The sequence below is a fragment of the Sinohyriopsis cumingii genome, chromosome 14 (genome assembly GCF_028554795.1).
Source record: "Sinohyriopsis cumingii isolate HCF-2022 chromosome 14, ASM2855479v2, whole genome shotgun sequence".
Classification (NCBI taxonomy): domain Eukaryota; kingdom Metazoa; phylum Mollusca; class Bivalvia; order Unionida; family Unionidae; genus Sinohyriopsis; species Sinohyriopsis cumingii.
The window spans coordinates 23,074,692-23,218,870 of NC_142974.1; the positions used below are offsets into that span (position 1 = coordinate 23,074,692).

Consider the following 144,179-nt stretch of genomic DNA (forward strand, 5'->3'; position numbering starts at 1 on the left):
CGATTTCAGCTCTGGAATATTTTAAGCCATCAATGGAAGACCTACAAGCTACCAACACTGAAGCATTATTTGTGAGTTTTCTTGAACACAATCTACCTTTATCAGCTGGAGACCATGCTAAACATTTGTTCTGACAAGTGTTCCTAGACTCGAAGATCACTTCCAAAAGTTCTGCAGCTTCTGTGCATTCCTCACAGCAACAGAAACAGTGAAAGAGTATTTTCTCTAGTGAGGAAAAATAAGACAGACTTTAGGGCCACCTTAGGTGCAGAAGATTTGTCAGCAATTTTAGTCACCAAGATCAACCAGCAGGCAAAAGGTCTGAACTGTTTTGAAAACAAATTTATGATCAAGCAGTTGAGGAAGTTCAAGTCTGCCACAGTATCATGTCTTGATAAATAACCACAAGAACAAGTGAAGTTTATTACTACCATGATAATTAGAAATGCAGATATATTTCTGCATATATGTAGGATTTTTGTTTTATATTGCGATCTTGAAATAGTGTAGTATTGACAGTCAGAGTGGATGGAGTTATTGTCATGGTATTTTTCACTAATTTCAAGCATGGAAGGTTGGCAGCTATGAAATTTACAAGACTCAACTGAGTACGAAAAACTTGTATAATCTTGTTCAATGGAAATTGAATATTATATGCATGCCATACAGTAGAGTATATCATGTTATGATGCTGTCTCTCTGTCTGTTTAATAACAATTTTATTTCAATATAAAATTGACTGCTCCGGTGGCCTAGTGGTTAGAGCGTCCGCCTCGTATGCAGGAGGTCATGGTTTCGATGCCCAGCCGAGTCATATCAGAGACTATTTAAAATGGCACTAACAGCTGCCTCACTGGCACTCACCATTAAGAGGTTAGTGTTAGGACTGGTTGGCCTTGTGTTAGGATAATGTGACTGGGTGGGACATCATGCTACATATCTGCAGCACGATGCCCCAGTGCTAGACATCACTATAAACTATCACACTTCAGACATCATAGCGATATGACTGAAAAATTGTTAAAGCTACATAAAAAATCCAAATCACACACACGCTCAACATAAAATTAAATCATAATATCCACCATTTGCAGTTGCCTAGCATTGTGGATGGATTGCACTTGGGGTAAGGAGGAACTGATTTCTGATTTCAAGATCAGTGTTTAAAGTCAAGGTTACTGAAAAATGCTTCTGCACAGCAAGACTACTTGTTCCATACACTCAGAGATGTGTCCAGAACATGCGATTAGCATGAAGTGTTTGTCACAACATAAGTGCCACCAGTTGTTTTTGTGGGGTTTATGGTCATTTGTCAGCACACGATAGACTATACATGGCAGCTAGTATTAATGGTGGAGGATGAATCTGGGAAAAACACCAAAAGAACCACTGACCCATAAGAAGCTACTGGCAAGCTTTCTCACGTACCCACATTGGCCAAATCCGAGACTCGAACCCATGCAGACAGAGGTGAGATGGCAGTGATCCATAACAGAGAGCACTTTAGACCACACAGACACTCTGGGCCTTTCAACAGTTAGGTATTATGGTGCTTGTCATGCTGTCTTTTGTCTGAACTGGTAACATTGATCCGTAACAGAGAGCACTTTAGACCACACAGACACTCTGGGCCTTTCAACAGTTAGGTATTATGGTGCTTGTCATGCTGTCTTTTGTCTGAACTGGTAACATATTTGAGACACCTTGATACGAGTGTTTGTTGCACTAAATTTGATTGGCACATTGTGCCATGGAACAAGCATTATGTCTTATGTTTGAGACTTGCATCAAGGAAGTTTTACAAATGCACGTCTAAAATACAGAGCAGTTCATCTTTGGATGCAGATTTTATTCAGCAATACTGGCTGATATTAGTGATTCAGGCAATTTTTTTTTTTTAAGTTATGAAGTATATCAGATTAGTAAAACTGGGAAAGAGTTAATGAAGATAACATTTTGTGATTTTTAACCAAAACAAAAATAATGAATAAGTGTCTGGATGGACAAAAAGAGATGTCTGGCTGGTCACACATGCTGGCCCCTTTTATTTCAAAATTAAATATAAGAAAGGCAGCATAATAAGCCAACTTTAAACACAGATAATTTAAAAGTGGAGTGCAGTTTTCATGTCTTTCTCCAGCAATTTAGCCCTGTGGGATCTTGTGCTATAAAACTGTTTCCCTGTAAGGGTCAAGAATATGAAACTACAAATGACATTTGGAAGTGAAGACATTAATTGGATCAAAATACCTCTGCCTCATCAGGCAGGCTATGTCATTAATGGACTTAAAATCCTAATACAGCATTATGGAACAGATAGTAGGTCAGTCATATTATAAAGTAAAGTACTGTTTCAAGAAACCTAGCTATGTGTTTGCCCCTTCAGACAGCAGGCTGTGAAAGGTTTTCAGCACAGAACAATGTTTATATACAGTATGCATACGTGCTAACCATCACCAGGCATGACTTTTCTGTTTGAAAGCAAAATTCCACTTTTCTCCTGACTTGAATTAGTTTTTTCTTGATATAGTCCGTTATTTATATAATTTCCTATTCAGTTTTTTAAAAACAGTCTGTCTGGTCCCATTTCGCAATGACCCTTGTAAACTGTTTGTTCCATATTATATATTAGTTAGCACATGACTCTCGTAAAGAGTTCTGATTGGTCAAAGGTTTCAATTCATCCAATGAATCTTCGTGTAATGGAAACTGATGACAATGGAAAGAAGAGGCATGCTTGCAAAACGTGGCATCCCAAGTTGTTGAGAGAGACCATGACACAAAAAATTTAGATATAGGATTTTTAAAAAGTGTGAATAGCTGGAGCAAAAAGTTGATGGAAATTTAGTTGGTCAGCTTATAAGAAAACTAAATGCTAGAGGACTGGCATTTTGTCACCTCTGCAAGAAAGACCTAAATTAAGGTAATCATGGTTGGAAGAGTTTAGAACAGGACCTACAAAGGAATCTGCATACGTAAAAATTGAAACTCAGAAGGCATCTGGAAAAAGTGCAGTTAATTACTATAAGAAGAAATATTTCTTGCATGAGAGAACAGATGTAGCCCTCTGTCAGAATATGCACAATGCATGTCACTAATAAAAGGGAAAAGGCTCTCATTGAGAAGGAAAAGAAATGATTGTACATTGAGCCCAAAAAGGAAGGCTAAAGAAATCTCTGTCAAAGCCAACTGGCATATCAACAGGTTGTCTGTTGGAGAAAAAAAGACAAGTGAATGTATGGGATTATTTGTATATAGTTGATGTAATTGGGTGTTTATTTTACAGATTTGGTATGAAAAGAGAGAAATATAATATATTCCATGCAAAAATTGACAAATTATTGTGACTTAATTATGATGTGAACACTGACATGCATATGAAATAACTTAAGCATCAATAGTATTGGAAAACTAATTCATGTGACAATAAATGTTGTGAAATTATAAAAATCAAGTTTAACATTTTTGATAAGTTTATTAGTGTTTCAAATGTTTATTTTGGTTTATTTTATGATCATAAGTTGCACCAGGAGCAGTTTTTTATGTGTGTAAAATGCATTTCTGGACCCCGGATTGGGGGTAGGTAATATCCCTCACGACACTGTTGTGGGAGGCCCCCCAGACCCCCCTTAAATTTGTTCAGCTTTTTTTATGGAAGGCCAAAATCATGTGATGGTCATGTTTTGGGCATAATCATTATGCTGTTTTTCACTAAATTACACCTTTTGCCTGACAGTTTATGGATTGCACTTTATTTGGTATATTCTCCTCCCAAATAAATCAGTAATTTGTTTTCTTAATTTTTATTAACTTTCCATTTCGCAGATCATATTCAAGAAAAGACGACTTCAATGTAAATTTGACATAAGAGTAGCCAGTTCGCTTGTCTGTAGACTTGCTTGCTCTTTTCTAACATTATTAGTTTATTCTATATATAGCAGCTGTCCTATTTCCTAGAAACGTGCTGGTTTCTACTTTCAAACCTTTGACCCCAGGTTCATTGTTATGATTCATGTTTGTTAGAGAACCAATCTTTTATGAACTACAGGTCATGTCTAATTGTTTTTATACAAGTATACAATAGACCTGGATGTACTTTCCTCAAACTATCATTATATTCTATTTTTAGATGCTGTATGGCTTAGTTAGGAGAAAACAGACTGTTTTACTAATTTTTACTCCTTTGCTTTCATATTCTTTGTTCTAATTAATATCTGGTACAAAACCAGTCTGTATATATTTGGCACTAAAATTCAAGTCAAATTGTTGAGAGTAAAAATATTTTTCAAATAATATCGCAGATGGATTAGAAAATGACAAATACAGAATCCCCCAAAGATGAATACATGAATGACCTAATACAGCATTGCATTCGAGAGCAACATCACACCCATTGCAGGCTGTGTGGAGAGGGTTTTAATATGGGTCATGGTGGTAAATTTGATGTGGAAAATATCTCTTGGAAACAAAGAAACACATCAAATAGCTTGTCTTACTAACTCTGATCTAAGGTAACTTCTTTTTTAAAGCAGAACTCGATTGTGGACATGAATGTTATAAATGTGAGGCATTATTTACTGAGCTCTTAATAGAACATGGACTGCCCATATCGGTAGCAGACCATGTTGATCCTTTGTTCAAACAGATGTTACCCGATTCCAAAATTGCAGAAAAATATGTATGTGTAAGGAGAGGAAAAATCATCTAATATTGTTCAGTGTTTAGCTTCACTTAAAACAGCAGAAGCCCTTACAATTGTGTCTTTTAGTATTGCCACAGATGGGAGTAGTGACTATGATTACAAAAAGTTGTACAGTCTGTGTCAGATACTCCTGACAATGAATAGGACAAACAGTGTTGTTTCATTATTGATTTGCTTTATAATCTTTGAAGAAACACGATACAAGTTGGCAGAACTGTATGGGCTTTTCAGCTGATACTGCATTAGTGATAACTTGAGTTCTTAAAGGAGATGCATCCTATATTGTGAAATGTCTCCATCAGTGTACATAACAGGTTGTCCCTATAATTTGATGCACCTTCCTGCAGGAAAGGCTGCTGATGAATTAGGAGGAGAATTAGTGAAGTATCAAGTTGGCATTCTACCTGACAATGTATTTCATATGTACAATTGCACCTGATATCCCAGCTAAAAGACTCAATCACTGGAAAATATAAATTTCCACTTCTTTGTCAGGTTATGAAAAAAATATTGGTTCTTTAACATTCTAGTCCTGACTGAAAGATTGTTCAGTATTGTTAACAAAAATAAAACTGAATTCAGATCCAGGCTCAGTAACCCAGTATTTAGTGCTCTACTCTTGTGCAAAACATTGATGATCTCGGCTGGTACAGTCTGTTGCTTTCTGAAGCTAAAAGACAACTTTAAGCAGTAAATGATGTTAAAAGACCAGAGGAATAAATAAATCACGTTGTCCATTGAGTTTGTATCATCATGTTATATGTTGATTACTCTTTTTCTGCTCGGTTTGTCCACTTGGATTACACTTTTGCCTCACCAGGGGTTGGCATGTACGGATAATTAACAAGTTGTGATAAGAAACAATCAACAAATTAATGCTTATACAGGTTGAGGTGATATCTTTGAACGAAGAAAAAGAAATGGATTTTTAAGTGTTATGTAAATATTGAACTATGGTCATTTCTTCTACCATTTATTTTTTTTCTTCAGAGTTTCTACTCCTGCCTTATTTTTGTGGCAAGGGGGATCTCCCCCCTTTAGGTAACATCCTGGCAGCATTGCTGTATACCTGGTCCCAAGTTTGCAAATGTTTTGCACTTGGGAAAGAAAGACTATTGATTTATTTGAAAATGAGTAAATCGCAATGACTGAAAGAAGGAAAATGGTTTTTGCAAAACAACTTGATTTCTACATCACAACTATATTAAACTAGATGGCTTGCACAAAGGGTAGAAGCATATCACTTTTGAAGGTGAGGTCACTGACTGAAAGAAGAAAATATATATATATATATATATATATATATATATATATATATAACATTTATGAAAACCTCATAGTTTGACCCCTGTTTGTGGAGGGCTTGCACCTGAGGTATGGAAGAAGGCTATTGAATTCTCCAGGTTAAAGATTATTGTGGCTCAAACAAGACGTCTTTAAGGGGAAAAAATTGTTCTAGAGAAACATTCTTGAGCAAATTTTGTGGCTGTAATTAGGTTTTTAAAGAAGAATAAAACCTGTAGATTCCTGAATTGAAAAGACAGGTCAAGGTCATGGAACATCTAAAAAGAAAATGATGGTCTGTGCATTTTATTTCAAGGCTGCAAACTAATGGCTAAGGTTCCACTTTGACTAATTTCACAAACTTTTTCACTACATTCAGTTTAATATTGCATTATGTTGCTTTTTATATTTATAATATTAATGGGTTTTTTGTAAATGAGATAATAAAAGGGATTGAAAACATTACTTGTTTTAAACTTACAAATCAAAAACCCCTTTATGCTTGAAAATAAATTTTTTTTAAAAAACATTTGGGGGAGGCATGCAAATATGTCGTTTCCAGTCTTGGAACATATGGTTAGGTAATAAAAAAAATTAACACAAGTTCTGGGACAGGGAAAACATTATTGTATCATGTTCCAATATATATGGTATTCCCAATTTGGCCCAGGCACTGAAGATGTTTTGAAATGTGTACATACATCAACGATGGCAGTACATGTACATAAAAGCAGACTGGCATAGTGTTACTGGCTAAAAGAAATGCAATCCTAACTGCAACTAGAATTCTTTATTTATAAACGAAAACTACTGAAACATTATCAGGAAAATCTTATCAGAAAAAATGCAACCTAGCTTATCTGGTTCACTCTCAACATGCAAGAAAAAAATGATATTTTAACTCCTAACCCTGCCCTCAACATGGAGGTAGGGTAGGTAGAATTTGATCACCACTACACATGACCATGGCATTAATCTGTATAAACAGTCCTGCACATGTAAAACTATCCCTGGGGCAGTTTGTAAAGCTGATTACCGTAGATGCATTTAGAAGGCAAGATGGTACGAGATAAGCAACTGAAATGGTTAAAAATAGCCAAGGTACAGTCTTCTGTATACTGTAGAATAACCCAAGTAAGTTGGATAAGGTGCAGAGATGCACGTGGAAGAACAAAAGTTATTACATATATTGAATGCACTTGAGTGAGAACATTTATGCAACATTTTCTACTTCTCAAAGCATCCATAAAGATCCAGACAATTTAAATATCTGTTCTATGAAGTGAGAGAAAGATAATGACCGACTAGCTTGCAGCAAACCTGGTATTCCAAGCCATTCTTCTTGACAAAACTGTGTACACTATAGAAGACCATGAAATAACTTGTGAGGACTGTATGAAACGTTGTAGACATAAATTCTCAAATAACTTTTAGCAACAACATAACTAAGGTGTGTTCAAATTACAGTACAACAATTAAACTGGAACATCTCAACCATAATTTTTCCACTAATACTAAGCTGCTCATATACAAACGCTTTATATGGTCAAACTACTGCCCCCATATTTGTCATTTCTGTTACATACAAGACTGGTAAAATGTACAAAATACTGTATAGGGCACTAAACTTGTTTGCTGATTTTAGTAACTTTTATGACTCTTGGCTAAGAAACGCCAGCCTCCCTTCTCTACACATCAGTAGATTAAGATACATTTAAACTGAAGGGTATAAGATTCTTCACAAGAAAACACTTAAAATGAGTAATCTGGGCACTTCAAAAACTGCAACTATAATCTTAGACAAAAAAAAATTGGCAAGAGTGCCAAGGGTAAAGACTACATAGTCTAGCAAGATCTCCGTCTTAAATTCTGGACCAGCCTGCCCAATGAACTGAGAACATTCTCTGGTTTCAAAGAATTAAAACAGGGCTGCACCTTAAATATTTTATTAGCCATCAGCAGTAGTCCATCTTTAAGTTTATTTTCTTCCCCGAGATAATCTGAATTCATGCAACCATTATGCTTATATTAATTACTTTCTTAGGATATATATATATATATATATATATATATATATATATATATATATATATACACATGCATATATGAGTGTGTGTGTGTAATTTTTCTTTTAACTTTTTATAAAGGATTTAATTGTAACATTTAACACCTTCATTCTCCTGACATTCATTTATCAAATGTACGCCTTTAGGTGCATGTTATATACTGTTTTTTAATAATAATAATAATAATAATGAGGACTTTGTAAAGCGCCTAATCTTTAGAAGCTCTAAGCACTTGACAACATTAGACAACACCTATAAGATAAGAAAAAAGCCAATAATATTATTACAAAAACAAACACTATGAAATTAGAAAAACATTTTTTAAAAAAAAACATGCTGAGAATATTTCAGGTAGGAAACATTATTAGGTCTTTAAGTTTGTTCTTGCAGTCGAAATATATGTGAGTTTTGAGAGCCCTCTTGAATGTGATCCCTGTGTCTTTGTGCCTAAGTTCAGTGGGCAATTCATTCCATGTTGCTGGGACCTTTTATGCAAAAGAACGCTGTCCGTATGACTTTGTTTTCATAGTGGGAATAATGAGTATGTGATTGTCAGAAGAGGAGCATAAGTATATTGCTGGTGTGTACACATAGGTGAGGTCAGATAGATATGTTGGACTAGAGTCCGACAGTGAAATGTGACACAGAGAACAAATTTTGTGTTTGATTCTGGATCGACTGGACAGCCAGTGTAGGGTACAGAGCAACAGGAAGGTGTGCTCAGATCGTGGTACTCTAAGTATGATCCGAGGAGCTGTGTTTTGAACTTTTTGAAGTTTCTGGAGTAGATATTGAGATGAACCAGACAGAATTGAGTTACAATACTCCAGTCTTGAAAGTACTAATGAAAACACAAGTGTTTTAGTGGCATCAACTGAAAGATATGTGCGAATTGAGCTGATGCGTCTCAGATCAAGATATGCAGCCTTGCATATGTTCATGACATGTTGGTGCAATGTGAGAGCACTGTCCACCTAGGTTTCGTACTGATTGTGTGAATTTAATGTTGGTGTTGCTGATATTTATTGCTTGAGGTAAAGGATGTGAATGAGAAAGTCTTTGTGTTGTGATCAGAATGGCCTGAGTTTTATCATCATTCATCTGCAGCTTGTTACATGTCATCCACGATTTCACATCAGAAATGCACCTCTCTACACCTTGGATGGTAGCATCAACTTCAGTTGGGTGGCTAGATTTGAATATTTGGGTGTCATCAGCATACAATTGGTGAGACTGGATGATGATCTATGACACTTGAGAGCGACTGAGTGTACAAAATGAAGAGAACAGGTCCACGAACAGACCCCTGTGGAACACCACAACATAGATCAACTGGGCTGGAGTGTATTCCATTTGCAGATACAATTTGTGTCCTGTTGACCAAGTAGGACTTGAACCACATTAAGGCTGTATCATGAATGCCAAATACATGCTGCAGACGGTGAAGTAATATATCATGGTCTATTGTGTCAAATGCTGCAGACAAATCAAAGAGGGTGAGGACTGTAATCTTTCCGCTATCCAATGCAGAGAGAATGTCATTAACTATATTAGAAGAGTAGTTTCAGTACTGTGGCAAGGGCAATATGCAGATTGTACATTGCTAAAAAGACTTTGAATTTAGATGAGATACAAGCTGGGATAGAACAACCTTTTCTAAGATTTTTGATATGAATGGGAGATTAGAAACTGGGCGGTAGTTCTTTAAATCACTAGGGTCTAGTGTTGGTTTCTTCAGCAGAGGCTTTACAATGGCAGTTTTGAAAAATGATGGGAATTCCCCGGATGAGAGAGAGGTATTAATAACATCAGTTAGTGAAGGCAATACTGGATCTAAGCACTCAAGCAGCAGTGATGTTGGAATTGGATCAAGTTCACATGATTTTGGTGCACTCTTCATCTGGATTGTATGTATGAAATCCATGGAGACATGTTCAAATGCTGCTAATGGTTGCCGCTCAAATTATGTATCCCAACTGTATGGTAATGAGTCAATTGAAATTGTGGTGTCAAGCTTATCTCTAATGGTTTGTACTTTGTCATAGAAGAAATTTGCCAACATGTCCAGAAGGTCAACTGGAGAGAAGGTTGTTGATTTGTTCCTTGACATTAGCTTGTTAGTAATCTCGAAGAGTTCTTTGCAGCTGGAACTTTCCATGATCTTAGGAGTGTAGGGGGCTGATTTCGCTGCATGGACTATATTTGTGACATTCTTCTTAGCGACTTCATAGATTTGCTTATGAATAGTGAGTCTGGTGGAAAGCAAGAGCCTCTCAGCTTTACGGCGGTCTCTTTTAGCAGTGCGAAGCTGGACCATAACACTGATATACCATGGAGAACTCTTGAATTGATACTCTGCACTTGGTAGCTGGGGCATGTTTGTCAAGCAATGAACGCAGACAGTTATAGAGTTGCTCTGCGGTAGGAGGTAAGCACGTTGTTAGGTTAGCTTGGATGTCGTGCATTAGTTTGGTTCTATTTATCATACGGAGGTTTCTCTTAGTAGCAGATAAAGGTGGAGTGTTAGGGACTGATACATCAAGATGGCATATAATGCAGAGGTGATCTGATGCAAAGTCATGGGATACCAGAGTGGACCGTAGAATGTTATCATCAGGTCTATGAAGAATCCAGTCTAAAATGTGACCATGTTTATGGGTGGGTTGGTTAACCGACTGTTTGAGGTTGAAAACGTTAATGGAATCTTTGAGTTTTGATGTATCTGAGTTTTCGGGACAGTCCAAGTGAAAGTTGAGATCACCAAGAATAATCAGGTTGCCACCTATCGAATTTCCATAGTCCAGGAGATTAGGAAACTGCTCCAAAAAGAGAGTCAGCCAGCTTTTTTTTCTACTAGGAGGAGGGCGGTATAGGCAGAAAAAATGGACTGACCTTTGCTCCAGTGTGAGTGTGGTTTGGACTGCTGCTATTATTTACATTCAGTTATCAAGTGTACTCATTTCTGTGATGATATATGTTCATATTAAGAGAGCTATGACACCAGTGGTCAGTGGTTAGAGCATCTGCCTTGGATGCAAGAGGTTGCAGGCAATAACACTGGATTAGTCATACCAAAGACTTTTAAAAATGGTACTAGCTGCCTTGCTTGGCACTCAGCATTAAGAGGTTAGTGATAGGTGCTAGGATTGATTGGCCTGGTGTCAGGATAATGTGAATATGTGGGACATGTCTACGGCAATATGCCCCACTGTTAGACATCACCATAAACTGCCACACTACAGACATTGTAGTGAAAAAATGTCTTAGGTGATAACGTGTTCTCCAGATATCTTGTGGCGAACAAGGGCAGATGTTTTTAATCTCTTAAACCCTGTCACGAAAGGATTCTTCACTTTTGCAGTCTTCGCAATTACGCAATCAAAGTCATACCGGTAATCCTAATGGATGTGCTGTATTCCAGTCAAGGGAATTATTTTCTCCATTTTTTATTAAAGTTAGATTCACAGTTAATCTTTTGTGTTCTGTTTCTTTCATTTTCTTCGCTAATGATATTTAGTGCATGTCGTTTTAATCTGGAGATCACTTTCTAGTATAACGAGCACTGAGGTTAAACATCTGGATGACAATGGAAATCGTGTGAGAACTCGTGAGATATGGGGAAGTTACTCCATCATAACATTGCATGTTCTAGTCTGGTTCAGTTTTGTATGCTCACTGCGTCACTCAAGAAAACGCATGGCAACAAAACGTGTGCATCAATTTTCTCCAGCGTGTGTCCTGCACAAATGTGCGTAATGGGAAACACTATTGTTACCCAGACAACTGATGTTATATATAATTTCTTTTATCTTAAGACATCTTTAGTAAAAATTATGGGCAAGTTCATGATCATCAGCCTAGTTCCTTTGAAGTTGGATTTTACTTCATGTTTAATATGCCAAAGTCTATTTTGGGAGTTAGACTGTGACTGTTATTTATTTTAGCTAAAGGTCGAAACTTGGACTGTGGGGGGAAGCAATATGTTTGGCAAACACCATATTGACATCCGTAGACCAACCAATCCCACCAAGCAAGTTTGACACTTCCTCACAACAATACAAGGTTAGAAACATAATTTTCTATGCTGAGAAAAATTCAACAACATCTTTGGGAAAGTCTGAACAGCAGTGACATAAATTAATAATGAATGCAGGTACTAACAGACATAAACATAGTTTCTTTGTGATTGTGTTTATTTGGGCGTGGATGATATTGGATTATGCCAAGTCTACTATTTTTGGTTTGCAAGTGTATTAAATACCTCAAAGAAAGTGGCTTTCTTTGATCATATTTGAATTTCCAGTAAAGAGTATATAAACTGATAAATTAATAACAACTGGACATCACGTTTTTGCACTGACCTTGTGCTGGGTGCTTCAATACACAATCCTGACAAGAGAAAATAATTTCTAGAAATGACAATTTGGAAAACATCTGATTAGTACATATATTATCCAGAGAGTAAAGCAATTATTTTTTTTAATGCTGGATAATTACATTAATGATGGTAAATTTGTTTCACAAGCTTCTCAGTTAAATGAATATTGAAAACAAGACCTGGACATTTAAGTTTTTGTCTAAGTTTATGGCCCCAAAAAAAATTCTCTTAAGAAATATGCTATAATTCAGGTGAACTGTAGAATTTTACCATTAACTTGCATCTTCTGGAAGCATTTTCTTTGATCTTTGGGTGGTGGGTTAATTAACTTGGGTATTTTGGCAATTTCTGCCTTAACATTTTTGTTACCTGGTTTTTATTTGTGCTGTTAAACCTTATTGATATACACTTTCAGTACACTAGTGACTCAAGAAAAGCTTCAACATGAAGGTACTCATTCTTTACCGACTGAGAGAGATTTCCAGGAATTCAAGATCTGAAATGCTGACTGTTCAAATCTTCTCTGATATTAACTACATTGATACAATATTTTTAAATAATTGCTGTTGTTGATATAGTGGATATCAGATTGTCACTATATTCATTTAGGACCAAAAAGACCTTTCTGGTAAAACACCCATGCTGACATGACTTTGTTTGGCGTAACAATAACGATTTTCAAGATGTCTGCCATGGTCACCATACTGGATATCCAACTGGCACAATTTCCCCTGAGGCTCAGCTATACATGATAAGAAGTCTTTGAGTGGAAACCTCCATGTTGATGTGACCCTTCTTAAAAATGTCTTCTGGGAACACCACATGGTAATGACTTTCCATTCAGAAATAATGATGAGATTTTAAAGATGGCTGCTGTGGTGGCATTATTGGACATTAAATTGGCACCATTTTAATTCAGGATCAAGCAGACTTCATAGCAAGTCTTTCTGTGAAAACCCAATGTTGACATGAGTAGTAGTGATAGATTTTCAACATGGCTACTGTGGTGGCCACAAGAATGTCATTTTAACTGATGTAGTAAAACCCCATGCCAATTTGACGTTCCATTCAGGAGTAGAGATGTCAAGATGGATGCTATGGTGGCCATATTAGACAATGGATGACATTTTTACTTAGAACTATCAGTGATAACAAACTTGTGCTAATGGATGGATGATGAACACCATCCCGTAAGAATTTCTGGTCCAGCAGTGCTAAATGTTTCTCTTGCCAGATGTTTCTTTTTATATAAGAAAAAGATCAAAAGTGGTAAATAAGCATTTATTAAATACACGTCAATGTAAATGTATTAGCTTGGTGACTTATAACACGAACAGTAAATTTTAGAGTCTGAATATGGTTCAATGACTATACTGTACATTATGTTCAGTTTTTAGATGCAATTTTGTGAATTTTGTATTATACAATAAAACACGCTGATTATGCATCTGAAACATAATCTGATGACTGAGATTTTAACTTGACTTTATTTGTTCATATATTAAGGCTGTCAGGTTTTCAACAATGCACAAGCAAACGTTGGACAGCTATTAAATGTCAGGGCAAAAACATATACAAAAATACAAATATACATGCCATTTAACGGCAGTGAAGTTGTTTCTATATTCATATTGATAGCATGATAAAAACAATGAAAAATAAAAACCACAAGAATACACAATGACTATTTCTTAACATGAATTAGATACTCACAATTCTATCTATGGACAAATATGTATTCAATGTTAATTCTTCATATGCAAGAAAACAAAGTATGTGCCAATTAATTAATGAATACTTCTGACAAAAATTGATGTTGACATTAGATGATGCATTAAAAAGTGATACAAATATTATGTAGAAAACCGTTACAATAATTCACAGCAGATCATGTTTTCAAAACACTTTTCTACTTCCAGTGTTTGTGTTGATGAACATTTGCTTTAATTCATTTCAAGGATATGGAAGGTTTGCAAAATTCTGAATTATTGAACTATATCATAAACCTAAACAGCCCAAAATAACATTATATAAAAAATTCGGTTGGTTTATATTTTCTTGTAGGCTAACATTCATCCACCCAGGTAAGGGTAATTTAATATCAATTTTGGATGGACGATGTCACTGTCTTTAAAATAACAGCTGAACAAGTGAGAACAAGCAAATATTTAAAAATACACCCCTTCTTCTACAACTTGCACAAAATGGAATCAATAAACATGAATTGGTGGTATATGCAAAGGCACGAGATAGCAAGGATGACTCAAATACTGTTAACTATAAATTGGGTGCTAGCAACATTTGTTGATACATCAGAATTATAACCTCAACTGTCCTCTTCCATTTAAACATTACCGGTACCCAAGGATGGCTTCCTTTTTTAAAACTATATTCCAGAGTGCCTTGTTCACTCATTCTTATAACTATATCAAAAATCTGATTTGCATCTAAGAATCGCTACTCTGCATTGAAAGTGCCTTCCTCATGTCCCATGTATGTTTGTTTGAACAGCCCTCATTTAATAGATTTCCTATTTATAAACATTAGATCTTAAGTAAAATATCAATTGATGACATACTTTTAATCTTGATAAAGCTGACACAGTACTCAAAAATGAATTGTTAGTAAAGCAGGTGCCAAATGCCTATAAAGGTTGATCAACAATAGCAGGTTATTTATTTCCAAAGTAATCTGTATAAAATGCCTTGCCAAAGAGCCTTTCGTGGTAGCTGACACAGGCTGATCCAGTGGTATGGGAGGGTCCACTGAGCTACTCTAAATCAATGTCCCCATGTGGTGATACAAGCCGATTTATTAGCTGATACCCATATCTGGGAAGGTAACTGTACAAGGATCATGGATCTTTGTGCTTGCATTTTTATATTTTCTGTTTGAAATAGCAGCTTGAAATTGGTTCACAATAAATATATATATATCAACCACAGCATACAATGGCTTAGTTTTGCAAATATATAATGAGACATGCACCATTCTGGCTGACTTTACTTACATTTCTTGACTTTAAACAGACAAAGTAACAACTTTTAAGAATGGACAATGTCACCAAAACATCAGGACATAAGTTGCTGTTTATTCTTAAAAATATTAGAATAAACTGATGATGAAATGTGGATAAAACTCAATGTCACCAAAACTTGCATTAAAAAAGATGATTTGATGAAAAGTCTATATACATTAAAATGTCTCATGTTATATTATTATGACCCAATATCATAATATAGATTTGAAGATTACAAACATAATTTAAGTTGCCAACCTGTGCATTAATAAACTCAAATCAAGTTCAAGCTTTAAAATCATCCTCTTCCTTTTCCCTTTAAATGTCAGCAGCCACATTTGTTAAGTGTATCTACTGCAAACAAGACAGATATGCACCCACTGGTGCCATTGTAGTAAGCTTCAATAGTTCAGTATCAAACTGCAAGGGCAAATTTCCAAGGGCACATGGAGGTCATAACAGTAAATTAGAAGTTTACAGTTTGGTAAATAGTACCACTTTTTATGGATACTTAAACTCTGGAATCCAAAATCAATAGATGCCTTCAATGACTTAAATTCAAGCCATCTGTAAAACTTAGTGCAGATAAAAGACACAGAACACATTTTTGTTCATAAATATGTCTCACTGACCTTTACCTTTGACATACTGGCCTCAATAAGTGCCTTTCTTGAATCAAATACTAGCCAATCAAACACTGGTCATGCTTGTAATACATAACTTGAGTTATCAAGTGGGAATCACTTTCCTTATCGCAGTTGCTTTGGCTTCGACTTTGTAACCAACAAATATATATAATCTCCCTGGTCTCGAATGCAAGCTACATATAAGGTTAGGTTATGACATGTGGCACATGTCATGCTTTGTGGAAATTGTTTTTTCATTCTTTCAGTCTCTGTGCCTTTATCTTTGCCCATTTTGTTTTACATCAATATAAATCAGTCTTCCTCATTTCAAATGCAAACCATCCACAAAGTTTGGTCAAAGAATGTGATAAAGAAATCAAAATATTGCGTGGAAACAAATTTTCTTCAAGTCTTTGTGACCTTGATAATTTGACCCCCAAATCAAAAGTTATCTATCTTATCCTAAATACAAGTCAATTGCAAAGTTCTGTCAAAGTATTTGATGTACAAATTAAGTTCCTGTCCGGTAACAATACTCTTCCTTTCTGCCCCACTGCCCATGACCTACTGAATTTGAATTCATAGGATTCTTTCTTGACCCAAATGCAAGCAATAATGGAAGGATTGGTAACAGCAAATGGTAGAGAACTCTCATTATTATGTGCAAATGAAAAGGGAGCAGACAGATGTATGTACATTTGAAAATCATCATAGATATACTCATCTAATGACAGGCTTATTAAAACTATTAACAGATAAGAAAGGTCCAACTATAAATAACAAAGATCATGATCTGCCATCCCATAATGTTCTAACAGCACATAATATGTGTTGACAGTCTACTGATTAGTCATCACACACAGCACATACCATAATTTGCTAACACATTATTATTGGCAGACCGGGACAGGTGCTGTTTGTACTATGATATGACTTGTTATTGTCAAGCAGATCAGTGTCCATACATATCATTTTATCTAGAATCTGATGTGAATGACCTCGACACAGGTTTGCTGGCATATTATGGGACAGTAGATCTTGTTCTAAGCTGGTCACAGCTGTGAATGTGTTACATGTATTTAGATTGGTTACACTGTACTATGTTACTCATACAACTAAAACTAGTTATGTATTCATGTACTCGGATAATATTTGGAAATAATGGTTAAAATATAGTTCAGTTATTTATGCACTGAGATTCATTATCATTTGTGTAACTATGACTGAACTTCCACATTTTACAGGATTCATGTTACGTGCCCTGAAAATCAATTACACAAATTCCACAAAGAGCATGAGGACATTTGTGCATGGTAATTGCTTTTCAAGCTTTATATGCAAAATATGAAAATCAATTTATAAATACTACATATATTCATTTATAAGTTAGGTTCATATGCATAAAAGACTATCTGCCCTTTTATAATGCACTTGCAGATTTATTGTATGCACTTTGTTAGGAGTAAACTGTAGAATGTTTGAACAACATGCACCCTGATCTGCCAGCACATTATGCAATGACTGATCAGGGTCTATGTCACTTACAGCTGAACTCTACTTATAAACTTATAGTAAAGTATAGACAGTATACAAAGGAAATGACAACTTCCTGGCCCCAAAAGCCTGAAGTACAAACATTGTTGTGCAAGTGAAATTTTCAACAAGTAATCCAAATGGCAACCGCCCCCACCCACCCAAAAAAACACCATACCCACTCACTAACACAATTATTCTTTAAAAATCAAAGACAGTCTTATATACATTTTCTCATTTCACAAAGATGTCATTTATAGATTTACTGTAAAAATCCCAGAAATACTGGATGAAACACGATTTTAACAACATGAACTTATACATTATATAGCATGACTGCCCAATTTATATGCAACAATTTCAACACACGAATGCAGTGCATGTTGAACTTATTGTATGCAATTGTGCAACTTTTAATACAAATTCAACTCCGTGATCAGTGAAGCATGCTGAACATGCACGGACAGGGACTCGGTGGAGCCATGGCAACTCAGTCAGTAAAACTTTGGACTCGTACTACAAGGGTTGCATGTTCAGTATCCACCCAAACCAACCAGAGTTGGCTGGGTCTGTGTGTCCTTAAAAAGGCATTCAGCTCCAACTGCCTATACATGATATTGCCAATAATGTTAGAAAAGCTGTTAAAATCGACAGAACAAAACTGACTGATGGCTGGAGGTAGTGTGTAGAGTTTGGAGATTATCCATATTTACAAAGAAATAAAAATAAAAATGATAATTTTGAGACCATTTTGAAATACATCATCCTTTCTGGGCCAAGTATATAAAATACTGGAACTGTCACCCCCTGTATGAATGCAGTATGCAAGTCCTGTATCTTTTTTCAAACAACAATTTCCAAAGGGAGATACAAATCTCTGGCAGATCAGGTTTACCAGTGAAGCTGGATCAGGTTCATCAGTGCATCCACTTTTAAAGGATGTCCAAGTCCTCTGGGGCGTCAAGGTCTCTGTACTCAATGACATTGCGAGGATCTGATCTTCTGCAAAAGAGATGAAAATTATCATTAACATGCTTTTATTTTTGTAAATGAAACTTTAAAATTCATTTTAAAGTGAAGCAAAAGAGACTCTAAACATGTCCCCATAACAGATATACAGACTAAACACCGACCCATGAGAAGCTACTGTTAAGCTTTCTCACATACCCACATTGGGTTACTCAGAAGAAAAAAACTTAAATAACACCATTAGCTGTCAAATGCAGGTACAGAATCATGGTCAATTGCCATAAGAAAAGCCTGATCCAGATCTTATGTTGCATGAGCAGGAAAAGAGTACCATTTGGGATCACTCTGGCTTTAAGCACACAGAAGATGGTGAAAAGGATAAATCGTTAGCAGTATGCCATAGATAAATCGGTCGGGAGTATTAGTAATCTTGCGGTGCTGAAACATCAACACCATTTATTTCCAAAAGTTATTCATTGCTTATCTTAAACATGCTAACTTTCTTCACAACAGGGCCATGCACAAATCCCTTCTAATCTTTATTATTCCCCATTATAAGGGGAAAGATGGATGTTATAACTGATGATCACATGGGTTTACAAAATAGTATACTTGGTAGCAATATGTACCATAAAATGTTGTAGTTGTTGTTGTTGTTATTGTAGGGTTTAACGCCATTTTTCAGCAGAAGATAGGCTACACATGGTGGTCAGTATAACTGGTGGAGGAAGAACCCTGGAAAACCCAGAGAAGACCCGCCAACCCATGAGAAGCTACTGGCAGGCAGGCTTTCTCATGTACCCATGTTAGCTGAACCTGAGACTCGAACCCACGCAGACAGAGTGAGATGACAGTGATCTGGAATGGTGAGCGCTTTAGACCACTCGGCCAATTGGGGTCCCCATAGCATGCTGTAATACAATCATTTATATTGCCATATATTCCAGAATGATTCCAGCTAACAATATCCCCTTTACTTTTAATAACAGGCAGGAAGATATTATAATTTTGATGTTACAACTTTCATTGTCAAGACAAAACCAGAATTCCTTTCCTCAGATCAGATTTTGAAAACAATATGAGAAGTGATAGATGTTTGTCTGACATACATATATGACTATACACTGAAAAGCAACTTAAACTACCTATACATCTGGAAATCTCTGCAAACAACAGACCTGCCGAACTGCATCTTGCCAAACAACAAATGCACTGATTTACACATCAAAATCCTTTCATACATGTCTTAAACTTTCCAAATATTCATTAGGTTTTCTACCACTACCCACCCCATAAAACAAATAACAAGCAACTATCATATCACTAATACCGCTGCTTTATTCAAACTTGAAGTATAATTCTGTTTAAAACTCGTTTTGACAATAAATTCACTGAACACTTTGAGCCGTAAAGATCAACATTTGAGTAAAAGACAGCAAAACACAGCATACAACACTCCTTCATTATAGTGCACTTCATTCTAACACAGCTTGTTATAAAGTATATATTGTCATATATCCCATTTTATCAGGCTACAGACAAACAATATGCAGCATCAACTTCATTATATGGCAGTCTTACTATAAGGTGGTACATTCTATGGTTGCTATGGAAAGCATTCTAATGTACTTCATTATCAGGCAGACTCACTCAAAGGTTGCTATGGAAAGCATTATAACAGAGGAGTATTGTATAATTTACTTCATTATCAGGCAGACTCGCTCTAAGGTGGTACAACTTATGGTTCCCATGGACACACTATAATAATGGAGTACTGCATGTTATCATGTACTTTATCATTAAGAACTCTGGCTAAAAGGTGGTACACCCTATGGTCCCCATGGACACACTGAGGGAGTACTATACATATCTTCATTACAATGACATTTCACTCAAAGGTGGCAAACTCCATGGCTCAAATATATGCATTCCAATGAGAGTGTAAGCGATACTTTCATATATCATGTACTTCATGATAATGCAGTTTCAATATAAGGAGGTAAACTATGACTCCCCTATACTTATAATGAGGGAGAAAGCAAGCACTGTTTGTATCATGTACTTCGTTATAAGGCAGTTTCAATATAAGGTGGTATACTCTGTGGCTCCCACATGCAGATGACAGTGAGTAAAGGTAAACAGCATGTGTCATATACTTCATTACGAGGCAGTCTTGCTGTTCACTCTGGCTACAATGTGGGAGGACATTTATTATAAGGACAGAACTCACTATAAGGCAGCACAATCTATATTTCCCATAGACAGCACTATAATGAGAATAGATTAATTCTAAGGCCATATTTGATTATAAGACAGCATACTATATGACTCTCATGGAAAGTGTTATAATGGGTGAGTACTGTATAAACGTGACATGCAATACGTAACTACTAATTTAAAATTACTGCATCGCAATCTCTCAAATTAATTACATCTGTATATGTGCTGTTAGTATACCTGCTCAATAATAGGCAGATACAAAGATTTTACAAACTCAATGAACTTTGTGTAAATTAAAATTTTATTTGTAGTAAAAAACACTCAAGCTATAGTCTGACTATACCGAACAATTTGTCTGTAAACCACCACCCCATCGATTTCAATAACAAAAACGTTTAATGTGATAAAAAGTGCAGGGCACGTAATTCATTCATTGACTTATAATTTGTAACTTGACTGTTAGTAGAGTGACCCTAACACTGTCATCATGTGTGCGTTTCATGCTTAAGTTTTCAATATAATAGATGGACATGATCGAGATCATTTCCAGTTCCTGGACAAGTCCATTTTAGCAATATGTAATCTGCTTCTGATATTTACAATGTCGAATCAAGCAACGGAAAAGAATGACAACAACAAATTTGCCTTTCACTTAGATTTAACAATCAGTTCAATATCTATGGTCATGTGTGCAAAGGGATATAACTCCAAACTCTCAACGTTATGGTAATTTACGGAATTCTCCGAAAGTTACCGAAGAGAATGAACCGCATCATTATGTTGTCTGATGGAAATAAACTAGCCCATAGTGTATGCAATATGGCGCCGTGTTAGTATGGAAAGTCTACTATGCATGAAAGGTGCAGGGATGCCAGTATTAGTGCCATCCTGGGCACAGTCAGGTTATAAATTATAAATCAATGATTCAACTGACTTAGTTCTGTGCACTTTCTATCACATTAAACGTTTTTGTTATTGCAGCAAGTCATCTGGCTTAATGTAGCATCCTCAAGTTGTAGTATCTGTTTAACATGTAATTTATGACATTGTGATGCATAACGGGGGGGGGGGGGCAATGACGATTTACAACTCATGACAAAAGTTATTTCCTTCATGAGCCACATCAAGATATCAGGATTGTTTTAAGCTGACAAACTGAGGGGAGTCTGAAGTTCATTTTCACCAAAAGCAGTGTGTAGCAAATATGCAAATAAGTAAAAAGAATATTAACATAACATTTTACAAAACGATGCCAATATTCCACTTTGACAACATTTATTCTTATTCTGAACACAAAATGTAGGTCTCTGTATGCAATGAGATCAGAACATTATTCGAAAATGTGGACACTGTTCAAAAGTAGCTACAATGCTGACTCCATCCTCTCTATTTGTTTCAAGTTACTGGCTATTTGTGAGAAGATGCAGCAGTGTATGTGTGTGTGTGTGTGTGTGTGTGTGTGTGTGTTTAGTTCAACAATAAGGCCCATAACACATTCATGTACACACACAAAGACATTACATCTGATGGCTCATACCATGAGGCATAACAAGAGATCCAAGTGGGTCTAAGAATGCCCACCAGAATGAAATTTACTTAAAAGCAAAATTCATGGCTGCTGGCCAAGAAATATGGTTTACTATGATTCGCTCAGACATGTTGTTGTTGTTGTTCTAGGGTTTAGCACCATTTTTCAGCACAAGATGGGCTACACATGGCAGCCAGTATAACTGGTGGAGGAAGAACCCTGGAAAACCCAGGGAAGAACCATCGACCCACAAGATGCTACTGGCAGGCTTTCCCATGTACCCACGCTAGCCAAGCCTTGGACTCGAACCCATGCAGACAGAGGTGAGATAGCAATGATCCAGAATGGTGAGTGCTTTAGACCACTCGGGGCCCCTCTCAGACATGTAAATAGGATATGTAATTTTGTACTGGTGGCAAAACTATTGGATAGTATATTTTAATCCAGGATGCCTTCTGTGAAATTTGGTCAACTTTGGTTAACTGGTTTTTGTTGTTGTGGGGTGGGGGAGTTTGTTGTTTTTCATTATTTTAAGAATTCATTTAAAACTTTGTCAATTTGAAGCAAACACTGGAATCATTAGTGCAAAATTTAATTGTTTTTGTACTGGGATGCTACCAAATTTGTTCAGATCCAGCTGATCCATTTCTGATAAGTAATTTATTGGTTGCTCTCTTTAATTTTGAAGCTTAATTAGATTACAGATTCACAATATCTGCAGAAACTTGAACACCCTCCTTTACCTGTCAACTTTGGTCAAGGAAGGTAGGCAGGAATATGTCCATGCACGATACTCTCTCATTTTGTTATTCCCAGATAATTTATGACCCCACTTATAATGCTTGGGGAAGTGTGGGTCCCAGTTTCTTGAGAATATAAAACGTCAAGACAAGCTTATATTTAACATTTAAAAATCACGAATGAAAATGTTAAATATAAGTACACAATATATACATATATGTAGTTGTCAAAAATGGGAGTCAGTGTTTTGGAAACTTGGAATTATTGTCATGAAATTTGCAATTTTGAATGTAAAATGCCAATTATGGCAACAATGTATTCAAAAGATACCAATTAGTATCGTTAACTGAAATTTGTGTTTTTATTTTAAATTTTAATAGTGATAACTGAAAAAAAAAATGAAATCACAAATGTCATATGCCCCCATCTATCCAAATATAGAAAGAATCAAGCAACTGTCACAGTGACATGTGTGTGAAGCTTCCTTGAGAACCCAATTTAATACTTGCTCAGTGGCCAAGCTGGCTTCAGTCTGACACCTACTGGAAAGACAATGGTCCTTTGATGCAATGACACAAGCTAATTAACAAATTTGATGTCTCCAGCCATTACAGTATATGAAAGGTTCCAACATCATAATAAGATTCGGATGTAGGTCAGCACTATTATTTCTCAAAATAACATGCCTCAGACAACTCCTAAGTGTTTGCCTTTGACAAATGTGTAATATACTTGAAACTTTGCAGTGATTTTTTAAAAATAATGTGCAAATCAAATAAAAAATACCTATTTCTGAAATTTTTTATTTTTAACATTCTTTTTGTAATCCAGATGTAGTGTTCTGTGACAGTGCAATAAACAACCTGCAGGTACGTGTAAAAACAAACTATACTTTAGGAGGACATTTATTATAAGGACAGAACTCACTATAAGGCAGCACAATCTATATTTCCCATAGACAGCACTATAATGAGAATAGATTAATTCTAAGGCCATATTTGATTATAAGACAGCATACTATATGACTCCCATGGAAAGTGTTATAATGGGTGAGTACTGTATAAACGTGACATGCAATACGTAACTACTAATTTAAAATTACTGCATCGCAATCTCTCAAATTAATTACATCTGTATATGTGCTGTTAGTATACCTGCTCAATAATAGGCAGATACAAAGATTTTACAAACTCAATGAACTTTGTGTAAATTAAAATTTTATTTGTAGTAAAAAACACTCAAGCTATAGTCTGACTATACCGAACAATTTGTCTGTAAACCACCACCCCATCGATTTCAATAACAAAAACGTTTAATGTGATAAAAAGTGCAGGGCACGTAATTCATTCATTGACTTATAATTTGTAACTTGACTGTTAGTAGAGTGACCCTAACACTGTCATCATGTGTGCGTTTCATGCTTAAGTTTTCAATATAATAGATGGACATGATCGAGATCATTTCCAGTTCCTGGACAAGTCCATTTTAGCAATATGTAATCTGCTTCTGATATTTACAATGTCGAATCAAGCAACGAAAAAGAATGACAACAACAAATTTGCCTTTCACTTAGATTTAACAATCAGTTCAATATCTATGGTCATGTGTGCAAAGGGATATAACTCCAAACTCTCAACGTTACGGTAATTTACGGAATTCTCCGAAAGTTACCGAAGAGAATGAACCGCATCATTATGTTGTCTGATGGAAATAAACTAGCCCATAGTGTATGCAATATGGCGCCGTGTTAGTATGGAAAGTCTACTATGCATGAAAGGTGCAGGGATGCCAGTATTAGTGCCATCCTGGGCACAGTCAGGTTATAAATTATAAATCAATGATTCAACTGACTTAGTTCTGTGCACTTTCTATCACATTAAACGTTTTTGTTATTGCAGCAAGTCATCTGGCTTAATGTAGCATCCTCAAGTTGTAGTATCTGTTTAACATGTAATTTATGACATTGTGATGCATAACGGGGGGGGGGGGCAATGACGATTTACAACTCATGACAAAAGTTATTTCCTTCATGAGCCACATCAAGATATCAGGATTGTTTTAAGCTGACAAACTGAGGGGAGTCTGAAGTTCATTTTCACCAAAAGCAGTGTGTAGCAAATATGCAAATAAGTAAAAAGAATATTAACATAACATTTTACAAAACGATGCCAATATTCCACTTTGACAACATTTATTCTTATTCTGAACACAAAATGTAGGTCTCTGTATGCAATGAGATCAGAACATTATTCGAAAATGTGGACACTGTTCAAAAGTAGCTACAATGCTGACTCCATCCTCTCTATTTGTTTCAAGTTACTGGCTATTTGTGAGAAGATGCAGCAGTGTATGTGTGTGTGTGTGTGTGTGTGTGTGTTTAGTTCAACAATAAGGCCCATAACACATTCATGTACACACACAAAGACATTACATCTGATGGCTCATACCATGAGGCATAACAAGAGATCCAAGTGGGTCTAAGAATGCCCACCAGAATGAAATTTACTTAAAAGCAAAATTCATGGCTGCTGGCCAAGAAATATGGTTTACTATGATTCGCTCAGACATGTTGTTGTTGTTGTTCTAGGGTTTAGCACCATTTTTCAGCACAAGATGGGCTACACATGGCAGCCAGTATAACTGGTGGAGGAAGAACCCCGGAAAACCCAGGGAAGAACCATCGACCCACAAGATGCTACTGGCAGGCTTTCCCATGTACCCACGCTAGCCAAGCCTTGGACTCGAACCCATGCAGACAGAGGTGAGATAGCAATGATCCAGAATGGTGAGTGCTTTAGACCACTCGGGGCCCCTCTCAGACATGTAAATAGGATATGTAATTTTGTACTGGTGGCAAAACTATTGGATAGTATATTTTAATCCAGGATGCCTTCTGTGAAATTTGGTCAACTTTGGTTGACTGGTTTTTGTTGTTGTGGGGTGGGGGAGTTTGTTGTTTTTCATTATTTTAAGAATTCATTTAAAACTTTGTCAATTTGAAGCAAACATTGGAATCATTAGTGCAAAATTTAATTGTTTTCGTACTGGGATGCTACCAAATTTGTTCAGATCCAGCTGATCCATTTCTGATAAGTAATTTATTGGTTGCTCTCTTTAATTTTGAAGCTTAATTAGATTACAGATTCACAATATCTGCAGAAACTTGAACACCCTCCTTTACCTGTCAACTTTGGTCAAGGAAGGTAGGCAGGAATATGTCCATGCACGATACTCTCTCATTTTGTTATACCCAGATAATTTATGACCCCACTTATAATGCTTGGGGAAGTGTGGGTCCCAGTTTCTTGAGAATATAAAACGCCAAGACAAGCTTATATTTAACATTTAAAAATCACGAATGAAAATGTTAAATATAAGTACACAATATATACATATATGTAGTTGTCAAAAATGGGAGTCAGTGTTTTGGAAACTTGGAATTATTGTCATGAAATTTGCAATTTTGAATGTAAAATGCCAATTATGGCAACAATGTATTCAAAAGATACCAATTAGTATCGTTAACTGAAATTTGTGTTTTTATTTTATATTTTAATAGTGATAACTGAAAAAAAAAAATGAAATCACAAATGTCATATGCCCCCATCTATTCAAATATAGAAAGAATCAAGCAACTGTCACAGTGACATGTGTGTGAAGCTTCCTTGAGAACCCAATTTAATACTTGCTCAGTGGCCAAGCTGGCTTCAGTCTGACACCTACTGGAAAGACAATGGTCCTTTGATGCAATGACACAAGCTAATTAACAAATTTGATGTCTCCAGCCATTACAGTATATGAAAGGTTCCAACATCATAATAAGATTCGGATGTAGGTCAGCACTATTATTTCTCAAAATAACATGCCTCAGACAACTTCTAAGTGTTTGCCTTTGACAAATGTGTAATATACTTGAAACTTTGCAGTGATTTTTTAAAAATAATGTGCAAATCAAATAAAAAATACCTATTTCTGAAATTTTTTATTTTTAACATTCTTTTTGTAATCCAGATGTAGTGTTCTGTGACAGTGCAATAAACAACCTGCAGGTACGTGTAAAAACAAACTATACTTTAGTCAATCGGTTCCATATTCTATCAACAAACAAGTTGTGACATTTAAAATTATTATATTGAGGAAGTAAGAAGGTTATTGATATTGATATTTTCAGAGGTTACCTAGCTGTGAGGCTTTCTTTTTGTGTTTGTACATGATGGATACACTTGGTTTAATAACAAGAGGGAGGGAACTCAAATTATACAGTATGCAGGAGTGTTTTAGTACTACATGTCGATATATATCAATGAAATATGTAAGGACCCCCACCTCCCAATGGCACATACACACACTCTTGACTGTATAGTGCCCAGACAGGTTAGGCATCTAGAAACAATCCACACAAAATAAAGATCACAAAGGGTAAAATCTGTACAATACTAAGTCCAATTTTTTATATATAAATCAAACTCTTTAAAAAAGTTCATTACCTTCTTGGCTGAAACACCGTCATGATATTCATTCCAGGGCAAAAAGGCTGCACCCATTATTCAGAACAATAAATATATAGGAGGGTGCTATCAACAAATTCTCAATCTCTGAGTGCATAGGGAAGTATGGATGTGGTTCATAGATTTTTCCAATTTTTGCAATTCATACTTGATCAACATCATTTGTACCAAAAATGAAGGCCTCTCGGATTGGATGCAATCAAATTTAGTCTAATTCTTAAGATTCATTTCCTTAAGTTGTTTAAAGGTTGCCCTATCTTTAACAAAGGTGGCCATATTTGATGATGTATTGGAATAAATTGTAAAATACAGAAAAATGTGCATACCAGAACATTTACTGTCAAATATGGTCCAGATCTGTTTTGAGTTTTATTTTCAAAAGTTATTAAAAAAGTTTCTCCATTCTAAGTGGTGGTCACCATATTTAATGGTGGGTCAACTTCAATGGTCTTTATGTTTAAATGCTTTCTATTAAATTTGGTCAAATTCTGAAGCAGTTTTACGTAATTCAAAAGATGTCTCTTTTTGTATTAATGGTGGCCATATTTAATGGTGACTGGCTTCATTTGAAACACGTACGAAGCAGTAACACGGTTTTTCCATCATTATTAAGGCAGCCAGATTTGATGGTGAACCAATATCATAATGTAAAAATGTACACATCTTTAGACAAAAATGCTTTCTGATAGTTTAAGTCAAATTCTGCTAAGTGGATGCTGAGAAAAAGCTCTTTCAAGTTTTCTCTTTGAGTGGTCGCCATATTTGATGATTGATTGGTATAATCTTAAAATAAATTTAAAATCCTTCGTATGTTTTTTGTTTTAAGTTTGGTTGCAAGAGTCCAGTAGTTTTTTAAATGTTAAAAATACTCAATAGACCTGATGATGTATGCAGGACAACACATGCCAGATGCAGGACCATATCATAAATTTACATGACTTAAGAGCCAGGTGAAAAAACAAGTACCACAAGTGTACCTGATATTGCTCACCTGGCATATTTTGATTAAAGAGGCAAATAAATACAGTAATAAGTCAGGTGCCTTGGGTTGAACAATGCCCATTTGGGAGAAACTGACGGCATCTGACATGCTGATTAATTGTTTTCCTGCTCTGAGTAATTTAACCTGGACTAGATGACACATTGATAACTTTTGATTTAGCACCCATAACCATAATTAAAAGGAGATAACTATCATCTGCAGCTTTACCACCTGGTTACTATGGATGCCATACATGCTTGTAAAGCCACCCTAGACACAACTTGATAGAGCATGCCCTAACAAAAATCCATACAAAGTTTGATCACATCAGCATGGTCATTCTGAAGAAAAGTTGAAAACAAGTTTTTCATGTTTTGTTATATCTGGTATCAGCTCCAGACACAATTTTGACAGATTACTTCCTAAGAAACACTCTACCAAGTTTTATCAAAAAGTCAATTCAGCCAGTCTAGCAAAATTGAAAACAGTTTTCCATCTGGTTAATAAGAGAACTGCACCAATGTTACTGGAGCCATTCTTAAAAGAAAATATTAAAAAGCATAAGAAACACCCAAATCAAATCAGCTCAAGAGTGACCAAGTCTCTCTGGAGAAGATGGTGAAACACTGGATATGTTTTTTATAGTGACCGTTATAACTGTCATTCCTATATGGTTCCCTCACTTTCTGAAACAGCACGTGCAAGACCATTCCAGTTTTAATACCAGAATGAGAAAGATCTAAGTTTTAGTTAAGACTAACTTAACAGAATCAACAACATTGTGACTATTATTATGTGATTCCCACAAACATACATGTTCCAACCTGAATTAGACATCCGATCATGCAGTAAACACAGTATGTATTATTAAAAACAGGTGCAGCTGTAATAAAACATGTAAATTATTTGAATCATACTGGATAAAGGTTACCTTGGAAAATTCTGCATCCCTGCACATCGTCTGGGATTAAGAAATAATAAGGAATAAACAGAGTTTTTGTGTCTTCTCAACTTTTTTAATGCAAAGAAAACAGAATGACCTGTCATGAATCAAGGTAGCAGAATGAGCTATTAAAAAGGACTAAATTTTTAAAAGAAAAAACATGCCACCCCCCACTCCCACACATGATGTCATTATAAAATATTATAGCAAGGTGAATAAAATGAATTTTAAACGAAATGTGATATTTACAGTCCACACTCTGTCTGCAATTTAGATTTCTTTCATTAACTCAAACAGTTTAATTAATAAGCATGAATTAATTTTCAGAAAATAGGTAAATTCTGACCCATGTCCAAAAGCATAAAAAACTTGGACCCTAAAATGCAAAACGTTATTGTCAAAGTCAAAAAGTGTAGAAAATTGCTATAATGCCATTAAAAATCTAATAAAGTCATTTACCTGTGTCAACAAATATATATGGAAACTTAATCTGTCAACCATAATAGGTACTAAAAAGTGTAATGTTAGAAAGTTTTTTAAGTACCTACAAGGAACTGAAATAACTACCTGAAAATCTAATCAGCTCACCTACATTATAATACACATGAGCCTACCAAGCGATATTGTCTAACTCAAGTGATGTTTACTTATGCACACAAGGGATTTATAATTATTCTACAAGGGATTTATAATTATTCTACAAATCAAAAGGTTAAGAATCTGAAAGAAAAACACAACCAAATAACAAAAAAAAAAACTTGCAAAAACAGACTTAAAATTTAATATACTTGTTCATCTCAATGCTTTTCTGACCTAAGCAGTCATTGAATCCTGAATGCCACTCATAACATCCATGGGAATAGACAGCTTACTTCAAAAACAGTTAATATAATAGTCTCAATCGAACACAGAAACTGTGGGATATTTCAAAGTTACAACGGCAAATGACCACATACAAAACTGAAGGAAGGCAAGTGTGATACAACTGTTAAGCTAGTGTAACTTAACTTCAAACTTAGACACATGCTTAATAAATGATGCTGCAAGTTTAGAAACAGCCACTTTCTATGGATCCTTAAATGACAGGTTAACTGCTTTATAAAATGGTTTGAAACTGTTTCCATTATGATTCTATTTACTGTTGCTAGAAATTTCCAGTTTATTCAAAGCACTTTCACCAAATTTTATTTACATTATACAAGTTTTTGGTTTTACTAGCTGCTCAGTGCTAGGAGGATCATTTTGACTCTTGTCTAAGATGCCAACTGTACTGTTTCCAAATGTGATTCAGTTGACTGGACATGGTATCATCCAAGAGTTGCATACAAAGCTTTATAAAAAATTCCATAAATTTAACTGAAGACACTATATTTATTAAAAAAATTAAGATTTTTAATGTATTTAATCTCTGTTGTTGTTGTTGTAGGGTTTAACGCCATTTTTCATCAAACGATAGGCTATACATGGCGGCCAGTACGAATAGTGGAGGAAGAACCAGGGAAAACCACGGAAAGAACCACCGACCCACGAGAAGCTCCTGGCAAGCTGTCTCACATACCCACATTGGCTGAATCCAAGACTCAAACCCATGCAGACAGAGGTGAGATGGTAGTGATCTGTAACTGTGAGCGCATTAGACCACTCGGGGCCACCTTTATTTTCTGTAACTGATTTATATAAAGCACCTTCTGAAAATTCATAGCTTTTCTGAGACCAAGATCAATTTTTCAAAAATACATGGCTATTTTTGGTTGGAGCAAATATACTCTTATTCCTGACTTTACATCATTTTACTGGTAACCTATGAACTTAATTCTTGAGTACGAAATCGTTTTTGATTGAAACTGGGTCAGCTCTTGAGAGAATAAGTTGAAAATAGGTTCATGTTTCTGCAAATGATGCTATACCATTGTCTTAAAGGAGGCAAAATTGTGATAGAGCATGTCCTATAAATCACTTTTGCCATGCTTGACCAAAACTGGCTAAGCTATTCTGGAGAAAATGTTTTCTACATGGATGCTATAGAAGATACATTCCTACAAAGTTGCATCAAAACTGGCTCTGCTGTTCTGGAGAAAAAGTTAAAAATAGTTTTCCTTATGGTTGCTTTGGAAGCCATTAATGTTAGGCATGCCAGTTTAGTCAAACTTGTGATAATGCATGTCCTAAGAAATACGTGAACCAAGTTTGATTGAAATAGCTTGAAGGTATATGGTTTAACAACACACTCCTGGCTAAACAGTGCCAATCAAATACTAACATCTAAAATACAAATTACAGACAAAATTATAGTATCAAAAAACAGTCAAAAACAGATTTTCCACCTGGTTTCTAAAGAAATCACACCACTGTAACCAAGCTAAAAGTAGGTTTAGCACCAGGTTGTTAAGGAAGCCACAGCATTGCTAGATAAGACATCCCAGATAAATGTTAAATGCTAGAATATATTATAAAATCGCATCAGATTATCATTTTTTGTTTTCTTTTTTCTATCAATCTCCTGATAACTTTAGTCACCATAGGAACAGCATTAGTTGTTTCAATTTCTTGATAACCACTATTGGAACAAGCATTAGTTGTTTCAATTTTCACAAGATCACCATACACTGCAAAACCTATCAGAGATTTACTATACTATAATCTCTACACTAGCAAGTTTTTTCAAATGATAATGTCACTTCAGCATGAATAATGGGGCAGTAATATCTGTAACAGCTTTGGTGACAGTCAAACCTTTATAAAAAATTATTAGTAATTGTTGCAATTTACAATAACATGGATCATACGGTTTTCAGCTACGGAAGATTAAAACAAATTTAAACAGAAACCTCAATGTTTGTCCTTTAAATCTCAATTGCTAAATTATAATGATGAAGGGCTTTAAAAAACTCAGATTAGCAAATTCTTGTTTTACACAAACATCAAAAATTGTTTTTTCACATTACGGTTTGTTATCACTAAAATGAGTAGCAATTTAATCATATTTTAAAGCCCTAACACATTTATTTCAGTCAACAGGAACAGTTTATTTTTTTTCTCACAAGTACCTGAAATTTCGTGAAGGGTACCTCCTCATTGGTTCTTCCCTGTAATCTCGTCTGTTTCCATATGATGGTCCAAAAGACGGTGGTGGCCCTAAGATTGTGAAAAATAAATCTTTTTCAATAAAGTAATATTTTTCATATATCACCAGTGATGACTAAGAACTGAACTGTTCCAATAACATGGTATCTTGACATATGTCATCATTCAAATTGTTTTTAAACAAAAATTGTTTCCACTAAGAAAAAACCTGAAGTATTTTATACCATGGCTAACATATACTCTCACACAAACACACAATGGAGCCCTTAGGTCATTTATGCAATGTTCATGTTTTCCTTAAAAAAATTTGCATAAATTTTAACATTATAGTTTTGTTCAATGACAGCATATCCATGGAGACGTAAAGACTGTACAGCTCCTGTATAAGATTTTGTTTTACTAGATAGAGAAAGCAGACACTGAAGAGCCCTCATTGGACTACAAATGTCCTTAATGGATTGCAGAGCTCTCTGTAGTTTAAATATTACAGGCATATATCCAAATAATAAAGCGTGAAGAGAGTAGGTTTCTAGTGATACATTGAAAAATCAGCGGTCAATATCACATATATCCATCAATAGTACTTGTTGATGTGTTAACCAATAGTCATTCTTAACCAGATCATTCAGTAAGAAATATTAAAAATTTTAACAAAACAATTAAGCTCAATAAGCATCACTAAATCTGCTGTTTTCCATATAATTAAGTCAATCATAAACCACTGGAAGAAACCCCAGTGACCAAGTAGAGCTGATGGAGATATATATGAGGGACCACTTTATAAGGCTGTCAGATTTTTCAACCTGGTTTGTGAACCACTTTACACTACAGCAATCTAACTATAAATCAGTCATTATGTAAACTCTATGCTTTGTCAAGAAACTCTGATATACTGCTAAAACATGTACATTTTCATAACAATATCATATCATATCCAAATTTAAAAGAAAATGTCTAATAACTAACAAAACTCAAGAATCAATTTCAACTGACTGTCATGTTCTTACATAGCTGGAATGGACTAAACAACATCACAGATATGGACAATTACTACTTTCACTGATGAAGACCATGCAGATACAGTTGCTGGTTTCACAACAGAAATGATCCCTTAAAAAGTGCTAAAAAGAAAATATAAACAATATATTTCTTATACATTTCACATTTAATGAAAATGGTTTGTTACCAGCAATTCAGTTTATTTTAAGGACAAAGAAGTCTCTGTGTGAGAGATACAAACCTCCATATCCCCCCATCATGGGAGGTCGGGGTTGATTATAACCCATCATGTTTGGATTTGGTGGGCCTTGGAAACCACCACCAGGCGAGCCAAATTGATTTTGTCCAGGACCATTCTGATTCTGTTTATTTCCAGGATGTTCTGGAAGCTGTGGACGCTTTCGATCCAAGAGATAGTTGTTGAAAAATGCAACCTATAAGGAACCAGAAATTAGAAATAAGAAATAAACATGGAAATAAAGATCCAATTTAATACTGTAAAACTCTGCAAATGTTCACTGATAAGCACCAGCTACATCTCCCCTACTACAAACAGACAAAATTGTCTCATTTTGCAGAGCTCTGTATTACCACCAATGTTTTGAGACATATGGTATGTACTTGCTTATAAATCCAGTCAGACTGCATATAACACAGACCCTGATATGCCATCTTTATGCAGTCTCATAATGTGTCAGCAGATTAGTGTCTATGCTATTGTTCTACTGATTACACTAAACAAAACTAAAGTTTTAGTTGGATCTGACTTGTACCCTCATGCATTCAAGTCTTTTATATATGTAAATTTTTCTGTGGCAGAAACCACTTTCTTTAAATCATAGTGACATTGTTTACTGGCTTTTTAACTCACCCACCCGTAAAAAAATTTATATGCTTCTTCCTTACCCTAAGTAAAAGTTTAGTCCAGGTCTATGATACAGAACTAATGTTATTATGCAGAAATCATTTCTCTGATTTCATCCAGTGATCTTGGCCATTGACCCCAAAACTGATAGGCTTCTTCCTTACCCCAAGTACAAGTCTTCCACAACAGTTTGTGCAGGTACACGACATATAAATGATGTTATTATGCTGAAACCATTCTCTCTTTCAGTTTACCTTGGCCTTTTACCCTGATAGACTTCATCTTTATCTCTAGTGCAAGCCTTCCAAAAGTTTGGTAACAACATAAGGTGGAGAACTTGAGTAATTATGCATAAACCAGTTTTCTTCTTTCAGTCATAGTAACCTTGACCTTTGAGATTTTAATCTAAAAATCAATAGAGTTCTTCCTTACCCCAAGTGTAAGCCATCCACAAAGTTTTGCAACTACAGATTGTAGACAACTTAAGTTTTTGGTTTGGAAACAAAATTAGCAATAGACAACTGGAGGGAATGATGGATGGACAACATGACATGTATAAACATATTTCAAAATTGTTTCTCTGATGAAAGATTTCTATGCAAAACTATAGGCCTGTTCGATAACTGCTGTTATGTCCCTTGACTTATTAATTACCCATATTTACCCATGATGCAATGCTCTTCTGGCGAGCAAATCTATTTTCTGTGATGGAGGCCAACAAAGCATACAATTAAAGCTATCCAATAGTATATAATGTGCATGTATCTTATTAATCACGTCTTCATCTTATGTCAATTTACAAAGTTCTCATCAGTCTAAATCGATCTATGCCAATAAAAATGTTTTAAAATGCTAAATAATTTTTAAAAATATTTTTAAATCAGTATCGCAAGCGAATGTACCAATTTTCATATCGTTGCAATGTGCCTCTACCCATGCCAGTTTGTGATGGTACCACATATTTTGATGCTAATACACTAGATGTGAAGCATAAGATTCAAGCTATACAGCAGTATATAATGTGTAGATATGTTATTAATTACTTCTTCATTTGTCTGTTCGTTTGCCAAATGCTTTCCTATACAAAAATTACAGATCTTCATATCCTTGCTACATGCATCTGCCCATGTTGTTTTGCGATGGTGCCACATATTTTGATGCCAATATTATAGATGTGAAGCATAGAGTCCAAGCTGTACAACAATAGTGTATGTATCTTATTAAGTACATCATCATTTGTCCGTCTGTGTACCTAATGTATTCATGCATGAACATTATTTGCCTAGGCAGAAAAGTCATACCAATCGTAAAGAACCACCAATTTGGACAAATCTGATATAAATTGTTAAGTTTCTCATTACTCTAAAGCCATCTGTGCCAATAAAATTAGTACAAAATAATAAAGTTTGTATTCAGTATCACTTGCGAATTTATTGATTTTCATATCCATGCTACATGCATCTACCCATGCCGTTTTGTGATGGTACCACATATTTTGATGCTAATACTACAGATGTGAAGAACAGAATTCAAGTTATACAACAGTCTTTAATGTGTAGATATCTTATTAAGTACATCTTCATTTGTCTGTCCATGTGCCTAATGCCTTCCCATACGAACGCTACCAATTTTCACATCCTTGATACATGCGTCTACCCATGCTGTTCTGGGATGGTGCACATATCTCAATGCTAACACTATGGATGCGAAGCATAAAATTCAAGCTATACAACAGTATAAAATATGTGTATGTATCTTATTAAATACGTCTTCATTTATCTGACCATGACCCTAATGCCTACCTATTCAAATGTTTTCCGTATAGGCAAATTAAGTCATACCAATCGTATACAACCACCAATTATTACAAATCTGATATCAATTTATATGTTCTTCATCACTCTAGATCGATATAAGTCAACAGAAATGTGTAAAACTGCAAAATAAAAAAGTTGGTATTTTCTGCTCAGTATCGCTTAAGCTAGTGACTAGCTAGTTGATGCTACCGTAATGGAAATATAATTCGCCGGAAATAAGGATTGTAAATTCACGCACATGGTTTCTGATTTAAACGTATTAAAGAGCTCTTCAAGAGAGCCTATTGTCAGGGGCAGTAACACCTATTATCGAACAGGTTTTATATAGCTCATGTCCAAAGTCAATCAGCTCCTATGTTTTTGAATATTCATAATAGTGGCCAAATCTAATGATGCACTGACTTCATTTGTACAGACATGAAAAGTGTTTGTTATTACATGTTGCTTTCTGTCTAAAGTTTTTTTTTCAAATTCTGTTGAAAACTTGTACCAATTTTTATTTATCTAAAGGTGTTTCTATTTTTTTAACAGCAGCTCATTGTCAATATCTGACCAAGAAGAGAAGCCCTCTAAGTCAAAATGCTTTTGGTTAAATCTGGTTATTTCTGCTTGGCATTTGTTCAGAATAACTCATTTAAAGGTTTGTTTTTTGTCCTTTATTACATTTTCTGTAACAGTGACCATACTGGATGGCTAATTAGCATCACTGGTATAACCTGACAGGATTTTCAGCCACAATGTTTTCTATAGAATTTAATTAAATTCTTTTCATCTGTTTTGGCAAAGTTGTTTAAAAGTTGTTCTTATTTGAAGGACAGCTCATCAGCATTGGCATACGCTTAAAACAGGCATGTATGCTAGGATGCTCTGACCCAGTATTGCTGAAATTTTGAAAAGCTGAAAATGTTAACTGTTGACGGAACATGGATTGTTCTATTTCTAATCATGGTGGCAGTATCTGAAGGCAGATTAGCATCATTTGTACAAACCTGAATCATCATTTTGGATGCAGACAAATTATGTTCAACAGCCTCACATAAGTTCTTTATAGCTTTTCTATTTTTAGTACCGGTGACCATATCTGATGGCAGGCAAGCTACATTTATATAAATTGTAAACCTCTTTGTGCTAAACAGAAGGATCTCTGGTAAATTTGGTTAAAGCTGGTCAAGCAATTTATGAGAAGTTGCTGAAAAGGTAACTGCTGATGGACACAAGTTGCACAGTCAATGAAGCGCAATACTATCAGCACACTTGGCCAGATGGTGATGGTCATATAATGCACAATGGATGCAGGGCCAGACCATAAGCTCACTTGGCCAGGTGCATTAAAAATCAATTTAAGTTTACATACCTCTTTCTTCACTTCTTCAACCTTCTCACCATGTTTGTTAAAGATATGTTTCCTGATAAATTCTGGCCCTTTGAATTTCTTGCCACTTAGAGGACAAAGCCACTTATCTTTAGCCAGCTCTTGTATATTTGCAGTCACAAATTTTTCCACCTCTGTGATTATCACTAAGGAAGATCATTATGTAATAAACCTCAATACTGGAAATACTAGGCTAGAACCTCTGTGTTGCACCTGGATCCCAAAGACAGAGGACAGTGCAACTTCATGTCCTCCAGATCTGAGGGGGACACAAAATTTTCAAAGGGACAAAGATAAATTCATGAGAATATTTAATGCATTAGCAATGGTTAAAATAAAGAGATAATACTAAATTGTTTTGAGAGTTTTGCCACCTTATTTTACAAATCTCCATTCTATGTCATTTTTTTCCCCATGGACATTTACATTGTGTGTGTGATTTGGATTTTTAATGTAGTTTTGAAAAGAATTCAGTCATAATTCTACAATGTCTGCAGTGTGGCAGTTAATAGTGATGTCTAGCATGTGGGCATCATGTCGTAGACATGTAGCATCATGTCCTACCCAGTCACATTATCCTGACACCAGGCCAATGAGTCCTAACACTATTCTCTTAATGCTGAACGCCTAGCAAGGCAGCTTAAGTCCATCTTTATAGGTCTTTGGTATAATTTGACCAGGTTCGGACCCACGATCTATTGCATCCCATTTACATTGTTGTAATAAAAATTTTTTAAATTATGTGCTCAAGTAGAGCGTAACAAAATTGCGCGTTTCAATACCTGGAAAGAAATAAACTAGGCAAATCTGTTCAAGATTTTCCTTACATTAACTTTGGCATTCACTCATTATCTATCAGGTTTATTTTAACAATACCAATTTTATCCCTGAATTATTTTAGTTTTCAAATTCATAAAAGGACAAAGCATTTACTTCTGCATGTCTTTCAAACAGTTATTAAGTCCCCATGATCATTAATTCAACCTTGAAATTACACTACACTAGCATCCATTATTGTGTACTACATCTCTGCAGCCTACTACAAATCTTGAATATTGTGACCGCCAAAATGTTTTATAATGGTTAATAATAGCCTTTTGAAATTTTTTATCACTAGGCAATTTTGTCTATCACTAGCAACAACAATGATGTGGACAGAAATGAACCAAAGAAAATATACTGTGCAATTCTTTTTAATGTTTCCACTAATGTAATAGTGTGCAAAGGATTCAAGATTTGGGAAGAACAAAAACATTGCAAGTAACCTGTGGGCCCATGCTCAAGGTACAACTCTTGAACAAGTAATTCTTATGGATGCCGTTAAGATACTGTCCTAACTACCACAGAAAGAAAATTAACAAGATGACAAGTTCAGTGATTTCTCCAGAATTTTCGATTCGGGAGATTTCCCTGTAAGCTGAGTTTACACTTCATAGTGTTTCAACAAATACGTTTTAAAATTAACTTCAAATGAATAAGAATATAACTTTGTTTATCTTGGTACCGAGGCTGAGATCATGTGTTAGCACAATTGTACTAAGTCACAAGCATTAAAACTGCATGTAACAGATATTATCACCAAATAACAAAAAAATGCAAAGTCCACCATTGCACACAACTGCCAAGTGGAGTTGGCAAAATGCTTTTAATAAATACACGATTTTTAAATAAAGTGTTGTTGTTATGGGGTTAATGCCATTTTTCACTATATGATAGGCTATATGTGGCAGCCAATATATGTGGTGGTGGAAGAACCCAAGAAAACTTTTTCATACTGACATGCTGGCCTATGCGGACAGAAGTGAGGTAATTCGTAAAGGCAAGCACCTTTGACCACTCACATGCCTAAGGCCGCCAAAAAAAGTGTCTTACTCATCAAGTGCAAAATGTCAGTGTGCTCGATTTTGGTGCCAATCAGAGTGACCTGAAAGTCATGTGCTTGATGACCAGATTGTGTTTTGTTATTCTTGTTTCTTAACATTAATGAAATAATCATTACGCTCAATGCAAACTGAATGTGCATTTATACATTTTTATACGGGAATTTATTACTTTCATGGGGCAGACCTCCATCATATACACAGATCTGGCAAATGTGATGCAGAATATCTTTCAGTGTGTATATTATGGATGCAGAAATGAAACCAAGGTAAAGCTGTAATCAACAGAACTTCAGATCTTTCCAGCTCTGCCCAACATCAAGTGTACTTCCAATCACTTCCCATGCTCATTTGCCGATATTCTTCAAGTATTAAACAAAACATCATGCATTAGCAATACTTTTTGCTATCCTACTTCACTGTTTGACTTTCAGTCGACTGCTTTATCCATATGAATGAGAACTGGAGAAAGCCCAGCTTTAATTGCTGTATTTCCTCAATGTAATTAGCTCATACAACAACTCTATGAACTGTGTACATGCTGATGCATAAAGTTCATATAGATCATTTTATTTTTCTGATTTGAAGTGAAACACATAAACCTTGTTCTTCACAACTTTCCCTGAAAACCACACATTTAGCAAACTATTTAAAGGAACAGTCCAAAAGCAGATCTGTTAGTAAACAAATGCTTATGGAATACGCTGCCCATAAATATAATATTCTGACAAAATCTACTCTTATATGACATAACGTCCTGTCACAATACATACAGATATCAATTCCAGCCTTTATATGACATAAACTCGTGTCAAAACACATATGGATATCCAGTCCAGCCTTTATATGACAAACTCTTGCACAACACATATGGATATCAAGTCCAGCCTTTATATGACGTAAACTTCTGTCACAACAGATATGGATATCAAGTCCAGCCTTTATATGACATAAACTTCTGTCACAACACATATGGATATCAAGTCCAGCCTTTATATGACATAAACTCCTGTCAAAACATCTATGGATATCAAGTACAACCTTTATATGACATAAACTCCTGTCAAAACATATATGGATATCAAGTACAGCCTTTATATGACATAAACTCCTGTCAAAACACATATGAATATCAAGTACAGCCTTTATATGACATAAACTCCTCTCAAAACACATATGGATATCAAAGTCCATTTATATATATGACACAAACTCCTGTCACAATATATAAGTATATCAGTTTCATTAAGATATCTCAAACAGTTCAGTAGATATTGTCAGCCATTCGTGTTTGAGACAGGAGGCATATGAAGAGGATTTTATATTTCAAAATGGGAATACTTTAAAATGCTGATCTTACACATCCCATTCTTTTAGAAGATGAGCAGTCTCATCATGATACCATGACATAACAAGTTCATGAAAATATCTCAAACAAATCAAGAGACATGAAGGGTAAATACAATAGTTAAAGAAATGGGGAGATAACTCCAAAAGTACTACCCCAACACTCAAATTCTTTTCATGATACAAATACATAAACGGTTCAAGAAAATATCTTGGATGGTTAGGGAGATATTAAAGAGTGTAAGTTTGTGATGAACAGAATGACTCAATCTGTAACAAGAGTTCAAAGCTGGTCTTATATCACTCACCTGTTTATCTAACTTAAGGGTTGGCTATTTCAATAAGCAAGCAAATGCAGTATTCTAAGAATATATTTGTTCAAAGTACAGTCTCTAGAGTGGAAAAGCAGCCTCAACCAATCAATAATTACATAGTCCATTTCTTTTAAGTATTTGGTAATCTCCTGCAGCCCCTGTAAACATTAATTATCATGCAAGAAGCAAGTTCAGAGCAACTGATCTTGAGAAAATTAAATTTTTTGTTTTGCTTGTTACATTTTATCTTTCCATCTTTTAAAAAGAAACTTTTAATGACATGATATAGCCAGTAGTTATGTGCTGCCATACTTTTAAATCTACCAGCCTTCCTAACAACTTACTGTAACAGGGTGTAAAAGACACACAAAAATGAATGTTTTCTGCATAGAACTCACTACCATAAGGAATCTGGTTTGGTTTCGTGCTTGATGGCATGGCAACACAAATAGTTTATTTAGTGCCAAGGCAACTGGAGTAAAGTGTTTTGCCCAATGGACACACTAAGGTAGCCAACCCATCCCAGTCCAGCAGCAGGATTTGAACTCGCAACCTTTTGGTCAAGTCCAGCATGCTAGCCACAGAGAATAACTACATAACCCCATCTGAGATACGTTAAGCACATTATGTGAACAAAGATCAAATAAAGTCTGAAAACTGTAAAGAAAGAGCAAGGATATGCATCCATGTCTTTTTTGCCCAGTTTCTTGGCATCCTCATCCTCAAGTTTGTCCTGGGGGTCTGTAAATGGCATCACTTTTTCTTTAAAGTTCTTTAACCAGTCATCCACTGGAAAAAATAAAAAATGAGACTTACCAGCTGATGAGAAGTTATAGAACAAAGCATTATCTTATTCAACAAACCATATGCCAAAACGAATTCATTGGTCTCTAGCTGAAAATGCTGCAATATAGGACATGAGGTCACATGCTTAGTAATGTTGTTAATACTCCAGAAATGGATACCAACAACTATTTGTACCACTGGCTTGTTGAGCACAAACATGTAAAAGCCAAAACAATAAAAGCCCAATAAGGCCTGATATCAATGACCTGGTTCACACAGAAACTCCTGCTTAATAAATGTGATCATAGTCTGATAAAATAATATAACCTCTAGATTCGTACCGATCTCTTGCCACACTGCCTAATTAAGATACATAGATAATGCTTATAATCAAACTTTCTGAATATATTGATGATACATGCTTACATACAAAGTTAGATCATAATCAAATCACAAATATGGTCTCCATGGTAGTAACAAGTTCAACCAGTCAGATGCAAGATCACTTTATCAATATGCATGATGTTACTCAAAATGAAAAGAGCCTAGTATCTTGAAGATATAAACTTATACTCCATGTCTGACCAAAATCTGTTATGAAATCAAGCCTCTAGTGTGTAAATAATGAAGTGTTTAACGGATTGCAAGCAATGCAAGATGGATACTGAACCATACTAAAAATAAGCCATCACATCTCCATTAGGATGATTCTAATATGTTCATTTTTGACAACAATGGAGCTCCTCGATCAACTTTGGTCACAATCAGTCAACTAGCAACTGAGAATACTCAAAAAGGTTTTTCTAATTCTAAAAATGATGACCATAATTGGTGCCATGCTTGAGAGGTCTATACAAAAATGAAAGACTTTGATTTCAGACTGTTCTGTTTAACTGGATTTTGAATCAGCTGTTTGATAAATTAACAATTACTGATAGTATGAAAATGACCCACATACAAATGATGACCTAAAAGTGGAATAAATCAGCAATGTAATTATTTTACATGGTCTCAAGTCTGTGTGTGTGATTTGGATTTTTAACGTAGCTTTAACAATTTTTCAGTCACATCGCTATGATGTCTGCAGTGTGGCAGTTCATAGTGATGTCTAGCACTGGGGTATCATGCCGCAGACATTCACATTATCCTGACACCAGTCTAACCAGTCCTAACACTAACCTCTTAATGCTGAGCACCAAGCAAGACAGCTGTTAGTACCATTTTTTTAAGTCTTTGGTATGACTCGGCCAGGGATCGAACCCACGACCTCCCACATCCAAGGCAGACATTCTAACCACTAGGCCACTGGAGCTATTAATCTCGAGTCTAAGTCAGCTATAAATTTACCTGCCTTTGAGGCAAAGGAAATACTTTTTTATCACATAACAAAATTAAGCAACATGTTGCCAAAAATTAGAAGTTTATCAAATCTTAAAAAGACAGTTAATGTCCTCATAAAGACAGATTAATCAGCCCACTTCATTGTACATTAACTTACAATCTGTCTGCGTAATTTTGGAATTGGGTGGAACTCCGCGGGCATGAATAATCCCACAACGATGTGGCATTTCATCCTCGTTAGGATATTCATTAGCACTGTAGTAGTCTATGGAGTGGACGATCCGCAAATACAGTATCAGCTTATCCAATACCTGTAACAAAAAGGTTATAATGTTAGGATTATTCCAAAAATTCTACAAGAAAGAAAAAACATATACCCACAAGTCAGGTGCCACTGCAAGCAACACAGAAGCGGATCTGCCATCACATAATATGCCTGCGGATCAGATTCTATGTTGTTTGTTCTAATGATTACTCCTGACAAATTGCATAGGCCCTGATATGCCAACACATTTTGTGACTGTTACGGTTGAAACAATGAACCTGTGCCAAAACAATTCATGATTCACAGCATACATACATTATCAAAACACATATTAACTCGATGGTCCTTTGATATTTAGAAGGTCTATAAGACTTAGGTGATGCCCTATTATATGATTTACTGGATCTATTTCCAGTGTCCAGATTACAGACAGACTTAAACTTAGCACCTATTTATGTGGCATTCGCATCCATGACAATACAAAACTATAGAAATAAATTATTACAAGCCAGTGGGATAAACAAGTTTGATATGACATAAGGATATGTCATGGAGTTGGTACATTTCTTCAGCAAACACACCCTTTCACCTCCACAGTAAATATTAAGCAGATATGCTGCTTAACTTCCTAACATGTAAAAATAGCGCCAGCAAACTATAGCATAATCAACTGCATGTCAAGGACACAAAACATATGACATATACCTTGTTCAGTGTTTCATCTCTGTCTATGGAAACTTCTGGGTTTGCATCTTTCTCCCCTTCCTCAATAGACTCACCTACAGAATGACAAGAACAAGAAAAGCATAATTTTTGGGAAAACATGAGATTTACAAGAATAAACATTCAAAATTTTTTTACTGGTAAACTTATTCATGGGTATGGAGTGATTGACAGACCTATGGGCACACAAAAACACTAAAGTGATCACTGTAATAAGCTTCTGCCAAGGTGGGCTTGACAAAACCTAACACTACCATGTGTATTTGGACAATTGCTGCTGGCCTCAATTTTTGGTTCAATTTACTGGCTGTTTGATGTTTTGGGAGTTGTATGGAAGAGAAAGCATTCGGCTACAACTGAGCATAACAGTCAGTTACTGATTTTGAAGTAGCCAATGTTTTATTGCTTTAGCATGAGTAAGGAAATCCCATAATGGGATATAATTCATGCAAAACCATGCTCGCCATCTTCAGTTCAACAGATTATAAGCCCAACATAGGAATTCTGCACATCTATAACAATAAACATGGCCAATTGTTTTCCTTTCATTTCTGTGTAAAGAAATGCAAGCTCTAACTAAAGACGTTAGGAGGCTATTATAATATTGTAATAAAATATATCACAACCTTTATATAAGGTAGAATATATCCAATTATTAGTCTCAAAGAAATATTTTCCAGAGATAAAGACATAAATAATAAGTTTGATCAAAACTAAGTGTAACAAACCGAAGGCAGAATTTTACAGAATCAGAGCATGTTGGCTGGACATCTTACTAGGAGTTAAATAATTTTGGATCTCTAAATTGGCTTCAAAAGTATTTAATCCTTGTGCAAGTGTGCTTCTGCTGAATGGCATATTCGGGCCGGATACTCCATAGCGCGCCAAGATGGTGTGAAGAAACCTGGACCCAGGTGGAAAGAACACCAAAACAGTAGGCATGTCAACTAATTAGGGAGGGGCCAATACTTTAGGTGGCAAAATGCTTCATTCTTAGTCGTAAACACGCACAGACCCGTTAGTGAGCTGCTAATTCTCGGGGGAGAGAGACGTTTTATCTAACAAAGCAGGAAGCTTATGTTGAGGGGGAAATTTTAGCTAAAGGCCACTCTTGAGACTTAACTCATAAAAAGAAGGGAAATGAACTGGGTAAACAAGCTTCTCAAAGGTAAGACGGTATCTTGGTTGAGTCTTTGTGCTTGATTTGAGTAGATAGTTGAATATATTAGAATACTGAATCCTCACGTATAGTTGCACTTATTAGAATATTTAATCACATCATACTGAATTTATTAAATAACTGAATTATGACATGAACTTAACATCAGAATGTAGATTGAGCGGAAATTAGACGGAGTTGGATTTATGTGCATATGTATTTATATGTATAATTCTGTAATTCTTAGGACGCATGCAATAGGAATGTTTACATAATAACAATGGGTAGACACAGTGTGTTACAAAAATTCATTGAGTAATGCTGTTCGTTCGTAGAGCATAAGGCATGAAGTCGATAAATGGAAATTTATATGTACATACGGCCTGGTAAAATTGTTCGCCCATTAGTCTGACGGAAGGTTTGTGAGAGAGTGGATAATTTCAAAGAGTAAAGTAGGGAGACAAAGGTGTACATCCCTTATATTTCTTCAGGAAGGTCCCAGGGTGCCGTGAGAGTCATGCTGAGGTTTTCCAGGGTGTACGAAGTGACGACACTGAGAGAATAAGAAGGAAGCCATGGAGACTTCCAGTGTGTACACAAGAGGCACAATATATAGAAGATAGATGAGGAAGGAAGGAGGAAAGAAGAGAAATAAGATGAGTACTTGGGAAAACTCACTGAACAGAGACTCTCTCACAATAGGACAGTAATTTCTATATGACGAAGTAAAGAGTAAAGGGCATTTGGTCAACCCGGTTATTATGGTATTATGATATATTGAGCTGAAGATTAATGTCCATGAAATTCTTGCATTCGTATATTTGATAAAATTGTTATTTATCCAACCATGCGTTGTTATATGTTTTTAGAGAGTCCGAACTGCTGACTGTGGGCTCGTGAGTCATTAAATTTTAATGCACACCTTCCGCAGTATTATTTATAATACCGTAGTGGATCAGCATTATTTATAATACTGCAGCGGGGTTGTGACACTTAGCCAAAAATATGGCATCCCGAGCCGTATCAAGCTCATTCAATCAGAAGGATGTTTTTCTGATCTGAAGACAGTATAATATCTAAATCATTCAACAACATATCTGACTCTAGACAGATCCCTGCAGGATCAGTGATGTAGCTCTGTGTACCCTTCTGCACAATGTACAAGGCAACTAATGGAGTCAAACTTCATTCAGTGAGTTGCATCAAATGATGATGTTTCTAACAAAGAAAGTCTTGAACTTTTTACAAGTGTGCTGTTTATATAAACAAATATTTTTTATTAAATATTTACCCTTTTTCCTTTATCTTTTTTGCATGCCTATTATTTGGGACAACAAAACTCACTATCTTGCCAACAAAAAAAACATAATCATACATAATGACTGCTTGCAACTGGGTTGGGGCAACACATTAATAAATATGGTACTCTGTGAGATGAGAAAAGCATTATGGCAAGTGAAGATGAAAAAAACAAAGTAGCAAGTACAAAAGGGGGGGGGGTACCTAATAACTCTTCTTCTTCATAGTTTCCTTCATCAACCAGATAGTCTGTGATGTGCATCAAAACAGGATTTTTTGACACAAAAGAATAACTGTCTTTTTCCTCCTGAAATGGAGAAAGGTGCAACCTAATATGATTTCGACATTATTTACCTTTTTTCAACATCTATTCATCTACAGAGGGCACTAAAGTTACATACAATATGATTTACTTCTTCCCAATTTGTTGGCTTATTCATCTGACAATTTCCCAAAAGGTTCATAAAAAAGGAATTTAAAACAAAATATGGAAACATTTTGAATACTCGAGTATTTGTGTGTATATATATATATATATATTCTTCTGCATTGTAATTATTTATATTCATGTTACCAAAATGCAAAAACTATGTTATGACTGATGTAAAGATTGATAGATATATGGAATGTCATTGTAAGGCATTCAAATAAAGCTCACTTTTTCATCATCTTTCTTTTCCTCCTCAGGCTCTTTCCAGATTTTCCATTTCTGGTCAAAGTTCTGGATTATTTTTGCTGCAAGTCTTATGTCTTGTCTAACCACCAACTTGTGAGCTGTTAGTCCACTCACTGGTCGCACTCTCTGTTTTAACTCCCTGTTTAGTGTAGCACCCAGGTCACAATCTCGTAACTATTTATAAAATGCATGGAAAAAACAAAGTCATCCATAGGTCTAATTTAGCAAGGAAAGAAATATTCATCAAAACATACAGTTTTATGTGGAGCTTTTAAGAATATAATCAACTATACAAAGAAAAAGAAGCCAGCCAAGTTCAGGAAGAATCTCTAAATTTCTCTTTAGGTTACAATTTTGATATTGTACTGTTGTTGTTGTTGCTGCTGTGGGGTTTAATGCCATTTTTAAGCACACAATAGGCTATGCATGTCGGCCAGTATTAATGGTGGAGGAAGAAACCGAGAAAAACCCTGGGAAGAACCACCGACCCACAAGAAGCTACTGGCAAGCTTTCTCACATATCCACATTGGCCGAATCCTAGACTCGAACCCACGCAGACAGAGGTGAGATGGCAGTGATCCGTAACGGTAAGCGCTTTAGACCACTCGGAGCCCCGATATCGAACTGGATTAGTTTAAACATATGTATTGCTATAAGCAAGTACAAGTATTAATGACAAATGGATTGGAAACAACTTACAAAGTTCTCTCCATTAATCAGAAATGCTTACAAGCAGTACATGGAGTTCTGTTAAAGGCAGAGATATCAGAATGATTGAAGAATTCATACAAGTTTAAGTACTGTACACCATGGAATTTTTTTATTTGTCCCCGAAATTCCAAGTTTTAGAACAAGATGTTTCTCCTTGATGCTTGCTTATTTCTTTTTTGGAAACTTCACTGCTGATTCTCAAACAAATAAAAACAATATTTATGTAGGAATGTGTTCCTGGAACAAAGATGCATCCACATTGTTTTCCAAAATGACCCAAATGCACAATTTTAAATAGATATGGGTGATGGACAGGTAAACATACAAATAGACAGGATGACGTTACATAGATACTGTCAAATTATGAGTGCATGACAGATATACATACATATGGATAGCACACATTATATGGCCACCATCAAATTATGAGTGCATGACAGATACATAAATATGGATAGCATACATTATATGGCTACCATCAAATTATGAGTGCATGACAGACATACATACATACATACACACACATACATACATACATACATACATATAGCATGCATTATATGGCCACCATCAAATTATGAGTGCATAACAGATACATACAGATAGGATGAATTATATAGCTGACCTCAATAAGAAATATTTACTGAAACTAGGGCCAGCATAGCACTGGAATAATGTGCTGGATTTTCACTTCCATGATCCTCATTTGGATGATCATGGAATCCTGATGAGTAAGGCCTCAAAAAATTATGTGTTTCCAGACAGCAAACCATTCCTTCTTCTCACCGCTGACTCTAATACTGGTTTTCATCACAGTAATAACAAACAAAATAACACCCAAAAAATCACATTAAATATATATCATATTAATAAAAATGACCTGCCTACCCTAATTTTAAAACAAGTGCAATAAGAGAAACATAGAGTTTTCCAGTTTCTTCCATCATGAAAAACTGCATTACACCAACACTTGAGATGCACTGAGCACATCTGTAAAAGCTGGATAAACTCATTGTGCAACCCAAGTAACATTAATAAACTTTAAATAAATGAATTACAGTGGCTAATTCACCCACATGTAAAGTCTGGCAATGAAAATTATAATCACCATCTGACAAGGAGCTGTGGTGGCTCCATTGGTAAGGTAATGTACTCATGAACAAAAGGGTATGGGTTAGATTCCCACCACATGATCAGCCCCGACTTATTTCTGTGGCAAGGCACCATTCTCAACTTAACTTAGCAGGATATAACCTTCAATGAGTTGCTGTGCTCTAAACACCAAAAAGCCAAATCAAACCATCTGACAAGCATTAATCTGTATGTCATAGAAACATCAGAAAAGTTAAGAGTTATTCCATGCAGTGGCATATTCTCCAACATTTTCCATGAGGTCTCCACAATAAAATAATAGTTTACATGTTTTCTGTTCATTATGTATTGATGAAGTAAGTTTGCCAATATAAGCAGATAAAAAGCAAAATCAAACTCAGACATGATTTTGGTCTTCCATAAAAAAAGCTGAAATTCTGAACGGGGGGATTTGGGATCCTCCCCCACTGGTGTTTCGAGGGGCAGTGCCCCTGATTAGGGGGTCTAGGTGGCCCCCGGCCAAAAATGCATTTTACACTCACGAAAAGCTGCTCCTGGTGCAACTTATGATCATAATATATAACAAAATAATCATTTGAAAAACTAACAAACTTACCAAAAATTTTCAACTTGAATAATTTCACAATATTTATCGTCAAATGAATTTCTTCTCCAATTATATTGGTGCTCAAGTTTTTTCATATGCACATCAGTGTTCACATCGTAATTAAGTCAATAATTAGGCATTTTTTTGCTGCCAACATATTACACTTCTCTCTTTTCATAACAAATCTGTAAAATAAACACCCAAGTACATCACCTATATACAAATAATCCCATATATTCACTTGTCGTTTTGTCCACTGGACAAAACTTGTTAGTATGCCAGTCGAGCTCTCTTTGCGGCTTTATCAAAGATTTATTAAGGCTTCCTTTTTGTAACCAATGATTTTGTTGACTCAATTTGCAATCGTTTCTTTTCCTTCTCAACAACAGCCTTTTTCCTTTCAAGCTCCAGCTTGTATTGGCGACATGCAGTGCACATATTCTGAAAGAGGGCTACATTAGACCAACAAGTTGTTCTCCACCTATTTTTTTTTTTGTTTGACTGGTGGCCATAATATAAAAAAAATGGACTATATCAAGAAAAATCAGATTCAAGGAAAAAAAGTGGAATTCCGCTTTGAAATGGAGAAAAATCATTTCTGCAAACTAAAGGGAGGAAAAAATGAACAGAGATTCCATTCAAACCAAATTATTGATAGGCTTGAATTCAGTCTCAAAACCATTTTATTGTACGAGCACTTACTCTAATGTTGTTCAGGTTCCAACAGATGTCCTTGATATTGACATCCTTTTCAAAAGTGACCCAGCCCCTACGGAAGAATCGTCTCTCAGGCTGTGGATCTTGCAAAGCCACACGGACAAATCCGGGGTACCTCTTACACACCTGGTGATAAAAAAATTAGTCAAGCTTACAAAAAGACATCATAGTTAATTTTTCAAAACTAATACATACAAGCCACCCCCACTCCCAAGATATATAAGCATGATTATTGCCATTTTAAGTGGGAAAAAAAAAATTACATGTATATGTGTGTGTGTGTGATTTAGTTTTTTTTGTAGCTTTAACTGTTTTTCAGTCATATCGCTATGATGTGTGCAGTATGACAGTTTACAGTGATGTCTAGCACTGGGGCATCATGCCGCAGACATGGAGCATCATGTCCTACCCAGTCACATTATCCTGACACCAGGCTGACCAGTCCTAGCAATAACCTCTTAATGCTGAGTGACAAGCGAGGCATCTGTAGGTACTACTTTTGTATTTGGGTGTAAACATGTAATCTATACATATTGTGTCAAAATTATAGCACATATTAAAAAGACGCATTTATTTTGGCTACTAAACTGGTTCTGCGGCTGGTCAAAATTGTCACAAAAGGCAAAACCCACATGGATTAGAACCAGAAAACAAAACAAAATGTACTGAAAAATTATTTATATTCAGCACTCATTTGAACTAGTCTGCATGAAAAACTTTCACTGAATGATTGTGACTTGGAATTCTGCAATGAGCATGTAAAAGTTTGTAAAGCGGTGTTGATTTGTCCTTTCTCTGATCTGACATGTTTTGAGGTTTGAAAAGAACATCTGCTCTAACATTTTCCATCAGATATCATCCATAACTCACACCATGAAGCTTTCTGGCAAACATCTGGTGACATTTTCTTAAAAAGTATAGCTGGTCCGCTACCTAGATAGGTATCATATTCATGACTCTATGAGGCAACGTTTCACATTTTAAGAAACCTGTCTGTTGTCTTGGAAATGGGTCATATACAGTTGCTATTAATAGCAAATAGGGAAAATACTCTTACGCTGTTCTTACACAGCAATCATCATTTTAAGAATATTCTTAAACTTATGGGAGGAACTAAAGAGATGATAATAAAGATAACAAAACAACTTTATATTGCTAATTTTTATTTTATTTGTTATTGTCCCAAAAAGCATAATCCATATACACCACTCCCTTGATAACTCGCGCCCTGATAACTTGCGAAACCACTTATAACGCAGTGTCAGGCGTGGATCCCATTTTTTAAACCAGAAAATACCAAAGAAATTATCCCTATTTGTTGAACTTTAAGTAAATCGCGATCAAAATTGGTAACGGAAACTTTGATGTATCGCTCGTTTTATCGTTGAAAACGGTAGATAGGACCTGGAAATTTTAATCAACACTGTGAAATATCAAATTTAAAAATAACTCATATAATTTTTTATATTTTCTTTCCAAACGACATTCCTAGTACACCGCAATTAACAATATGTAAGGAAATTTTGATCAAAGTAAATGTCACTTACGCCAAGTGGAGGCAGTACTTTAATAAATACAAATTAAGTAATTTTTTATCAATTGAAATTTGTGTTCTAGTTCCATCTTTTAGTTCCTTTTAAGTGTAATCGTCATAAGTGCAATGTGTCCTCTTGTAATTAAACGCAAAATGCATCAATCTACCGTAACAGCTATGTTCGCAAGCGTTTCTCTGAGAACCTAATTAAATGCCGACCGTGTTTTGATAACTGACTTCCGAAGCATTTGTTGTATTGTTGCACTGAATTAAAAGCTGGTCTCCTTTATATTATCACGTTAATTATGTCTTTTGAATAAAAGAAGGAGGTTAAATAAAAGAATAGTTAAAAGGCACAAAAATCGGACTAACTTAAAATCTAGCGGCCTCGGTCATATGTCGGTTGAACACACTTCATTTGATCAATCAAACACTGTAATAAACATTATTGTATATGTAACAGAAAGTACCTAAAATTAACCGACTCTTTCATTACTGATCAAAGATAACAATGCAGCAAAACAAAAAGAATACTTCATAAAATAAAGAGCTTGATTTCACAGATACTGACCATTGTGGGCAAGCGAATTTCAGAGAATTCTTGAACTGGCATTTAGAGATATCCTCAGGGATGATAAAAAATTTCATTATTACTTCCAATGAAATCACGACATCAACATTGTACTAACTGAACAATAAAAAATTAGTTTCGACGTAGACGTGTCACGAAATAAATGTCGCATGTTTTTGAGAAGAAAAAAGGAATCTTGTTTGGTGGTGTATCAACAGTTAGTCTAGTTCCGAATTGTGGACTACCGATTTGGCAAGATACTATTAAAAACCACTATGGGAACCAGACAAGAAAACAAAAAAGCAGTGACGTAATACACAGATTTTTCGCGTACAAGTGATGGTTGTTCAAACCAGTTGGAACGATCTTTCATATGTTGGATATTTTGAGAGGAAAATATGTTATTTAAACAGAATAATGAACAACTTCATTACAAAAAGCACATTAAAAATTATTATCGACGTGGCTGTAAAATGAGGATTCTGTCATTAAACAGCCCAGTTCCCTAACGCCCCCGCCCCCATGGTTTTCTCAATGTCAAAGCGATTTTGTTCAATTTTTGGAGGCCCCTCAGTAACTTGCGCCTCGCTTATAGTGCGGTCTATGTTTGTTGACCCCGATGTGCATGAGTTATCTAGGGAGAGTTGTAGAGGCTTATGTAAAACAAAATTCGGTTACAAAAGTGCACTGATTATGTTAAAAGCATAATTGTTGGCATGTATACTAATAGTTCCTTTTTTTTCCAAACCCTTTACACATGAAACTTTTTTTTCACTAAAGAGCACCATACTGTTGGTATGTGTGACTACAAGTGACTAATCCAATCTAATACTACTGCAATAATAAAATTTCCCTCCCTCCCTTCTCTCTCACTCAGTACATACTGCTTCAACTTCCTGTTTTGTGATAGATGGTGCCAAATTACGCAGGAAAATGGAACATGTCTTGTGCAGTGCACGTGGCCGGGGATTTTTCTGCTTGTCATCCGAGTCCTCTTGTTTTGTATCTTCATCTCGTTCATCATCCTTTTTACCTGAAAGTATTACGACCATCATGACCCCTAATGTATCCTTACAATCTGAAAATATTACAATTGTCATAATACCTAATGCATTCGTTACAATCTGTTAAGAATTTATTATTTTAGAAAATTATTTAAGGTTGATATCTTTAGCAATATCTGCCACATTTGAAGATGAATTTGCAACATTTTAATATGCTTCTAAGTCCTTCATGCTTGGATACTTGAAAATTTGTCAAAATCAAAGTCAATTTTGAGATTAAGTCATTCAAAGGATTTTCCATTTTAGCAATGATGGCTGTATTTGGTGGAGAATCACCACTACTTGTAAAAATTTGAAAGCCCTTAACTCCAGACTGATTCCTGTCAAATTGGATCAAATTTTGATGACCAGTTTATCATTTATTCTATTCTTAGTAATGGTGATCACATTTTATTATGAACTGGTATAATTCATACCTGAAAGGCCACCAGTCAAGGACAACTTTATGCAAATCAATGTCATTAAGATCTGATTAACATGAAGCAGTTTGTAAAATTTTATTAAAATCCTTATCAAATATTGCTGCTGAAACCAGATGCCAAGTGGATGGGTAATATGGGGAAATACTTATCAAATGATGTTGCAAAGCACTAGAAATGGAAAATAATTAAGGTCTGATCAATACAAGTCACAAACCAGAGAGAAAGTGTCAAACAAGGGAGATAACTCTTTATACTACTATTATTCTTCCCTGGAGTTTTTCATTTTTGCACAGGGTTACAAATCTAAAGAAAGGTTACTCCCCTGATTAACTAATTAAATTGTAAAGAATCTCTTAAGATAACTCACACTCTACTGGCTAAAACACTGTCCCAGAATCTGATATATGTGTGTGTGATTTGGATTTTTAAAGTAGCTTTAACAATGTTTGAGTCATATTGCTATGATGTCTGCAGTGTGACAGTTTATAGTAATGTCTAACACTGGGGCATCATGTCACAGACATGTAGCATGATGTTCCACCCAGTCACATTATCCTGACACCAGGCTGACCAGTCCTAACAATAACCCTTTAATGCTGAGTGCGAAGCGAAGCAGGTGTTAGTACCATTTTTATAAGTCTTTGGCTCGGCTGGGGATCGAACCCATGACCTCCCACATCCGAGGCAGACACTAAAACCACTAGGCCACCGGAGAGGTTGAATCTGATATAAGACTGTTTCTTCATTTTAAGCAATGAATGCAGAAATTATCTTGAGAGGACCATCCATAATTATTTTCAGGATAGCTAGCATGGTGGACATAATAGGACAAAATAGACACAACAATAAGTCTTCTTGGAACCATTCCATGCTGAAATGACTCTCCATTCATGCGAAGTAACAATGTCGTGCTTTTCATGATGGCTACTCAGGCAAACATAACAATTCTTTGACTGGCACCATTTTATTTTTGGACACGCCAAGAAGTCTTCGGTGTAAAATATAAATGTTGATATTACTTTCTGTTTCCAGAACTGGAAACAAGATTTTCGAGACTGCTGCCATGTTGTTCATACTGGATATCAGACTTGCACCATTTTCATTTACGACCAGCAAGACATTATAGAAAGCCTTTTGTTCAAAGCACAATGTTAATATGTTGATATTTTCAAAATGATTAGTGTGGCAGCCATATTGGAGGTTCGATAAGCACCATTTTCATGTAGGGCCAACTAGACATCATAAGACGGGGCCTCATATAGGTCTAATATATTGGTTGTAGAATGGCTACCGACTTAAAAATGAAGTTTCATTTTTAAACAGCTGGTTGCCAATTATGAAAAAACTGGATGAGAAGAACAAATTATTTATGTTTATGATGGCTACCAACGGTGTCGTAACACACAAATTAAATTTACAATATCCTGCAACTAAGTGTTTGGCCATTACAGAAACTGAAGTTGGGGCAACTTGAAAAGATGTGTGTGAAATTTTTTCACCTATAATATTCTGTCAATATGTAAAAATCAGAAGCAGCTTGCAGAAAATTCAGAACTATCATTATTCTTACCCACTTTGCCAAAAACATTTAAGTTTAATTACTTAAATTTTAATTAAATTCCATTTTAATTTGATGGGTTGATTATGCTATAAATAATCATAATTATATGCATTACTCATTTATGAATTGGTGCTGATTTTTTTTATACAAAAAGTACAAGTTTTTTTCAGCTGAATTAATTCAGAACAAGGTGACATGTTTTCATTTCTCTATGAGTAGCCTCTTTCCTTTGGTAGCCGCATTAAGAAGTTTACGTTTGTTGTCTCAGGCAGCCCAAAATCTAGGCCAGTTTAAGTACATATATCATGTCAGTAGAAACCAAACAAGCACGTGCTGCTGGAAACAATGAATACAGTAAAACCTGTGTTGTGAGACCACTGCTATGAAAGATCATCAATTTTGAGAGACTAGGTTCTTCTTGCACATATTTATTGGTTGCATAGTGTTATGAGCTGTCATGAGACCACCTGTCTTGAGTGAGCATTATTTTTTTGGCAGAAGGGTTGGTCTTTCAAGACTGGTACTACTGAACTACAGTAAATTGTTTTAGTGACACATTCTGGTTGACAATGGATATACATTTTTTAAAAATATGTTTCTACACTGTATATATTGGCTAATGGGGTGTGACTGATAGGAATTTTCTAATTTGTGACCTATACCAATATTCATGGATTTTCATGTGCATGTACTGTACTTCATGCATTACTGATTGTGTAACACAATGTAAGATGTCAATACACAAGTACATTTCAAACTGGGTTTGTCTTCATTTAATCAAAATTTCCATTGTTTATTTTTTTCAATGTGCAAACCCCATACAAACAAATTTCACTTGTCTGCTAAATTCTGATTTTCCTCAGATTTTGTAAGTTTTCATATTTTCAATTTCTTAATTGCACTTTCATAATATAGTAATGCATACCTGAAAATTCAAGTACATTTCCCCAGAACACAGAAGCATTATTTTTCATCGGATGACTGCTTTGTACTTAATATTATTTTCCCAACAGTGATAAAAACTACATAATGATCCAGGTAGATGAAAGACATACAAATGTATGTTAACTTTTCTCTACATTGCTGGAGTTAAAGTCTTCCTCAGTGTCTGCAATAGTCCAAAACGCCAGAAAGAAGCCTAATGAGAAAGCCAACCTTTAAATGGAACACAACATCGTCATTATATGAATGAACATTACGTTTCATGAAGATCCTCTGAATGGTTCTGGAGTTAACAGCTGGACTAGTGTGACTATCATATGGACAGACACAATTTGTAATCAAAATGGGCATAACTCTTACGATGCTGACCTAACAGATTCTATTTTTTAATCAGCACTGTTTCCAGTCATATGAAAGGATATAAAGTTTCACAAAAAAGGTTTAATATATGTAAAGCAAACAGAAGTGTGATGGATGGACACGATACCAGTACATTTCATGTCCCCTCATTTTAAGGGGTAATTATATATCCAAACAATTTATTAATTTAGGCCAATGCGGCCGGAATAAATATATGCAAACAATATCCAGATTTATGGGAGCATATCAGAATTTTGAAGACCTTTCTTTACAAAATTAAAAATATTAATTCAAAATTGCAAAGGAAAACAAGTTTCTATTTGTCTTTCTTATCTATGGCAGTATTTTGTTGTATGTTGTTGTTGATGGTTTAATGTCATTTTTCAGCACACTATAGGCTATATATGGCAGCCAGTATAACTGGTGGAGGAAGAACCTGGGAAAACCCTGGAAAGTACCACCAACCCACAGGGCCGCCTAGGGTAATCTTTTCTTGTTTTAAATTATTATGAATACAAACATTTTCAAGGTAAGAATCAATTTCACCATCAGAAACTTGCAAGTCATGTTGAGTTAATTCTTTTTTAATATTCATCCCTGGGTATGCCTTTATAATTACTAAATCAGAAGCTGATATCTAATCAAGATTTAATAAAACACATCATGAATCAGATTGTGATATTTTATATTAACCTTCTTTTCCTGAGGATCTTCTCTTTCTCTCTTTAATTTCACCCTCATCTGTATCATCAATCCCTGGTGGAGGAGGTTCATTTTCCAGACCTACATAAACATCAAATTACTGAAAATACTGATGGATTGCAGGAATAAGATGATAAATTTAAAAGGATCAAATGAATGAACAATTATTATGAGATACTGACAATCATGTTCCTTTTTATGACTATAAGCAAATATCAACATCCCTCAAAATACAAATAATAAAGGTTCTAATAATTTTTCTAATCCAAGTCTCTTCTTTAAAAAAAAAGACATTACAGAAAAAAAAATTAAAAGTATTTTGTGTGAAAATCAACAATTACTTTTCAGAAGCATTTTCTGCTCAAATGATTTTGTATAGTTTTCACAATACTACAAATAAAGTCACACTATATCTAGGTAACCACTATGGGCATAATCCTTTCCTCGTATGCAGAAAACCAGAGTTATGTCCCTTTATAAAGTCAGATTGGCTTTTCAAGGCCAATACAGCTAAATACAGAAAGAGACTTACTGTTAGAAACATAAACTATTCATAAAATAGTAACAAAGGTTGAAATCCAAGCGAACAAATGGCGACAGATAAAAAAAAACAGCATTTAATGGAAAATGTATTTTGGTGGTCAGCAGATGTTTGATGAATGTATCAGAAAATGTTTTTTCTTTTCATGTGTCCCTTATTAAAAAAGTTAATATGTAAATGAATTTAGAAAAGGTGATTATTGTATCCTTAACATTGCTGCTAAGCAAGATGTTACTGAACAGTAAAAGCATTCATATATCTATATTGTGAAATTTATTGATAGCCATAAAAACATAAAAATCACCAACAAAAAAGAAAGGATCCTTAGTCTTCTGACTTGCATGGTACATGTTTTCAGGTCCATATGTTCCATATGGGCAGATGTTACTGCCGGTGTTTTGAAAACAAGGATCAAGTGTTAGCTGTAAAAGATGCATGATTTTATGCATCTTCAATAGGAAATTAAGAATGTCTGTAGTTCAGAGAATTGTTTTGTTACCCTACTAGCTTATATAATTAAATCTTTAAATGTGATCTTCTTGTGCAGTTGCACATTTGTATCAGCTTTCAAAAAATCTAGGTGAACAGCCAGTATTTACGACACATCTTTGGCTGATTATCATGGTGCACTACACATGTGTATGTCATTGAAACGGTGAAGGTTGATAGTTAAAGATTCATAGTCATTCCATAAAAGTAAACCTGGAAAATTGCACATAAAATAGTTCCCAAATTTAATTAAAAAATCCTCAACAATTTAAGAAGAAAAAAAACCAATGTTAATTTATATATACGAAAAGACTCCAAAGCACACAGTAGAACAATTATGACTACTCATCTGGTGTTGAACCCAATGTTATTTAATACATATAAAAACTCAAAAGAACAGTACAATGACTGCGACTAATTACCTGGTGGTGCTGGTTCTGGCTCAGATTCAGACCCACTCTCAGACTCAGATTCCTCACTCTCATAACTGTACTCTGTCTTATCCCTCTGACGTTTTTTCTTCTTCCCTTTCTTTTCCTAAAGATACGAAAAACATTTTTATTGCCATTCTTTTTCCCCCAACAGGTACACTAGCATTAACAATAAGCAGCCTTCAACTTAGCAAAATCATTTATACTTATAAACCATGACAATTTATCAAGTGGATGCATAGATATAGATCAGGCATGTTGCCCCCTCCATCTTGTTGTAAGAGGTGATTAACAGCGCCAGAAGCCGCAATCCAACCACTGAATCAGCCATGGTTAGCAAGCATTGTGCAAAGCATATTACTGCATTGCATTAGTACATGCCTTGTTGTATCATAGCATAACGTGCAGGATTATGGCACCGAAAGGAAAATATTCACTATAGTATAGTTCCATATAAAGAGTTGTTGGTGGTGGTGGTGGGTTCAACGCCATTTTTCAGCACACAATAGGCTATGCATGGCGACCAATATTAATGGTGGAGGAAGAACCCTGGAAAACCCCGGAAAGAACCACCAACCCACAAGAAAATACTGGCAAGCTGTCTCACATATCCATATTAGCCAAATCCTAGACTCGAACCCATGCAGACAGAGGTGAGATGGCAGTGATCCGTAACAAATAAGTAGACCACTCGGGGCCCCCATATAAAGAGTAAAAATATCAATAAAGAATTTATACATTGCATACATCTGCTTACAAGTCCAATGGCAAACAGCAATAAACACAGACATACCACTGAGTAATGTGTGGCCAAAGCAGGGTCTATACAGTCTGTCATGTAATCAGCAAAACAAACATCAACCCTATTTTTGCCTGTGCAGTATGCTACATCAGATCAGGGTCTATACTGTTTGCTGTAAGACTTGATTTATAAGCAGGTATACACAATTCTAGTAGGGCAGCAGAATAGTCTCCGCAAACAAAAGTTATAATGCATGTCCATAGTTGTTCCTCATTCTAAAGTAATCACAGACATAATCAGTATTAATTATAACGTTTTTTTGTCAAATGAGAGATCATGAAGCAAAGAAACATTACAGCTGATTATAATGGGTCAGAAATCATTTGTAAAATTTTGTACTGGATTCTCACTTTACACATATTTCAAGGAATCATATCCTAGTCAACCTGAAGAAGACATACTGAAGTTGTTCATCAATTAATGCTTCTAACCTCATCTTCATTTTGTTCCTGTTGTTGCTGTTTCTTTGTATACTCCTGGGCCTTGCGCATCAACTCTTTTTGTTCCCCTGTGATGGTTATTTCTAGAGGTTGCTGCAAACAGATGAAAAATGGACCTGATCACTGCACATATTACACTTTTTAGTGTACTCCTTTTGAAAGAAATCTGATACTTAGGTAATTTTTGTTAATTAGGTAACACACAGAAAAACTATAAAAGCAGAATCTATTTAAATAAAGCTTAACATGTGATCCTTCAGATATTTGTATTAAATATGTTAAAATTTCACCACCAAAAGTACACACTGAATGACTGCAGGCAGTCAAAGTAGGGTCCATTTGGCTTATTCTAGTCATTACTCCCATCCAATGGAATAAAACTGAAGCAAAGCAGAAATGGGTCTATGCAGTTTGCTTTTGGATCTGACATACATGGGAGTATATATGGTACATTACATCACTGATTTACAGGTAGTTTGTAGATTCTAGGCAGTTCAATAATTTCAGCAGCAGATAAGCTTGTCTAAAACCTACTTACACTTTATCCAGGAAGGCACTGCAATAATACATTTTTTTTCTTACTCCTATGCATGTCTGTACTTCAAGCAAGCCAGCTGGAAAGACCCACAAAGACCCACCCCAAATAGATGCTAGTATGATTAAAAAACATCAAGATGCCCATTTCTACCCTCTAAAAGGCAAACGTGCCAACCCTAACAAAACTGTCTTGTAATACACTCAATTTTTTCCTCTAGTTTGACCAGTTTTCAGTAAGGTGTACCAAAATGTTATGTACTGCTACTGTCAAGCTGGAAAACATGTATTTATAAATGTTTGTTATTCAAAACTACTGCAGTGACGATAAACATCATGTTCAACTGAAACGTTAGCAAAGTACACATAGACCTTATTTACATCTAGTACAGTTGCAAAAACTTCAGTTAAAAAACCTATGCAGCTCAATGGCTTGTTGCTATCTCTCAAAATGATGCAATGTTTGTAAAAGTTTTTTATTCCAAATGATGATCCCACCGTAAGACATACTCAACTCAACAAATGATGTCCAATTAAACATAACAGTGTCCTTTCTAACTTTTATTCACAGGAATCTGAATATTTTTTTTCTCTTCTGGACTGATTATTAATGCTGTTTAAGATGCTTATTTTCCTTTCGTCTCTAACATGTATTGCTCGCTAGATGCCATTTTTAAAAACTTATATAATCAACAGTTTCACCATGTAGATGCTTCACATGAAACAATATGGTTACCTCCTAACTCTACTAAATCTAATATTAAACCGGGATCCAACTCAAACAGTGATGAACCAATTATCAGGATTTTAATGTGACAACCATATTTCTGTAGCTATGCTTTTATTCCTTAAGTCCATATTTTGAGGGTCATTTTCGCAAGACAGCACAATCATAAGGGTTGGCAGGCCTGAAAGGGTTATAACTCTTATGCTAGTAAAATATGGTCTCAATCAAATCATCCAACTATTGCTGGAATGAAGTTTTATAGAAACTTTCTTTGCAATCAAAATGATAGACTGTCTGCAAGTTTGAGATGGATAAAATGCTTACATGGACTTTTGGCTATATGCTTGTGCTTTCTGCAAGCTTGTGTACTGATAGATGATATAGGCTAGAGTGTTTACAAACTTGCTTATTTACTGACACATAAATGTATAAATTGGTGTGAAACAATTTATATTTCCCCCATCATAAGTAGCTGGACTAAAAAAATTCATGACCTACATCTGGATTTTTCTCTTCTCTCGAGTCCTCCCTCTTTCGTTTTCTAGTTTTCTCCTCCGGGCTGCAAAAGGACACCAGAAAGAAGCTCAATATATGTATAATATTAAGAAAAAGCAAATTTTAATTTAAATACCTCCTCTGCAACACAGTAATTTTTTTTTATTATTCTGTAAATGTTCTTTGAAATAGTTACCTTGCAATGTTAGTAATGTTCCAAAAGTAAAATTCCTAAACAATTAAAGTAACTGCACATGCAATGTGACTTTTTATTATATAAAAAAATCATACTGTTAGTTCAGTATATTCATGGACATTCAATGAAATATAGACTATGTATGTATCTTTTATTTTAACTATGAGCTTGACTGATACCAGACTTTGTTAAAACTGTTTTCTGACGCATTATGCATGGAGTAGTTGAAGGACAGACAGAAAAAATAGTTACCGCACAATTATAATATAAATAACAGTAGTTTGAATCTGAATTTATTTTGTATTTCCAAGTAAAAAAGTTCTTTTAAAATCAACCTGTATTTCTAAACATTTTTACCAAATATAATTAAAGAAGACTGGTTATGAGCATAAAATTTATCACCTTTCTTTGCTCAATTAAATTTTCAAATTCACCCTGGACAATGCTGTATGTCAATAGGAGGACAAATTAACAGAAAGTGTTAGGCAGAATACTACGTTTGCTTCTGAATGGCACCAGTTCAAGAAAATATCTTCTAACACAGGTATGACCAGCAACCTAATCATGATGGTATAGCTTGTTCACATACTTTAACATGTCCTAGCTTTTAAAATTTTAGCTTAATGCATCCGTTGATGTATATGAAAAAAATGTTTTGCCAAATAATGGGAAGCCTGAATGTAACAAGATATGGAATGCACTGGCTTTACTGGGGAGCTTCTATTGATACAGTGTAAAACACACAACAAAAATGTTTGTCAGAATGCCATTGACTGTCCACTTTTTCTACATAGGAGGTACACTGAAGGAAAGCCTGCAAATACGACTTCATCTGGTAAGCATGATTTGGAGCTCAGTGCTTATCAACACAAGTTAAAAGACCTTGGTCTTATCTCCTTTGAATGTTAATTACACCAGTTTACAAGCCCAAGTAAATGCTTTAAATGCTTCATAAAGGACTTTCCACCCAAGTAATGGAACTATATTGCAGCAGAATAGCTAAATATGTAAAACCAGCACTAACTGATCAGCAGCCGTTTACTAACACATGGATCAAGCCCTGCATGGGTATGTGGGTCAAACTGGCACAACTCAGTCAGGGCACCTTGCCATAGATAAATCAAAGTGCATGTTACATCTCAAACATGCTTCAGCTGCTTTGGGAAATTCCCTACCCAGGTACATCATGTTAGGAAATGCCATTATAAGTGAAAGTATGTGAACTTCCCCTCCTTCTTCAGCAATCTTTAAAATGTCCTATACGTTGATTACATCAACACTGCCATAACCTGCAAAGACACATGACCCTCTGCAAAGTGTGGGCAATATATAAATCATAAAACTTGAGACAAAGTAATATCTCACCACATGGCAATGGATACTGACAGCATGGGACAAAATTTAACACAACATTTTTAAATTTCTGATGAAGATATCGACATCACAAACATGCAAGTGATACAGTCTAATGATTCACAGTAAGGACTAATCTGGGTAGCAACGACATACTTCTAATATGGACACTAACCTTTTATCCACAGGATGAGTTTCTGAATTGTTTCTACTCCTAGCCCCTTCCACTTCATCCTCTGGTTCATCTAGAACAGTCAAATCGAAGTCTGTACCTCCCTCCATTTTTATCACAGCTAAAATCAAACAAAAATTCCTTGAAAGAACTGATATCCTGCTGGTCAAAAGGATAGCAAATACTCAAGTACACTATATTCAGTGTATCCCCTAGGGGTGTAAAATTGAGGGTAAAAAAAAAACAACCTTGGGGGTCAAATATGTACTGACAAATTTTCATATGACTTTTTCATCGTGAAATTGGATATTGCAACTTGCACAACATACTCTCTCTCTCTCTCTTAACACAAATAAACCAACATGCACAACTAACAAACAAATGCACTGTCCATTCACAGAATAATTTTATTAGTTCATTTTTCTTTTATAATCGTTCTTTTAACAGTCTCCTTATAATCAATATGAAGCAATATTATAGCCCAACACAGTACATACAAGCCAATACAAAAAGCCAAATAAATATTTTTAACCAAATGGCAGTTAATTTACTGCCTTTCATAAAATGTGTACTATCATCGGTTTCACTGTACTTCGTCCTAGAACAAATTTATCCAAATATTATGGAGGATAATGATTCATCTTCTTTCTAATAAGTTACACTTGAACTTTAAGATCTTTCTTTTATTGCAGCAAAGTTAAAAACCAACAAAATCTGCAATGACCCACTGACTTTGTAATCCAAAGAACGCATTTGTCTCTGCAAGTTTACTGATTTCTTTGTTGTGAAAGAATGTCTTGGGTTATAACGTGTTCTCCAGATAACTTGTGGCCAATGCGGGCAGATTTTTAAAAATTCTAAATCCCTGTCAAAAAAGGATCATTTACGTTTGCAGTCACACCAGCAATCCTAATGGAAGTGCTGTATTCCTGTAAAGGGAATTATTTTCTCCATTTTTCATTAAGGTAAATCCACAGTTACTCTTTTGTGTTCTGCTTCTTTCACTTTCTTCGCTAATGATTTTTAGTGCACAACATTTTAATCTGGGGATCACTTTCTCGTGCATCAAGCATTGAGGTTAAACATCTAGATGACAGCTTACTGAGCTCGACAGAAATCACATGAGAGCTCGCGAGATATAGAGAAGCTATGTCATAACATTGCCTATGCTAGTCTGGTTCATTGTTTCGCATGTTCCCTGCAGTGCACTCTGCTATATGAATAGAGTGCAAGGCAGGGAGCAAACAAAGCAGGGACACAGTCAATGCCTATGACCGAAGTATTATGATACCATTATCGCCCAATGCATCGGGTATTAAATAAATCCTGATCACATTATGAAAATCCTTTGCGTCAAAAAAATGCACGGCAACAAAATGTGTGTGCCAATTTTCTCCAGCATGCGTCCCTGATGCACAAATGTGCGTAAAGGTAAACACTGTATATTTCTTTAAGAATACTTATAGATCACACTAATGTTTGGAATATAATTTTGCTACCTCAGTAGTCCATCCCTACTAAAAGGACAGAAATTTTGTATTTTCTTTCTTTTAAAAAGGACAACAACTCCTGCCCAAAAGCTCTCATTCTTGCAGTGTGTTGCAAGTTGTTCAGCACACCAATACGTCAGGCAGTGTGTTTAGGAGGGGTTTTAAGCAATGTATTTGGGTAAGTACTCTAAACATAATTTACTTTGCTTTCTCCTTCAAATGTTCATTGGTCACATTAACCTATTGAGAATAGTTAACAGGAGGCAGGAGCACTGAGCTTCAAAAATATATCTGGTAGGGTATCCTTCTATGTAATAATGGCTTAATTCCCTCCATGTATGCCATATTCTCCTAATCTGATATGCAACATCACCTCCAGTCATGTGATACAAACTTGAGAAGTTTGACTCTGCAGGCCAGCCAACAGCTTCTAATATGTCTCAGCTACAAATGTCAAGTTTTAACATGGGTTTCACAAAGATAGGTCTAATTTCATGATGCAATTTTTTTTTGTGGAAAAAAAATGAGATTATACCAATCATATCACTCACTCACCCATAAAGATAAGGCTTGAGAGTAGACGGACCAACTTGCCAATAATATCCCTGTAGTAGTATGGAGGTGGAGCCATAATTATGGCTGGTCACGCAGGACTATCAATAAAGTGCCCAAGCTGGGACTTATAGGCCCAAACATGAGTATGTGTGATTTGGAATTTTAATGTAGCTTTAACATTTTTCAGTCATATCGCTATGATGACTGCAGTGTGGCGGTTTATAGTGATGTCTAGCAGCGGGGCATCATGCCACAGACATATAGCATGATGTCCCACACATTCACATTATCCTGACTCCAGGCCAACCAGTCCTAACACGAACCTCTTAATGCTGAGTGCCAAGCGAGGCAAAAGTAAGTACCATTTTTATAAGTCTTTGGTATGACTTGGCAGGGGATCGAACCCACGACCTTACGCATCCAAGGCAGATGCTCTAATGCCCAAATATGAGGGGGCTGCCTTTAAAAAAAAAAAAGGGGGGGGGGGGGAAGAGAAAAAGAGAGAAAGACATTCCCAGAATCAGAAAACTCTGCTGAAACAAGAATAGAAACATGGGTAAAAAATAGTCTGTATTTAATAATATTGTCATCATCTCCTGATCAAGATGAAGCATCTGTTCAAAAACAGTAGATTGCAAAACCTCAACAAAAAAATTCTCCCACTGAGGTGTGGGCTGGACCCCAGCAACGTTCTACATAAGACTCACAAGATATGGTGACTTTAGATGTATGGTTAAGAGATATACATCATCTTTGTGAGAATGCTTTCTTTTATCGTCCCCTTTAGCTATTTTCTGTAAAACTGTAGCCCAGACTCCTTGCAACTATATAAGACACATAATACAGTGATGAGATGAAGTACATGCTAAACAAATGTTCATTGACATGATAAACCGTGAGTGACAACATGCAATAAACATTAGCATGTTGTACAACAAGGCTGAATAAATAGAGTTCAAGAAATTGGAAGGATTTGTAAAAAGATGTGCACAATCTGCAAAGGAATGATTAATAAAAGAAGGAAAGAAAAAAAATCCAAACTCCTGGTTGGATAGCTGATTCTGACAATGACTGTGGACTGTTGGGTGGCATCACATACAAAGTTTACAGTACGGAACCAAGGCTTACAAACTACCAACACCTTTGGGAGCAAGGGGAGGTTATATGCAAGAGTTATTGCCCTCTATCTAAAGAGATCAACATAAAAGATCAATTTTCATTTTATAATAAGGCTGGATTCTGGGGATATCTTTATATTCCTAATCTTAATGTGATTTGGGAATGTATTTGAAGGAGAAACTAAGGCAACTTGATTTCTTCAATTATCTGTTGGGTATTGAAACCATCTCTGATATTCTTGGGAAACTCTAACATACTAAACTGGATAACAAAACTATTTTCTTACGTTGCAGTTATCTTGTTCACAAGATACCAGTAACTGCTGTACTACATCCTTACCCATAGCTTTTGACACTGAACTTGACATCACGCACATAAAATCACCTAATCTGTCAAGATATAACTACATATTAAGGTTTGTTAAATCGATAGGTAATATGTTCTGACAAAAAAATATGAAAATACTGAAATATTATCACTTAAGATTTTATTCAGTTAAGTCCACATATTGGGGCAAATTGTTTTTAAAAATCAATGTCAAAATCAATATCACAGCATGGGCTATCATCATGTTCATTGGAGTGCAAATAAATAAAATAATCAAGTCAAAATTAATTTGTATTTGCATGAGACACTGTGTTAATAAACTCAGAGAAGTATACAGATACAAACAATAACTTTAACTTCATGACATACAAGAGCTGCGAAAGATTCATAGCACAAGGCACCAGTGATAGTGTGAAAACAAACTCAGTAGTGCAAATTGAGTGTTATTTCATCATAATGAATAACATTAAAATGAAAGCACATAAAATGAACTGGTGTATAGCGAGCTTCACTGGTAGTACAGATATGCTGGTAATCAGATCTACAACATTGTCATTAAGAACCAATTAAAATGTTGCAAAAACCCCATGATGATGTCACCATTTATTAACAAGAAGTGTCGTAAATAAAACACTATGCTGATGTCACCATTCATTCACAAGAATCAGATACAAGATTTGTTAAGACAGCTATGGATGGTGCAATGTTAGATGTCAGATGCATGCCCATTTTCACTCTGAATAAGCCACATAATTATGTTGTGTATAACTGAAAAAGTCAGTTTACATGACTTTTTTTCCTCATGGAATTAGCCATATAAATAGATTCAGGATGCAGATCAAGGAACCATGATTTAATTACAGGAACAACTGTGTACTGAGAAAAGCATTTCTTTTTTTAAATGTCAGTGTCAGTAAAGCCATCTGCTCTGGCAAAGTAGCTGTTATAAGCTCAATCAAATTTTTGGCCCGCACAGAGATTATTTTCCTTTCATAACAACTAAAGCAAATATAGTATTATAGTAGTATATGCTACAAGACCTAGACAATTCTTACAAATATTTAGATGGGAAGAAGTTAATATATAACGTTCCAAAATAAGACAATTCATACAAATATTATGTCAGAAGTTAATATGCAGTGATAAAAAGCGTCATTAGAGAAAAGTATATCATTCTGAACACATTTTTAAAAAATTTGAAGATATCAGTGATCAACTACAGAACATCTGGAATTTGACCATAATATGGAATGGGTTCTCAGCACAATGTGCAGAGCATAAAGACATTTGACAACAATCAGGACAGACTGCCTACAATAGTTTATAGATCACTGCATACCCATGAAAGCATTATTTATTTATTTTTCTGAACAAATATGTAATATAACTGGCCTCTGGGTCACAGAGCTCTAAGCTTGGGTTTAAGAATGAATTTCCTCTATCAGCAAGTATGAACTGACCATTCATTAGCAATGCAGTGTGTGATGGTTGAAATGAAATCTCAGGCTTGTTTCTGAGTTCAAATGTTTTACAAACCTGAAGCCAGAGCTGTCAACAACTACCATGTTCATTTTTACAGACCATGATATCAACAAATGCTGCATGCTTCATCTGGACCAAAATGGCTAGCAAATGCAATGTTCATTTTAGGCTGGACCATCAAGCAACCAATGCCTTTCATCTATGGCATAAGACATTTGCCTCTTTGGCAATCAAAAAGGATATCAGAAGAAAGCAATAGATAAATGATTATTACAGCTGATTTTAAACACAGTCAATCAAGTGCAACCCAAGCTGACAAAACAGAATGTGCTTCTTGCCACGAAGCACAAGACAATCAATTTCAATGGTTGACGTAAATGTCTAACTGATAATTTGTTAAACTGGGCACCAATCATGATCATGGACAGAAACTGTAAAGATGAAATCTTCAGCAAAATTAGCATACAGGGTGAACAAAATGTAAACTGAAAGAGAATTCTAGAAGTAAATGGTTACTAAGCATGAATTCCAATCCAGATATTCAAGACACATGGCCTGGTAGGCTGATGACACATATCTGAATTTTCTTGAATACATAAATAGATAAGGATACATGACCCTGTCAATGTTTAAATAACCTGTTTTTGGACCTGGTAGGGGCACAAAGGCCCAACTTTTTTTTTTAAATAAATGGTATAAACACTACAAAATAAAATCAGTTCCAGGCCTGGAAACCATAAAACACTGGAGTCAATTAATAAAATGCTTAAAAAGGAACATAATTTATGACAGGCAAACGTAAAATCAGAAATTCCTGAGTTGTATGATTTCAGGCCAAATCCTTGTTGATCAAAGTAGACCAATGATTAGCAATGTGCATGTCATGCCTGGGTCAATTCACAATCTTCATTCTCCTCTGATCTGGTCATGCCAAGGTAAAGACTAACACCAAGATATTTCTTTTCAATGTACTGTAATTCTCACTAATAAAACATGACCATGATTTGCCATCACATTAGGTGAAAGAAAATAAGGGTGTATACTATTTGCAGTCAGACGACTTTTGAGCAAATACAGATGACAATATTATCATATTCATATTATACTAACTTTGCAACTGTCTGACAGATTTTGACTAAATTCTATGCTTGTAATACACTGAATTCTTTATAGGCATGTTCTTGATGGCAAAAAAATAACACGTCATGTAGAAGAACAACGACCAGTATGTTAATTGTAAAGAAGTTATGATTTATGCACAAGGCTTTACCTGCATCAAGGAGCTTGACAAGCATTTCATGCTTCTCTGTATCCACAGATATGTTCTCAAAGTATGTCCCATCCAAAAGCTCCAAGAAAACATTGCATCGCTTTTTCAAAGCTGAAATCACTTCCTTCTGTCTTTTCTCACATTCTTCTGGGTGGTATTTGGACTTAAACCTGTAGAAAATATTGCATTATAACATAAGAATAGGAACATGGGTATATATATGTGATAGGTGGTCACCTTAAAACATGTGAATGGTATAGACCTAACTATGGTTATTTTTTATGAAGCCTCTGCTGGCTGTATCATATTTGATCAATTATGGTACATAGCATGCCATTTTTAATGATCACCAAGAACTGGTCAAATGCAGCTGTAGTATATTATTGGTTAAAGGTCATACAGTGTGTACATGTTTGTGTCACAAGTCAAATGTTATTATTTTGTTGATGCCTGAGTCAAATACAACTGCAAACTGTCATCTGCCCTGTCTATAGAAGTTTAAAGCTTTTGAGAAAAGACACTTTAAAAGCTATCTATTGTAGATAATCATTATAATGACAGAACCATGAAGCAATATACAATGAAACCTGCTCTAGTGTACACCTCCATAAGAATGACTTTTTTTTTGAATGCTGGATCCCTTCTACGATATTTATAACCATCAACAACATCTATATGTTAAACACCTGTCCAAAAAGGACATTTTATTGTTGTCTCTTTAACATCTTATATAAAGAGGTTTCACTGTACATAATGCGTTTCCCTCTACACAAAAGTATGAAACTTGAACATTATGGTACATCCTTTTGCATCATTTAAGCAAAAAACATAATGAGCTACCAATAAAAGACTAGACTCCATATTAAATTGTTAGGCCTATCCACTATATCATCAAAACATCATTCATACACAATTAAAACTAGAAAAGAAGTTTGTTACTCAAACTAAAGACATGGAGGACAAAAACTTATTAACACACAATATACAAATCATGATGGAAGAAGCTAATATTTTCATTGTCATACTGGCAAGCTACAACAATAAATTTGTTTTGATTATTGTAAAGGTAAGTCATATAGATAGTATGCAGATTTATAAAGCAATAGTTGAATAAATGACTGCATACAGATTATAAGCAATAAGAGCTTTAAAACAAAACCAGATGGAAACCTGCCCTTGGTCTTTGTTACCTGTTTGGTTGTCTCCCTTTTGGGTTTTATCCCATTGTTGTCCATGTTACGCGGATAAATACTTTGATTTGTAGCATATATTCATTATTGCATGCCTAACTATGCCCTAAAACTTGGAAAATATCTAGACTGCATTGTGCGCAGTCATCTAATCTAAGTCGCGGAAGTCTTGCGTTGTCAAACCTGGTGCTGTGAGTAGCAACTCACACACAAAGCTTGGAGAAAAGAATGTACATGTTAAAATCAGTCATAAAAATATTGATTAGGAAGACATACATACATATCACAAATGCTAGTTCAAATGTGCTTAAAAACAAGATCAAATTAAATACAAAAGTATCACCAGAAGGCAAATTCTATTCTTGAAAACAAAAGACATACTTCGTCTGAAATACAATTTCCATATCGCAGATACCAACCTTTTCAGTATTACTTTATATAAACTATAGTAACAACAATTTTATTCATTTAGCCAAATGTTTTAGTTGCAGATGATTAACAGTTTTTTTTTATAACCCTAAGTTAAAATCTCTATTGTCTGGCTTCAAGTATGAATCCAGAATGAATCCGTTTTCCTGTATATTTGTTATTACTTATCATGCTTTATAGATTCTTTATTACTGCACTGACCCGACAACTGTAAGCTGTAATAGCAGTCAAGACATTTATTTTTTGGCAAGATTTTACCATGACAATGAACAGCATGTTGATCCACTAGCATTATTCCAGATTTAAAGAGGATTGGATAAAAGGGTATTGAAAGCTGAAGACTTAAATTTCAATGCTTTTCTAGCTTATTGATAACATGGACAGATGCCAAATTGATTATATCCAGTCTGTGCCATGGCAAGCTCAAGTAAAATATGACTTCTTTGTAACATATAACACAAATTATTGCAAAATGAGGCTATTTTGTTGGAAAATTTATCAGTGTATGAAATAATTTATAATGATAAATTGTAGTCAACCTGTGCAAAGCTATGATTGGTATTGAACCTATCAACTTAAATAAGATTTTCTCTTCTTCCAGAGACTAAATGTGCTAATTCACAAACAAAACTAATTTAAAAAACCCACAATAAACCATATCTCCTCCACAAATCAAGCACACAATATTAAATTTCTACAAATAAACTTTTCGCAGAAGTCTTACCCATGAAAAGTTAAAAAATATACTGAACCCCCAGAAACTATTACACACTATTTCAACTATATTACTTCCAATGTCATCAGAGTTAGAAAAAAAAAAGAGATTCAATGCAGAAAGTGCCAATGTCAGACTAAAAATGGGTTTATGGAGATCAGTGCAATTGTTGTCAAGAAACAATTAGGTTAGGCACAATGGACATCCCAAGTATATATGGGCACAAATTTTAGACCATTGGTAACATAATAGCGAAATTTGTAGAGGAAATATGACTTTCAAAGCCTTATGTAATAGAAAATCAGGGTCTATTGCTGTTTTGTAGCTCGACTCTGCTTAAAAGCAAATACAGATAATATCTCATAATATCTTATCATTCACCGGTGATATAAAACTGATACCTATATCTCACACATCTGCCTAAAAAATAAGGAAAAAAGTGGCCAAGTCTGCAGGTGGGCCACACATACCACTCCTCCTCTTTGTGTGCCAAAAAGAATTCGCTAATCTGTTGTTTTTGGAATTCCAACTTGTACTCATTGTACTTCTTAATAGCATCCTGATCACTGATGTTATCCTCCTGCTGTCCCAAGAACTGTTTAAATGTCATCATAGGAGGCTGCGTCGGATAATCTGGGTCAATTCTGGAAATAAAATGAAAACAAATAATAGTGTTGACTAAGTGAAGATTCAGTTGTAATTTAGAACCCCAGCCCATCTCCATATTGAAACAATATTTTATCAAAATACAATCTGAGGCAGGTTATGTTTTAACTGCATAGCCTAATTTGTTATATTAAGCTACAAAAGCTGTCAAAAAACATGCCAACCACTGAAACCCCACATTCATTTCAATTTCTTGTAAAAACAATCCTTCATGACAATATCCTTTTTAAACTTTCTGGTCAAAATACAGATTCAGCATCAGAAATCCATGCTGAAATCTCAGCTTTTTCAATGGGTCACAATTAACTAGGCAATGAGTCTGAATTTAGTCAAATACTAGAAGTAGGCGAATATAAAGAAAGCACTTTTATCTGAAAATGCACTGTGAGCAATGGAACAAGCATATAAATTTACAAGCAAAATCAATAGGACGCAACGCACAAATCACAAACTAAATTTTGAGATTGAAGCATAAAATATGTCACAGTGATCCGATTTTGGAATAATGAAGTCATCAGAGCTGCTAACTCTCCAGCAATTAGTGAAAAGAGGGATACAAATTAGTGAATTTTGAACAGTTAATGAAAACTTATACCATGACACTAGCTCCATCCATTTTGATGGTCAGAATTGCATTATATGAAAACCACATAATAAAACTAAAAAATATTTACACTGATTACAAGTACACATTTATATGCAGCAAAATTTACTGATATTTACAAAATTCATGCTATTTATCATCATATGATGCTTTGGCGGTCTTGAACTTCCTCAACTGGGCTATGGTAAATTTGTTTTCAAAACAGTTCAGCCTTCTTACCTTCTGTTTAATCTTGGTGACTAAAATTGTTGCAAATATTCAGCACCTAAGGAGGCACCAAAGTTTGTCTTATTTTTCATTATAATGGGATATACTCCTTCACTGTTACTGTTGCTGATCTCCAACTGAGAAAAGCAGGTTATGTTCAACAAGAAAATTCACAAACAATGCTTCAGCAATGATAAGCTTACGGAACTTGAGTAGGTCACTTAAAGTACTACAAAGCTGAAATATCTGGGTATTCTTCATTTTTCCAATAGCTATGTGCTTTTTACAAGCTGTGTGCCTTTTCACATTGTTTTGCCACATGCCCACATGGGGCTTGTATTGTTCCTTACACATTATATGTCATACATGTATTATATAATATCATTATACAGTACATGTATGACAGGTCAATTGTAAGCAACGATATCAGCCTCTGTGCACATTCCCAGTTCTAAAATTTGCGGCATACTATTGTACGAAAAGGATAATGTTCACCGATGTTTAATGTCTAAATGCAAGGCCAATTTTGGTGTAATCCAATCTACATTTCACTTTTTGTGGAATACCTATCCTTTCCTGTGGAGATGAAAGCATTTTTTTTAACTGTAACAATTGAATCTAGTTTTACTAACACTGCAACTAGCAATACAAGACCGTTATGGATAGGAGTGATCACTGCTGCATTTTGACTTGCACTTAATAGAATATAATGTATTTTATTAAGATTTAAGCCAATTGAGAATTCGGGAATTTGTGATTTTTTTTCCACGAGGCATGAATCCATGAATCATTAACTCGAACTTAATGCCAAAATCATGAGGGTTGGCAGGGTCCGAGTCATACATATATCATAACCTATCCACATAATGTGTATACATTCAGAAAACAAATCAAACAGTTGGCTCAAGGTAACAAAAAAGAGGGTTAAAAACTTAACTGATGGAGCAAAGTAAAAATATTATTAAAAACTAATGATAAAAAAGAATTTCTGCTACCTATATGATACATTACAAAACAACATTTTAATGTTTCATGGTGAATGTTTTTTTTGCATTCTGTACTGCTCATTATTATACATGCGATGTTGATCAGGAACACACTTTTCACAAGTGACCACATTATCTTTGGAGGAACGATTATAATGGAATTATTCAACGATTTTTGTTTCAGAGTGAATGCATTGTTATTTTGCATCATTGTACCTCACATTATTGTCTAAGCGAGATTAATTATTAACATATAATTGTGTTTTATCGCTTTCTTTACAAAGAAGGCATTTTGTCCACCTGAAAAAAGTTTCGTCTGCATAATTAAATCGCGTACAGGTAATGGACACCTGATTCTTATGGCCAGAATCCCATGGCACAGACAAGTTTGTATTCAAAAGTACCCCTCAAGAACAGCCACCTCTCTAACCCAACCAGCGACCAGCATATTAGTACAAAAAATGTAAAATGTTCCCCTCACGAGCGGCCACTTTTTCCCAAATGTATCCAGAACCAATTATTTATTCATATTGTGAAGTAACGTAAGTAATCGGATTATCTCTATCGTCGATTTTTTTGGTTTAAGTTCGTAATGTACTTCATAGGTCATCTTGTTAAATGCAAGCTCAACTATTAACACAATTTTTTGTATTGTGCAATGCTTGTTTTCCCTTCTCTTTTCATTGTGGACGTACACAAAGTAACATTTTAAAGCCATGCCTGTATTTAATACTAAGCTGGAAAATTCCTTATTAAACAAGACTTGCATCCTGATAGCACTAGCTTCAGCTTCCAGGGTGAGTGAACTGCATGTGATGCATTTCAGACTTCTCTTACCTTATGTTAATGTGATTGGGTAATGTGTTTAATTTAGAATGTACCTTTTACACCATCATTAGCATACATGCCAAACCTAGTGAGGAAAAAGTGTAATCCAAGTGGACAAAAAGAGTATTCAAAGCATAAAAAGAGTAATCCACATATAACATGATACAAATTCAATGAGCATATGTACAAAATGATTTATTTATCCCTCTCGACTTTTAACATCAATCTGCTTCAAGTTTTCGTATATAACGCTTTGAGCTTTAAAAAGCAACAGACTCTCATATTGCACTTCAAAACACTCTGTACCAGCTGAGATTAGGAATGTTTTGCAACCAGTAAAGCACTAAGTGCTGGGTCACAGAACCTGGATCTGAATTCAGTTTTATTTTTGGTAACAATACTGAACAATCTCTCACAGCATTGGAATGGTAACGAACCAATATTCCTGTCATAACCTGACAAAGAGGAAATGTATATCTTCCAGTTACTGGATCTTTTAGCTGGGAAATAAGATGAAAAAAAATCAACTCTGTCCGCATTTAGTATATTGTCAGGTAGAGTGCCAACTTGATACTTCAAGAGTTCTCCTTCTAATTTATCAGCAGCACAGTTCATCATATGACAGAGACAATCTCATATGTACAATGATGGAGACATTTTTCAAAATATAAAATACAAATCTTTTATGAATTCCAGTCATCAGTGTCAGCTGAGAACCACACAGAGTTCTGCAAACTTATGTTTATTCAAAGCATTATCAAGCAAATAAAATAAAAAAATGTTTACTCAAGTGGAATCTACGGTAAATTCTGGTAATGAAAGAAGAGCACTCTGACTTTGCCCTTTTCATTGTCAAAGTCTCTTACACAGACTGGGTAGAACTTTTTGTCATAATCACTAGTCGTGTCTGTTGCAATACCAAACAGCCCAATTTTCATGGCTTCTGCAATTTTAAGTGAATTATCTTCTGCTAAACACCAAACAATACTAGATGATTTTGCTCTTGCACATGCATATTTTCTGCAATTTTGGAATCAGGAAACATTCATTTGAACAAAGGACCAATGTAGTCTTCTACTCCTAGGGGTAGTCTGTGTTCTATTAAGAACTTGGTAGATAACACCTCTGCATTATAAAATTCATGTCCACAATGAAGTTTTGCTGTAAAAACAGAAGATACCTTTGTAACGGGGTTAGTAAAACAAGCTAATTCAAGGTTTCTTTGTTTTACCACCATGACCAATATTAAAATCCACTCCACGTAGCCTGCAAGGGGCATGAAGCTGCCCAAGAATGGAACGCTGTATTGTGCAATTCATGTATTCATCTCTGAATCAGTTTCTATCTGTTCCTAACCCATCTGTGAAATTATCTGAAAATTTTTTTTGCTCATACAAACGTATTGGCTAGAATATATCTGATGACTTTTAGCACCAAATACCTACAAACTGATCCTTTACAGATATGAATTAGAACAAAGAATCTGCAAGCAAAGATCACAAGTTAGAAAACCAGTCTGTTCTCTCCTAACTAAGCCATACAGCTGCTATAAATAGAAACCGATGTCAAAAGTAGAAACCAGAATGTTTCCTGCAAATAGGGTAACTGCTATAAATAGAGAAAACAATAATAGGAAAATGCACGCAAGTCTTCATACAAGCGTGCTCTTATGTTGTACTTACATAGAAGCCGTCTTTTCTAGAATACAGTCTGGGGATTAATGGGATGTTAATAAAAATGAGAAAACAAATTATTAATGTTTTTGGGAGGGGGATATTGCGAAAATGCTTAATCCGAATACAGTTAAGCGTAAGGCATAAGTTAGTGAAAAAACGTAATGATAACGCCAAAAGCGTAATGGTTGGCATGTATGCATTTGCAAAAATAGAAGCAAATACTTTTTAAACACACCTTCTTTTCAGCATAAGTTAACACAAAGCACCTGATTCAAAGTCAATCTGCCATGAGATTTGTCAATTGTTACTGAAAGTAGATAAACCCCGACTTCTTATCTAAAGCCTCATTGTGACCAAAGTTTGATGGAAAGCATCCTGGCATGATGCATTTTCATATCACTTCAAATGATGCTTTTGCGATATAAAATATGACTGCCATTACTTACAACAGCAGGTCTTTAAATTTATAAGCCACCCTACCCCAAATCTGTGTGTTTCCTATTGCACTGGTTTTAAAATTAGGGTTGAAGGTTGGCTATATTTTTTAGCATTAGAAATATTATAATGATTAGTGTATAAAATGTACTAAGCACTTCAAGTACTGGGGCTAAACCAGATCCATTAGATACTCAAATCAATTAATGGAATGTTACTGTGAAAGGGTACTGTATTCAAAACCAATATAGATCACAATGACCTTATGTTACCTGAACAGTACAGTACACTTCATGGCACATGCATATATTGAGTAACATGGATCTACAGAGAAAATAACCTGAACACAAACTATAAGGCAAACATTTTGTGGTTTCTAACCTGTTTTGGCCTGGTCCTCCACCACCATATGGCCCACCAGGAGGAGGTCCCATCTCTGGCCCTGGACCCCAGTTTGGGGGTGGTCCGTTATTGTGCATTGGTCCTCCACCATAAGGAGGCATGTCATACATAGGGTAACCTCCATCATCCCTTCGAAAAGAACAGAAAAAGAAACAAAATTCATTAAATTCATCGTCAAGATTAATAAAGGGTATGGTTGCACTAACAAATAGGCACACCAAAGTAATGCCAAATTCCTAATATTGTAGGCTGAACAAGAACGGACTAAAAATCATGCAACTTTCATGACATTTCATGTCTCTAGTCCTTCTCCCAGACTATTAAACATCATTTACTGGGATTATTTCTCATAAACACATTGGATCTTGATCTATAAGGTCTAGTCTCTAATCTTGGTCAAGCAGCATTCCATAGATTGATGTGTTTTGTATATTTTATTTACATTGTGTGTTTTATCTTTTTTTTTAATAAATTTTATTACATGCTATGGTAATGTAACATTGTATGTTGGACTTGACCATGTCCAATACCTGCCTGATAACTTCAATCTTTAGTTATTTTTCATACTGAAATCAAAGTTTGGCACCTGTACACTAGGATTTTTCCATGTGTATGAAGACTTGTTTTTACAATACTAGCCCTAATTTAATTGATGCCTGGAATAACACCTGTCCATTTCCACCATGGGTGTTTATTGCCAGTAGCTATTCAATTAGCACAACAAACAGACCAATTAGCTATGAAAAAGAATGGTGTCTCACATTTAATGTGCTTGGTCTTACACAAGCCCACTAGTTAGTTGTTACGAAAGTAACTGATACAAATTTTCACTGCTCCAAAATACTGATAACATGGCAATTTTAGTGAATTCAATGACATCAGGTTAGCCAATTCACATAACTTCAAGCCCTGCATTTCACCTAGATTTGCTGAAAGTATCATATCGGATATGGGAGTATTCAACTTGAGTTTCATGCACAAATTTGATTGTTATTTTTGGTAAGATTTATCAATCACTTGTCACTGTACCTTGGTAATTCTAACTACATGTATTGATTTTCTTATTTATTAGTTTGATGTGTTATAGCAAATCAACATAAGTAGGCTTGTTTGTACAGAGACACCAGGTGTAAAGTGTCATGCCCATTGATGAACCATAGCAGCCATCCTTGGCTGATCTAGTGGTACAATTTTAACACACACACTTTTGGGGATTTCTAACGTGAACTACCATGATTCCTGCATCCATTAGTCACATCTCAGGACACACAGAAGGGTGCATCAGGAAACATCCCCAAATCTGCAAAGGAGTTACTTCAAATTACATAGAATCTTCTCTAATGACAAATCCTCTGATAAATATTCTACCAGCTACCAAGATGTGTATGGAATTAGAACTGAACCCACTCAATCTTGGACACCATTTATGGATGCAACTTCAAGCCTTATGTATGTCACGAATGAAAAATGTCACACAAAGGTATAAATGACAAACATCTTTTACACATGCAAATTGACGTCTTTAATGTCATTAATGGAAAAGAAACACCAATGTATAAAATTTATTCCGACATCTAAATTTAACTGTCTTTTAAATATCCTATAAATACTTGCTTATAAGTTGAGTCAAACTGTAAACAGTAAAGATCCTGATCTGATATAGCAAAATGCACCTGCAGACCTGGGTACATGTTGTTTGTTCTACTGATTGCTCCTAATAAAGTGCACAGACCATGATCTGTTGGTGCAGTATGCAAGGGCATATCTGGGTTTATGCAGTTTACAGTTGGTTAAGACTTATAAGCGTGTTCATGCGGTATGTCTCTAACCATTTTTTAAAGTCATATCACTATGATATATGCAGAGTGGCAGTTTATAGTGATGTCTAGCACTGGGGCATCATGCCACAGACCTGTAGCATGATGTCCCACCAAGACCTAACACTAACCTCTTAAAGCTGAGCACCAAGCAAGGTAGATGTTAGTACCATTTTTTAAGTCTTCAGTATGACTCAACAGGGGATCAAACCGACAACTTCCCGCATCCAAGGCAGAGGCTCTAACCACTAGGCCACAGGCGTGGTTCAAAGCAAAATAGGAAACATGTTTGTGATGAAAATACACATTTTACTGCGACATAATCTAACAAAAGTGCAAGTGTAATGCACTTAATGATTGGTTGAATGCCAAAACTGATGGCAGAAAAATGTGTAATAGTGTCCTAAATTTTGATCTCAGTGTGATGTCATTACCTTCTCTGAGGCACAGTAATATGAAAAATTAAATGTTTCATCAATTTTGACAAAGGTTTCAAAGTATTTTTCAATGGGGATAACAGCCTTGTGTAAGAACGAGAAAACAGGCATGTGTCATAATGGGGGCAACTGTCTTGTGTTAGAATTGGGACAATTATTGTTTCAGAATGGGGATAAAAGCACCGTGTTAGAATGAGGACAATAGTCTTGTGTTCTAGAATTTTAGGACATTAATTAGTTCTGTTTATCGAGCAATATGTCTTCATCACAAGTAAAACTCCATGTGTCGAACAACCAATAACAATCCCTAAATACAACACTGTTATCCTCCAATTCCAGTTCAAAGCACTGTAACTTGGGTTCACATTCAGAATGCACTAAGAACAAAACACTGCACATGCAATGTTCAGTTTCTCAAATCTTATGCAAACATGATTTTGTCAGATGTACACAAAATAAAAATTATGATTAGACAACCAGACTCACAATTACTAAAATGAAGAATAAAAATTTGTGAAATTTGAACACAATTACTAAAACTATACCATGACACTAGCTCCATCAACTTTAATGGTCGGTACTGCATTATATGAAAATCCCAAAATAAAAATAAAACACATTATTTACACTAATTACATGTACAAATTTATCTGCAGCCAAACTGACTGATATACACAAACTTAACGACATGATGCTGTGGCAGTCTTGAACTTCCTCAACTGCACTATGGTAAATTTGTATTCAAAACAGTTTAGGTTTCTTGCCTGAATGATGAATTTGGCAACTAATTTTTTTGCGAAATTTCTCCTCTGATAGGCTAGCAGTTAGACCATCCACCTCAGATGCACGAGGTCGTGGGTTCAAACCCCGGCAGAGTCATACCAAAGACTTATAAAATAGCAGCTTGCTTGCTAGATGCTCAGCATTATGAGGTAGTGTCAGGACTGGCTGGCCTGGTGTCAAGATATTGTGATTGGATGGGACATGATGCCACATGTCTGCAACATGATGCCTGAGTGCTAGACATCACCATAAATGCCACACTGCAGACATTGTAGCAATATATGACTGAAAAATTGATAAAGCTACATTAAAAATCCAAATCACACACGCAAATTTTCAGCACCTGAGGAAGCCAAAAACCCCCATCTTATTTTACCTCATGATAGAAAATTCACTTTCACTGTCGCTGTTCTCCAACAAAGGCAGGTTATGTTAAACAGGAAAAATCATGCTTCCACAATGGTAGCTTGCAGGTCTTCAGGCAAAGGCCTGAAGTATTCCAGAGCTGAAATTTGCTGGGTGTTCTTAATTTTCCCAACATCTGTTCTTGTTGCTAGCAGTATGCATTTTACATCTCTGCCACATGCCCACAGGAGCTTATATCATTGCTTACAATATATGTCATACAAGTACAAGGATTCAGCCAATGTGGGTATGTGAGAAATCTTGCTAGTAGCTTCTTGTGGGTCATGGTTATTTCCGGGGTTTTCCCGGGTTCTTCCTCCACCATTAATACTGGCCGCCATGTATAGCTATCATGTGCTGAAAAATGGCGTTAAACCCCACAACAACAGTACTATATAATAATATTTATATTATATAGTACATGTATGACAAGTAAATCGTAAGCAGCGATACGAGCCCACATGCATATTCCCAAATCTAAAATTTGCAGAACAATGTGCAATGTTGGTGGCTGAACGCAATGCCAATTTTTGGTGTATTCCAATCTATAATTGACTCTTTTGTGGAATACATTTCTTTTTCATTGGAGGTCAAAACATTTTAATGGTAGTGTAGCTTAATTTCGAAATGGTATTAATCCAGATGAGACGTCAAACTATTAATGATTAGGTGTTGGCGCATGTGTGGAAAAATATGAACTCCAGCAAATTATGATATATGCTAATATTTTGATATCTCAGAAATTCCTACACTAAAAAACGCTTTCTTCATTCAATGTTTGTTTGAATAGATTCAATTGGACCCCATTTTCTTCATAATTATTTGTTTTAGTTTTGTTCTAAATAGATGAAATACTATGAATGCTTGCTACATGGCACAATTTTAACAAATGGATATAGTTTTAATAAAATCACCACTAGCAGTACAGGACTGTTATTTGCATCAGTGACCACTGCTGATATCATGAATTTCACTTAACACATTAACCCCTAGCGACAACTTTACGGGGCAGGAGTTAGTAGCCTACTGCCAAGCTCTGTAGCGTCATGGTCATACATGATACACTAAAGTGGGTGGTATTATAGAAAGGTAGACAGATGTAGCGCTACAATGATACCAAATAATCTGGAATATCTAGTTGCACTACAAAATACAGATAGAAAAACCACATTTTTTGGACCAGACTTTTTTTTTTACCAAAAAATTTACCCATGGTCGGAATCCGATTTTGTGTCTGGATTTTAGACTTTTTCGTCTCAGATCTAAGGCAAACTGGTATGAACTGCAAACAGACAGATGAGCCTTTGCAAAAAGTAGGATAAGATGGGCAATTTGGAATAAAGAGTGGTCTCCATACAAAAATAATGGCTAGTTTAGCAACAAAAAAGAAAAGTCCAACTTTTACCCTTCTGCTCATGCACGAGTCAAACAGTCAACGAAAAACGATGTTTCTAACACAACTAGCCAGAATGTTATTGAAAGATGACCGGGAATTTTATGTTTTCGAGTCTATTCAGAAATAGCTTTCAAAATGTGTTTCCTACTTGATTTTCAGGCAAAAATGACAAAATGCTCCAGAGGTTAATGTGTTAACAGGAGAAAAGTTTATCCTTGATCTAAGCAGATTGAGAATGGGGAATTCATGATTCTTGTTTGTATGAAGCGTGAATATTGAGTCGTAAAACTCTTGTAAAAATCTGGTGAGTTGACAGGTCTGGACTACACACACCCAGGTGTCGAATACAGAATGAGACCATTAACAGTCCCCACTCTGCCACATTGGCTATTATAAGGAATTTATAAAAAAAAAATTCTTCCAGCAAGATTTACCCCCCATCAGCTACTTTTCTTACAAAACTGGAACCACTTTCTTATTAAAGAAGTAATTGTAAAAAATATTTTTTTTTGCATTACCAAGGAAGAATTTTGTGGTTAGTTCAAATTTACAGCAAACGATGACCTCTGTATGCTGTTGTTTGTCAAGTTGAATGCATAATGTAACAAAAAATATTATAATGCAACAAATTAAAATATTTCTGCAATCATCCAATTCAAACAACAGTTAAAGATACATAATGGGTCATTCCAGTTGTTCATATGTAAACCATGAAAAGGAGGGATATAAGCAATGGTTCAGTTAAGTAGTTTTATCTTCAGCTTGGCCATAAATAATTTTTTCACCTTCCATACCAATTTCTTCTCATTCTCTTGGGATGTGGAGGACTGATATCTCGTCGCGGGCTATACCCACGATTATCTCTGCGTCCTCTGTCGTATTCTCTCCCATAATTGTCAGCCCTGTTGTCACGTCCTCGACCACTCCAGACATCACGATTCCTGCTTGAGCTGCAAGAATGAAGTTTATTACTGTTACTAATAACACTACAGTCAAACCCGGTTATCTCGATTACGTCGGGGGTGTAAAAAAATCGTCGACATAACCGGGTCCCGAGATATCCGGGTTCATAAAAACCGGTAATTTTAAAAATGTCCTTGAGCATTACTCCTGTCTCTTGCTGGTGTTTACTGGAATCCCCTCCCACTGCATGTTACAATAAAATAAACAAAACGCTTAATTGATAATAAAATGAAATGAACTAACCTGGTGTTGTTATCATTTATTCCTTTTTTATCATCATAAGTAATTTATTAAAGAAAAAATATATCTATGAACTCCTTATATCACATGTAGCGTATGCATCCATTACTGTAGTGTGCATCACTTATGTCAGATAACACACGACGCATTTTTATAATTGATGTGAATATTGAAAAACAAATCATGTTTGGTTGTACTCAGAGGTTTGAATATGTTATCAGATTGAAAAATGGATCAAAGAAAATCACAAACGAGAGAGTGAGAGAGAAACATCCACCGATTGCTTTCAGGCACCCGCCATTCACGCATAACGCGGTGTTAGGTGCAAAATAACCAAGATTGTATTATATCCAGGTTAATATATGACAGTAATCCAATCGGTGACAACGAAGCAGATACAATCATGCAAGCAAGATGATGATGATGATGATGATGATCAGCCTGTCACTATCCCAAGCTACAGTGAAATGGCTGAATGCATTAAAAAAATGAAATTGTTTGTGGCAAGTGTCGACGGTGCCGAGCATATGTATGAAAACGTAAGTGCTTTTGAATCGTTCGTTACAGATCAGCACCGGAGTAAACAAAAGCAGACTGATATTACTTCATATTTTCTACAAATCGATCGCTTTTGCTGACTATTTCTTGTACAATTTCTGTGAGATTGACGTTAAAAAGTTGCATTTCGTCGAATTAAGCGGGTCCACATGTTACTTCGGACCGAAACTTATGCCCGACATAACCGGGTTATCGACTTAACAGAGGTCGAGATAAGCGGGTAAAAAATAGCATAACAAAGAAGAATTTTTTCGGGACCGGACCAAAACGCTCGACATAAGCGGGTTGTCGAGATAACCGAGGTCGAGATAAGTGGGTTTGACTGTATTATAATTATTACTATTATTACAGGCACTATTTTGCAAGTGCACCTCACTATGTTCTCTTCTGTCAAATATAGGTGCAAACAACTTGTTTTACTGAAAAACAAAAACAAGGTCAAAAAATAGTTTCTGCACCCTGACACTAACTTGCTCAGTACAGGCCACTTTAATACTCAAATATATTAGTTTCAATTTTATATCCTACAAAGGAAGGAAGGTAAACCTGAAAATCCTGCAGACTGCAGGTAAATAACATGGCCACGCCCAGAACTCTGAAGAAAATTTGATGTTCAAAATTTTGGAGCATGACATTTTTAGGTATATGCAGAGATTTAGTAGGTATATGCAGAGATTTAGTTAGTGCCAATGGAGGCCATATTTTCCAGAGACAAATGAGTCACTAACTCTTGCTGGCCTCGTTTAATAAAAGTTTCCAAAGTTACCGTTCATGTTCCCAGGGATCTCTTCTTCTTTCATCACGTCCTCGGTGGTCATAATCATTTCTTTCTCTTCTGAACTTATCTCTGCCTTTCCTCCGATCATATTCTTCCTCACTGTCACCCATTTTGTTACTCTAAATGATAAAAAGAAAGGTAGCTACTTTCTAAAGTATATAAGCAGTTGCTATGAATTAGCAGGTATTAGTTTATTCTGCTTTACAGTGAAACTGACATTTTCTTACTGTCGCAACAATAAATGTAATGTTTCAATCAATATGTGCAATGGCTGTCTGTCAGACAAGTGCAAGAGAAAATTATATTCAAAAAATAAATTTTCCTTTTTATTGTTCAATGTGGAACCTGATAAAGGAATAACAGAATCTACAATGTCATTCCATGATTTAGGCATATCTCAAAAATTCTTCAGTATAAATCACATTTATTCCCAGTTAGCCATCTAATACCAGGGCTTGCAGGGAGCCAAAATTCCAGGTCAAACACTTGTGAAATTCTCAAAGGACACCCAGTCCAAATGACAGGCCTCATTTCCCTCCCATTTTAATATTTTTATCACCTGTGGCCTATCTACGGAACAGGTAAAGCCTTGACATAGGCAAACAAACATGAAGTCAGTGCAACTATTTAACAGTTAATCCTTATCACTGTAATTATCTTGATAAAAGAGCTTGACTACTGAAGGCTGATCTGACATCATAACTTTAAACAGAGTTATATTCATTGTTTGTAAACCAAAAGATATGCAATGCCCCTTTTGTTGCACTGGTCAGAGCTCTCAGGGAACGAAGCATCTGAGTCAAATATGTGAAATTCTCAAATAATGTACCAATTCTCTCTGCACAGCAATAATGTGATGTTCCTCATTTTACCGCAGGAAGATCCCTCTTTACATATTTTAGTCAGCTGTGGGAAATTGGCAGAATAGCTGAAGGATAGACTTAAACAAATACTCATAACGCCAGTGTTACTAATTATCATATACCCACAGGCCAAGGTCTAGAAAGTTGTTTGGAGTATTTTTTTTACTACAATAATGGCTGTAAATTTTGGGACATAAAAACATAATTATTGGTGAACACTTACTAAAGTGTTATAAACTAATACAGTATGACCCCGCTATAGCGCGATCCGCTATAACATGAATTTGGATATAACACGGTCGTGATGTGGCTCCCGAAATTTTATATACATGCATTTTTCTTTTACACAAAAGATGGGGAAGAGTTTGCGTATGAATAATACAAGACGACTGTGGCATGGCTCCAGAAATTTTGTATGTATTTTTCTAGTGCATGAAAAAGTCTTTTTCTTCTTAAAAGTACGAAAAATAAAGCATAAAAAGTTTATTCTGGGATCGCATAGGTCTTCGCCAATGTCACAAATTTGAATTGTTTTTCCTTATTGGCAACAAAACATACCATATGGCAATTTTTTTTATATTGGCGACGCTGTTGGCTATTTAAACTTTTATATACAACCATTGGTATGGAGTGCAGAAATTCAGAGGCCCTATGAAAGGAATCTACAAACTGGATATAAAATGCACTGAAATTTATCTATTGTTACATAAACAAATTCTTTGTCCATATTGACAAACCATTTAAACAGTGCATTTTATATTATAATCCACTTATCATGACATCTAGATGAGTACTGTATGTTGTGAATATCCGGTTTTTTGTTGTTGACATTACTGGTAATGGCTATCAACCAAACATGGTATTATCTCGAAATCTATCTTTCATCGGATTTTCAGCCACTCGCTAGTAATTAATATATTTACAAAGACTGGCATTTGTTTGTGGATGGTAAGTAAAATTCCTCTTCTTTTCACTCAGAATTAAATCCTTCAGAGCACTCACATTATCTGTAATAACCCCTGTCATCAAACAAGAACATCTCTGTATCTATCGTCTGTTGACCCTTTGTTAATTTTCAGACACTAGCGTGAACGGATTATTCAGTAGGCATAGAGGGACAGTAACTAGAATATTACAAACAAAGGCCAATTACTTTTTAAAAATGTACCCAGATAAAATAGTTTGCTGAAATTTCAAAGGAAGCAGATTACCTTTGAAGCACAAATTGTTATGAAAACATACTCGGCAAAAATATCGGTCTCAATCATGCAATACAGTTATTTGATGTTGCCGCCGCAATAAGAAATTGGCATTTGTTTGGCTCTCAACAGCTGTCCTTTAGCGGTGACTTCAATAATGCATGTACCCTTCATCAAAGAAAGCAGACTACAATCTTTCAATAAAACAAAGAACTTTTCATCAAAGGAAGTCAGTACCAGACATAAATGAAAGTGATGGAATCTAATGGATTTTTTGCATTTTCCAATGTTACTGGAACACGTTAACTGTGCCCTGAAAGATTTCTTTTTGCAGGGAAAAAGTTTATGCTTATGAACACTACCAACAGCGGCTTAAAACGCAAAGTAACTTTTACTGACTTGAGACGTACTGAAAAGTAATTGTGATTCGTCATTCGTTACGTGATTGTGCTACATTTTCCCAATGAATTCAGATCAATATGACTTGTGACAAAATTACTGAATATTTAAAAGCTGTGTGTGTGCATATTTTTGATAGAATCACTTGTATTGTGGATTCAAGGTATATGATGAGGTTCGAGGGTGAGTACACGGTGTTGATACTATTCATGTTATACATTAGACTTGTGTATATATAAACAGTATTCATGTATATGCACCAATTCGTGGTTCTCTAAAATAAAGTAAACTATTATATATCTCTTCTCGGTTTTCACTACAGGTGTATATCTTATTTAATATGCATCGATTTAAGATGGTATCTGTGTCGATGAAGCATGTATTTTACCACCCGCATTTATTACCTACAACCCTTCCCTGCATTTTTGTGGTACATGCATAATTTTCTTCAGGTAACTGACCTGGTTGCTTATAACACGGTTCGGTCTATAGCACGGTTGGGTTCTATGGCTCTCAACTACCGTGTTATAGCGGGGTCACACTGTATCATTGCTTTTGCTATTGTTGTTAATAAAGACTTCATAATTCACGGGGCCAGTTCAAGTTTACCTGGGATACCAATGTACAGTACTTACACAGTGCATATCGTGCCTAGCATCACTTTAATCCTTGTGTCTTCTCAAACATATTAGACACATTTTTCCAACCAAATCTCATTCTTCCAGATAACACTTCACCTAGTCAGTAATAGCTGTTTCATTTATGTTGATCAATGCACTCATGAGTTACTCTTTTTCAATGACAAAAGCAATGCTACATATTGAGGTAATCTTTATGAAAAGGTACACATGTTCGACTGTGCAAGGTACAGCTACTATAACTGTTATATGTTCATAAAACAGGTAATAATAGAGGCTAAAATTCTGAACATAGAACAGGTAAGATCATCAACAATCTATTTTACTTTTGCGTTTTGGCTGAACAAAATCATTATTTTCCACACAATGAAAAGCCAAATGTTTTGGCATCTCCTTTGTTTATAATTAGCAGATTTATCTTTTACTTTCTGACATCAATACAGGCCAGTTATTCATTAAGGGGCCCCATTTAGCATGAACGCAAAAATAAGACAAAGCTTGACCCTTCCCCCGGCCCTATATATATGCATAGTTTTTTTTTATACCTCCCACCTGCATATGTATGCTTGATGCACACACCCCCAAATTCTATATGTATTCCATGCAGAAACAATCAAGGATTAATAATATTAATGTGTTAAATAAAACAAATAGTCCACCGACATTGACTGTATGGCTACATCAAAGAAATAAGCTGCTTTAAAAAGTTTGCCTACTGCCCACTAAAATTAAGTCACCAACTGAACCCAGTCGAACAGGTCACATATCAGACAAATTATTATGTGTCAGTAGACCCCCCATATGCAAGCGTAAGCATTTGGGTTACCCCCCCCATCATGCAGGTAATGTACCTTTTAGTATTTATACCTATCCAGTTTGTCAGGTCAACTTAACCCTTTACCTCATAGGGCTTAGTGACAAAGTGCAGCACGCTATAAATAGAACACCTGTTACCTAGCAGACCGCATCCGCATAGGCATGCCTGTGAATTGTTAAGCAATGTAGTGGTGTTACGTTTAACAGCAGTTTTAACCATTTTACGTTTCAGGCAGACATTTATTATATGTGGAAAAATTGAAGAGTAAAGTCCGATTGTTATAGCTGTGTAATTATTTTTCACAGAAGAATATTTTATGTGCTATAAAATCGAGAGAGAACTCGTTCACCGTCATGTCAGTGAGGCCGCGTGACCGACCGTAGCTGCCATTTCCCATACTCGAAATTTATATGTTTTTCGTCTGCGTCTACATCACTAAGTCATCTGAATTTGATAATCAATAAAAAAACTAACTGCTGCTTGCATAAATATCATAGCCTTTACCAAGGTTATTGAATCTTTCATGTTTGTGATTCTACTCGTGAAAACTTCGTAAGTACTGAATGAAATCCTGCCTGTGAACTGTTAAGCAATTTAGTGTATGTTACATTTAACAACAATTTTAACCATTTTACATTTTTGGTACACATATATTATATGTGGAAAAATTTAAGAGTAATGTCCGATTGTTATAGCTGTGTAATTATTTTCCACAGAAGAATTTTTTTATGTGCTTCAAAATCTTGAGAGAACTCGTTCACCGTCATGTCCGTGAGGCCGCGTGACCAACCGTAGCTGCTATTTCCGATACTCGAAATTTACAAGGTTTTCGTGTGCGTCTATATCACTAAGTCATCTGAATTTGATAATTTATAAAAACTAATTGCTGCCTACATCAATATCAGAGACTTTACCTAATTTATTGAATCTTTCGTGGTTGTTATTCTAATCGTGAAAACTTCGTACGTACTGAATGAAATCCGCGGTTGCCATTTTGGAGAGTGGAGATTACAACCCAGTTACTTTAAATAGCAGATATCGACCAGTGCATGAATAGCGACCACGTGATCTGACGTAATTGTCATTCGTAGAAATGAATGTAGTATGTAATAGAGGGGTTTTCCCCGAAGGTGGCGCTACGAAAACTAGCTCAAAATGGCTGATGTTTACCGCAGGCGTCAAAAGGCGCTTCTATGCGAATCTTGTAGAGGCGTCAAAAGGCGCTTCCATGCGAATGGAGTAGAGGCGTCCAAAGACGCTTGTATGAGGTAAAGGGCTATACACAAACGAGTTTATACGAAAGTATATACAGCAACACTAAACAACAGTTGATTCTTATGACTAATTATGCTGTAAAACTTGCTGCACCCTCCCAATTGCCCTGATACTCTGAAATTCTTGAAAGAAACTGTTGATTATGTGTGACTGATTACAACCTTCGGTCTTAATATAGATGCCCACAATTTAGAAAAAGTCACCCTGGTAATCATTGATCATAATGGTCAGTTACCTGGCTACCTGATCAAAGAGAAATTCATAATAAATGTGAACCTGAACTGGTTTGGTGTAAGTTCATTCATGTCATACACCCCCCACCGTGGTATAAGCATAATTATTATAAATTTAAGTGACAAAAGAAACAATCTCAGCATAAATACTTCTTGATTGTAGAATAATTTCAATGGTGCTTATTTATTTATTTTAAAATTGCAAACTGGATATCTACAACCCTTTTTGTTTTCTTGAATAGATAGTAAACCAACTTCAAGATCACATTAATCCACAGAAACTTTAAAAAGCTGAAATTTTCTGGACCAATATAACTTTTGTTGTCTTTAACAAATTGGTCAGGGGTTCAGCACTTATGGAAAACCTGGAGCAAGATTTCTTCATGTGAAAATATTAGATTACCAATCATGCAATGCATTGCTAGAGTGTGTGTTACCACAAGAGTAAGACCTGCAGCAACAAAAAGAAGTACTTTGTGAGCTAGAATAACAACAAACAGCCTTATATTATAGACATGGAAATTGATCTTTGATGAAGAAATCTGACTAGAAACCATTTGCATCTATTTCCCCTTATTCCCTGACAGGAATGTCAAACCCACTGTGATGTACTGCTAAAATCAGATTTGCAATGTTCTCAGAGAGGGTCAAATAGTACAAAAAATGTAATTTACTGTTATAGATTAGGTTAACCGTAACCTTCCATTTTTTTACGTCAAATATATTTATATGATCAGGCTATGAAAGTGAGGTGAGTTTACAAAAAATGTGGGGGCCCAGAGTGACCGAGTGGTCTAAAGCACTCACCTTTACGGATCATTACCATCTCACCTCTGTCGGCATGGGTTCAAGTCTCAGATTCGACCAATGTGGGTATGTGAGAAAGCTTGCCGGTAGCTTCTCATGGGTCGGTGATTCCTTCCGGGGTTTTCCCGGGTTCTTCCTCCACCATTTATACTGGCTGACATGTATAGCCTATCTTATGCTGAAAATGGCACTGAACCCTACAACAAAAAAGGAGTGCTGTGTCGAAGAGTGAGCTTCATCTTCCATTTTTGACTTGGAACTTCTGGATTCTATCAAAATCTTCTGCGCAGTATGGATTCCAGAGAATACAACTCCAACATGGATAAGTGCTAGATAGAAAGTTCATCAACATATCTGTGGTCAAATATCCAAGTTGCTTGCAGTATATCTCTCACCCTCAGTAAGAACCATAAGTTGTAGGTGAGTGTAACTTTGCTCCGGAAGGCAAAATTTGGGTGATTCTTACATTTTGGAGGCAGTAATATCAGGTAAAACAAGTCAGATTACAGTTGAGTGCCTTCTTGGGTACAAATGGCAGCAGTTACTAGGTGCTGTCGGAAATCCTAGTCTTTAAGTACTAGTACAGATTTGGTACAAATTACAAAATATCAAAATTCAGTAAAGCAGAGGTCTCGCTAGGATTTTAAAACTAGGAGTCCAGCACTCCCATTTTGGTAAAATTAGGAGTCCCACCATCAAAAGTTGCAGTCCCTTCTTTCCTACAAAATCAATACAGACATGAGTTCATCTATTTTTAGAAGTTTCCGTAATGTAATCACTCATTAAAGATTCATTACAACAGTCCACTGACAGGATCGCAAATTTATGGTTTATTTGTTTGTATACATACTTGTAGTAATTTTAGGTAATGGTTAAATAGTATCTGATAGCTGTTTTCCCCCATATTTTTGCAAAAACGTGTCTAGTCAGAAAATAGCTAGACCTTAAAGCGCATCTCGCAAATTTCACAACATAGCACTGTCCCATACGTTTCTGACCTACATAATTTGCATTTTAAAGTTAAATCTTTAATAAAATAATACATAGGCTTTGGTTTCAATGATTTTTATATTTTTCCTGAATATATCTGCCCAATGATTTAAGAAAACAGACAATTTAATAAACTAGTACATCCCAGACTTAGCAAAGTCCGCCATTAGTTCCAGTTGGTCATACTGGTTCATTTAAAGTTTCAAACTCATTTTATAACGAAATATTGTATAAAAGGCAGTTATTATAAAACCAGATCACCGATTCTGATCTTAAAACACATGTTTGTATGTTTTATCATCAAAGGATAGCATGCAGGAAATTGATGGTTGCTACCTTAATCGGAAAAGTGTTAATGGTCAATCAGCTATCAAAACATAACGCTTGTGAATGGGCAAGAGTTTGTTTGTCAATATAATTGATATAAAAACTAGGCCTAGCTACTGATGCCTTGATGAATCATTTCGCTACAACACTAGAACTAACCGTGCTAAGGCGAGGGGCATTTTTAAAAAATATGGAATGGTCAGTCAATGTACACCTCTCCCTCAATAATTCGTGCACAACAGGTCCTATCTACTGTTTTCAATGATAAAACGATACAAAAATAGTTCTGTTTCCAATTTTGATAGTGCTTTTTCTTCAAGATTAAACAAATAGGGATACATTTTTGGGGTATTTTCGGGTGTAAAAAATGGGATCCACGCCTGACACAGCATTATAAGCGGGTTCGCAAGGAAGTGGTGTACCTTTTAAATAATCACAGGGCGAAATCATTTTTGCTTTCCTAACAGAAGAAGGCAAAGTTTACATTCGGAAATGAACACAATAACGAAAGCTGAAGTTGTTTATTTGATGTACTTTTATAAATGACCAAATGTACATCTCTGGGTCTTTCGACCTCTGGATTCAATCACTGTAAATATCAGTACATTTCACCACCCGGCCGCCAGTCAAAGCCTTTGAACTTGCTGCCAAGCTATTGCATCATGTTCTTTACTTATGTACTCTTATAAAATATAAACATGTATGTACATCAAGGGGTCTTTCAGTTATTGAATTCTGTCATTGTAAATATCAGCACAGCTAACTGATCAGCACATTTTCTGGCAAATTAGGCGGCTGAAGCAGGACTGGCAAGTCTTTGAACTTTGCCGCACACCTATTACATGCATACGGAGGACTCCCACCTCTGTGATTTTCTGTGTCCCAGATCAAAAATTGGCATCCATGTACGCGTAATTAAGCGTTTCGGAGATCTCTGGTAAAGGAAACAATGTGAGTGAGACTTAAAATCCAGTTATCACGATTTTGTTGCACCAAATACACAGATAAACAGTTTCAAAGTGCACATGCATACACTACAGAGTTATGCAAGAGTTGTTGTTCTTGAATAGTGAGTAAAATAATATGGCATTAACGTGTGCTGTGAAGCTTTAACTGTAGGAAGTCGTCATATTTGATTGGGCAAATATAGAATAATAATAAAATGTGTTACCAGTTGACAGAATGTCCCTATTTCTCAATGCCGAACCTCTACTTTTTCCCAAACGGTATAAAATTTATTTTAAAAAAAATACCCATGCCGACATTGATTTGTGCATTTATAGTACAACTATAGTTTTGTACACCCCTATACATTTCAATAACTAAAATGTTTAATGTTCTAAACTGCACAGAACTAAGTCAACTGAATCACTGATTTATAATTTCTAACCTGACTGTGACCATAATGGCAACCCTTGCACCTTCAATGCTTAACCGACTTTCCAAACAAATGGGTTGGTATAGTCAGACTATAATTGAGCTGGTTTTGCCCAGTACTTTGAAGTGCTGGAAATATCTTTTGATTTATAAACAATGTTTATAAGAAAATGATAATAAAAAACGCATTACCTAATTTTAAAATCAGTGAATCAGGACACACAAATCACAGCCTTTTTCAGTCAAAAACAATATTTCAAAAGACATACTATAATACGAATTTGTGTCTAAATAGTTTTTCTTGCTAGTATTTAAAACTGAATTAAAATTACTTTCGTACATCATGAAGTTGTTTGTTTTGATTTAGAACGAACTGCAGGATCACAAGTTAACTTTATGTTTACTGGCATTTAATACAGAGCCTGGAAAGGCTACTAATACATCCGGGCTCTACTAAGCAAAGGCGGCGCTGATGAAACTGTTTCTAGGTGTATTTCGACGTTGCATTGAAACTGCTAAGATCTCATAATCAAATATTAATGCACGTTCATCATGTTTGTAAAATTATACTGAATCATGTCAAAATCGATAGTAATTAGTTCAATAAATATTTACTCTTATATGTGCATTGAACTGCAAGCATACGTCTTTCTTACCTCAAACCGGAAACACGCTTAACAGCGCTACCTATCACAATATTCAAACCTAAGGTCAATTAGATAGTGTTATGGATCGAGCCAATGCTGCGATACAGTAAGGTACAATGCAGTAACATTATAATGTGATTCTTTTTCACCTCAGTTTAACATCTGGACTTTATTTCGCAAAATAATCGTGGTTGTTGTTGTGAAAAAAATATATGTTGCTCTGATCATTTAAAGTATGTTCTTTTTCTCCACCTTTTGTAAGTGGTTAATGGGGACGATATAGGGACAATTGAAAATCCACTCAAAAAGGTCGTGGGACGATATAGGAACAAGGGGAATTTTAACATGGGTGGGACTATAGAGGGACACAAAAGTATTGGGACTGTATATGGACAATATGAATGGAACAGAGATAACACAGACAACATACAAACACAAACAACTATACAACATATTTTTTACAACAATTAGGCAAAAAAGCAAATCCTTTTGAGGCAAATAAGTGACCCTGAAAAGGGCCTGTGGGTTCTTCTTCTATTTTTTCAAGGTCGTCCAACATTTCCACACTTTTTCAATGATTCCTTTCTTCTTCTTCTTTTCTGTCTCTGGCATCCAGTCAGGATGTTCCATGTATCTAAATTTCTCCTGCACTTTCATCCAGTTTTCATTCAGTCTGTCAAGGGCATCTTTTTTCTTTCTATTTTCTTGGTCCTTTGTGTTTTCTTTGTCCTTTCTCTCCTTTGACCAGGTATCTTATATTTTTTTTACCCTCACTTACATCACCTTTCTCATCATTTCTTCTGCTTTCTCCAGCTGGTTTATTCCCCACTTCACAAAAGACCATTCAGTCCAATGCAACGTTTCTTCTAGAAAGCACCTGACTTTGATCACATTATCAAGCGTTTCCATCAAACTACATACGCTCACATATTTTGGTCTAATCAATCTTCTTAATTTCTTGACTTCTCCCTCTATCGTACCTTCTACCAGATCTCTCGCTACTTGTAGACTGTTCAAAAAGTCTAGGCTACCTGGAAACTTCAATTCTTTCTCAAATTTTTTCAACACATAGGCGACATCCATCATCCAATACCAGCTGTCCTTCAGTTGGTTGAAGAAATCGATTGCCATCTTCGTTTATTATGTGTGGAATGGGGCGAACGATGATGATGATGACGATATTTGATTAGCGTCGCTTGCCACATAGTGCATGCACGACAATTTAAATACCACAATAGCGAACTAATTATTTGTTCGAAGGGGACGAAAAATGAGCCTCTACCCCCAACGCTTTAATGAACACAAAGTGTGCTACTTAGTTGTGTCCGATTTCTGGATATTGTAATCCCACGGGACAAACGATGAGCGGGAATAGGATCACTCAAGATCATCTGTATCAATTGCTTCCCTTTTTGGGGAATTACACCCCACTTATAGCGCTACCCCAGTACCATGATGACACGTTCATCGGGATAGGAGGTTTATTATGACTGAGTGTCTGGTTGAGGGTAGGAAGGTAGGGGTATAAATAGGAAGGAAGCTGTTTCTGACATCCAGATTTAATTTTGTTCCCAATTTCCAGAGTAAATAGCGTCTTGTGAATTTTTAAAGACTGTATATGTAAGTAGTGAATAGGGATACCCTAGCGACAATGGGAATTAGCATTACAGACCCCCCCCCCCCGGACTGTTTAGCGACTACGTAAATTTAACATGGAGAAAAATCGTGGGACTGTTTAGCGACAAGGGAAATTAACATGGGAAATAGATTTTGGGACTGTTGAGCGACAAGGGGAATTGAACATGGGAATATGGGACTGTATAGCGTCAAGGGAATTTAAACAGGGTGGGACTATATAGCGACAATGGGAAATGAACATGGGATTTTTTTAAAAAAAAAAAATAAAAATAAAAAAAAGGGTAGGCAATGGAAAGTCATTCTCTTTTCGAGACCTATGAGTGGCCCTGAAAAGGGCCTTTGGGTTTCTTCTTCTTCTTCTAATTTCTTCTATTTCTCCACCAACTTCTTATTTTCTGTTCTACACTCTTTCTCTTCTTTTCTTTCTTTTCTTCCTTTTTTTTCCTCTTCTTTCTTCTTCTCCTCCTCTTCTTTCTTCCTCTTCTCATTTTCTTCTTCTTTTTCAATTTTTTCATTCCATGCTCTTATCCTTATCCTTTCCTCTTCATCCTCCTTCTCCTCCTTTATTTCTTTCATTACAGCACTTAACATTTCCTTTACGTTTCTTAAATTGTTAATCTCCATCTTCACTCGATGGGGGCTATAAGAATAGTGATCTCGTTTAACCTCACTAACATTTGCTCCATCATACCCAAATTGTCCAGGACGTCTTGCAATGTTTTCATTTTATCAAGCTGGTTCGAAGCCATCTTCTTTTTTATTCTTTGTAGAATGGTTTGAACGACGAATACTGTGAGTTCTTATAGTGAAAGCGCGGACGTGATGGAAAACATCCCCCTAAAACGAAATTGATCTCACCTAGATCATGACCAAACAACGCGCGGACGTGAAGGAAAACATCCCCCCCCACTTTCCTCATTTCATATAATATACTATTCACATAAGTGAATCAGCAATAAACAAACCCCTAATCTACTATTTACACACGCAAAGCATTAAAATGAAACCCAAATCTACTATCTACACAAACCTACGTCAGCGCTTACAAACACAAACACAAACACTATAAAAAAAGAGTCAGGGTTTATATTCACACTACTCTACCTACACACATTGGCAAATCGATTGTTATTTCTTTTCTAAGGTTTGGGTAGCCCTTAAAAGGGCTGTTTGTTTTTTTTTTTTTTTGAACTCCATGACACCTGGTTAATGATGGCACCTTCCAGGCCTAGCACCACACACACATCTTCTTCCCCAGCCTCTTTTCACTTTTTTGGGGGAAAGAGCAGAGGCGGGATAAGTGGCTTCAGAATCCCAATTTTCTATCTCTGGGATTCTGAAATTTCCTCTCTCCTCTTCTTTGTTTCTTCTCTCCTCCTCTTCTTTGTTTCTTCTCTCCTCCTCTTTCATCCTTCCCTCTTCTACTAGGGCCTCTGCAGCCAGCTCATTCACTATACGCCTGGCATATTCCAAGTGTACATGAAGTTCAAGCAGTTTTGCTAGTCTGGTGTTCATTCTCTTGATCAATCAACAAGGGTAGCTAGACTGCCGAACGAGTTTCAATTTATACTAAAAGCGCGGACGTGATGGAAAACATCCCTCTAAAACAAAATTGATCTTACCTAGATCATAACCGAACAAACGCGCCGACCTAAAAGAAACACTCACTTTTTTTATACTGCCCATCACTATTCTAAAAACATTTATTAAACTAATAATATACTATTCACATACGCAAAGCAAAGCAATCAAACCCCAAATCTACTCTCCCCACACGTCAAACAGCAAAAAAACATGATCTTAATCTACTATCCACACCAACGTACGTGAGCACTTACAAACACACAATCCTATACACAAACACATAGCCTCACACTATAAAAAAAGAGTTAGTGTTTATATTCACACTACTCTACATACACACATTGGCAAATAGATTGTTATTTCTTTTCTAGAGTATTGGGTAGCCCTGAAAAGGGCTGGGTTTTTTTTTTTTTTTTTTTTGTTTGCTATGGCAATCTTTTAGTTTCTAAGAATGCGACGTCCTCTGAGGATAGACTTTCTGACGATAGGTCTGCTTCTTCGGAAAGAGAAGAAGAACTCTTTGGTGTCGATACGACAATCGACAAAGCCTCTCTCAGGTTCAGGTTCCTGCTGCTGCTGCTGTTGTTGTTGTTGCTGTTGCTGCGGTCTCTGAAGTCTGTACTTCTTGTCCATTCTTCTTTCTCCCTGTTCACTTCTTCTCTGAAGAGCTCTTCTATCAGGTCTTCAGTGACTTTTAACATTCTCACATTCTCTATCTCTTCTGGCTTCGGTATCAGACTGTGTCTAACCCTATGCAAATTCACGTTGGCTTCGTTTAGCTTAGCTAGTTTGGAGCACATCTTCGTAGGAGGATGAGTCGACAATGGATGGTTTGACTGGAAACAACCCGGTTCTTAAAGTCAAAGCGCGGACGTGAAGGAAAACATCCCTCCACGGTTTTCGAACCGCAACGATCAATGAGTGTCATGAGAGAGATAGAGAGAATTCTTATTGCCAAACAAAAGACAAAGGCATTTTTTTCAAAACACTACATTTTTTATTCAAAATCACTTAACACTAACAAACAACTCTAACATTTTTAACAATAATCCAACAATATAACATCAAACATTTTTTTCAAATGGCAAACATTTTTTTCAATTCACACTCTACTTCAAACAGGGCTGACAACGTTGTGAATGAAATTGTGATTTCCACTGTTGGAAATCATTAGGCCATTGATGGACACTACGTTTCCTAGCTTGAGACAAAAGATAAGCATAATGGTCACAAAACCATCGATCTACTTTCACATCGTTTCTAGAAGAAGAACGAGGATCAAAATGAGTCACTAAATATTCTAACGAATAGCCCAGGCTGCGATGATGCAGAAAATACACACAGTACTGTCCACACACCAAGGAATCTGTGCCTTGTAATTTCACATTATTGAATCGGGTGGTCTGAGCATTTCTTCTCATAAAGTCAATGATATCGTCTTCCAAAGGGGGCAATCCGTACGAATCGAAATATTCCACACATCCTTCTTGAGGAAAGTAAACGGCTACCCAGTGGGTTCCTGGGAGATGACTGTCGTCCGTGTTGATCACATAAGCTAGATGGTCTTGAGGTTTACGATGAGGGAGTTCATCTTTAGCACAGACGACAGGATTCCAAGAAGCCGTATACGAACTGTGGTTCAAAAGGTAATAAAGTTCCCAGGTATCCATGTTTTGGTTTTTTTTTTCTTCTTCACAGGTAATAATAAGTCATCAATTCGATCCTGACTTTTTGCTTGAAAATGTCTGACAAATAACCGTTTCTTCGTTTCGTCTCCTCACTCTGATTCAGGAGAGCTTCGATACGATGGATCTCTTGAGTGGTTAATGGTGGACAAGAATGTTCACGCAAGTCTTTATACCACTGATGCAACACGACTTCGTCCGAGATGAGACTCTAAGCTTCCTCCAGATACTCGTCCAATTTTTCTTCTTGACTCAGCATCAGGCATTTATCGTGTTGAATTTGACTGGGATGATCGTTTTGACATCCATAGCAATATTTCTTGATCAGTTCCGTCATTTTGTCGACCAAGTGTTTGGCAAAACAGGAGACTAAATGGGCTTCTTGTTCTGGCCATCTCGACTTCATCATGACAGCTTCTTCGTCTTTGTCTTGGGATTCTCCTTCCACGGTCTCCTCACATTCCATGTCCAAAGTTTCTCCACTAGGTAAAGAGGGATAACAGTCTTCCATAGCTTCTAATAGTCTAGAATGACTTCTCTCAAACTGTTGATTTCTATCGTATTATCGAATTCTGCATACAGGATAACGTTCACTGTCTCTTTCACTTCTTCTGCAAACTGAAGTTCCACACGAATCTGGCCGGCTTTTATAGGGTGAAAATGTCCCTCGTCACTGCCTTGGTCTGGAGTGAAATCGAAATCCCACAAAGCATAGCCTCCTGCGTAATCTTCGTACGTAATACCGTGACTGGTGTTGGTCCCTAACTGTCCAGTGGCTTCGTACAGGGACAAGTACGATCTCAAGTAATTCATCTTTGTGGGATCAAAGTCAGGTTCGAAAGGTCTGGTACACAAGGTCTTGCCATCGCGACTGACTTCGATTTTCTTAACGTTGAAGTGTTTAAACTTAAAAGGATTTTTAGTGAAGTCTCCGTTGAAGGCTGAATTCTTGACCATACCAAGGATTAAACGTTTGGGTAACTGTCCTTGGAACAGATGATCTTCGATCATGGAATGATGTCCAGTGGGAATGGTGAAGGTTTTCACTTCCACGCGTCGCATGGGATATTTGGCGGTCGTTCTGCTCAATGTCTGACTAATGTCGTTTCCCACTTTGGGTAACACTTCCACGCGTCGTACGTACAGTTTGACGTCCTCGATTTTGCTTTTAGGTTTGCCAGCAGCAGTATCAGCCAACAAATGGAAAGCGGCACTGCTGCGATTCAGTCTCAAGCGAACATTTACCCCGTTCAGCAAATATTTCTCTTGCAACCACATGTCCAAATGCAAACGATCCATCAGTTCTAAACTGTGTCCATCTTTGATTTTGTTTCTTCTTTCCTCAAAGCCGTCATTGTCTTTATTCAATGTGTCAAACTTGCCCGCTTCGTCAGGTTCCCATAGCACACAAGCATTGAGATGAGTATTCTTGGCATCTATTCCGTACGTCAAGAGATTTTCCAGGTAGGCACGGTAAGGGTAAGTATCCATGCTGCTGCTGACCAGTTTGTTATTCAAGTACAAGTCCACTGAGCTGAACAAGGAATGCATGAAATTGTTGACGGGAGCTATATTCTCAGTGTCTTCTACTGCACCATCATCCTTATCTAGAACTTTGACTTTCAGGTACAAGTAACTGCTATTCAGATCGATGTAATCTTCGGGCTGTCCGTTGATTTCAAACTCGATGGGAGCGGAATCTGTCAAAGAGGAGACGGGGTGAAATTCCACCCATTGGGATTCTTGCATCGTCATCATGGTGGGGGGGGGGGGCATGGCAAACAGATCCAGTTCCGACTTGGAACAGGCGCATGACTCTCGGTGCACGATTTTTTTTTGTTGCTGTTTCTCAATCATCGAAAACGTCTAAGTCTCGAACAGTTCTTCTTTTCTTTGCCTTTCTAGCTTTAGACGTGTGAAGTCTGGTGAAAGGGTGTTTTCTTCGTCGTCTCTTTCTGCCTTGTCCTTGCTGAATGCCTGACTCGGTAGCGTGCAGGGCATTTATAGGTGTGTCTCGTCGGTCCAAAAGGTCTTTACCCGTTTGTAGCAAGACATTTTTGCCTGCCCTCATGAAGGCTTCTTTGGGGTTTTGTTTGTCGATGATGACATTTTGGAGAAATTCTTTGCCTTTGTCAAATGCTGCATAGAATTTGTCAGCGATGGCCTCCACCAGATGTTGACCACTAAAATAATGGCCTGAGTTAATTTTAAAGTGATAAATGTAAAAAGGAGGAGAAGTGTCACTGCTGCTGCGGGGTATTGGGGTCTTGGGAAGTGATTTATGTTGAGAAGTGGTCGTCATGGTTTGCTGCACTGTTGGGCCCAGAATTTCGACGTCAAAAGTGTTCTGAGTTTCAGTGATGTTTTTGATTTGTGTTGGGTAAATCATTTCTACCAAAGCCACTTCCCAATGGGCTTCGTGATCTAATGGGATGGCCTGAGGTAATTTGGCCGTGTAACAGCACAACGTGTTGTGGGGAAACATCTCCATGGAACTGTCACTGGGTAAGGTTAAGTAAAACTGGTTTTGGTGACTCATAATTCCAGAGTTCTGTGGCTGTCCGTGGGGTTACTGGACGTCAGAGGCGTGTCTTCGCCTAAAATGGGGATGTTGTTGTGGTTGTTGTTGGAGTGGTGACTGGCACTGGCACTGGACACAAGGTTCCCGTGGTTCCCGTTCGAAGAGAATTTCAGGGAGGGATTGGGAAGCAGGTAACCGATGCAACTGCTCAATAAAATGGTCCACAATTGTTTGTCTCCTTGTTGCAAACTCAAATTGGCAATGGCTGCCCCGATGACACAAGACACCACGAAGATTTGGCAGAAAAAGACGATTTGCGTTTTAGGCACACGTTCTCCACACCACACCCACAAGGGTTGTTTTTGTAAATCTTGCGCAGAAGAACTGGGTGAAGGAGTGGTCGACGTAGCTGCGTCTGTGTGAAAGGGCATGATGGTCACTTCTTTTTATAGTCGATGACATGCGAAGCGTCGATCCAAGAATCAAAACTGGGTGGATATCCTTTCCAACGTACTTTGACTTCTTTGACACGTCGTTTGCCCACTTTACGGGTTCTGCATTCGAGAATGCTTTCGATGTCGTACAAGTCGTCTTCTTTTTTGGTGACACGTTGTAACACGGGCAAATAAAACGTTCCTTTGAGCACTTCTCCGTTCATGTCTTCCATTTTATAGACGGCAGGATGACGGCCATGCACTCGTCCAGTGACACGAAACAATTCGGTCGTCCAGTTAGGTAAGTAACATTTGTCGAAAGTGCGTTTGGTTTTGCCAATGCGCACCCAATCTCCTACGGTCAACTCTCCACTTTTTCTTGGGGACAGCCCTCGTCAGGGACGTACCAAACAGGCGCTCAAACGGCAACACTTCGTTGTCGGGAGTCACTTCTTGCACGGCACGTCCGATGCTTCGATGGTACGATTGGTTGTACGCTTGCACCAGGTGCGGTAAGATGTCGATGTACTTCAGAGTGTGGTGATGCGTAAAATATTTCCACATGCGTTCTTTCAAAGTGCGTTGAAAACGTTCCACGATGCTGGCTTGGTTTCGGGATTCTCGGTGGTAAAAAAATGAATGTCACGTTTCTTTAATTCTTTTTGGAAAGCTTGGTTCAGAAATTCGATACCTTTGTCCGTTTGCCATCGAGGAGGGTGACGACCGCTTTGTTTCAACACTCGTTGCAGGGCTCGCACTAACTCGCTGCTCGATTTGGAAGTCAAGGGCACGACCCAGGCAAATTTGGAAAAGACGTCGATGACACAAAACAAATATTTGTAGCCACGATTGTAGCTGGCCAAATGAGAGACATCGGCTAAATCGGCTTGCCATTGATGATCGATGCCTTCCACTCGGGTGTGACTTCTGGCAAACTTGCGTCGAATGGGTTTGTGTAAAGTGTAGGTAGCTTGTTCTTGTAACCATCGTTGCACTTGAGGTAAACGGAGACTTTTCAGTCGCATTTTGGCAGCACGATACAATTTTTGAACTCCTGCGTAACCTGCAGGATGCGAGGGATCGTAGTAAATGCTGGCTAAGACTTTTTCCATTTTTTTGTGTTTGTGTGTTAATAAGACACCCACTCTTGGAGGATGCTACTCTTTTTCTTTTGGGGTATTTTCTTGGATTGCAATGCTTTGCGTGTGCGACCGGCAATAGGTGTCGAGGACGAGGATGTGTGAACAGGGGATATCGGTTCTTGTTTCACTTCTGTCTTAACTTCTGTCTTCACTTTCTTTTTCTCTTGTGATGAAGAAGGGGTGGCCATCATCTTTTTAATCCATCCAATTCTGGAGGTAGGTGGTGTTGTTAACTTGCGTACTTTTTCTAGTGGAGTTTGAAACCCTTATTCTTCTTCTTCTTCTTCTTCTTCTTCTTCTTCTTCTTCTTCTTCTTCTTCTCCTTTTTCTGTCTTGGTCACTGGTAGTGGTGGTACTGGTACTGGTGATGGTGCTGGACTTTTCATCAAGGTCTTAAAATCTTTCATAGTGGGTAGAGCTGTTTCGTCTAAAGCTTTCTGGTGAAAGAGTTGCAGTCGTTGCAAGAGTTGACCGTACTTTTGCGATTTTTCTGTTTCGGACAAATTTTGGAGATCCATCAAGGACTGCAATTCGTGTTGTAACTGGGGCATCTCGCTCAAATTGGGATTGGGAGGTAAATGCGGGGTGCGTTGTTCTTGCCAACGATGGTATTCCATCCATCGTTTGTAAGGCACTAAAGCTAGTTTTCGTCCTTCCATGGGGTTGTCAGGGGTCGATTCTGAGATCTTGCGACTTCCGAGGACCTTTTAATCTTGCTCCCAATAGTCCTTCCAACATGGTTCCCAAGACTCCTTTCAGCAAGGGACCTAACAAGAGGGGTAAAATGCCTCCACGTTGGACCAACATCTTCTTCTTTTGACGAATGGGAATTTTTTTTTGAACCATTTGGCGAAGAACGTGACGATGTTTGCCTAAACATTGTTTCTAGTGTTTGGACAAAGGGATCGTGCCTTTCAAGACGTTCAAACAACATTCGCACACGGTATCGATGACCTCTTTGGAGGCCGTTTGAATGAGTTGTTTTCGTAGAGGTGGAGAAGCTTTGGACAGGACAGATAACATGTCCCCATGTTTGACTAAACGAGGAGGCAGCCCTTTTCTTTTCTTTCCTTGGGTTTTTTTAGAAGAGGGATGTTTTCTGGAGGGTGACATCTTTGAGTCTTCAGGAGCACCAAAAACACTGATACCCCGACTTGGTCACAGGCCTTTTAAATACTGGAACGCGTCGCCACTGATTGTCTTTACGTCGTATCAATTTGAGGACAGGCATGACACGTCGTGTAGGGGTACGCAACGGACTAAATCGAGCTAGTTCTTGCTTGGACAAATCCAGTAAACTTTGTAACATGCCCGATCTTTCTTGGACTTTGATTTTGGGAGCAGGTACTTTGTGAGCAGCAGCCACTGACACTAAATTGGAGGGTCCTTCCACTGCGGAAGTTCTTGGGGTCATCAACAGAGAAGTTCTTGGTGTGATCAACGTCTCCAAGTACTCTTCAGTTCTTGGTGTCATCAACGGAGAAGTGGATGAACGTGAGGCTGCCGGAGACGCGGTCACCGCCGTGGCAGATCGTGGTTTGCGAGTGTAAGGTTGCGTCCTGGCCGAAGTGCCTCTCTTGCGACTAGTTTTCTTCTGTGGGCTTTTCTTTTTCTGGGGACTTTTTCTCTGTTTCTTTTTCTGGGGGCTTCTTTTCTTTTTCCGGGGTGGTGTCTGGTAAGAGGAGGGTCCCGCCACTGGAGAAGTTCTCCTTGGGGACCTGGTCTTTTTCTTCTTCTTGGAGCTTCGTTTGACTTTTTTCTTGGGGAGAAGTTTGGGGGCATTAGGATCCCATCTTAAGAGAGAGAGAATGATGACCCCTCCTAGAGTACCGCTCCCTCCAGGTTTCAAAATGATTTGTTTTTTGGTTTGAGTGTCGATGCGTGGATCGGCCAGTTGGGTCAAAGCGACTTTGTTTCGATCAAAAAAGCGTTTGGTTTGATGAGGAATCTGAATGATTCCTTGGAGTAATTGACGTGCCGTCACCGTGAACCATGGTAAGACCTCTTTGAGACTAGCTTCTAAGACACGAGCTCGTATTTGTGGATTTTGTTCTCGACTGATGCCATACAAGGCACTAATCAATTTGACGGGAAGATGCGACTGAAGGGACGTCATGTTCAAAATGTGTGTGAGACAGACAAAAAGGGTCTGAGGTTTTTATAGATTTTTTTGTGGAGTGAAATTAAGTCGAGGACGGAGACGCGTACAGGACAGGCCCTCTGTCTTGGCACCAGTGGTGAAACAAGTGGGTACGAAATCGCAAATCATCGGGGGTCGTAGGTTTCAAATCGACGAGTAAATAGGCGTGTGGAGTTTGAGTGGCATCGTACGCCTGTGTCAGCCAAGGCGTTCCTAACTGTTTGGCTAAGACTTGCACTTGCGATTTATCTCGAGGTCTTTTAAACAAGACCACGTAATGCGCATTGAGACTGATGGTGCGATGGGCTTTACTTTGTTGAAACAAATTTTGGGTGATGTAAACGACACTGGCATTACGGTGATGCCCTTTGCGCGTGAACCACAGTTTAATTTCTTCTTCGTCTTCTCCTAACATGTCGTCAAAAATGACCAAATGGGTTAGACGGGAGTCAGAGACGATGCCGTCGTCTTCTTTAGGAATGCCTTCCACAAACACGATGGAATCGCCTTGACTTTCTCGCAAGAGGCTGTACGCCGATTGCCACTCTTTGTAACATCACACGATCCGCCGAGGTGGCCGATCGATCAAATGATGTTTACGTTCGATCAAACGTTTGACGAATTCGGTTTTGCCTGAACCGCTAGGTACAGCAATGAGCATGTTAAAGGGATGGCGAAGATACAAAGCCTCCCAACTGGCACGATCTAAGTGTTCGTCGATGACTTTGACAGTAGAGGAAGAGGGAGCAGAGACAACAGAGGTAGCCATAGTGTTAGGAATGTCACTTGTGACACGAAAACAAACAAGACAAGAGTTTATATACTTTTTCCAGAACACGTTTATTGAATGTTTTAAACATGAATACGAAAGAGAAAAATACATAAAAGCCAAAGGCTTAAGTACAAGGATAAAAGGCACATGATAACCATTAACGTGGAATAAAAATAAGTGTCTGTACAACATGTTTTGGGTAAAGTTCTGACCAGTTCTATAGGGGGTAAGGTCACACAAGTGTCCTCCCGAAAGGGTCTTTCAGGCCTGTCCACGACAGTCCTGTCCTGGGTGACGGGTTCGTCTGGCACCGTCACTAGCACAGGTTGAAAAGTAACTTTTTTCCTTGAACAACTCTCGTGCATACTGGGCCACTTCTTGGGTCCAACCCTCAAAATCCCATTCTATCCAGGCACGGACATCTGTCCAATGGGGGTGTAAGTCACAAGCTGCACACACATCGTCATACACGTCTTGGGTAGCTAAAAGTTGACGAATCTTTTTTCCCCGTAGAGGTCGAGAAGTATCCAGATGAAACCGCAAAGCTTTGAGCAAAAGGAGTCTTTCGTGACCATTTAAAGGCACCACTTTCATGTTGAATGGGGTGGTAAGTATTGATCGTAAAGAGTCCACAAGGAATCGGCTGGTAAACGAAATCCTAGAAAACAAGTCACTAAGACACACACCACTTGTCGACCCAAATTGAATGGATACAGTTCTTGTAATAATCGATGGTAATGATCCACGGTTTGAATATGGTCATTGAGTTCCTTCCAAGGAATCTGTTGGATTACATGCGATAAAAGTCGTGGCATGGCAGCTTGTTTTTATAGTCTCTTTGTTTCGGAAACAATACACGAACTTTCTAGCCAGAGATCTTCGTTCTCCAGTGGGGAATTTAAATATTGCATACTGGAACCGAAACGTCAGACTTCGTTTAGAAGTTTCCTCTTCCGCTAAGTAGATTCCACGTAAAATATGTCGGTAATCCTTTACCTTGTCTTTCTCAATGTGTTGTACTAGGTGAATCTCGAAGTAACCAAAATGATCAACACGTGGATCATCGGGGGCCTGGAAGTATTGAACAAGGTCTGACCACTGAAACAATTTATGACGAATCAGTTCTCTTATACCATTCAGGTACCAGCGGTTAAAGATCTGGTGACGTAACGGATGCAACTGTTCTTTACGTTTGACTTGTATTTTGACCAGCTCTCGGTAAATGCGTTCTCTCAATTCCACAGGCAAAGCACGAATGTTCTCTTGTAAAGTATCCATGAATAGGTCAGTCCGTACAATTTACAATCTTCTCCTAGAGCAAAAAGTAATCCACATAGTGAGTAATTTCTGACCACTGCCATTCAGGGTAACGTCCAAGAATGTCACTGAACTCTGTTGATGTAAACGGTCTAAAGTAATACAATAGGATGAATGCACCCTTGACCCAAAGAAATCTAACACACTGGTTGACTTTTTTCACTTTCCTTTTATGAATTTCTCGACACAAAGGTTCTACAGTGACCCATTGAGATTTCACTCTGGCAAACCCCTGCCAAACTTCTTTGTAAATCTTCTCTTGCAGTTCTTTAGGTAATGATTCAATATCGTTTTTGAAATGAAGTTTAAATACTGGTCTCGGTGATGTCCAACATTTGACTCCTAACCAATCTGGTTTCTTCTTCGTCAACGACATGGTAAGTTACTTCAATGTCTCGGTCCCACTAAGGGTAAGTAATGACAATTTGGTGACCATCGAGCATGTTCTACGTAGGCCGAATCTTGTGGTTCCCAGTGGTGAAGTGACACACCGCAACTGAAGCGCTTGACTTTATCTCCTTCGCCCAAGTAGAACAATCCGGCTCTGGCTAATTCTTCGGGGGTCGGGCCTCCCAGATACTTAGGCCATTTTCCTTTGAACGATTGAAGACGATTTTCAAAGTCGCAGTATTCCGACAAACGCACAGGAAACGAATATACGTCTTTCACAGGTTCGTTTCGATGAGGGTTTTGTGACATGGACAGGAGTTTGCTCAGAGCTGGATGACATTCGTAGGGGGGTAGACGTGAAGGTGAACATCCACCTTTAAAACGAAGCCCAGTAAAATGTCCAAGAGGACGAGTGACATCGCTTTCGCATCCCTCAGTTTTGACATGCACAGCATCACTTTCCATGATAGGGGTAGTGAAAACAGAGTTCCCATGATGCTTTACGGCATCGCTAAGGTCACAACGTACAGCATCGTACCCATCGCAAGGCTCACAATCGCATTCCACTTCAGAAGCCCCACAATTGAATTGTGCCTGTCTAAACTTGTTTTGTGTTTCTCTGAAAGTATTCATCTTGTTCGCTTGGTCTTGGTAGTCCCAATGAACTATCGATCTTGACCATAGCCCCTTTTTATACTAGTCGCAATGCAGTCAAGCTTGTACATCGTTCCTTTTTTATGTTTTTTTATGTCTTGTTTTGGAATGTACCGTCTCTAAGGTAACGTCATCAATGTACCGTAATGTCATGGGTGGAAAGGCCATAGAAAGGTAAGGGCAGTGCGGAGACCATCGAGTATGTTCCAGAATAGCTGAATCTGTATAGATACATAAATCCATTCGTAACTTCAGGCCACAAGCGAAACACTGTACTTCATATACCAATCCTGACTCAGGTCCCAAGTAGACAAATTCGTTGGGTTGAGAAATTCCTATCCGTAGGCCATGCTTGAAACGTGTCCAATCGACGGGCACAATAACAATAGTCAGGCAAGAAAACCGGAAAATGGTAGGGTTTGAACTTGGAGTTCTCATCGGGTTTCTCACTCGATTCTTGCTGTGGCGAAGTCATCCTTCTGGTGGGTGGCTATCCTCTTACAACCAATGTTTTATACCAACGTGTCCATACGGCAAAGTAAAGTTGTTGGGCAGTTGCACTCGCTTCTGGTACACGATTTGATAGACTTTTTCCAAGGGTCGACTGACGATGTGGTGAGTGGGTAAACGTACAATCTTGTTGGGTTGATAGGTGGTCATTTTAAAGTGTTCATCCTCTCCGGATTGCAAGGCTTCTTTCAATACCCCAAAGTTGACCACACGACTGGTACGATAATTCAGAGTCAGTCCTTTCACTTTGCACGTCGTGTGCACTTCTCCTTGTGGGTCCCGGTATTCGTAGCCGTAATTTTTGGGACCGCCACTGACGAAACTTAGAATCTTGTCGTCGGGATGCTCGTCTGTCCAGGCTCCAAAACGGTCTCCTTCGATGTCAGGGTGCTGTTGACTCGGGTGATGGATGTAAATGCAACTGTCCGTGTCAAAGTACAGGACGCGTTCCCCTAACAGTTCTAAAGCTTCGTACAATTTTAAGCGAGCATGGGCTGTCACGTAAACCGCAATGATGACATTTCCAAAAGGGTCGTCTTGTACAAAGTCCAGATCTTCTTCGTAATTGACCAAGATCAAATCCTCACGAACGACGTCCACGTGTCTCATGTATTTGGTTTTGTCGTGAATCATCTGGAAGTAGCGGGAAGGTTCGGTCAAATATTCCGTCTTGGGTAAACACGGTCGTTGTGCCATTTTACCCCACAAGCAATTTAACATCACTTTGGCAAACGATCGCCTGCCTTCGTTTTTCTCGATGTGATCTAAAAGGATGCCTTCTTGTTCATAGTATTTCTCTTTGAAAGTCTTTTCGTCTTCGGGAGTGTGACACCAGGAAGGATAGCCGCTGGCTTCTTGTTTCAGTTTCAAAAAGGCATCCACGTAGTCGGCGAAAATGCCTTTCTGACTGGGGTCACCCTTGTGATATTGTTGTGTCTTGGGAAAGTGGCAAATTTCGTACACTTCTAACAGTTGATATCCCATGTCCAGAGCTTTGAACAATTCTACGCTGATCCAGGTTCCCGTCAAGGCACGTTCTTCCTGGGTGTGCTGACAAGGCTGATCATGGTTGCACGTTTCGGCACAAGTATGGCACAAAGGAAACATCAGTTTGCCTTGGCAATGGTGAGGTAACAAGGGGTGGTACAAGTCCGTGGGCGGCTAAACTTTACACTTGATCAGACCTTCGTATTGTCGAATGTTTTTCAGGTCGATGTGTTCCGTCAACAATTGTGGGTGCCCTGTAGGAAAGCGACAATATTTGCACACGTAGGGATACAGCGAACACACGTCCAAGTATTTGATTTCTTCTCCTTTCTCTTCGTCGGCTTGGTACAGCAAACAGGTGGCATTGGTCCTTCCTCAGTACAAACTATCCCTCGGGTTCAGCGGGTCCATGAAGTGGCAACTTTCCACGAGGCGTTTAAACTCGGGATCGGTTTTCAAACGGTGATCGTATTCGTGTTCCCACATTTCCACCACTTGGTATCCTTCCTGTTCTAACTTTAGGCGTCGCTGACAAGTGTCTTGGTACAAATCTTCCATGGTTCGTTGTAAAAACTGATTTTTAGTGCCACGGTCAGGGTAACAGACGGGACATCCGTGAAATAAGCAACCGTTAAACTCGTACACAATCTTGAGGTTTTCTAAGCCCCAGCCATCGACCGAATGCGTTCCGATGGTCTTTTCGCCCCCTCCATTGCGGGCATGCTGAATCCATTTGTCTTCCTTGTCGCACAAGTAATGTAACCAACGTAGGGCTTTGACCGGGTATTGACGTTTGACATAGTTGGTCGTCTGAGGACTGATGACAGCTACGGTGTTTTCAGGCATGAATCGTTCTCGATACACTAAGGAACACGCTTTGGCAATGGTGCTAGCTTCTTTCAAAGGATCGACCCCTCTGTGTTCCATGAACAGTTCTCGAAATTTTCCACAGCAACGTCGTAAAATGTCCACGTCGGAACGATAATGCTTTAACATTTCTTCCTGAAAGTCGAAAGGGTCGGAGGCGTGAGCCTGGTACCAAGCGTAGAAAGCTTCTCGTTGTTCGGTACGCATGTTGTCGGGGTCGTAATAGTGAGCCTCAGGTAAATGGGGTAGAACGGCATGTTGATTGACTTCCGTATTGAAAAAGTGTGGAAAGTACCCTTTAGCCATTTCTGTCATTCCAAACGTTTTAGGCATTCGGCTCAAAGGCATGGCCAAGTAACTCATCGAATCTTTAAACTATACTTGTCCCACTTGCATGGAAATGATTTTGGCTCCGTTCAAAGTGACTTTAGGACGCTCGGTGCCTTGTTCCATATAGTATCTCAAAAGAAACTGTCCATCGTATCCGGAGAAACTGTGAGCCATCACCGTGGCATGACGATGACAATCTCCGTAACGTTCGATGTCCTCTTGGCTCCACGTCTTGTCGATGGGGTCTAAGACCCATTGTGCAAAATCGGCTAACGTGTTCGGTCTTCGAAAGATTTTTTCACGCCCTCTGGGAATCTTCCTGCAGTGAGGGCAATGACTGAAAATAGGTTCCTGAATGCACTTCTCGCACGCTCGATGAGCCACGCAGAATTTAGGAATGTGAATGCCGGTCTCTTGGATGCATTCGAAATCAAAAAAGATGAAATTGCCTTTCTTCTTGTGACCGTCCTCTTTCTCTGGTGGGGGTTGGTATTTTTGCATGTAGCACTGGTGTTCCAAGTCCACGATGTGATGACAAATGTGACATTTTTTTTTTCTCGACATACGTGTTATTTGATAGTATTGGTACATAGGGCTTGTCCTTAGGTAGGGCACAATCTCAGGAGTTGACAAGCACATTTCTGCTGTGAACCTTGCGTCTTCATATGTTGTTGGTAACATGCAGGGCTGACAAAGATGCGCAGACAAGCAGGACAATGTACTCTTTCTTGTCCTTCGCTCAGACAGGGTGGAGAGGCCAAACATCCTGAGCATTTCAATCCGCAATGTTTGTGTTGCTCTCGATTATTATAACCATGGTCACATTTCTCACAGTAATAACCGTATCCCAGGAATGCAGTGATACTGGTAATGGTATCGAAATGTTCATCGTGATAATAGACATGAATGTATTTTCCGTCCTTAAAGTCTTTCCCTCGAAACAACAGAGGCCCACGCACTTCTTGAGGGTGCACTTTCAAGGTGTAGCGTGGAGCTAGGACATCTTGCAATTTTTGCATTTCAGGAATTCCGCAGGGTGTGTCTTTGGATAGGTCAGCTTGTTGCAACAGGAGTTCTGCTTCGTTTCGTTGTTTGGCTCGGTCCGATCGTTGAATAGTTTTCCAGGCTCTTTTCCATTCTGCCGTGTCGTTCTTGTTGGCATAGGTTCGTCCCACCACGATGGTTTGGGCTAAACACATCTGGTCTTGAGAATTGTGAATTTGGACGAGACTCTTTTTGGTGCTGCGAAGGTCGTTCACCAGTAACACCTTATTGCGTCCAGTCCCTTGAGGAGGAGAGACGTGGGTCATGTCCAGTGTGGCTTTTCCATCGGTGATGTCAAACTGGTCATTAGATTGTTGCACGTGTTGAATCTTGTCCATGACTTTGGAAGCAGTTAGTTCTGCGGGTCTGCTAAACTCGATCCAAACAGGGGATTTCAAACCGTCGTGTTGTATGGAAAGTCTCAAGCGATCGTCTTCTTTGGGTTGACATTGTCGCTTGAGTGTGGTGAGCAAAGAATGCCACACCCCAGTGATGAACCCTTCTGCTTTCTCTAACGGTACGTCGGACTTGAAATCTTTAAACTTCACTGTGTATTTGTAAGCCGTGGTTCTAAATTTTCTAGAGGAGCGCTTTTCCGTCTCTCGAATGGAATAGTACTTTTCAGGGTTGACTAATGGTGGTGAACTTTGTTTAGAGGGTTCGTATGCTGGTTCACTCATGTCCTCTTCAAAATCACTGGCATGAATTTGTGCCAAGACTTCAGCCCTGGTACGAGGCGATAGATCACGTTTCTGCCTCTTACTTTCTTCTTCTTTCTTCTCGAATGAATAGGATCGTTTCATCTTGAGTGAAAAACGTCAAATTACTCAAGTTTAAACACCATGGGCTAATTTATAGTCATAGCAAACCAACGTATATAAAAGGGTGTGTGTCTTGTCCTTTCACTATTCATTTCACTCTCTAACCGAGCACAACGATGGAAGAGACTACCCAAATCGAACGTTTCATCAGAGCTTTGCGAGGGGTCATTAGAAAATTCTCTTCAGACCAGCTGACGGACTACTCTCCTTCCTTTCGAGATAAAAGTCAAGATACTTGCTATATCTGTCAGAAGAAAGGCATTGGTCTTCAGAGTGTCCAGACCGTCAAAAAAGAAAAAAAGGGGTTAGAAAAGACAAAAGTCAAGATACCTGTTATTATTGTCAAGAAAAAGGACATTGGTCTCCAGACTGCCCAAAAAAGAAACAAGAGGAGTCAGAAGAAAAAAGGGATTCTTCAGAAGAAGAGAGGGATTCTTCAGAGGAAGAAAGCAGCCGGGTAAAGAAACAGAAACAGGAGAAGAAAAGAAGAAGGGAAGAAAGTGAAGAGGAAGAGGAGGAAAAGACAGTGAGGGTGAAGAAATTTAAAAAAAAAACAGAGAGAGAGTAAACAATGAGATAGAAGAAGTCAATGAACTTTTTAAAGTGTTCTGTTGTGAATTGTGAATTGGATTGTAACTATAGAGAAAAGAATAAATTAATTATATAAGGTAAGTGTCTTTGAGTTTTGATTTTAAAATAAGAACCTACACTCACACACTCATACACAGACACGTACTATAAGGGTAAAATGGTCATCTTTTTTTTTTTTGAGTTATTGGCAATTGAAAGTGTATCTCTTTTCGAGAGACGTGGGTAGTCTTGAAAATGGCCTTTTTTGGTGTAGGGGTGAGTTTAAGCAATCAACTTTAACTGCCTTAAGCCTTTGCCACGGCCAAGGCCTACTTCTGGAATGCGTACTGTTGACGATGTTGATTTGGTTGAAATCACTAAGGGTGGTACGGTAGGCTTAGTCACAGGGTTGACGTGTTTGGCTCGGGAAGGTCGTATTCTCTTCGGTCGTAATAAAGAAGTCTGATACATTTGTTTCAGACTTCTTAACTCCGCTAAAATGTCCAACAGTACCGTGACCGTTTGATTTTCACCCTCTTGTTTCTTTGCTGCTACTTCTTGTTGTTGTTGTTTTTTTCTTACCTCTTCTTCTTGCTGCTGTTGCTGTAGGAGAAAAGCTTGTTCCGCTTCCTTTTGTCGTTGTATAAATTTCTCCAATTCTTCTTTCTGTCTCTGTCTAAAAATTTTTCTCCAACTGCGGTAATGAAGGTGACGAAGGTTCCGGAACAAATTCTTGCGAGGAAAGAAAATCCACAAAATCCCAATTTACCTCTTCTGAAAGTAAGTCCGGGTTCCCTTGGGCGGTCTCCACTGCTGGTGCACCCCAATGGATCGTTTTCTGAGTTTCCGTCATGTTGAATCACTGTCTCATAGATTAACTGCATACAGGCGCTAGCGAATCTATATAGACCACGTGACGTCACAGACTGCTCTCTTCGGATTGGATGCGGGCTGACTGAATTTTGTAACGCGTGTTTGGATTGGTCAACAAACTCAATCCGTTTCAATCCTACCTCTACCTATAAATAAGCGCAGTTCACTGCATTGATTCACCTGTTCTTGGTGCCTCAAGATGTGGACCGATGTGCAATCTTCTACGCTTGTGTCTTCAGTGATGTTCCGGACGGACATACCCATGTATGTCCGATCCAAGTGACAGTTGTCCACAGGACAGACACCAGTCTGTGGACACGTAGGATCTACGTAGAAAGACAAGGATGCCTCAAAAAGTCCTGATTTACGGTCCTATAGTGAGACGCAGCCTAAGGACAAGAAGAAGACCAATACGGTGCCCTTTATGTTAATGGATACATTAACATAAACCCAAAGGCCCTTTTCAGGGCCACTCATAGGTCTCGAAAAGAGAATGACTTTCCATTGCCTACCTTTTTTTTATTTTTATTTAAAAAAAAAAAAATAAAAATCCCATGTTCATTTCCCATTGTCGCTATATAGTCCCACCCTGTTTAAATTCCCTTGACGCTATACAGTCCCATATTCCCATGTTCAATTCCCCTTGTCGCTCAACAGTCCCAAAATCTATTTCCCATGTTAATTTCCCTTGTCGCTAAACAGTCCCACGATTTTTCTCCATGTTAAATTTACGTAGTCGCTAAACAGTCCCGGGGGGGGGGGGGTCTGTAATGCTAATTCCCATTGTCGCTAGAGTATCCCTATTCACTAATTATGTGCTGTTGGATATAGTGAGAAAAAAAGGAAAGGAATAATAATTTTTTAAAATATATTTTATTTTTATTTTTTATTTATTTTTTTAATTATTTTATTAAATAATATATATTGTTTTGTTTGTGATTAAGTTCTACTTTATTTTCATAGGGATTTTATTGCATGATAGGTTCTGGTTCTAAGTGGAGTGGAGTGAGGGGGTGATCATAAAAGGATAAAGTTTTCCTTTTTTGCCAATTTCTTTCTGGAAAAATAGGATATTATTATATGTAGAATCGATGTTAGGGTTACTGGAGGACAGGATTTCTGAGTAGGATGTTAAGAACCCTATGTGTTTTTCATTTTTCTTAAAGCTGCTCCTTTGCGCTTGATATTTGTTGCACTCATTAAATACATGGTGTAAATCTTCTGGGGTGGGACAATACGGGCAATTCACGCCTCTAACGTTGTTACTATGGATGTATTTTCCGAAACTGCTGGCCAACAATGTATTTCCAGTTTTGATTTTATTGATAACTTTCTGGTTTTGATTGTTGACCAGATTCGGCGCTTTTATATTCCTGGATACTTCCCTTTGTATGAGGTAAAGTGTGCACCTTTTGTACTGTTGATCCATTCCCGCTGACATTTCCCTAGAATTTTATTCCTGACTATGCTAGAGTATTCTTTGCAGCTGTAATAGAGTATGATATGGTTGCTTTCTTGAAGTTTGTTTTTAGCTGCTTGGTCAGCTTTTACGTTTCCTGTGATGTTGATGTGGGATGGTACCAACATTAATTCGATTATCCTGTTCTTGTTTTCCATTTGTCTCAGTAACAAAATGACGAAATTGTCACGGCAGATGGATTTTTCTGGCTTCAATGATTTTAAGACATTTAGCGAGTCACTGATAATTAGTGCTTTGCGAATGTTCGTCGATTTCACCCATTTAATGGCTTCAATTATGGCCCATAATTCTGTTGTGTAAATAGAGCAGTTTTCTGGGTTGTCTAGCTCCATGCTTTATGTTTTTTTCCGGTATTACTGTAGCGGATGCTGTTCTGATAGGATTATTTGTTATTTATCCATCGGTGTAAATCTTAATATAAACCTGATATTACTTTTCTATATTAGAGAGTATTGTACATCTTATCTCTACAGGTATGTCATTTTTAGACCCAGTCCTGGTTGCACTGAAATTGATATGCACTGTGATGCAAGTCCATGGTTTGGGATCAGGGTATGCTATTTGTTCAGCTGGTATGTTTGGAATTTCAAGAATTTTGGTTAATTTGTGAATCTTCTTTCCTCCTGGTGTCTCCGGAACTAACTTACGTCTGAAGGTGATGTTACATTTTGCTACACAGATCTTGGTTGGGTGTGAATCTTCATGGATCGATAATCTGGACGCATATCCTAGACAGCCATGGGTTTTGATTTTGTCACCTTGTGTAGCGGTCCCTGATGGTCTTGGGTATTTGAGACCACCTTGGTTGGTATTGGTTTCAGGGTCTTAGTATTCTAATAGTGCTGTTTTGCGTTGCAGCTATGTGCTGCTGGATCCGATGGTCTTTGGGTTTTAGACCACCTTACGCGTGTTAATTTGGGGTTATACTTCCTAATGCATTTTTTTTTGTTTTGCAGCCTTGTGCTACTGGATCTGATAGTCTTTGGAGTTTAGACCACCTTATATATTGTTAATTTGGGGTCATTTTTTCCTAAATCTGCTTGAGTGTGGACGATCTTGATGGTCTGAGTTCAAGACCACCTTATACGATCTGTTTTTGGGTCCTGTCGGTAATTCTAGGTATTTGTTTATGGCTGTCACCTGGGTTTGAGTGAGCGAATTCGTAGAGGTATTAATTTTCATGCCAAATGCTGCTTAAGAGACAAGGAAATGGAGATATATAAAGTTAAAGAGTAAGGCAGGAGAAAAGTATATATATATATATATATATATATATATATATATATATATATATATATATATATATATATATATATATATATATAATTTAATTTGTAATTATTTTTTTAAAAGTAGTTTTAATTTTAAGTCTTGCAGTTTATGTTTTCCAGGCCATTTGTTTTATCATAGGTGGTTGTCGTTGTCGATTTGATCGAGAGCCTGAGTGAGGCATCAAGGTCACCTATTCTGGGTGGTCCTTATTTAATTGGCCTGGTTACCTATGTTGCGTTGTGGGATTAATAGTTTTGTATTTTAGTCCTTATTTATTTGGATTCCTTATCTTATTGATTTGGAGTATAAAACTTGTTTTATAAGTTTTTAAATCTTTGTATATAATCCTGTTTCTTTTAGGTATGATATTATGTTTTCGAATGTTAGGTTAATATTGGACTTTGTGTTAATCAACAATTCTGTGTTAGTGGCTGGGGATCCAATCTTACTTTCTTTGACTTTAAACTTAGCCCTTTCCTTTTTACGTGTGTGACAGTTGTTAAAAATATGTTCTAAGTCTTCTGGGACCCGGTAGTGATAACAGCTGTGTTGTGTAGTTGTGGTCCTATGTACTGTCCGAAGTTGCTAGCCAGCTTGGGTCTGCCATTGAGTAATCTATTTATGATTTTTTGGTCAATGCCTTTTGTTTTGGGTGGTTTCCTGTTTCTACAGACTTCTTTAAGGATGGTTTTTAGTTTCCTGCCCTGATTGTTTGCGTTCCATTGTTCCTGCCATTTGTTATCAATGTGGGTTTTAGATATGCTATAGAGTTCACTTATGCTATAATCTAGGTTGATTTGGGTGGCTTCGTTTAATTTTTGTTTAGCTGTAATATCTGTCATATCGTTACCTGGTATGTTAATGTAGGATGGTATCCACATAAATTATACTTCTAAGTTATTATTGTTTAGTTTTTTTTTGACAATAAATTGGTTTGCATAAGATAGCTTTCTCTTGATTTAGTGTTGTTATTAAGTATAGAGTTTATGACGCTTAGCGAGTCACTTAGTGTTACCGCTTGGGGTAATTTGTTTTCGTCAATCCATTTGAGGGCTTCGAGGATGGCCCATAATTCCGCTGTGTATATAGAGCATAGGTTAGGTTATCTTGGTCCTACATTAATGTTAAGTACTGGGATTACGTAAGCTGCTGCTGTTCTGGGTGAATCTGTTATTTATGGTCCATCAGTGTATATCTTAATAAAGTTACAGTATTTAGTGTTGATTTCTTCTATACTGATTATTTTTAATTTGTGTTATTGATCATTTTTGTTGCCGTATTTCGCAATGATGGTGATAATTGAAGGGTTGATATTGTTCCATGGCAATGTATCAGAGTGATTTGTAATTTCTGCTTGAAGATGGTTAGACTGGAGACTGCTCCGCTTTATATTGTTCAAGCGTGGACGCGATAGAAAACATTCCAACACTATTTAGAGTCAGAACACTAGCTTGTTATTTTTTATTTGAGGGATATAGATAATCAAAGAGCATGGTTCATTATAAAACGGAAAACAAACGACACATACATCTTTTCAAAACACAACATTTTTATTCAAATAACTAACAACCAACAATTAACAATTTTTGTTTTTAAAATTACCAATTCAATAAACTATCAAACATTTTTTCTAATAACAAACTATTTTGGACAAAGATGACAACGTTGTGAACTGAAGTTAGACTTCCACAGTTGGAATTCGTTGGGCCATTGGTTAACACTAGGTTTTCTAGCTAAAGACAAAAGATAACAGTAATGTTCACAAAACCATCAATCTACTTTCTCATAGTTTCTGGATAGGTGACGATCAAAATAAGTCACTAAATGTTTTAAAGAATATCCACGACTGCGTTGATGACAAAAATACACACAATATAGTACACACACATGGAATCTTTGCCTTGTAATTTCACATGATTGAATCGTGTTGTCTGAGCATTTCGTTTCATAAAGTCAATGATGTCGTCTTCCAAAAGGGGCCCGCGATACGAATCAAAATACTCCACACAACCTTCTTTAGGAAAGTAGATGGCTACCCAGTGGGTTCATGGGAGATGACTGTAGTCCGTGTTGATGATATAAGCTTGATGGTCTTGAGGTTTGGGATGAGGCAGTTCATCTTTTCCACACACGACAGGATTCCAAGAAGCGGTGTACGAACTACAGTTGAAAAGGTGTTACAGTTCCCAGGTATCCATTTTTGTTAATTTTTGTATTGTTATTTTTCTTCACAGGTAATGGTAAGTGATCGATTCAATCCTGACGTTTTGCTTGAAAATGTCTAACAAGTAACCATTTCTTCGTTTAGTTTATGCAGTCTGAGCCAAGAAAACTTCGATGTGATGGATCTCCGAAGTCACCGGTGGAGTAGAGGAATGATCACGCAGGTCTTTATGCCACGGATGCAACACAGTTTCTTCTGAGATGAGACTCCAAGCTTCGTCCAGATATTCGTCCAAACTTTAATCTTGACTCAGCATCAGAGATTTATCGTGTTGAATTTGACTGGGATGATCGTTTTGACATCCATAGCAATGTTTCTTGATTAATTCTTTATTTTATTCTGCAGGTGTTTTTGAAAACTGGAGACTAAATGTTGTTCTTGTTCAGGCCATCTGGACGTCATGACTATATCCTTTCCGTCTTTGTCTTGGGGTTCTATTTCCACGGTATCCTCCCATGCCATTTACATAGATTCTCCAACATTCAAAGAGGGACTAGTCTTCCATTGCTTCTAATAGTCTAAAATAACTTAGCTCAAACTGTTGATTTATATGGTATTGTTGAATTCAGCATAAAGGATGACGTTCATCGTATTGTCTGCGGGTAGATGTGTAGCAAACTGAATTTCCACACGAATCTGGCGGTATTTTATTGGGTGGAAATGTCCCTCGTCGATGCCTTGGTCTGAAGTAAAATCAAACGCCCACAAAGCATAGCCTGCGCATAATCCTCGTACGTAATCCCGTGACTGGTGTTGGCTCCTAACTGTCTGGTGGCTTCGTACAGACAAGTACGATCTGAAGTAATTCTTCTCCAAGCTAATTTCGAAGGGTTTAGTACACAAAGTCTTGCCATCGCGACTGACTTCGATCTTGGACACATTGTAATGTTTAATCTCGAAATGAGTTTCACCGGAGACTCCGTTAAAGGCTGTATGTTTGAGGCTGCCAAATATTAAACGTTTGAACAATTGCCCTTGGAAAAGATAATCTTCGATCAGATATCGATTGATGTTCAACGGGAATGGTAACAGTTTCACTTCCACGCGTCGTATCGGATACTTGGCGGTCGTTCTGCTCAAAGTGTGACTGTTGTCGTTTCCCACTTTAGGTAACACTTCAACACGTAGCAAGTACAATCCGTCTTCTTGGATGACGGTTTTGTACTCGTTGGTATCAGCCATCAAATGGAAAGCAGCACTGCTACGATTCAGTCTCTGGTGGACATCTACCACGTTCAGCAAATACTTGCCTTGGAACCACATGTCCAACTGCAAACGATCCATCAGTTCTAAACTACGTCCTTGCTTGATTTTTTCTTGGCGTGCGGCATATCCCGTATTGTAAGGATTGTCATTATCTGGTTTTTTTTTATTGTGTCGTTAAACGTCTTCTCATCCGCTGTGTCAGGTATCCATACCACGCAAGCATCCAAATGAGCGTTCTTAGTCTCATTTCGGTACGTCAAGACATTTTACAGCTACGCTCGCTGTTGACTAGTTTGTTATTCAAGTATAAATCCACTTTACTGAACAAGGAATGCGCCAGTTTCGATCGCATTGACTTTCAAGTATACGTAACTGCTATTCACATCAATGTAATCTTCGGGATGTCCTTGGACTTCAAACTTGATGAAATTTGAATCCGTCAAAGATGCGACGGGGTGAAATTCTACCCATTGGGATTCGTCATCACGGTGGGTAGCATTTCAAACAGATTTAGTTCCGACTTGGAACAGGCATATGACTCTCGGTGCATCATTTTGTTTTCTTTCTCTCTCTCTCTCGCTCTCTCTCTCTCTCTCAGATTTAATAATCAAACACGTCTATATCTCGTACGGTTTTCTGAGTCTTTCTAGCTTTATGAGCATGAAAACTTCTGATGGGGTGTTTTCTTCTTCGTCTCTTTCTGCATTGTCCTTGCAGTGGTGTCAAGGAAGCAGGATTGACTGAATCAGAGCGTTCAGAGCATTTATAGGCCTTTCTCGTCGACCCGAAATGTATTTGCCCGTTTTCAGCAAAACATTTGTGCATACTCTCAAGAATGCTTCTTAAGGGTTTTGTTTGTCGATGATGAGATCTTGGAGAAATTCTTTGCAGTGCGTCAATGCGGAATCTTAAAAAACATGCAATCTTCGTGTCACCATCAGCTTCAACACCGGAGCCACCGAACGAAAGGCCGATTTCATCACATTTCCTAAACCATGTCCTCAGCTTGGTATACTGGATACATGACTAACCTGTAGTTAGAGAATCGTTATTCGAAAATGGAGTTTCACCGTGACTTTCCCTTTGCTGACTTGTAAATAGTGAGCATGTACAAATTCGCGGTGAACGTGATAGGTGTTTCCACATTCCCCGTCAACGTTCGTGACAGAATCCACTTTGAAATGAAAGTCACGCAGTAACGGCACGTATATGTGTCCCACCACGTTGTACTCCACCACATCGGAGTACACAAAGATAAAATTCAGTCCTTGCTTCAGTTCTACTGGGGAATTAAATTTCTTCGCAAAGCTCACTTTGTCGTAAATAGGTGGTATGGTTGTGCCACTGAGCGTTTTTAAGTTCCCACCCAAAATGTCAAACAATTCAGGACAAAATGTAATGCTCAACATTTTACCCTCCAAAAATTTCATTTTCATTCGCCGAGTGAACTTATGGTACTCAATCTTAACAAGTTTTTTACTCTGTTCGGGGCTTTTTCAAATACTGTATTGAACCTGTCAGCAATCGTGTTCGCCAGATGTTGACCGCTAAAATAATAGCCTGGCAAATTTTCATATTATAGATGTACAGAGTATTACTACCGGCCGCTAGTTGTTTATTAGAATTAATCTACATTTTGGATTTTATTCAAGTGCTGTTGCAATTGCAAGTCATGAACTTCGACTTGAAAAGCGTTTTGCTTTTCAGTGATGTTTAGGATTTGTGTCTGGTGAATCATTTCACCAACGGCACATACGAATAGGCTTCGTGATTTAACTTGATGGCCATGTAACAACACAAAGTAATGTGGGGAAACACCTCCATGGAACTGTCACTGGGTAGAGTTAAGTAAATTTGGTTGTTGTTGTTCACAATTCCAGAGTTTTGCTGCTGTTCGAGGGGTCACTCGAAGTTAGAGGAGTGTCTCCGCCCAAAATGTTGTTTTTGTTGTTGTGGTGGTGGCTCCATTGTACCCGTTCGAGGAGTATATCAGGGAAGGATTGGGAAGAAGGTAACCGATGCGAATGCACAATAAAATAATCAACAATTGTTTGTCTCCTTGTTGCAAACGTAAATTGGCAATGGCTGCACCGATGACACAATATACCACAAAGATTTGGCAGAAAAAGACGGTTTGCGTTTTAGGTACACGTTCGCCAGACTACACACACAAGGGTTGCTTTTATAGATCTTGCAGAGAAGAACTGGGTGAAGGAGTGGTCACTATAGTAGTAGCGGTAGCTGAGGCTGTGTGGAAGGGCATGGTGATCACTTCTTTTTATAGTCGATGACTTGAGAAGGGTCCATTCAAGAATCCAAACTGGGAGGATATCCTTTCCAACGTACTTTGACTTCTTTGGCACGGTGTTTTCCACTTTACGGGTTCTGCATTCGAGAATGCTTTCTATGTCGTACACTTCGTCTTCTCAGGTAAAATGTTCTTTTTAACTCTTCCCCGTTCATGTTTTCCAATTGTAGATGGTAGGAAGACGGCCAAGCACTCGACCAGTGACACGAAACAATTCGGTGGTCCAGTTGGGTAAGTAACCTTTGTCCAATATGCGTTTGGGTTTGCCAATGCGCACCCAATCTCCTACTGCCAGGACTCCACTTTTCTTGGTGACAGCCACTGTCGGAGACGTACCAAACAGGTGCTCAAAGACGGTCACTTCGTTGTCGGGAGTCACTTCTTGGGGGACACGTCCGATGTTCCGATGGTAAGATTGTTTGTACGCTTGAATCACGTGCCGTAAGATGCTGATGTACTTGAGAATGCGGTGATGTGCAAAATATTTCCAGATTCGTTCGTTCAAGGTGCGTTGAAAGCGTTCCACGATGCTGCTTTTGGTTTGGGGATTCTCGGTTGTAAAAAATGTGTATGAATTTTCTTTAATTCTTTTTGGAAAGCTTGGTTCAGAAAATCGGTGCCTTTGTCTGTTTTTCATCGAAGAGGGTGCTGACCACTTTTTTTGACCACTAGTTGGAGGGCTCGCATTAATTCATTACTCAATTTGGAAGTCAATGACATGACCCAGGCAAATTTGGAAAAGACGTCGATGACACAAAACAAATATTTGTGGGCACGATTGTAGGTGGCCAGATGAGAGACATCGGCTAAATCGACTTCTGGATAATTTTATAACGAATGGCTTGTATAAAGTGTAGGTGACTTGTTCTTGTAACCATCGTTGCACTTGAGGTAAACGAGACTTTTAAGACGGGTTTTGGCAGCATGATACAATTTCTGAACTCGTTCGTAACCTCTTTGCTGATTCTTCTTTGAATGGGACGAGATAATGGCTTGGATACGGCTTTACGTGCCCGATGGGCACGAGGGTAGAAGTCGAAGTTACTGGTGGTGGTGGTAATGAAATGTCTTTGGTCTTCTTTTCTTTGTTCACTTCTTGTTTCCCTTCTTTCTTTATCACTTCTGTCGAAGGAGAAGTGGACATAGTCTTTTTAACCGAAGCTTTCAGTTCTTCTCATTGTGGTGTGGTGAAGGGGTCAACAAGGACGCTACAATATAACTAGGAATGGGAGTTGCTGACGGTGGATGAAAGACTTATCGTACCTCTTCATCCTCAGGCTTTCGAGGGCTTGCGTCTGTCTTGGCCGATGGGGGTTGGTGGTGTTGGTAGGGATAGCGGTGATAGTGATGGACGTTTCAGCTTGGTCTTAAAATCTTTCAGAGTGGGTAGAGCATTTTAGTTTATAGCTTTTTGGTGGAAGAGTTGCAGTCGTTGCAAGAGTTGACCTTAATTTTGCGATTATCTGTTTCGGACAGATCGTGGCGGTCGATTAACGACTGCACTTCGTGTTGTAACTAGGGGTTGGATTGGGAGGCAAATGAGGGGTCCGTTGTTCTTGTGAACGATGGTTTTCCAGCCATCGTTTGTAAGGCACTAAAGCCAGTTTTCGTCTTTCCATTCGATTTCAAGGGTCACGTCTGATATATTTGGATTCCAGAGTCCCTTTTATCTTCTTGGTCCTTTTTATCTTGCTTCCACGAGTACTCCAATCATCTTTCCCAATACTCCTTCAACAAGGGTCCTAACAACAGAGACAAAATTCCTCCGCGTTGTGCCAACATCTTTTTCTTTTGACGAATGGGTATTTTATTTTGAATCATTTGGCGAAGAACCTGACAATGTTTGGCTAAGCATTTTTTCTGGTGTTTAGACAAAGATATCGTGCCTTTCAAAACGTTTAAACAATATTCGCACACGGTATCGGTGACATCATTGGAAGCAGTTTGAATGATTTTTTTGCACGGGTGGAGAAGGTTTGGACAGGACGGGCAACATATCCCCATGTTTGACTAAACAAGGCGGCAGTCCATTCTTTCTTTCCTTTGGGTTTAGAAGAGGGATGCTTTCTGGGAGTGACATCTTTGGGTGTTAAGGAGCACAAAAACACTGATTCCCATTTTTTGCCTCATGCCTTTTGTATACTGGAACGTGTCTTCTCTGATTGTATTTAAGGCGTGTCAACTCGATAACAGACATCATGCGTCGCAGAGGGGTTCGCAACGGACTAAGTTGAGACAGTTCTTTCTGTAACATGCCCGATCTCTCTTGGACTTTGATTTTTGGAGCAGGTACTTTGTGAGCATATGTTAATGCATTGAAGACGTTTTTGGAAACGCGGGTTTCCTTTGTTTCATCAAATGAGGTTAGGTGTCAAATTGCGTTTGGATCGCATCAAAGAGAAGTGGACGAATGTGAGACTACTGGAGACGCGGTCACTGTCGTTGCAGGTCGTGGATTCCGAATGTAAGGTTGCGTCCTAGCCGAAAGTGTCTCTTTTGCAGGTAGAAGCTTTTTTTCTGAGGGCATTTCTTTTTCTGGGAACATTTCATTTTCTTTTTCTGGGGACTTCTCTTTTTTCTTGGGCTGTGATCTGTTCTTGACACCGTTGCTCTTTTTCTTCTTTGCGCTTCGTTTGGCATTTTGGGGAGTGTCTTTTTTGTTGGGGAGGTCTTTGGGGGCATTAGGATCCTATATTAAGAGAGAAAGAATGATGGCACCTTGTAGAGATCCGCTCCCTCCAGGTTTCAAAATAGTTTGCTGTTTGTTTTGAGTGTCGATGAGGGGATCAGCCAGTTATGTCTAAGCCACTTTGTTTCTGTCAAAAAAGCTTTTTGTTTAATGAGGAATCTGATGCCCTGCAGTAATTGACGTTTCTGTCACCGTGAACCATCGTAAGACTTCTCTGAGGCTGGACACTAAGACACGAGCACGCATCTGTGGATTTGTTTGCGAATTATGCCGTTCAAAACACGAAATCAATTTGATGGGAAGATGAGACTGAAAGGACATCCTGTTGACGCTGTGTGAGACGGACCCAACGTTTCCGAGGTTATTACAGATTTCTTTTTGTTAAGTCGACGACGGGAACGTGTACAGGACAGGCCTCCCGTCTTGACACCAGTGGTGAAACAAATGGGTACGAAATCGCAAATAATCAAGGGTGGTTGGTTTTAAATCGACGAGTAGATATGCGTGTTTGGGTAACATCGTCGCACGCATGAATCAGCCAAGGTGTTCCTAACTGTTTGGGTGAGACTTGCACTGCAGATTTGTTTCTAGGGCTTTTGAACAATACCACGTATTGAGCAATGAGACTAATGGTGCTGTACACAAACAAATATTACGTAACGTAATGACACTGGCATTACGTTGATGCCCGTTGTGCTTAAACCAAAGTTTAATTCCTTCTTCGTCTTCTCCTAACATGTCATCGAATATGGTCAGATGGGTTTGAATTAGGTCAGACACGATTTCGTCGTCGAGGAATGCCTTCTACAAACACGATGGAATCGCCTTGACTTTATTGCAAGATGCTGTACGCAGATTGCCACTCTTTGTAACACCATACGAGCCGTTGATGTGGACGATCGATCAAATTATGTTTATGTTAGATCAAACGTTTGACAAATTCCATTTTGCCTGAACCGCTAGCTCTGGCAATCAACATGTTAAAGGGATGGCGAAGATACACGGCCTCCAAACTGGCACGTTGACTTTGAAAGTGGAGGAAGAGAGAGCAAAGACAGCATAGTGCAAAGAATGTCACCTTTGACACGAAGACAGACAAGACAAGAAATTTTTAAATACTTTTTCAGGACAAGTTTATTGCAAGTAAAAATGGAACAACACGAAATACAAAAATACATAAAAGCCAAATGGTGAAGTACAGCAATAAGGAACACTTCAAAACGATCAAATTCGAATATCAACAAGTCACTGACCAACATTTTTCTGGTAACCAAGATGTCATAGAGACAGTATGTAATGTTCTTACAGTCCTTTCATGGGGTAATGTCACACAGGTATCCTCCCAGAATGGTTTTTCGGAAATGTCCATGACAGTCCTATCCTGAAAGGAGTGGTTGTCCTCGGTGACGGGTTCTTCTAGCACTGTCACTAACACAGGTTTAAAAGTGACTTTTTTCCTTGGACATTTAAATTGAGGATCACAACTCTTGGGCATAATGGGCCACTTCTTTGGTCCAAACCATAAAGCCCCATTTTTCCAATCACGTGCATCTGTCCAATGAGGGTGTAAGTCACAAGTTGCACACATATTGTCATACACATCATCGGTACCTATAAGTTGACCAATCTTCTTTTTCTTCCCGTAGAGGACGAGAAGTATCCAGATGAAACGCAAGCTTTGAACAAAATGAGTTTCTGGTGCTCATTTAAAGGGAGCACTTTCTTGTCTTATATAGTGTTAAGTACTGAAAGGTTAAGTACTGAAAGGTATTCACTAAGACTCGCAACACACGTCGACCCCAATTCAATGGACACAGTTCTTGTAATCTGTGTTGGTAATCCTCCACCCATGAATAGTGGCATTGATTTCCACGGAATCTGTTGTATCGCTTCTGATAAAGGCTGCGGCATAGTAGTCTGTTTTTATACGTCTTTTTGTCGAAGGTAATACGTGTACTTTCTGACGAGAGATGCTTTTAATCCAGTGGCGAATCTAAATGGTTTAGTCACTAACTTGCACATCATAAGACTTCGTTCAGAAGTTTCCTCATCAACTATGTTTACGTTTTGTAAAAGATGTTGGTAATCCTTTAATTTTTCTTCTTGAATTCTTCGCCGTATTTCTACCTTGTAGTAAAAATAAATCACATCCTTCCCGCCCACGTCCAGTTTAAAAATGTCTGACCACTGCAACCCTTTCATCTGAATAAGTCCTCTTTTAGCATTCAGGTACTGTTGGTTTATACACCGGTGACGCAACGGATGCAATTGTTCTTTGAGTTGTACTTGTATTTTGACCAGATCTCGGTAAATGAGTTCTCTCAACTCCACAGGCAAACCACGAATTTTCTCTTGTAAAGCATCCATGATCATGTCAGTCAGCATTATTTTATTTAAAAGCTTCTCCTAGAGTGAAATGAATGAACATAGTTAATAATTTCTGACCACTACCACTCAAGGTAACGCTCAAGTATGTCAATAACATCTTCTGATGTAAACGGTCTAACACGTTTGTTGAATTTATTTCACTTTCCTCTTGTGAATTTGTCGACACAAAAGTTCTAGTCAGCAACTGAGATTTTGATCTGGCAAGTCCCTGCCAAACTTCCTTGTAGATCTTCGTTTGCACTTCGTTTGGTAATGCTTCATTATTACTTTTTAAATGGGGTTTAAATACTAGTTTCGGTGGTGTCCAACGTTTGCCTGCTAACCAGTCAATTTCTTAAACGAGATGGTATGTCACTTAAATGACTAGGTCCCACCAACGGTAGGTAGTGAAAATTTGGAGAACATCGAGCATGTTCCAGGTATGCCGAATTGTTCTGTTCCCACTGGCGAAATGACACACCGCAACTGAAGCACTTGACTTTATCCCCTTCGCCCAAGTATAAAAATCCGGCTCTGGATAATTGTTCAAGGGTAGGTAATCCCATAAATTTATTCCATTTTCAAAGTAGCAGTATTTAGGCAAACGCACCGTGAACGAATATTCGTCTTTCAAAAGTTCGTTGGCAGGGTGAAATTGACAGGATTTTGTTCAGCTTTTGCTGGATGTACTATGGTAGACGCATGAACGTGAAGGTTGATATTGACACTGAAAACCAGTAAAGAGTTCACAATAACGAGATGTATGGCTTTAACATCCGTCAGGTTTGATCATTACAGAATCAGTTTCCGTGGTAGGTGTAGTGGTAGTTGTAGTTATAACAAAGTACGTTACTGCATCACTGAGGCAACAGCGTACGGCATCGCTCTCATCACACTCTGCTTGAGAGTCCCAAAACTTGAATGCTGTCTGTTTGAAAGAATTCATCTTTCTCTCATGAAGGTTCTGTCAAATACCCTGTCTTAGGTAAACACAGCCGTTGTGTCATTTTGCTCCAAAGACAATTTAGCATCATTTTGGCAAACGATCACCTTCCCTCGTTTTTCTCCACGTGATCTAATGTGATGCATTCCTGCTCCCAGTATTTCTCTTTGAATTTCTTTTGGTGTTCGGAGTGTGGCACTAGGAAGGATAGCTTGCTTCTTGTTTCAGTTTTAAAAAGCCTTTCTTAGTCTCGTCACCCTTGTAGTACTGTTCTATCTTGGGAAAGTGTTACATTTCGTACACTTCTAACAGTTAAAATCCCAGGTCCAGAAGCTTGAACAGTTCCACACTGACCCACGTTTCCATTACGCGTTCTTCTTGTGTGTGCTGTCAAGGCTGGTCTTTCGGCACAAGTATGGTACAAGGGAAACATCAGTTTTCCTTGGCAATGATGAGGTAAAACGGGGTGGTACAAGTCCGTGGGAGGCAAGACTTTGCACATGATCAATTATTCGTATTGTGAAAGTTGTCCAGGTCGACTTATTCCGTTAGCACTTGCGAGTGTCCGCGGAAAAGCGACACTATTTGCACGCTTAAGGATGCAGCGAACACACGTCCAAGTATTTGGTTTCTTCTCCTTTCTCATCGTCGGCTTGTTACAGCAAACATATGGCATTTGTCCGTCCTCCATACAAACTGTCTCGTGGGTTCAGTGGGTCCACCAACTAGTAACTTTCCACTATGTGTTTAAACTCGGAATCAATTTTCAAACTGTGATCGTACTCGTGTTTCCACATTTCAACCACATGATATCCTTACTGTTCCAACTTCAGTCGCCGCTGACAAATGGCCTGGTACAAGTCTTCCATGGTGTCACGTTCAGGTTACCAGAAGGGGACATCCGTGAAATAAACAACCGTTAAACTCGTTCACGATCTTGGAGTTTTCTAAGTCCCAACCATCCACTGAACACGTTCGATGATCTTTTCGCCTCGTCCATTGCGGACGTGCTGGATCAATTTGTCTTCTTGTCGCACAAGTAATGTAGCCAGCATTGGCTTTGACCGAGTACTGATGTTTGAAAAAGTTCATCGTTTGAGGGCTGATGACAGCCGGAGTGTTTTTGGGCATAAATCGTTGGCGGTACACTAAGGAACACGCTTTGGCAATGGTGCATGATTTTTTCAAAGGATCGATCGGAGTGTTCCATGAATAATACTCGAAATATTTCACAGCAGCGCCGTAAAATTTCCACGTCGGAACTACAATACTTTGACATTTCTTCCTGAAAGTGGAAGGTGTCCGAGGCGTGAGTCTGGTACCAAGCGTAGAAATCTTCTCGTTGTTCGGTAAGCATGTTGTCAGGGCCGTAGTAGTGAGCCTCAGGCAAATGGGGTAGAACGGCGTTTCGATTACTTCGGTATTGAAAGAGTGCGAAAAAATAAACTTTGGCCATTTCTGTCGTTCAAAACCTTTTAGGCATCCTACTCAATGGCATGGCCAAGTAATTCTTTGAATCTTTAAAATGTACTTCTCCCACCTGCATGGAAATGATTTTGGCTCCGTTCAAAGTCACTTCGGGACGTTCGGTACTTTGTTCTTTATAGTATCTAAAAGAAATTGTCCATTCTGTCCCAAGAAATTGCGAGCCATCATCGTGGCATGGAGATGACCATCTCCGTAACGATCGATGTCATTTTGGCTCCACGTCTCATCGATGGTGTCTAAGATCCATTGGTCGAAATCGGCTAGCGTGTTCGGTTCCCGAAATATTTTTTTCACGTCCTCTAGGAATCTTGCTGCAGTGAGGGCAATGACTAAAGATATGCTCTTGGATGCACTTCTCGCACACTTGATGAGCCACACAGAAATTAGGAATGCGAATGCCGGTCTCTTGCCTGCATTCGAAATCGAAAAATTCCCTTTATTCTGGTCATCTTCCTCCTCCTGTTTGGAATAGTATCTTTGAATGCAGCACTCGTGTTCCAAGTCCACGATTTGGTGACAAATGTGAAATGGTTTCTTCCTCGACATACGTGAATTACGTAGCACTATTTTTATATATGTCTTATCCACAAGTAGGGGACACAATCTCAGGAGTTGACAAGCACTTTTCGGCTGTGAACCATGCATCTTTTAAATGTTGTTTGTAACAGTCACGGATGATAAAAGTGCGCTGACAAGCAGGGCAGTGCACTCGTGGTTGTCCTTCGTCCAAACAGGGCTGAGATGCCAAACATCCCTCACATTTTGATCAACAATGAATGTGTTGCTCTCGATTGTTATAGCCATAGTCACATTTCCCTCAGTAATAAACTTATCCCAAGAATGCAGTGATACTGGTGATGGCTCGAAATGTGTATCGTGATAATAGACGTGAATGTATTTCCGTCTTTGAAATCTTTGCCTCGAAACAAGAAAGGTCCGCAAACTTCTTGAGGGTGCACTTGCAAGCTGTAGCGTGAAGCTAGGACATCTTGCAATTTTTGCATTTCAGGAATGCCACAGGGTGTCTCTTTGGATAGCCCCCGCTTACCGTAAGATGCGTTTTGCTTTTCTTTGTTGTTTGGCTCGGTTTGATTTTTGAATGTTCTCCCAGGCTGTTTTCCATTCTACCATGTCGTTCTTGTCGGCTGCTAAACTCGATGCAAACGAGGGAATTTCAGACTGTCGTGATGAATATAGAGTCTAAAGCGATTGTCTTTTTTTGGCTTCACATTGTCGTTTCATTGTGGTTAACAAAGATTCCCACACCTCGGTAATGAAGCCATTTGATGTCTGCAGCGGCACGTTAGACGTGGAATCTTTAAACTTCACCGTGTACGTGTAAGCCGTCGTTCTGAATTTTATAGAGGAGCACTTTTCCGTCTCTCAAATGTGATAGTACATTGCGGGGTTTACTAATGGTGGTGAACTTTGGTTGCGTGTAGTTTCTGCCTCTTACTTTCTTCTCCTCTCTCCACGATATGATGCGATCGTTTTATCTTATTTGCAAAAACAAAACAACAAATTACATTTTAAACGACATGGGTCACCTTATATTCATGACAGATCATCGTATATATATATATATATATATATATATATATATATATATATATATATATATATATATATATATATATATATATATTCATATATATATAAAGGGTGTGTGTGTGTCTCAAACCGATCTGAAGGATAGAAGAGCCCACACAGATCGAACTTCTGATCAGAGTTTTGCTAGGTGTCGTAAAAACGTTGTATTCAGACACGCCCCCTCCTTTAGAGATAATAGTCAAGATACTTGCTATATCTGTAAGAACAGATGCCATTGGTCTCCAGAGTGTCCAGACCGTCAAAAAAGCAAAACAGGTGCTAGAAGAGACAAAAGTCAAGATACATGTTATCATTGTCAAGAGAAATGACATTGGTCTTCATAATGCTCTAAGACACAACAGGAGCAAGACGAAGAGAGAGGTTCAGAACAGGATGAAGAGGTAGCCTCCCCGAAGGAGGAAATCAGAAACGTGCAGAAAGAAACAAAAGAGAAGAAAAGAAGACGAGGCGAAGAGGAAGAAAAACCTGTGAAAGTGAATAAATTCGAAACACATAATGAACAAGCAGACATAAGTCAATGTTCTTTATAAATTGTTGTGTTGTGTTGTGAATTGGATTGTAAAATGTGTACCAGAGTCCTTTGGCTACGATTTTTTAGAATAAGGACCTACACTCACGCACTCACTCACTCTCACACGAACATCATGGATGAAAAGGTCTTTGAGTTTTAATTGATTTTGGCGATTGAAATACTATCTCTTTTCGAGAGAAGTATGTGCCCTAAGAGAAGTGAAGAGAGTTCGTATATATGGTAAAGAAGTCAGAAGAAGTTTGAGGAAGAGAAGAAGTTATTTTCGATTCTCTATATGTTAACAAAATGATGTTGACATAACCGCAAAGGTCCTTTTCAGGGCCACTCATTTGCCTCAAAAACGATTGCTTTCTTGCCTAAAAAAATTTGCTTTTAGTATATTGTATATTTGTGTTTGTATGTTGTCCGTTGTCTGTGTTATCTCTGTTCTTTTCCTATTATCCCTATACAGTACCAATACTTGTTTTGTCCCTCTATAGTCCCATCCATGTTAGAATTCCCCATGCTAAATTCCCCTTGTCCCTATATCGTCCCACGACCTTTTTGTTTGGATTTTCCATGGTCCCTATACCGTCCCGATTAACTACTTCTGTATATCGGAGCGCTGTGGTAGATCGGGTTTAAAAGTTTACGATCGGCAAATAAGTAAATAAAAACACTGACCTTCAAGAAATCATAAAGTCTATTTTTGTTGGTGTTTGTTCTGTATTAAAATGCATTTAATTTCTAGTTCAAATCAAATGACTACGGGAAACGACCGATAAACAGACTCCCTGTAGATTCTTGGCTATGTAAAGGGAGTTACCATAATATCGCAGAAATACCGAACAAGTATATATTTACGATGGCGTATACTGATCCAATGGTTGGGAACTTGACTTATATCTTGCACAAAGAGAAAATTATCTTGAATATATGAATGATGCCTCCGTGTCACTTGTTTCTGCCACCCGTGCCCCCCCAGCGACAGAAACTGATCAAGAATTAAAGAACTGCATCAGTAACCATCTTTGACCTTGCGTAGCAAAGGAATTGTCGCTAAGAATTGACCACCAACATGCGCATGAAAGTCTACAATCAATATCTTCTTGAACTCTATATCACTAAATTGGTTATCCATTTTGTTGTCTGATAATGATCAAAGATGCTATGCCATAATCACATGATTGCCGTACATGCCAAGAACCATGAGATCGACACTATAGTAGCAAATAAGTGTCAAAAATGTAACATATGGACGGTTGTTTCTTTATGGTGGCTTTTGCAATCGACAGGCGTTGATTTTAAAACTTTGTTGTACACTATTTATTACTTTTCATTAGAATACCGGGAGTTGTTCAGACAGTTTGAGGTCGACATATACTTTCATGTCTTGTTAGGAAACATGGATATTCATTGGGGAATTTTACAACAACTTTGCTCGCCAGCAATCCCGACATTTTCCAGAAATCATCTGGTGATGCAGAAGTAATAACTTATGGTGGTATCGTATATATACAATAAATACACGATAGGTGACATTATGCAGAAAAACTCCGGAAAATGTCGTGATTCCGTATAATCCCCGATATCGAAGGAAGGTACTATACATGTTGGCACATAAAGCATCGTACTGATAAATAATGTTTAGAAACATTCTATTTGAACTTTCCGTAATTCTATTCATGTATTCGTCTTGTCCGATAAATAAATACACCCCCGCACCCACCCACCCCACACACAGATTATGCCCTGAAAACACAAGCGTACAGCTTAGACATGTAACGGGATTTGGCAAGAACCATATCTACCACAAAATTCAAAATGGCCACAAGGTCTTGTATTGCGTTATTCCAAGTAGAATTACATGTCATAAGAAAATATGATTCCATTGGAAATAATCTGTACATATCGCCAAAGGACCCCTAAGCTAGTGGCAGTTCAAGCGACTGGAGAAATATAGGTATTTCATTTTTGGCTTGGAAAGTTTTACTGATGAACCATACAAACGATGAACAATAAAATCATGTCGGTGTGAAATTAATATTTCTTGATGTCTGGTAACTAATTAATTGATTAGAAACTAATTTTTGTACTTAAGCGTTTATGATCCTTTCAATTGACAGTGACTGTGGTCCATGGATTTAGAGCGTACCATGGTCCTTGGATATAGGGCAAATAACACCTATAGCTACATTCACTTGGGTATGAGACTTCTTCCGTGTACGAATATTGATAAATTTACCAGCATATTTATTTAATATCAATCAACTATTTTCTTCATTCCGTCTTGTTTCAACGTTTTATACTTGTGTTCGCTGTTAATTATATTTATTCGTAGATTTTTTTGTATTCCTTCATTTTACATTCATTCACTAATTTATTCCGTAGTTCATTCACTGTATGTCACATTCCTTACTCCTGCAAATTCACGGATGTAAAATTGACCCTATATGCCAATTTGCTTCTCTGTGGGTGGTATTTTGTTCTCGTGATCGTATGGGTGCCGGTTCGAATCCTGCTTTTGGATCTGCCCTAAGAGACTAACATGATGCGTCCCTTTTCGAGGCACTTTAACCTGACTGACTCGTTGTAAAATAGCATTCTCTTATTCCTGTGCCGCTGAATGCAATTTGATTCAAAAGCAAACCCATTTCTTTCATTCTCTCGGACTTGTAATGTGCGATACATGCATATTGACTTACTTTATTCCTTTGTTATAATTCAGGTCCTTTTACCTCACATACAGGCAAAGTTCCACAGCAAAATATATCAATACAGATTCTTAACCACTAGGAAATTTGTGAATTATATGTTTGTCAAAAAAGTCAATAGGAGCTACGGAGAGAAACTGTCGACGGACAAAATCGCGGTGATACTATAAAATCGCGTATGGATGGTGTAAGGTCAGACACTTTGAACAATGTTTGTCGTTTCTAGAACGTGCTTATGTATCTTGCAGCACTATCTTCCTACTAATAGTATTTGTTAATACATAGACCAAACTATACATGATTGAAAAGACCAAACCCTGGATGCATTAAACATTTGTCAAGTTTCAAAGAAGAACAACTTACAGTTTGTGTATGTGTTTCGCGTATCTTAATGTACGGGTTTTATTTACGCCGAGTCTTCTTTATCTTGGTAAATGGGAAAAGGTTTCACTTTTTTGATGGAATGTTTTTCGCTCTCGTAAAGATCAAAATTCTGAAGGAAAAGCTATTGCCCCTCAAAAACTTAATTTTGTCGTGCATGAACCATGCCAGCTTAATTGAAAATTAAATAAAAGGACAAAATTCATGTCTCCTGCTGATTCCAGATAAATGAGATTCCATACGACTTTAGTGGACAGGCGATGTCGACTGCCTCGGTAAGGTTTATATGAGTTCAGTGTTATGCATTTCGGGCTCTGTAATGCACCATAGACCTTTGAAAGACTGATAGAAGCAGTTTTGGCGGGGCTACAGTGGAATATATGTTTGGTGTAACTCGACGACACCATAATCTTTGGACACACATTCGAGAAAGAAGTGGAACATTTTTGATAGGTCTTTGACATTTTGCCTGAAACTGGTCTGAAACGCAAGCAGAAGAAATGTCGTTTGTTCGCAAAACTGTCAAGTACTTGTGACATATTATGTCGAAGGAAGGGACACCCGTTGATCCCGATAAGTGTCCACCTTTGCCGACTAGAGAAATCCGACGTCGCAGACAGTACGTTGCATCTTCCTAGGACAATGTTCATACTATCTACACTCATAAAGGCTTTTGCCGATATTGCGTCTAGACTATACGAGCTGACATAAAATGTGAGAGCTTTTGTCTGGACTGAAAATTGACAGTCTTCTTTCGATGAGTTGGTGAGGCGATTGACAAGAGGACCTGTGTTAGGGCTGCCAGACCCTTGACAACCGTTGATTCTTGATAAAGAGGCGAGCGACAGTGGAATTGGAACCGTCCTGTCACGAGTTCACTACGGATTTGAGAGGGTTCTGACATATGCTAGCCGATCACTAACAAAAGCCGGAAGAAGACAAAAGAAAAGAGTCATTGGTGTTGTATTGTTTGTGCAGTAGTTTGAAAATTACCTATATGGATGGTGTTTCGTGATGACGGCTGATAATAGCTCTTTGAGGTGATTACTGAATTTCAATAATCAGGAAGGACAACTCGCAAGATGTACAGAAGTCCTGTCACGGTCTCCGTTTGAGAATCAACATCTTCCCGGGAGACTGTATCGTACCTCTGATACCGTTTCTAGGGGCCCGTAAAGTAATGCAGTTTTCAAGTAGAGAATCCAGCCGAAAAAGAAGAAACGAAAATAAGCAGCGATTGTCCGGCGATATACGAGGAACGGAGTATTAAGAATGACATGCCAGTAGCTGCGATATAGACATCCAGTTGTAACGGAGAGTTCGCCAATGCTCCGAAATCTAACACGGATGTCGCAATTGTATTCAAAGCTGGGTTGAAAGCAAGCAGCGACTATCAATGTATGGGGTGATGGTGACAAACCTCTGGAGTCAGTGGGACTGTTGGAGATCAAAGACGTCATACTGTGTTACAGATGGTAATCGGATGATGTTGGAGAAATTAACGGTTCAGCTATTGTTCTACGAGAATAGAGAAATGATGTTCTGCGCATCGCTCATAATTCGAGCATTATCGGACACATTGGGATCACGAAAACTCTAGAGAAGATCAGAAGAGGGTATTACTGGGTTGGCTTTCAGAAAAATGTGTATCAGTGGTGCCAGCGATATGAGGCCTTTGCGAAGCGAAGGTCACAAGGACCGTAAAGATGAGTTCCAATGCAGCTGACTGCATCACGGATTCCGATAGGACGTATGGGTGCTGACTTCTCAGGATTACTATCAAAAACTAAAAATGGAAACGTTTACATTATCATGGTGGTTGACTAATTTATAAAATGGACAGAGATAATCCCTATCCCTTGCCAGGAAGCTACAGTCGTTGAAAACCTGATAGTAGAGGATGTCGCTAAGAGGTTTGGTTTGCCAAGACTGAACTCTGTCGATAAATATGTCGACTCCATCGAGTCGAGAAAATAAGGTCAAGGCCGTACCGTATGCAGGGCGACGGAATGTAAGGAAGGATGAAAGGAACGCTAGAAACCATGCTCATCATTTCGTCCTTTTCGTCTTTCTGTCCGTCTCGAATGAGTGACGACCCACGAACACAACTCAGACGACGCCACAGACTACAATTAAATTTTGACAACGACCCAGATTAACGACCACAGTAGACCACTCAGTCAGTGATTTATTTGGCGACCGAGACGACTACCCTTTTGACGACTCAGCGACTCAGTCGACGACCGAGACACACGATCAAGTCGATAACACTGTTGGTGTCCCAGAGCATTATCCAGTTGCTGACTCAGCGACCTAGCCAACTACACAGAATAACGAACTAGTGGAGGGCACTGCGCTTCAGAGGACTACTCGGTCGATGACCCAATCTGCGACACAGAAGGCGACTATTCCATGACTCAGTCGACGAAACAGAATACAACATAGTCAATGGCCCAGTGGGCAACTCAGTAAACTACCAGTTGGTGACCAAGATGATGGTCCAGTAGACGATTGAGTGGGCAACCAGGCGGCGACAGTAAGCCAGAAATACGACGGTATCCCGCTGCGTAGAAATTTGTTATATTATGGGATGCCAAAGAAGTTACAGCGGGGTAACACTCCAATATAAAGACCAGTCCGAAATAACCCGATATAGCAGGACTCGGGGTAATGTAGACGAGCCAGTTCTACTGTGCTACCTAGTATGTCCATAGTCTGTGTCCTGATTTGCTTAGGGTAAGCATTTTGCGTTCCACATAAACCTTATAAACTGTAATAATCTTATCGATTGAGTTAATTCAATTTTGCTCACTGAAGAAGACACATTGTTTGATAAAATGTTTACAAGAACCATAACTCTTGTAAATAGCGAATCGATATGTTATGAATATATCCTTATTTCGTGTATAATATTAGGTAATTCAATACCATCCAATCGATTTCCAATTTGTTCATTCTTTCTTAAGTTTATCTTTTTTTCACTTTCCATTCATACATAAATATGTACATTAGTTGGTTGGTTGGTCATATATTCGTTTCCAATGTATAGAGTTCCACTAGTTTATTTATTAAATTACAATTGTTGGCATACTTTGTATTTGACACTTATTCGCAAGGAAGACAACGTCTTCTCCTCATTATTGTGGAAATATTACTATATATTTATATGAATATTACGCTTGAATTTATAGTTTTTGTAGACTTAAACGTTCAAAGCTGGACTGCTTATGATCGTCCACTGTGTTATATTACATGTATTGTAGTACCTCATTACGTGTTTACTATGTGAACCCATTCTAGGTGAATTAGATGTGCCTTAACAATATAAAGGTTTTGGAGGTTTTCCGTTGACAGTTAGTCAAACAGTGCCGTGTACTTTCAACTCATGTCATATCATTGTTAACTGGATGCGAAAAATATATGTATCAAATGTGAAAAATGATGTTTTCAATTTCTGATTGTGTTACATAAGTGGTTTGCGTGTCAGTGATTTGTGTTTATGTGCGCGTGGGCTTGTGTTTTGTGTGTGTGTGTGTGTGTGTGTGTGTGTGAGAGAGAGAGAGAGAGAGAGAGAGAGAGAGCGAGAGAGATATGGTCGTCTGAACTTAATTTTTTTAATTTTAGATTTGAGCTAAGGCGGTATATCAGCACACATTTAATATATACTGGTAGCTGAGAATTAGGATAAATATGCATATATGGTCATTATAGTTATAAACTGAAAGTAATTTTCATATATTATTGGCATCCAATTAGGGGAACAGCGGTAGCTTAGTTGCGAATCCATCTTCGCTTGCCAAGGACCCAATGATGGCACTATCTACACCTTTCCTGGTACGATAAATCACCCACCCCCCTCCGCCAAATATGTGTTGATACTGATGGACGATTTGTGTGTAGGATGTCACCGGTTCGGTAAAATGTACAATGTTGATGCATGCAAATCATTCCCGAGCAGTCCTGCGTACACGTTAGATACACACCGCTAATGTGTAAGAGCCATATCATGGAATAAATTTAAAATGGTCACAGGAGAGATGGTTTTGCCATTCCACGTGGATTAACAAATCAACAAAAACAGAATTTGCTCCGGAAATATGTCATAAAAAAATTCCTTCAACCGACAGTACCTCTACAGCCACGAGAAATACCGGTAAGCGTATAAAATGAAAGCCGATGTCTTCAGACAAAAGTGGCTGCGTATAAATGCAGCTTTCAATGAATATGTGATATCAGCCCTGTAGACGCTCAGCATTACGAGGTTCGTGTTAGGACTGGTCGGCCTGGTGTCAGGATAATATAAGTGGGTGAGGCATCAGGCTACATGTCTGCAGCATGATGCCCAGTGCTAAACATCACTATAAAATGCTACACTGCAGAGATCGTAGCGAAATGACAGTAAATTTGTTAAAGCTACGTTAACATTCCAAGTCACATACACACACATAGTCATATAAAATATGCGGATAATCGAACCTCGATTGTAGTTGTTGTTGTTGTTGTTGTTGTTGATGATGATGTGTTTAACGCCATTTTTCAGCACACGATAGGCTATACACAGCCGCCAGTATTAATGGTGGAGGAAGAACCCGGGAAATATAGAATCTATGTTGGGGTTTGGACCGAGACAAAGACATCTCAGTCAAGGGTTTATATTATTTGTCTCCCCACTCGGGCAAGCCTCGTGGGGAGACATATAATATAAACCTGCGACTGGGATTTCCTTGTCTCGGTCCAAACCCCAACGTAGAATATTTTTCTCACCAAATATTTTCCTTTAAAGTTAAAAGGATTCTGCACTAGTGTTCACGTATAATGTTTACATGCGGCGCATGAATATAACTATGTTAATGAGGGTTGTAGTGTGATCGTTGCGTCCGAAGTACACAGTTTATACGCGTGAGCACAGAAAAATAGCAACATAAACGTTGAATAATAATGAGGTATTATCACATTTAATATATGGATGTTATATGAAATTGACAATAAATAATTAATATTTATTGCAAGAAACTGTTTTATTTCATCAGTTCCAATTTTAAAAAGTTATATTGTAAATAATAAAAAGATATTGGCTACTCAGCTCTACTGTAGTTATACTTAGTACAAGCTGTAACGAAGAGTAACATCTTTTTTTAGATTATTCAGGGGAAATTAGAGATATAACTATTCTTTTCTTTGGAGGAGGTGAAAGTGTGTGTGACATACTTGTGTTGTCCTTAATATTGATTGTAAAATTACCTCTGTGTATAATAGACCCTCCAAAAATGGACTCTAGCGGATAACCATGTGCTAAACTTTTAAGTTCACGGATTCTTTGAAGTTTTATTCTTCTGTCCTGGAAATATGGCAAGTACTACAGTGAAATTTGCTTATGGAATTATGTGCAGACAGATAAATGATTCCTTCTGGCTGGTAAGTGTATTGTTTGTCATTAAATATTCTAGGTATATTTTTGATTCAACCGGGGCACAATAAGGATGCTTAACAAAAAAATTAGAAAAAAGAATGCTTATATATAACACTTTTCTGGCTGTTGCTAAGTTTCCCGTAGTTGTTAAGAGAGTTGGGAGGCTATGATGAGTATAGGTATATAGTCATATGCATGGAGCAGTGTTTCCTATTATATTGTTCATTTCACACAGCATTGAGAATTTTATCCTTTCTGTAGTACAGTCATTTTCAGGTCAGCGTCATTAAATACAGCTAACAGTATATACATTGTTTCACACGAAGTATTTAAAACTAGTTAGGTAGCTTTAGCTACATTTAATGACACTGATTTAAAATTGTACTAAGCTAGGACTGTATATAGGATAAAACTGATCATTCTGTGTGGGACGAACAAGCACAAAGCTCGACATCATATGCGTTTGTCTTTGTCTCCCTCGAAATGTTTTTGTATGGTGTGTTCTCAAAGATGGATTTAACTTAAGTTACTATGTTTTTGTTATATATTTGTTGCTGTTGTTGTTATTGTTGTTTGCTTTTAGTACAACTACGTCAGGCACAGCAGAAGGCAACAAGGGTTTCCTTTTTTAAAAAGTAGTTCTGAGCGCGTGGACACCTTGACTGAGACGACTGGTCTGAGATGAGTAGACTGCGACAGGAAAAGTAAGGTTAGCAAAATAATTAGATTTTTTCTGTCGCATGGGTGAGAAAACCCTGGAAAGAACAATCGACCCACGAGAAGCTACTGGCAAACTTTCTCACATACCGACATTGGCTGAATCCAAGACACGAACCCACGCTGGCAGAGGAACTTTAACTGTAAAAATGATGCAAGTGTCCATAGAACTATCTAAATTAAATGGTTCCAATAATCGTACATTTGACTATATTTAATTCTTTAACTAAGTAGATATTACCATTTGTTTGGCGTTTCACATAGTGTAGTGACGACAGAATACAACAATAAATACTATTAGGATCATTTAATTAAATATTAAATTCCGTGAAAAAATAATAAATTAAAAATATCACACAAAGGTCAGAAATATATAAAACATATTTTAGACAATATGTTGTTATATGAGAAAGAAAAGACACAGGTTAATCCATCATTAGACAGGGGTGTGAGGTCTCATTTATCACAAATGTGTTATTTAAAGCCTACAGATGTATCGAGGTTTATATAAAGTAGACACCGACTGAATCTATAGATGTAGTATAAAGTTACACTGCAACACATACATTACAACCTCTCGTTACTGTCACCGCCCTTGAACAACTTCTTCTCAATCATATCAATTTTATCGCTTCATCACTCTGCATTTGTCCTACCTAAATCATTTGTTTACAATAGCCACCTTAGGTACCAAGTAACAATTCAATAGTACTATCCTGCTATTTGGTTAATCTTACAATCGTTGTAGTGAATGAAACTGCCTATTATTCGTGAATTTTATATATGGTGTAATACTAAAAATTATCAAACGTATTTGATTCAAGTTATTCAAATATTTTCTTGGTTAAATCAATACACATGTAATTAAACGCCATTTTCATTTATATGTCTGAAATTAGGTTTTTTTTCGCGTCCATGTTGCTACGAAACATTGCCTCTGCAACATTGTCCGTACAAGAAGGAAACGTAAAAGAAACTATATAGTACGGAACTATATATTATTTTCAACATTATTATACTTTTTATATTATTGTAGTCATATGGATACTATAATTCAAAAGTGATTGAAAAAATAATTTAACGCTCGATTAGTTCGTGAACAATAATATTACGATTGAATAATATTGGTAATTCAGCAGGATAATATGAGAACAAAGCCAAATATCCATGAATGTCTGCTTACAAAAATGAATTTAATACGGGAAAAAGACACTCACCTTTCTAAAGGAAAATCTAGTAACACCCACGTTTATCGAGAAAGACAACATAGTCAAAAGTGAAAAAAGCCGTTACACGATTTAGTTTGTGTTACTTTAGATAGAACTACTAAGTCTGATGTCTTAAGATATCCTTTTAAGG

General features: G+C 37.3%; 2 protein-coding genes across 5 annotated transcripts in view; both read right to left on the minus strand.

The window, feature by feature from the left end:
* Positions 1–13,697: 13,697 nt before the first annotated feature.
* LOC149783418 (serrate RNA effector molecule homolog) lies at positions 13,698–95,261 on the minus strand. 4 transcript variants are annotated; one of them, XM_089931644.1, is made up of 22 exons: positions 95,230–95,261; positions 85,637–85,767; positions 83,895–84,059; positions 78,251–78,400; positions 72,938–73,111; positions 70,134–70,303; positions 63,894–64,011; positions 62,173–62,233; positions 60,405–60,506; positions 59,163–59,277; positions 57,702–57,791; positions 53,544–53,692; positions 50,540–50,680; positions 47,409–47,600; positions 46,955–47,057; positions 44,275–44,348; positions 43,462–43,615; positions 41,857–41,966; positions 37,619–37,771; positions 33,824–34,016; positions 32,547–32,634; positions 13,698–18,610 (listed from the first exon to the last, which is right to left on the minus strand). In XM_089931644.1, the coding sequence occupies exons 2-22, from the start codon at positions 85,756–85,758 to the stop codon at positions 18,541–18,543; spliced, it is 2,694 nt and encodes an 897-aa protein (XP_089787770.1). In that variant the 5' UTR covers positions 85,759–85,767; positions 95,230–95,261; the 3' UTR covers positions 13,698–18,540. The 4 variants fall into 4 exon arrangements, with proteins under 4 accessions (XP_089787770.1, XP_089787772.1, XP_089787769.1 ...); XM_089931646.1 differs by having other exon boundaries at positions 83,904–84,059; positions 95,189–95,246; XM_089931643.1 differs by having other exon boundaries at positions 95,189–95,246.
* Positions 95,262–143,112: 47,851 nt separating this feature from the next.
* LOC149783419 (neurotrypsin-like) overlaps positions 143,113–144,179 on the minus strand; it is a 16,349-nt gene continuing 15,282 nt past the window's right edge. The window contains exon 5 of the mRNA XM_089931647.1: positions 143,113–144,179. This exon is cut by the window's right edge and continues 1,668 nt beyond it. The gene's annotated coding sequence lies outside the window, so the exon portion shown is untranslated.

Excerpts from the sequence above, each read along its gene's own strand:
- LOC149783418 (XM_089931644.1), bottom strand. The coding sequence starts at position 85,758 with ATGGGTGACAGTGAGGAAGAATATGATCGGAGGAAAGGCAGAGATAAG. Across the intron at positions 62,234-63,893 it reads ACTCATCCTGTGGATAAAAG|CCCGGAGGAGAAAACTAGAA; the intron begins GTTAGTGTCCAT and ends GTCCTTTTGCAG. Across the intron at positions 60,507-62,172 it reads GAGAAGAGAAAAATCCAGAT|CAACCTCTAGAAATAACCAT; the intron begins GTAGGTCATGAA and ends ATCTGTTTGCAG.